At 26.3% G+C, this 115,013-nt stretch overlaps 2 protein-coding genes across 10 annotated transcripts; both read right to left on the bottom strand.

Moving 5' to 3' along the window:
• Positions 1-19,192: 19,192 nt before the first annotated feature.
• Positions 19,193-40,215, bottom strand: LOC145829542 (sodium/hydrogen exchanger 3-like). The gene is made up of 12 exons (XM_082937381.1): positions 40,101-40,215; positions 34,282-34,377; positions 33,080-33,394; positions 32,772-32,941; positions 31,859-32,115; positions 31,512-31,732; positions 30,132-30,334; positions 25,175-25,264; positions 24,968-25,038; positions 22,256-22,398; positions 20,666-20,934; positions 19,193-19,490 (listed from the first exon to the last, which is right to left on the bottom strand). Exons 1-12 carry the CDS (start codon positions 40,213-40,215, stop codon positions 19,380-19,382), a joined length of 2,061 nt encoding a protein of 686 aa, XP_082793507.1. The 3' UTR covers positions 19,193-19,379.
• A 4,731-nt stretch (positions 40,216-44,946) lies between these two features.
• LOC145829540 (sodium/hydrogen exchanger 3-like) lies at positions 44,947-95,612 on the bottom strand. Of its 9 annotated transcripts, none has more exons than XM_082937372.1 (21): positions 95,483-95,612; positions 95,130-95,216; positions 94,351-94,452; positions 87,085-87,399; positions 86,858-87,027; positions 86,537-86,790; positions 83,336-83,556; positions 77,622-77,824; positions 75,155-75,244; positions 74,840-74,910; positions 74,610-74,749; positions 74,132-74,228; positions 72,254-72,386; positions 71,934-72,071; positions 69,277-69,361; positions 67,875-67,928; positions 58,346-58,387; positions 57,193-57,450; positions 51,952-52,014; positions 49,720-49,903; positions 47,429-47,477 (listed from the first exon to the last, which is right to left on the bottom strand). In XM_082937372.1, exons 1-20 carry the CDS (start codon positions 95,520-95,522, stop codon positions 49,761-49,763), a joined length of 2,706 nt encoding a protein of 901 aa, XP_082793498.1. In that variant the 5' UTR covers positions 95,523-95,612; the 3' UTR covers positions 47,429-47,477; positions 49,720-49,760. The 9 variants fall into 9 exon arrangements, with proteins under 9 accessions (XP_082793501.1, XP_082793505.1, XP_082793498.1 ...); XM_082937373.1 differs by lacking the exon at positions 47,429-47,477 and adding an exon at positions 47,669-47,735; XM_082937375.1 differs by lacking the exons at positions 47,429-47,477; positions 49,720-49,903 and adding an exon at positions 44,947-45,294.
• Between the last annotated feature and the right edge of the window lie 19,401 nt (positions 95,613-115,013).

The raw sequence follows: 115,013 nt of genomic DNA, 5'->3' as shown, positions 1-115,013 counted from the left end.
ACTTTACACCAGGGGCGTGTCTAGACTTTTTTCAAAGGGGGTTCACAATTTTTTTTGTTCCCAATTTGCCGCTTATGTACGCATTTTTTAGGTATGCGCTGCCAGTTAAGTACGTAATATATAGCCGAAAAACTGTGTTTAAAACGCTTTTTCTGGTTAGAAATTAAGAAAAAAACATATATGTAGTTATAGAAAATCTTATATTTTATTATTTATTACACTGTATAAAATTTAGATAAAATAAAACTAAAAGAAACAGAATAAATTTATGAACTTACAAATTTTTATTTAAATATTAGTATAGATGGAGTTCTTAAATTTTAAACTCTTTACATTAATATATTTATTTATAATGAAATATAGTTCTAGTCACACTAAAGAAAGTTTTACTTTTATTAAATTTATTTTTTTAACTAACTTTTAGCTACACATAAAACGCCTATTTAAATTATACATATTTACTGGAACAAAATCTAAATTGACTAATATACTTAAGTCTTAACAAACTACGTACTGTCTTAAAAAATTAATAAATAAACTTTAAAAATTTTACTTACAATCTAGTTCTCTATAAAAACCAAACTTAAAAAATATTTTTTGGGCATTTTTATATAATAAACCGCTTTTCATGTTAATAAAAAATATTTACTTTTGAAAATATCTTTTTCGTTTTAAATAGTTTTAACCCTTTAAAAATTAAGTAATTCGTTAACTAAATAAAATTTGCATGGTAAAAACACTAAATAAATTTTTTTAATAAATAATACTCAAATACTTTCATAAAATAACTTATTAATAATAAATTAGTTTTTTACATGGTTGCTACTTAAAAAGCATAAATTACTGATTTATACCAAACCATTCTATGTTTATTAAAATTTGAAAAAGCTAAATATTAAATCTAAAATAAATATTTAAATAAATAAAAATAAATAAAATCTAAATAAATAAAGCTAAAAAAAGCTGTAAATCAAATTCAGACACCTAACTAAAATATCATTATTACAAAAAAGTACACAATATTTAAGAAGGCTAGAAAAAAAAATTATATTTAATAAACTACACTCAGTCATAAAAACTATTATGGTAATTCGAAGATTAATCAAAGTGTTTTAAATAAAAGCTTTACACACAACTGAGTTTTAAAAGATGTCTTAAACAGGTTTAACTAAGTCATAGTTTAAAAAAATTTTTAAACTAGCCTGTTTGTTAGCTGGCAACCCTGTTTAAAATAATGTTCACAAAATAAAAAGATAAAAAAGTTTATCATTTATTAACTAAATACATTTAAAAATATATATTATAAGTCAGCTTGAATGGACAATTAAGTTTCTTAAATATTTTTAACTATAGTATAAAAATTCATTAAGCCATTAAAGAAGTAAAAAAAATATTTTTTTATTGAGCATCATAGCAATTCTTTATCTGCTATAATGATTAAATGTGAAATATAAAGTAGCAATGAGAATTAAAAAACGTTAATTAGGAGTTATTGCGAGAAACGAAATAAAAAATAAACAAATTGCCTAAGTCAGTTTCAACAAATCACATGATTATCTTCTGGTAACTACAGAATGATCAGAAAAATTGTTAAGGCAAATGATAAAGTAGCAATAGTAAGTACTAAAAATGAGACAATGTTAAGAATTGAAAACTTTTTTTAATAAAATGTGTTGGCGGTAGTAAAAGATTTTTGTTTATTTCTTCAATGACAACAAGAATTCGTGTTTAGAAGATATCTGAAGATTATAAAGCCGCAAAAATAAAATTATGACGTTAATTAATATGTTAAGATGAGAGCACTGATACAACAGATACTGCTCATCTGAGAATTTTTATAAGAGATGTCTGTACCTATTTTGAAAATTTTTGAAGAACTTCTAGGTTTAATTCCATTGCAAAGCACACCGATAGATTACAATTTTATTGTGTTATTAAATTTTTATAAACAATGTTGCTAGTGCTAGATACATGATTGTAATATAATTTTGTTTAAAACCAGATCATTGACTTATGTTGTTTATCAACTAATTTCATTCCATAAAAAACCAGGAATCATGATGTGCGAAGACAACAAGCTTACAAAATATTATGAAATTAACAATTTAATTAGTAAACACAATTTTGTAAAACAAACTTTACCACCGACAGTTTCGAAAAGTAGTAGAAAAATGAAAATTCCATACGTTGATCTAGTTTACTTTTACCTTATTCTTTGGTTAAGTTTTGGTTTTATGCTATAACGAGTCTATGAGTTTTTAAACGAAACTTAATCTTATCTAAAAAAATAAATATTACTGCTTATATAGATAGACACTTGATAAAATAATTCTGGTATGCCTTACATCGCAACTGAAAAATCTAACTTGGTATCACAAGAAAACAATTTATTTAATGAGATATGGTACAATATTATCACTTTTGAAACAAAGTTATGACTACGGGGTATTCAGATAAAGAAAATTAAGTTTTTGTGTAGTAATATAAAGTAAATGTACTATTTGTAAATCGTAATTTTATAAATTAATTTATTTAGATTAGATATCATTAAAACCAAAAATGGTTATCACTTTTTTATAATAAGCTAAAATTGTAAAATTATATTGAACATCATTAAAACATTACTTAACAAGAAACTGCTTAACCTCTTTTCAAATAAATATAAAATATAAAATAAATAAACTGATTACAAATAATAATTCGATAGTCTAACTAGACGAATGCATAGTAGTCAATAAAAAGAAGTTGAGAACCGAGTCACGGTGACAAGAACAAGACCCGAGTTCTGATTGCAAAATTAAAACGAGTATTACAATACAGTGTTTTGATGTCTTATAGCTGGAATTGATAAAACTTTTTTACCATATCATTATTATTTTATTTTCTTATGCTAACATAATTAGATAATAAAATTTAAATAAGTATCTTTATCAACACTCTAAACCAGGGTTTCCCAAACTCATTTTCTAAATCGCCCCCTTTTCAGAAATTCGGAAAATAATCGCCCCCCACGATTTTACAAAGTAGTTTTTCTCTTGAGTAGAAACTTTTCAGCCGAAAAAGTTGTGTTCGAAATGTAATTTAGTCTGGTACTTCTTATGCATGCACTTTTGAGCTGTGTTCAAAGTAGTTTACAGGGCTTGAGAAAATAAGTTACATTTGTTTTCTTATAAGCCCAGTTAAGTGTATTAAAATATTTAATTATTAAAAAGCCTTGTGTAACCTGTAATTAATCCTGTTTAGATATGAACTGTTTTGAAACTAATGAAACTTATAGGGTAGTGGTGGACAACTTTTGTAGTCAGCAATTCATATTTACTAAAAAATCTTTTCTAGTTTCAACTCGTTTAAAAAATGTAATTGCGGGCTGCATAACTTAAAAAAATAACATATAAGAAAATTGAAAAACTCGAGCGAAATTGTAATAAAATGATTTAGTATTATTGTGATCTAGGAAATACTATTGTGAACTGAAAACCAAATTGAAAGTGTATTTCAAAATATTTAGTATCAAAAAAATAAATTTTGTTTCTTTTGCACAAGTAGCTTCCAAGTTACTTAGCATGTCGATATTTGACTGGATCTTAACCGTACGTTAACCATCTGAAATCTTAATTTAAACCTGACATTATAATAATCTCTCAAATAACGAATTTCGGACATTTAGAAGTTAATACTAAGTAACTTGTTTAAACCGCACAAAGTACTAAAATTATTTTATAAATAGGCATATTCTAAAATTACTATACCAGAGATTAAGAAACTATAAAAAAATGAACAGTTTATTTTACACATAATAAAATAAATAATAAAACATAATTTCTGATCTAGTTTAAGGAAGTTTGACCGACTGGTTGATTATCTCACATGAAAAGTGGTTTCATCAACAGCTTCAGATAATGTAGTAAAGTTATTAATTTCAATGCTAAGATATATTATAAGGAAGTTGATGTAAAGTTAAAAACTTAAATTTAAACTTTTTAAACTACATGTTCTGTAATAGAATACCATTAAACAGTATTTGACTTGGAATAACCTTTAGGAAACTAAACCTTAGTTTTAACATTTTCTTTTTTTTTTAGTTTAAATTCAAAAAAAATCAAAAGTTTCACAGTTAATTCTGTGAACAGAGAGCAATCGATTAAAAAATTCTTTTAATTAGCTTAAAATTTTGTTTTGTAACTGCAGCAGTCTTTTAATGGCATATTTAATACTGTTTAAATTTATTTTTTCTCTAGTCATTAGCCTATAATAATTTACCAGAAGAAAATAGTGAAAAACTAAAAGCTAGTGTTTAACTAATAAAATAAACAACACAGTCTAATTGCTAATATATTAAAAATTAAGATAAAACAAAAAACATTTGTAATAATAGTTTAAAATTCTTTAATGTATAGGTTTTTTAACAATAACAAATCAAGTAAGAAAATAAAATTGAGTTAAAGAATCTTTTAAATGAAAAATTTGAAGTAATTTCAAATAGAGACCTTAAATCTATGCTCTTTTAAAACCAAAAAAAAAAACTTAAAATAAAAACTTAAATGGTTATCAAGATTTATTTATTTATACAGATTAAACAAGTAATAACAAAAATAATTCAAATAAATTTCTTTCAAACAAACACTTTAATCACTATGCTATAAAAACTTCCAATGTAATGTAAAACGAAATATAAACTACGAAAATAACCAGGTCAAAATAAAATTAATAACAGATTTAAAACATAAATGATTTAATAAATACAGTAGACTTCCGCTTGAGTTGGCACTTTGAACGAAATAAAAAAGTGCAAACTCAAAAATTATTACCTTTTTTTACAAAATGATAAACTTGAATATGTTATATGCAATAACGTTATGCATAAACTTAAAATCAACTAAAACATAAAACAAACATTCATTAAAAAAGTAGATCTATATAAGATACTAAATATTATGATTTTTTTGTTTTATTAATACTTAGTTAGTAATAGGCTTTATTTAAGTTAAATTTTAGAAAACATGAATTTGCAATTTTTTGGGTAAAAAGTGCGAACTCAAGAGGAAGTCTACCGTAATTAATATTTATTAGGCATTATGCAAACCTGTTGTAGAATAAATAACTTAATAAAATTTTATTATAAAAAGACTATTTAAATACAATACAAACCAGGTTAAATAAAAAGTATTTTAAAAGATTAAATAAAGCAAAAAATTTTCATAAAATAATGTCTGCTACTGAAGTCTAATATAATGTGTAGAATGAGGTTCATGACTGCTTGCAAGTTTTTCTAATCTGATTCTTAATCAGTAAAAAAAGCCTTTTTTACAAATATCTAGATTAGATCTTTTGCTCAAGATGTTGATAACTGATCTGAAAGCTTTCTCAACAACATAGCTAGAAGGAAAAGCTATAAACAATAATCTATATAACTCTCAAATGATTGGATACTTTTGCCTTAGTTTTTGTTGAGTCCAAAAGCTTTCATTTCGTTCTTTGGAAAAATTCACTTTTAGTTCAAGGTCAGTCACTTTTCAAAATACAATTGGAAATATCATGAGGTGATATAACTATCACCTCATGATATTTCCAATTGTTTTTTGAAAAGTCACTAAGTTAGACTAAGAAATAAAACTACACAGGGTTGCCAATTTACCTAGAAACTTAATAATATATAACATAGATTTTTATAAACCATTTATGATCCCAAATAACATATATGTCAGGTTATAAAATGGTGAGAGGGATTCCGATCGTCTATGATCTATGTAATTGTTAAATAAGAAAATATATGAATGAAAATATGTAATTTACTTGAAAGTAGGAGTCATAAGTACTTGATTTTTTTCTCTATATTTTACATAAATAAAATAAACTTTTTTTGTTTAAGTTTTACTTCAGGGTCAAATATTTACTACCAAGCTAAAATTAGTAAATTAGCAATTTAAAAATTAATTAATTTAATTGAGACACAGGGTATAGAAATCAGTGCCGAGATTGACATGAACGCAGGGGGGGATCAGTCAGGAGGTAACCAGGAGGAGGAACAACCTCAGGCAGCAATGGGCAGTTATCAACAACCTAGAGACCAGCCTAATCCAAGTGGTCTGCCAAGACAAAGCTACCCACCCCAACAAAATTCTACACCTAGCAACTATGGGCCTCCACCAAGGGTGACAGGACCACCTAGCAACAGCTCCATTCCTCCAGCAAGAACCTCACCTATGCCATTCCAACAACATTTCCAACCTAACAACTTAAACATGGACTATTCCCTCCAAAACAACAGGAGACCCCCTATTCAAGTGCCACCTCAAGAACTGAGTGCCGAGGAGATAGTACAGGGGATCAAAGATTTCAAGGAACAAATTTGACAGGCTAAACTTCAAGAGGAATTTCGAAAATTACAAGAAGAATTACATGAATTGAGAAGTCCAAATCCATCTACAAGGACAAATCACGACATCTCAACTCAGGGTAGACAGAATACAAACATGGATCCTCAAATCCAGGTTCCCCACCAGGTTTTACACATCTCAAAGGCTCAAGACCTACCAAGGAGCCAGGTGACCAGTCGCTCTCCTCCGAACTATAGAGAACCTTCAGTAGAGCAAGAAGGGTCAGGTGTGAAAGAAAACTTTGAACCATGTGTTCGCAGTCCGTCTTACGACTGCCAACCCCAGCCAGAAGATAGTAGGTATGACGTCACAGTAGACATAGGTGGCAGTACGCCCCGCACAACAACAAGCCAGCTGTATAAACTAATGCAGAAAAAGGGCGATCTTGTCAGTCAAATTGGATATTTAAAGCGCGATACAGAGCAATTAAAAATAAAGCTAAAACACTTTGAGAAGATCGCCAACGATTATGACATTCGATCGGATCAAGATCTTTACAGGCTGCTTGAAACATTAGTGACCTGGAAAGAGAGAGAGAGCTACTACCACAGATATAAACCAGAAGATAGGAACTACGACACGTTGAAAGAGTTCCTAATGAGTGGGCAAGCGCGAGTAAGCAACGTTCTATTGGCAAGAACTGACAGGCACTCCATGTCAAGTAGGGAACTAGGTGATGAGATTAATCATTGGTTAGCTGAGTTCAGAAATGAAGGTGTATTAACAAAATTTCTCACAATACACTTAGCACCTCCTCGTTTGAAAAATCGTTTACGGGAGAAGCTTCATCTGAAAGACAAAGACTTTCAAATTGCTTGGAAAGTAATGCTCGACACAAATGAGCAAGAGGCAAAGGGACGAGCCAGAAATATAAACTATAGCAATGCCCCGCGCTCAAATCAAAACAGACCAGCCCAAGCACAACAGCAATGGACAGCCATTAACAACAATGAAATTATATGCAGAAACCATCAGAGATTTGGTGTAAATACCTATACCTGTTTAGACAGGAGATGTAGTATGCGCCATCAAACCATATCTCCGCCTCATGCAAAAAATGAGCTCCCAAACCCTCCGCAGTGAGAGGGAGAGTGATTGGGGCTACACTATCTCACACCAAAGCTGTCCAATTTGTAAATAAAACCGCCCCTCGACAGCAACCCCCATCTCAACCAAGACCAACCAGAAATGCCTCAAACTGCACTATAAGTCATCCAGGAAATGAAGTGTCCACACCTTCAAACAAACCGAAGATGACTTTTCATATAAAGCAAACAGCCTCACGTAGTGCAGCAGAAACACCTGATGAGAACCAAAGTTCTGAGCAACCGCAGCCAGCATCAATAGGGCCAGCGTCAACGGTCAGCGCCACCGAAGCCAGCACCTCCACGACCAGCGCCAACGATCTGAGCCACTTTAGCCAGCACCACAATGGGCAGTCCCAACGGTCTGCGCAAACTCAGCCAGCATCACCAGGGCCAGCGTCAATGGTCAGCGCCACCAAAGCCAGTACCTCCACGATCAGCGCCAACGATCTGAGCCACCTTAGCCAGCACCACAATGGGCAGTCCCAACGGTCTGCGCAAACACAGCCAGCATCACTAGGGCCAGCGCCACCGAAGCCAGCACCTCCACGACCAGCGCCAACGATCTGAGCCACCTTAGCCAGCACCACAATGGGCAGTCCCAGCGGTCTGCGCAAACACAGCCAGCATCACCAGGGCCAGCGTCAACGGTCAGCGCCACCGAAGCCAGCACCTCCACGACCAGCGCCAACGATCCGAGCTACCTTAGCCAGCACCACAACGGGCAGTCCCAACGGTCAGCGCAACCGCAGCCAGAACCACAACAAAAATCTCTCGACACTACCAATCACAACAAAGATAAAAGTGTAGAAAAATGGACATTTCAACTGAATAAATTCCCTGCACCTAAACCGAAGAACCTCCCTCAGGGCCTACTATTTGTAGCGGATTCAAACACAAATGTTATCTTTTTGGTTGACAGCGGATCCGAAATTTCAATCCTGCCGAAGGTATAGACTAACGGTATAGACAAATATTTTCCTAAACAAAGTAGAACCATCCAAGGGTTTGGTAACAAAACAACCCACCCCATTGGTAGCGCGGATGTCGAACTTCAATTGGGGAATTTAGAACCCATCAACCACTCGTTCTGGGTTACTCAAGAATCACGCCACTTTGGCATTATTGGCATGGACCTGTTAAGAAAGAACGAACTAGCGATCCTGCCATCTACCTCTCAACTATGCAAGATGGGGTCAAACGAATCAGCTAGACTGTTCGCACCTGCTGAGTTGCCCACCCCAATAGTCGCTTCAGTCAACCACATCTATCTGGGTGGTAAGAATACGACTCCGTAAGAAGAAAAATGCAAAAGACTATTAATGGACTTCCCTGAAATTACCAGGAAGCCAACCTACCACGCAAAGCCAGGATACCTGGTGGCCGACGAGCAGTTATACAAGACCACTTCAACGACCTCTTATATCGGGGAGTGGTGACTAGAGGAGAGGCAACCGAAGGGGCATCTCCAGTTACTTGCGTACAAAAGAAAGACGGTAGTATGCGCGTGTGTATCGACTATACCACGCTGAACAAAGCAACACGGCCGTTAAGTTACCCATTACCTAGAATTGACGAACTTGCCCAGATCATCCCTGGCGGTACGAGATATTTCACAAACTTGGATTTAAAAGAGGCATACTACAGCCTGCCTCTCGCAGCCAACTCTAAAAAATGTGCTGCAATTATCGTTCATAGTGGTGTTTTCATTCCCAATCGGTGCGTTTTTGGTTTGAAAAACGCACCGATGAAATTCCAGCAGGTATTGGAGGCCTTGCTGAGGGAATGCGAAGACTTCACTTATGTCTATCTTGACGACATATTGATATATTCTTACACGGAAGACGAGCATGTCTGTCATGTGAGAAAAGTATTTGAAACCCTGTCAAAATACGGACTCTTCTTGAATGTAAAAAAGACTACCTTTGCTAAGTCGAAATTAGAATTTCTCGGGCACGTGATCGGCGTAGAGGGGATCAATGTATAAGCCTCAAAAGTAGCGGCCATTAAAGAGTATCCCGTACCCATTACCCGCAAAGATCTCAAGAGGTTTCTTGGGATGGCGAACTACTACCATTCCTTTATTGTTGGTTTAGCAGAGATCTTGGCACCCTTAAGCGCAATATCAGGGGGACCAAAAAAGACCAACCGAACCATCTTGAAGTTAGACGATTCTCATATCAAAACGTTTGAGGACACAAAGACAGCATTAACTAACGCAGCCACCCTGTCGTTTGAAGACCAAGGTAAACCTCTCATTTTGTTCTCTGATGCCTCGGACACCCACACAGGTGCCTCACTAGAACAACTAAACGATAAAAATGTGATGGTACCTCTTGCTTTCTTTTCAAGAAGCATTCCGGAAAACAAACAAGCACGTTGTACATACTACAAAGAACTAACAGGTTTAGTTATGGCCATTAAGCATTTCCACAGTCGAATCTATGGGCGACAACTAATAATAAGATCTGACAATATGGCCCTTTGTAACGCATTAAAGAAGGAGTTGACAGATCAATCCCCCTACGTGCAACGTCATCTCCAAAGAATACAACCCGACCGTCATCCATGTTAAAGGCACAGATAATGTGGTGGCAGACACTCTTAGCAGACCACCGCGAGCGGCAACGATGTACATGGGTAGGTACGAAACGGATCCAGACTATGAGGAAATGTGGTACTACGACTCTGAAGACGAAGTCTCAGAAGACGAGTCCATGGAAATAGAGGAGGAGATAATCACACCAGAAAGGATCGACAAAACTGGTTGACAACTGCTACAATGGAGAACCGTTGGTTCTGATTTGGAAACTCCAAGATTTCTTCCTTTTTTGTACAAGCATAAAAAGATATTTGGTACTTTTTAGATGAATACTACTTAGGGGCTTATTTAAATAAGCAACAATTGATTTTCATTGATTATTTTGTACAACACCTAGAAGCTGCTTGCATTTTTTATATTACTGTTAAATGACTTAACTTTAAGACTTTTTAAATTTTTAAATTAATGGGGTGTTTGATTTTATATTTATTTGTACAACCATTAAAAATTAGTATCTTATAGACATGTTTTTTTTGTAATTATCCTAGCTAAAATAGGTACTGTTAGATATTTTATATAAAAATCTAAAATTTTCTATATTGCATTGAGTTTTGATTGTCTCCTGTTTAATGAAACTAAATTTTTTTTTTTTTCAAACACAAAAAAACTTTTTAAGAAAACCTGATATTTTACAGTTTGATGGTTTCTATTGTTTTAAAAACTTTATAGTTTTAAATTTAAAAAGCATGTTTCTGTTAATTTTAAAATCTAAGCTTTTCTAATATTAACTTTTTTTGTGTGTATGACAACATGTAATGGTGAACTTTGTGGACCATATTAAATGCTCATTATTCATTCGAAAATGCACTGGGAAAGCTTGCCAAGGTTTAATACTGGCAAATTGTAAAAATCATGGCTCAGTAACTTTCACTCATCTAGTTTGGTGCCACACCCCAGAGACCTCAGAATGAACCATTCTAATAAGAACAGGCTGCCACTACGAACAGCAGAATTGTAGTGACGATGTCGATTCGTCGGGAAATGCATACATGTCAGCACACCTTTGGATACCATAGGGGCAATGCCAACCCGTCTGCTGATGATGTCAAGCAGACCCTCGAATCCGTTGGCGTTGATGACGATGGTAAACAACGCCAGGTCGCCAGCGATTAATTCGCGGAGAAGGACGTCAGTGGAGCCAAACTTCCCGCCAGAGTTCCGGGGGAACCACTACAAGAAGAGCGGCCGCAGCTCGAGCAACCAGAGAAGAGGAGGAGAAGGCGAGTAAGAAGAGGCCGAGCCTCAACCTCCAGTGGAAGAGTAAGGAACCATCATCATGAACGGTAAACATTGACTTTTAAAAAAAATTTGACTCATGATTGTAATTAGAAATTTGTAAATTTATATTTAAAAAAAGTCTTTTCTTTACAATTTCTTTAGAATTTCTTTTTTATTTTGTTAAAAAAAGCATTTTTACCACACTTAAAAAGTGTCTTAAGCATTTACTACATTTAAATACTTATAGTTTTGTTTTGACTTTAAAAATAGCTAGTAGAGTGTTTAAATCCAGATTTTGAATTAGCTCATAAATGTTGTTATCTGCAAGTACCTTCTAGCACATAAAGTTGATGATCTTAAGTATCTCTTAAAATATTATTTCTGATTATTACACGTAAATTAAAAAAGTAAGGTATTAACTTATGTTGCATAATTATATATTTCTAAGTTGAGTGCTCTAGTGTATAATGGTTTTCACCTTGACTATATTTAAAGTTTTTTTCAGTTTAACAAACGTTTAACACCTTAAAACTAATGTTTTTCTAAAAAAACCCAAGTTAAAATTCTAAAAATATTTAATAAGAGGGGAAAATGTAACGCCTCTGGCTATAAATTAAATTCAGCAAAAGAGTTTTCTCTAATTAGGGTTTTTTTAATTTGTTTACTTTCTAAATTGCCGCCTTATAAATTAAAATTAGATGTTGTGGCAGCTCAAGCTTGACTTTTCTATGTGCTAAATTGTGAGTATTGTTATTAATTTCTTAATTTTAGTTCTGTTTCTTAAATTGATATATATTTCTAATAAAGTTAAATTGAAGTTAATTTTACTTTGGTTTGCATAAATTTGAATAAATAAACTTTGCTGTTAATAAAATTAAATTGAAGTTAATTTTACTTTTGTTTTGCACAAATTTGAATAAATAAACTTTGCTGTTAATAAAATTAAATTGAAGTTAATTTTACTTTGGTTTTGCATAAATTTGAATAAATAAACTTTGCTGTTAATAAAATTAAATTGAATTTATTTGTACTTTGGTTTTACATAAATTTGAATAAATAAACTTTGGTGTTAATACTTAATTATGTTGAAATTATCTGTAATTTGGTTTTACATAAAATTGAATAAATAAGCTTTGTTGTTGATAATTAATTAAATTAGCAAGCAGCTTCTTGTACTCTTATAAATCTCTGTAAATTACAAACCAACTTTAAGTAATTTAAAATAAACTAGTGGGCCACACCTAACTCTTGGTATAGCACAATGAGTAACAGATCCAAGCCCACCAAAAAGGATAGTATGTTCTCTAAAGAGAACATTCATCATACTTTAAACAAGGTCATCAACCCCGAAACTCGCTGTAGCCAACGTAATATAGACAGCGGGATTAACAAAAGGGGTGTTGACTCACACTCTTCGCGCCGTAGCCAACCTGGTCATTCAGATCAACCACAAGCAACGTGCGAAAGATAGCCCCCCGACTTACTAAAATCGCCCCCAGGGGGGCGATATCGCCCACTTTGGGAAACCCTGCTCTAAACTGAAAATGTTTGTATTCTTTAATGATATACAACTTTATAGTCAAACTTTTTTAAGTAAGCATTATATTTCATATTTATTTATTTCAAAATTTAATGTTTACAAACTTTTGGGAATACGTTTTTAGTACTTTTTTATAGTGGTTATGCTTATGGTGATATCAATTTAATTTAGTTATGTAATTAAAAAGTAATGTTTCGTCATAAAACAGTTATTCAAATCAGTATAAGTCGAACAATTATTGTTTATATTAAAAAAACCAAATTACTTGATAACCTATTACTTTTTTATTAACACAAGTTAAGGGATATTAAATTTTGTCGTTGTAAGTATCTCTGAATAATAGACTAGGTAATTTTAAATTTTAAAAACATTATTATTTTTGAATACTACGAAATATTATTGATTTTAGTGTAATGCTTTATTTCATAAAAAATTTAAGTTTCTAAAATGTCTTACGACACTATATTAATCCATAATATTTTGTTTTTTCTACGCTTCGGCTGTTAAGCCGAAGTGTTTCTTGTCGAACTATTTTGTTAATACAATTTGTTTTAGTTTTTCGCACATTTATACATTGTAAATACAGTCTAAACTTATAGAACTGATTTCATTTTACAAGTAGTTTAAGCTTTCTAACAATCTTATAAACCTACTTCAATAAATTGTAGTCTAAGTAATTTAACTGCCTATTGCAATAAACAGAAGCTTAGGTTTAATCAACACTTATAACCTATTAGATTAATAGTATTAGTCCAATTAATATTTTATATACCTACTTTATTAATTAACGAGATTATTCTAAAAAGTATCGTAGAACTACCTTAGGATATCATTTTATTAGCGCGTTATAGTCAGTAACCGCTAGGACCGCTTATATATAACCAAGCACGTGTCTTAGATTGGTTTAATATACTCAACAATTAATATTGGAAACATATTACCTCTGATTTTGATTTAAACAAAATATTACGACAAAAATGGCGTTTTTATCACTATACATAAAATAAAATTTAATTTTTAAAATATGAATTTAGTGGGCCGGTCATTTTTACTCTGAGGGCCGGATCCGGCCGCTGGTCATACGTTGCCAAACCCTACTCTTTAACAAAAGGAGATTAATAGCCAACATAACATGTTGAAGACTAAAAAACAAAACTTAACAAATTTCAAAACACATCGCTTAAAAACGACAAGTATGGAGATATACAACCAAAAGTTGAAATAAAAATAAATTCTTATTGTTAAAATTTTTATAAAATATAATTTTACTTTGATTATCTTTTGTATTTATTTTAAAATTAAAACTTATCATTTAAAACAATAATAAATTAAACAATCATTGCTGTCAAAGCTTTTATAGCAAAAACTAACACGAGGTTACTTGCTATAAAAACTAATTAATATTGAAACTTTGTTTTATAATATTGGTTTTGTTTATCCGAGCTTTAGTTGTCGGCATTTGAATTGTCAAAATTAAAATTGTCAGGTTTGAAATGTCGGAGTTTAAGTTGCTGGAATTTGAATTGTTCGAATTTTAATTGTCTGAATTTAAATTATCGAAATATAAATTGCCACAATTGAATTTAAAAATTTGAAATGTTAGAGTTTGGATGGTAAGAATTCGAACTGTCGTAATTTAAGTTGTCCGAATTTGAATTGTCGTAGTTTGAATTGTCCGAGTTTGAGTTGTCGTAGTTTGAATTGTCAAAGTTTGAGTTATTGGAATTTGAATTGTCCGAATTTGAGTTGTTGGAATTTGAATTGTCCGAATTTAAAATGTCCGAATTTAAATTGTACGAGTTTGAATTGTCGTAGTTTGAATTGTCGGAATTTGAATTGTCGGAATTTGAGTTGTCGGAATTTGAATTGTCAGATTTTGAATAGTCATGTAACCATCAAGAAGCAAGGCTTTTTGTTTTGTATGTGCGTGGTCAAAGTCTACTTTGATCATAAATAAACTACCAACAACATTTACATTATTCATGGTTGCCACTCTTTAAGTCTTAAAAATTGCCCTGAATGACCTGAAACTGTCCTGAATCACCTCGAAATTTTTCAAATTCTTAGACAAAAAAATTAACATCTTTTTGACATCAATAAAAATCAAGTTCTTAACAAAACTGGTTATAAAACAAAGTATAAAAACATTGAAAATATACTGTAAAGCTACTTTACAAGTGTTTTTATTAAAAATAATTGTGATAATAACAGTCTTTTTTTCTTTATTATAGATTTCAATGTGTCAAATCAAAATTTAACTTCTTAACATGTAAAAATTGTTTAAAAGTCCAGTTTTTTTAGTGATTTTGTTGAAAATTTCTGGTTTTGTTTTTCAAAATTTCTTAAAATCCAGACTTTTCCAGGTTTTTAGTCTAAATGGTCAAATTCCATGGTTCCAGATTTTTTGGCAACCCTGTAAAGAGAATGATATAACTTCAATTTTTAAAAGATTTTGTTTTCATAACAATCTTTCACTCCAAAAAATAGATCATCAAATAAAATAAAAATTTATTAAAATTTTGTGAGCTAAGATGTTGGTGGGCCATTATCCAAAGTCTCAAGTTGGGTCTGGTTGACTGTCTGTGGGTAGATTATTAACCTGACCTTATAGCCCATACTTTTCCTGCAGACGGGGTGATTTTCTAACAAGTTTGTGCTTAGGACCCTCTACGGGCAGCTTGGTATTTGTATTATTAAAATTAGACATAATAAATATAAAATGCTTTTATACTAACTTATTATAATGTATCAGTGAATTTCATCTATCAATACAAAAGACTATTCTAGACTACTTAATATAAGCTAGGAAAAATAGTTTAGGTGATTTATACAAAAGAACCAAAAAACAATTTTACAAAATTTCTTACTCAAAAAGCATAAGCTGCTTTTTCAACTTTTATTAATCACTAGGTAAATTTTTTTTGATGAAATGTTGCATCATTGATTTTAAGCCTTATATCTCATAACTGCAAAAAGCTCAATGTAAATTCAGAGTACAACAATGAATAATGCAAAAAGTTGCAGCAGTTCATTACAAATTATTTAAGATTTTATTGTAAACAGATTTTTTTCTTTAGAACATTGTTTTTAAAATAAAATATTATAATGTTTAAAGTTATAAAATATATGTCATAAATTAAAATTATCAATTAAATAGCTGATAAAATTTTAACAAAAAGTATATAGCTTAAAGCAGTGGTCGGCACGGTTGTTAATAAAACGACCATTTTGTACTCTCCTAGCTCTATTCTGTTACCTTATGTAAAAACTCTTCCACCCTTAACCGCCCAAAGAAAAACCGAAGTGACCAAATCTCATAGATTCTTAAAACAAAATAAAACGATTAATATTCTATTAATGTTTAATTTTATTAGCTCTTATTGTTTAAAAGCGTTTTGCTACATTAAAGACACTGTATTAATCAGCTTAATCAACTGATATTTGACAAAAAATTAGTTAGGCCAAAAAAATTCAAATATGTTTTACTTATATTAAAATTAAAGTATAGGAAGGGTCAATAATATCACGGCTGTCTCATACTTAGCTCTCTAAGAATAATTAAGTCTAGTTTTAAATTATGAAATATTTAGACCAACTGAGGCTAGTTTTAATATATTTACAAAAACTCAGCTTGACTGAGACTAGTTATAAATTTATTAAAAATCTTGGGTTTATTTTGATATCTTTTAAAAATCTTCAACTGTTTCTTTACTTGAAATTTTTAAACTTACAATTAGTTATTAATATTTAAATAATTCAAGATCTGTCTAATTTTCATTGTAATTTAAATTAGTTTTTTGCTTATACATACCACTATTTAAGATAAGCTTGTGTACTAAGTCCAGTCTTTAATCATTCAGGCTTATTTTATGACTCAAAAGGGATTAACATGTAATAGTGTCAAACTTACTTATTAAATTTTAAATACTAAAACTCTGGTTGGTGTAAAAGTTAGATCATCAATATTAAAATGGATAGTGTAAACTGGTAAATTTAAAGGTTAGCGTGTAAAAATTAAATGGGTGTTACCGAATTATTAGTAAAAAAACGATTAAAAGTGTTTACATACTCTTAAACACTAGCGGCGCTAAAGAATGCAAATTGGGGTGCATAGAATTTCAATTTTGTCATTTAGGGTTCACGGATTCGAAATAGCGTGCCGACCACTGCGTTAATACACAGAAACATATGTTGGTACAATAAAGGAAGATCACTGTACAATTTGTTTTTATTTATATTCCAGTGAAGTTACTTCACTAGGATCTTTTGTTAGCAAACGATTAAAACTATATTTTTGAACAGTTAGAAGTAAAATATGTAAATAACAAATCATCCAAAAGTTATAAAAAGTAACCTCCCAGCGATGATTGAGAGGAGAATTAATAAACTTTCCAAAAATGAATAAATATTCAGCAACTCCGTAGCCACATACCAAAAAGCTCTAGACAACACCAACTTCAAGCTCACACTAAAGTATACAGAAAATAAAAATACTCAAACTAAAAAGAAAACTAACCGACCAAGGAAAACCTTATACTTTAAGCCCCCCTTCTTCAAATCCGTAAAAATTAATATAGGCAAAACATTTTTCGAAATTACCAATAAACACTGCAAGCAAAGCGAAATTCTAATTAAACTGTCAAAATTAGCTGTAAACTGTCTCATAGTTGTATGAGCAACATTAAGGTAATCATACAAAAACATAACAAAAAAACTTTAAATAAAACAAACATAATCAATGAACAAAACAACAACACTAAAAATTTACCCTGTAACTGCCACTCAAAAAATTTATACCCCTGGATAATAAATGCTTAATAAAAAATGTAATTTACAAAGCCACGATATCATCTGCAAAGGAAACAAAGAATTATAAAGGCTCAACCGGAATTTTTTTAAAAGTAGATGATGTGTACAATACAACTTCAAAAATTATAAAGACAACGGGACCGAGCTAGCAGAAAAAGTTTGGCATTTGAAAATCAACAACGACATGAAATGGAGCATCCTCCACCATATCAGGGAAATAAAAAACATAAACAACATCTGTAAAACTTGTATTTTAGAAAAAAAATAGAGATAGCCAATGCTAACAAAAAGTAACAGTTTTAATAAAAAGGTACAAACTGTTTGCAATCTGCCCGCATTTCCAGAAACTCTGCTTTAAAACTTGAACTATCACTCGTTAATTAGTAAGTTAAATTATTTGTAATCTTAAGGAGCTATCTTAACCTTTACAATCTATAAACTACGATCCTAAATAATAATTTTTGATTACATTAATCTTCTTAAGTAAGATACTTTAGCAAACATTTTCTAAATTTATAGCAAAATACAAGTTATATCTATTTTGCACATCAATTTAATTGCATCATAGAACTAAATGAAAAATTTTTTTGAACTTTATTCTTCAGCACTCTTAAGTAAAACCTATACCAACTGCAGGTTTATTAATAAACTTAAATTTTTTACATCTAACTTCAACGTGAGTTTAATTTTTTTATTTGTTGTTTAGTAGTTTTTAATCTATAATGTTTATGAAATTCCTAAAAAGATAACTAAAAGTTGTAGTTGAAGAAATATTTTATTTAAAACACAAGTTAATTTTTATTTATTATATATTTTCATCTTTTGTTTATACCTTCCATTTATTTGTTTAAAATTTATTTCCAAATTTATTTGTAACAACTGATGATCTGTTATACAATAGTATAAGAGTGAAACATTGTTTTGTTGATAATTAACTGTAAAATAAAATACTTTTATTATTATCCTTATTATTATCTCCACTAAATGAGGGTCCGGCCGGAGCTAGGTCTATTTTTGAAACTAAGATCCGGTCGGAACCAGATAAATTAAAAAATTAATCTCCTGCAAGAACGATTTTTTAAAATATGATTCGGCTGAAATCGGATCTACTTTAAAAATTAGGTTCATGCCGGATTCGGATAGTAGTGAAAAAAAGCGATATCCGGCCGGATCCGTTAGATCACTAATTAAAATATGCAACAAATTTTACAAATTAAAAAAATATTTGATACATTGTTTAATTTTTTTATTGTCAAACAGAGAAAGAATAAAAAAATATTTTGTATAAAGTATAGTTTAAGATGTAAAACTAATTTATAACTAAATTTAAACAATTTATCCAACTATCATTTTAAAAAGAAACTCAAACAAAAAATTAAAAACAATAAACAATTAACTGATTTGGTTTACTAAGCAACTATGCTTGTATAACTGTTGTAGTTATCATAGTGCTAGTTACCTAGTTGATTTTATCTAATTTAGATTCATCGTTTTTACATATTAAAATTGAATTTATGGTTGAAACAGTAACGCTTAAAGAATTCTTAGAATTTTTTACCTCTAGGACTACTTTTAACCTAGGTTTTGTATCTGAAATTAAGTAAACTTCAGAGTTTTGAATGAAACGAGTATAACTTTAAACAATAACAAATAAAAGTTTAATGTAAACGAATTCAACATAGTAACTTGACGAAACTAAACTTCTTTAACACAGATTTTGTAAAAGTAAAAAAAAATTTTTGCAAAGTTTAATCGCTGTATGAATAATTAGATTCTTTATCTTTGCTACTTTGTTTTTCTTGTAATCTTCTTCGAAGTAAAACTTCTTGGTCTTGCTTAGATATTGGCTCTCTTGTGTGCTAAAATTAAAGTATAAAAAACAATTACAAACATGTAATTACATGTATTATATTTCAAAGAAATCTGTTATAAAAACAACGTTTCAATCAAAGGTCTTTAGTTATAACTTTGTTCTTGAATATAGAAATAGATTGGATTTAATTAAGAATTCAATTACAACTGAAGATTTCTAATGGAGTGAGACATTGTTTAATACTTTTAAGTATAATATTTTTATTTTTCTTCTTAAACCCAAGTTGAGAACTCTAATTGTTACACTTAAAAAAAAGCAGACAAAACAAATTGTTTTATAATGTAGCATTTTTTAGCTGTAAAACTAATTTACTGTATATAACTATAGAAATTGCAATATACAATGTTTTAAGAAGTTGAACGCAAAATAGTTTACCTTAAGAAGTTACTTTTGGTTTACAAAAAAAAAGTTAAACTACTTTATTACTAACATTTAAGTTTAATGTTCTAATTTATGATTTAACAAACCACAATAGTTTTTTTGTAGCATAAATCAAAATAAAAAGTTTAAAATTGTTTTTGTTACTTTTAAAACTAAAAAGTAAAACATATATTTCAAATTTTATGAGCGCGAGAATTATCTGTACTACCATCAAACAACCCACGCGACATTTCTTGGTCGTGCGCTTAGTTTAGTGGCTATTGTTATGGTTAAAAAAACAGCTTTCCTTTGCTTATGATAGCTAAAAATTAATTCTAAAAAAATTTCAGAACTTTAAAGAACATTCCTGATAGTACTTTTCACTATCTATTTAAAACTACTTAATTTAAATTTAGTAAATATTTTTTTTAGAAAACTTTATGTTAGTAGAAGCTAAGCATACAACAATAACAGCAGCTTTTTACAAAATAGATACACTTAATAAGTAAATATCTTGTGTATAATCTTTTAAATGTGTAAAGTTATATTTTAAAACTAAATAAAAACAAATTGTACAGTAATCTTTCTTTATTGTACCAACATATTAACACACAGAAACATATGTTGGTACAATAAAGGAAGGTTACTGTACGATTTGTTTTTATTTATATTCCAGTGAAGTTATTTCACTAGGATCTTTTGTTAGCAAACAACTAAACTCATATTTTTGAACAGTTATTTTAAAACTAATTACTTTTGTATAACTTATATTTGATGTTTAATAATCATAAAATAACTAACGCTTTCTCTTTTTTTGTACATATGATCTCGTAATAGGGATTTTAACTTCTTTTCTTCATCCTCTTTGTCTACTTTCTTTTTGTTCTTATCAAAAAAAATTCTTGGTAGCCTTGATGTAGATTTTTTATTTTCTCTAGATTTTACGCTGCTTGTGCTGTATGAGTAAGTTGCTGAAGGAGCATCAGAAGGCCTACGCTTTTCAGCTATCACATGATTTGATGAGATTATATTTTGTCGCAAATGCGACAACTGACTTTGACGATCTTCACCTAAAACAAACATAAACTTATTAATACTAAAACTAAAAAAATTATATACTGAATTTTATTTTTATGTAAACTTTAACATAAATTTATCGATTTACGAAATTACTTATAAAACAGTGTTTCACTCAATTGATAATATTTATGGGAATCTATAACATTATAACGTTACTATATTTACTTGAGAATAGTGGAACACTTAAATTTTATAGCACATTAAAATAAACAGGGTTGCCACTCGTTTTTTCAAATTTTTTTCTAGGTTTAAAAAATTACACGTTTTTGAGTCTATTTTTAGTTTAAAATTAAGTTTAAGATAAGAAACTATGTTAAATAGTATAAAAACATTGAAAAGATACTGTAAAGCTACTTTAAATATGTTTTGTAATAATAAAAAATTTAATGATGACAAAAGTTATTTATTTATATGATAGATTTTTTGATTCAAATCGAAATTTTATGACTGAACATGTGAAAATTGTAAAAATTCCAGATTTTTTTTGCCTAAATTGTCAATTTCCGGATTTTCCAGGTAAAGTTACAACCCTGAATAAAAAAGCTGTTTCAAAAGATGTTTTTCAATAAAATAAATGTACTATTGCTAATTAAAAAATAATAATTACCAATAGTTACTTAGTCATAGTTAATCAGGTAGCTTCATATTTATTTTTGGAGACCAAATTTAAATAAGGTGAGCTTTACTAAGGGTATAATAATGAATATCATATTTTGTAAAAAAATAGCTTAATTCATCACAAGATGTTAATCTTTTCATAATTGCTGAGTTTTTCAAACACAAACAAAAAACTGTAAATAACTTGTTATAGCTAAACCAGCCAATAGGGCAATAGACTGTCTGATAAAACGTATATAGTAAAAGAGTATTTTAAATAAACCTGACTTAAGCAAGTAAATTAAAACAAGGTAACAGACGGAAAAAAGTTGTTATTATTGTATATTCCAACGAACTTGTTTAGTTAGGATTTATATTAAGAAACTTTTAGCTAGTAACTTTCCAATATTTGTTAAAGTTACTTTCAAATAATCAAATTCGTTTGTATTAAATGTGCATGTTAGTACAACATAAGTTTTATCTTGAATAAAACGCTTTATATAACAACTTTTAAACGATAATTTAGTTCTACAACTTCAATTCATAAATTATTTACTTGATTTATCAAAAATACAATGAAGAAATAGTTTGTAGATTATCAATAATAAAGCAGTGTAATTAGTTTACAAACTTGATATGCTATTAAAGAACTTTATAACAGCATAAAGTGTTTTAAATTTAAGACAAAGAAACTATAAGTGTTTTTATTCATACTTTTTTCTTGCAGCTCTGCCAACAAATTTTCAACTTCAAACAAATTTATCGTGTAAAATGTTTCAAGTAGTTCCTGATCTTGAGAAGAAATGTGTTCACGAATAAAATGTTTTGAAATGTATTTGTCGTGAAAAACTAATCCCCTGAAAAGTTTAGTAAAAAGCGTATAATTATATTTTTTGTTGTAAATCATTAACTTATGTAACGCTATTTATAAAAAACCAATTTAATTGAAAACTTTTTCTAAAAATGCTGAAAAGTAATGTTCATAATTCACAGAGGACTTGAACTAAAAGGAGAAAAAAATGTCATATTTGAAACTTCTTAGAGAACTAGTGATCCGAAAGCCCGGTTATAATCCTCTGCTATTACAGTTTCGTCTGATAACACATTGTGTTGGTCAGGAACAGCATCAAGTTGGGGTTACTTTTACGAGTATGCCTATTAGTACCTGACGTCTTATCGGGCGGTTGGGCACGCGTACCGTGCTTAGAAACTAGCTTTTTGTAAGGCTATTGGCCGAGAGCGTCTTGGGCTTTTTACTGGTAGTACTCATAGCTTAATAAAAGTTAAATATCTTATTAGCAGGGTTCATGCGCGAAATTTTTTCATTTAGCCTGACTGAGACCAATTTAGCCTGACATTTTTCAAAGTAAAGAAAATTCCCTTTAGAAGTCATTTTAGGTATTGGGGGGTCTTCATTAGAACTATTGTAGTCTCCGACTTCAACCAGCTTTATCTTAAAAATATTTTGAGCTTTGAAAATCTGCAAAAAGCAACTTATAGCTTAGTTACAAATCAATAAAATAAGATTAAATTGTGAAAAAGCTGATTACCCCCCATATGCCCTTAACATAGCAAATTCTGTGATAAGTTTTAAAATAAGTTCTATATCTAATATATTTCTAGTGTAAAAAATTAATGTATATTATTAACACAATTGTTTAATTTAATGAGCACTAAGTAAAAACATTATAACCATAAGATTTATATTAAAATGAAGTGCATTGTCGTGTTTTATTAAAATTTAAAATAAAACGCTTACACGAGTATTAAAATTCAAACAAACAGCAAAGTTGTTGAACTAAACTGTAATGTTTAAACTGTATTTTTTAAAATAATTTTCATAATTATGACGTAAATAATCTACTTAAAACAAATAATGAAAACTCTTAAATTTTTTTAGAGATTCTACAAAAGGTTTTAAGCATTTATTTTTACAAATACTGACTGAGTTTGTCTTGAATAACTAAATCTTTATTTAAAATAAATTCACATCTCAATTTGATCTTAAAAAGATTTCTCTTCTTTTTATTAAAAATATTCTAGCATTTGAATTGAGAAAAACTGTGATTCTTAAATTTTAAAATAAAAAAACTGATTTAGCCTGACTTAGCCTGATTTAGCCTGACGCGCACGAACCCTGTATTTGTGACTAAACTATAAATTAGTTATCTAAGTTCAAATAGTGGTATTAAGATATTCTTTAATGAAACGTTTATTACAACTTTTAATATGAGCTATCGTAGTTATTTAACTTAGTCTATGATGATTCTAATATATACTTGATATATAATCTTAAGATAGACCAGAAAATAAATTTTTAATTTAATCTTAGTGTTTTTAACGTATACTTTACTATATAAACTTAATATAGAACAAAATACGATACACTAATTTTATCAATATTAGAACTTACTTAACTACGTTCTACTGTTAACACTAAAATTAAAGGTTCGGCACTCTAAGTTTATTTTACAATGATACGAAAAAACGATAAAAAATAACACTCACACGCATGCAAGTCAGAGCTCGATAGTTTGTTTGCAGGGCAGTTTTTATTAAATGTATTAGCGTTTGTTTACAGTCCTCAGCAATTCTTACTGAAGTCAGAGCCAAGCTAGGACTTGAAGCGTATGAAACGTCTAAAAGTCTGCTTTGGTTGAACTACAATAGTAGATTCTACTTGAGAAACGGTTTTTAAAAAACAACGAAAACTGGAAATAAATACAAACCAATATACACTTGCTTTAGTTTTTCGGCGATTCTTACAGGGATCAATGACTCACTGTCGAGCTTGAAAAAAACGGTTGTAGCGATCAACGAAAGCTGAAAAGTGCATTGAATAACACTTGCTTTCGTTTCCTAGCGGTGTTTACAGAAGTCAGTGGATTACATTATGAATGCAATGCTGAGTAACAGTCAGGTAAATTAAAGAGAACCTTAAGAGTTAAAGGCTTAAAGCGTTTACCTAAAGAATGAGCCAAACTCCCCTAATTAAAGGTAGCACCCCAAGCCAGGCTGAGGGTCTTACAAATTAGCACATTTTAAATAAGTATTACCGTTTTTTCACCGGCGTTCAAGATAAATGTATACTACTGAACATTCTATTTAAAAAAAAAAGTTTTTAGTTTATAATATTTTATAAATAAAGAAAGTAAAAAGCGTGTTTATGTGCAAAAATTTATGAAAGTGAAATAACATTGTTGAAAATTCAACAACTTGTCCTCTACTAAACACATTGAACTTTTACAAAAAAAACATAAAATAATGTTTGTTTAATCATGTTCTCAAAAGTAAACTAAATATTTTTTAGTAAACACAAAATGAAAACATGTTTTCAAAAGTTGTTTTTTTTTTGTTTACTATTTTATTTAAGTATTTAAAAAAGCTTCATAGCCACCGTAATAAATTAGTATGAAATCAAACTACTTGTTAAGCCAATAGTGTTGTCCTTTTAAACCAGTTATATCTTCTATACCAGCAACAAGGTGATCAATTAACTGTTTATTTAAGGTTTATGTTGAAAAAATAAAAACTAAACTCAAATAAAAAGTTATCAAAATTTTATTTTATAAAACTAGAATTAGCTGTACAGTGTACAGTCATTACATTCAAAAATTTAAACAAAAAACATACCCTGTGACTAACTTCTTCGAACATACACTTATCGTGAGAATCTTCTAATCTAACACGTAACCATTCCACTATAGGTCTTATTGTAGATCCCTTTTTAAAATACTTTAAATTTAGTTTTTAAAATGTTTTTTAAGCTAAACAACAAAGTTATGTGTTTTACATGGAATATAAAAGGAATTTAGATAAATATATAACAAAAAGTGATGTGTTTTTACCAGGCGCTACCAAAAAATCTATTTTAATCCTTGAGTAAAATGTATACAGAGATAATTAAGTGTGAAAGAAAATTTATAAATATAACTTTATAGTGTTGTTTAATATCAACTTAATTATGTAAGGAAAATTAAAGTTGTATGTCTTTTTAGTTATGTCACATAACGTTTCTGCTAATATAATCATATAGAATATTTTTCAAATAAAATAAACTTTAGAATCTGACTAACTTTACATTTTATATAAAACATACTTCATTTTTTTATCATTAACTTTTATTAACAAATCTAAATTTTTAGCTTTATTCACACACACTTCAAACAACAGTGAGGGTGGCCACTGTTTTTTATAAATTTCTGCCAAGTTTTTTAAAGTATAAGTTTTCTAGACAACTTTAAGAACAAAATAAAATTTAAGGTAACAAACAGTTTAAAATAGTATAAAAATATCGAAAATAATTTCGAATGTTTTAAAATAACTTTTTTAATGATTAAAAAAAACATAGTATAAGTATTTTATATCTTATCTTGATTTCAAAATTTTACATATGAAGATTGTTCAAAGCTTCAGATTCTAATGACTTTTGTTCGAAATTTTAGGCTTTTTTCAAATATATTCCAAGATTTTAGGTTAAATGGGCACCCTAAACAGTTGACATTAGAGTTACCAAAGCTAATTAGATTTTTTCATAATTAATTTTGAGATTTCAGCTAGTTTAATTGAATTAATCTTGTGGTTAGTATGTAGATAAGTTGTTAACACAAAATCAAAGTGCTACTTTTTGAAGTCCCGTTTTTGTTCCCACTTAATTAAGATTTAAAGACGATTGAAGTATGTAAGGTGCATGTTAGAACTTAGAGCTCAAACTTTGAAAATCTATCTTGTAATTCAGATCGCATCAGATCAACCTTTCAATAAAAAATACGCAACTCAACTAGTTTAAAAGCAGAAAAAGAATGCATTTCCTGGCGTTCTGTGCTTTACAATTATTCAAATAAAAATGTCTAGTATAGTAATAAATTAATCAGCTTCCCACGGCAGAAAAAATCTTGCATGAATTGTTTTAAACCAATGTGTACTTTCAATTATAGAAAACATACTTTTAAATAGACATTGTTACTGTAAAAAATCTAAGTACAGTAACTTGCCGCTTGAATCTTTTTTAGCCAAAAAAAAAACTTTTTTTTTAAATTAAAATAAAAATAATCTGAATTTATTAAAAAAAAAAAAGATATTAGAACATAACTATTTGTCAAAATGAAATAAAACGAAAACTAAAGTAATCAGAAAAAAAGTTATGAAATAATAAACTGAGTATATTTAAAACACAAAAACTCACAGTTTATTTATTTAACGTAACAAAACAACTTATAACGTAACAAAATAATTTATTAAAAAAATAAATAATATTAAAATAGGTCAAGTTAAAATTTAAATAAAGGAAAGCATTTAACAGTGCATTTGGCGTTTACATGCCCCATGGTTGAAACATAAGTGTAAAAAGCATTAAAAAAATTATTTAAAAATTTTGATACTTAACGAAAATAATGAACAATGCAATTGATTTACTTTTAGAACTAGATATTCTTAAAAACATGTCTGTTAGTGTAGCTTGTCGTTTGGGTATAGCAGGCATATTTTATTGTTCGCAAGTTCTTTTCAAAATATTTTGTAAGTCTAAAAAAGCTGATTGTAACAATCCATAATTGTTTTTACCAGCAGCTGCTTGCATTTCTACTAAAGACAATTCTCAAATTTATTCAAAAATAAAACGGTTTGCTTATTCTAATATTTTTTTTTTAATCACTAACTAAAATTCTAAGGCATAAAGAGATACAAGAGAGTTTTAAAAACTACTTGTTTCGAATATAAACCAACAATACAATCACTCAAGACTTCTAATAACTTACTATATGAAAAACTATACTTCAAAAAAATCAACAAAGCATTTACTTTAAGTTCATTTTTATTGCTTTTTGTTTTTCAAAACCGTCGTCAGCCACCAAGTGAAATAATAACTGTACAACAGAAAATTTTGATGCAGTAGTTAGAAAAAGTTATAAAAGATAGTATGACAAAAATAAAGAAATTTTAAAAAATGAAGCTTCTGATTTAAAAGGAACGGGTCAAACATGCACGAAGGGACATTTTTTCATAGAGGATCACTTTTGCACGAAGGGTCATTTTTGCACAAAGGGCAATTTTTGCACGAGAGTAAAAAATTAGATAAAATAAAAATAAATATAAAGATAAATAAATAAGAAAAAGAAATACCGACCGAGGGTAAGGGATTCAAACTTTAACAGTTTAATATTTATACATTAACAAAAAACATTACTTGTGAATTTAAAAATTTGTAGTAAAAATTTTTTTTTTTTGAAATAAAAAGACTATTTTTTTTTGTAATTTTTTTTAATTATCTAAATTCATAAGTAAATTTTTTTGCTGTAATGTAAAGAACATTTTCTAAAATTTGAAGAAGATTGCTTGAAAAATGAAGTAGGAGATAGATTTTTAGTAATTTTTTTAAATTTCCGAAAAAATTGACCCCGAAAAATTTTCGGCCCAAAAGTTTTAATTTAGGGGATTTTTTGAGAAAAATTTGCTAACCCCCTGACTAAAATACCACGCTACGCCACTGATACCTACATCAGTTTCTTTTTAAATATACAGTACATTTCGAGTTGTGGCAATTCAAAAAAAGAAGTCGTTCACCCTATTTATGTAGATTTTTTAACCTGGTATTAAATTTAAATTGAATATTAAATTCAAAAACGTTAGTTTGAAATGATCACAAAAAAAACCGAGTTTTCAATGTATTCGTTCAAGCCTATGAAGTATAAACTACATCGAAGAAAGTATACTTTATCTAGTGAAGAATAAGTTATACTTTGTAAAGCGACCAGAACACCTGGTTTACGTCTAAAAACATCAATTTAAGCGAGTTTCTTAATCGATTATTTGTTTTGTCAATATTGTAAGTAGTTTTGCATACATTGTATTATAATAGATTCATTGTTTATTAACTAATACAGTTTCTTTCTTGAGTTTTAGTAATAATCAAACTACTTAAATTAAACTACTTGACGTTAATTCAAAGTGTGTGATATTCATAACTAAGGAATAAGTTACTTTAAGTAAGACAAATATTTGTAACTTTAGTATTGTAAGCTACTAGTAAGTAAGACACGTAGTTTAGCTAAGTACAGTGCTTATTCACTTACCTGGACATCACTTATCCGGACAGTTTCAGTCCATAAAAAAATACAAAAAACTTTTAATATTAAACACAAACATTTTTGTGTGATGCAAATATTTAAGCTTTCATGATGTAAGAAAATTTTAAAGGATTTTATTAATTCTGCAATTTAGTTCATTATTATGATGTAATACTACAACTTAAGCTTTCATTCAAACTTTGCTCAAAATTAGTTTGGTTATTAAAAACCTGTGTATAGTTTATCCTTTAAAACTTTAATTAGTAAACTAAGTTTCGATCAAAGTAGATCTTGAAGTAGAGATCTATGTATATTGTTTTCAAAAAATCAAAACATATAAAAAAATTTGTATAGTTTGTATACATAAGTTTATATGTAAAGTATGTCAGTTTAAAATAAACTTTTATACAATGTTATTTAAAATATGACTTAAATTTTTTTATCTAAGCTTTTAACGTTTTTTTTATAGTTGAACAAATTATAAGTTTTTTATAAAATGAATATATAACAGTTCTTATGTTTGATTTTTAGTTAAAAATATAATATAAAAGTTTTTAGTTCAAAAACTTTTTGTTTAAGGTGAGGTGCACGACAATTTTTAAAATTTTTATTTATAAGTTATATAAGCTTGACTTGGCACACTCAACATATCAGGTTTTAGATATAGACAAAACATCAGAAAATAAATAAAACGAGTTACACTAACCATTAAAAGTAAACTATAAGTTTGTAAAATGGTTAAAAAATGTTCCAAAGTCTTTTACAATCGAGCAAATTAGCACAGGCAGGTCGACTTTGTACGACGTTTTGAAAAGTTAATAAAAAATTAAAAACAGAAAAAGAGGAGCTGAGCTTTTATTATTTGTTATGCATTGCATAAAATACAGCAGTTATAATATTATATGAAAAAAAGTATTTTTTGTACTTATCCGGAAAATGGATATCCGGACATGCTTACTGAAAAATCTTGCCCAACATGTCCGGATAAGTGAATAAGAACTGTACTTGGAGACCACATATTTAAGACCATAAACATAACCAGTATTATAAATACATCTCTGTGGTTATATAGCATTAAGCTATAAACTAATACAATAACTACATTAGCAATGAAATACTACTCAGTTTACACTAAGAGTAGTAGCAACAGGAAAGGATAAGTCTTGTAAGCATCTATTATTTGCAAGATGGAAACTAAGCACGCCATGCGTGCACAGACATCTTAAAATACTTTCTGTTTAATAACACTACTCAAATAATTAATCCTTACCCAAACATATTAGCATAGGATTGATGTATTTTAAAAATTCAACTACATAAGTTTTAGTGTTGAAAATTAGCAAACTACAAAATTAATATAATTTTTGAACAAGAAGTATACTAACGTAAAAATAAATGTTTTAAATATGCATCACTTAGTAACTTTAAGGTAAAATGCAAAATTTTTGAATAACACTGCAATAAAAATAACGAGAAATACAAATTTTTAAGAATATTAGTGAAAATTAAGTAAAAAAAGCACTTACTTGTACAAAGCATGTAAAATAAATAACAACAATAGTTGTACAAATCATTGTCTTAATAGCTGGAACATCTTCTTTAGAGTTAATTGAAACAAGTGAAAACGCAATCGCTCCGCGTAATCCACCATAGGCCATTACAAATTGATCAACTTTTTCTATTTTTTCAAACCTAAACTTGTTTACGAAAAAGGACAAAACGAAGACACCTACAATTTATAAGTTAATTGATAAATAAGTTTAAAAGTTAATTTTTTTTTAAGTATTTGAAAACAGGTGAAAAAGAATTTTAAGATAGAAAACTAGTATTTTGAATAAAAATCATCAACTTATCATTAAAAATTAAATAAATATAAGCAATGTATAAACTGTATTTAAAAAATTAATTTAACACATTATTTATAACGTTTTTATTACAGTAACAGTTTAATAAGTTTTTGATTTAGTTTTATCTTGGTGAAGAAAGCAAAATTACAAGTTCGGTTTTAATTACTATCAAACAAATTAAGTTTTACCGACATTTTTATAACGTTAAATATATTAATAAGTTATCTAAAAGCTTTGCTGGTGTTTTAATTAAAACATTTGACTGTCTTTGACCAAGTGTATTTGACCAAATTTGTAGAAGTACTACAAAACAAAATTATATGCTTTGAATTGTTACAAACAGTAGTTATATTATAACTTTTTTAAATTTTAGGTTTTTCCAATCTTCCTGGTATGCTAATTCTTCTTTGTATTTTTTCATTATCATTTAATAAATATATGAAAAATTATACGTCAAAAACTTAAAATTTTACAACTTTATTTTTGTTTAGTTCTTTGTTTTTACTTATCGGCTTTAAAACATAGTTAACAATAAGCTTGATATTTTTTATGATTTTCAAAGTTTTTTAGATTTACATTGCAAAATATCTTAACACGTTAAGATACAGTTTTAAAACTTAAATTTTCTTTAGTACTTTTAGGGTTTAAATATATGAAAAACGGTATTTAAACCAAAAGCTTAAACTAAAATTTATATAAAATTTCTATATCTAAATTTATTTGAGTTAATTTTTATGTTAACGTCATAATATCTTTGTAATTTTACTTCAATATTTTTTATTTCTAACAGTGTTTACGACGGTTTTGAAATACTTACAGCATAAAAAACGATTTGTAATAAAAGCTTTGTAGATTATCTGACCTAATCGATTAGATTATCGTAGAAAAAACAAAAATATAGAGTTTCATATTTTTAATTTTTGTTCAACTTTACAGAGTTTCTGAAAGTGAGCATGGAAAATTATTTAGCTACAAACAAATTTACCGCTTAATTTAATAACTTAAATTTGAAAAATTGAACAAAATGATTGAAAATAATCATTAATCAAACAAACTTACTTATAGGCCGATAAACAGATACGAATATCAAAGTCCAGTAAGCAAAGTGAATATTGAAAAAGTTCCAGAAATCGCTGACAGTAGATATACCAAGAAGAATAAATATTAGCGTCTCAGATATGTTAGCAACCATTTTAAATCCAAAATGTATAGTAGTGTGCGACTGTGCTGAAATGTTGTGGTTTGCATACGCACTTAAAGTAAATCCACCAAAGACGCCCCTGGAATTTATAAGCTTCAGTATTTAACTATTGTAATCTAAAAATTTACTTTTAACTAAGAAAAAGCATAATGTTTTAAACAAAATAATATTGAATTTCAATAAGAATTTGAATACAAAAACTAACGCTACTATCCCTGACATATGAAAAACTTCTGCAGTCAAGTAACTTAAGTAGCAAAACAAAATAACCATCGTTGGTTCAACAATATGACTACCTTTCGTAAACTTTGTGGTAAAAGCACCTAAATATCCAAAAAATATACCAATAAACAATCCACCAAAAAATACATAAGCAAACCATACGAGTGAAAGTAAAATTTCCTCTGTCCCAATATTTGATGGTCCAAGCTTTATAAATTCTCCAAACATATTATAAAGTACCTAAAACGATAAAAAAATTAACGAAAAAAGTACTATAGCATATCTACTATTATACTCTTAAACTAAATTAATGAGATAGAAATTTGATAAATGTTTTCAAGCTAAAAACTGTAAAAAGACGGTAGAACAATTAATTTCTTCTGAATTAATTTCTATTTAGTTCGAAGTTAGTATATATTCAAAAATTTTGAGCGAAATGGCGTAATAATATATAAGTCGAGTTTGATAATACAATGTAAATTTCGAAGTTTATATTGTATTTTTGATATAATTTTTAAACCAATAATTTAAAGATAAGCTATTTAGTATAGGCTAATAAAATAAGTAAAAAATTAATAGAAATATGATAAAAACTTAACAACACTTAATAAAAATGTTATGTTATAACGTCGTATCACTCATAAATTTTGTACAGATACTAATTTTGAACGTAATAAATAAAATTGTGTAGAAGACTTTATTCATAAAGTATCAAATGCGAAACATATGTAAGTCAGTGTTTGTCTTGAAACATGTTACTCTACTTTGTCTATAAAGTATCGATTACTCATAATAAGATTTTAACAAAACAGCATATTTTCTTTACATATTTCGGTTAAATAATCATTAGAATTAAGTTTGGTTTATTAGTCAAAACAACTTTACATAAAGCTTACAACAGCAACTCCATCATTTAGTAAAGATTCACCAAAAACAACAATGAACAAAGTTATATTGACATGAATTTCTTCAAACACAGAAATGACAGCAACAGGGTCAACAGCTGATATAATACTACCAAACAAACAAGAATCAAGAATAGTTAAACCACCCAATTCATCCATACCTAAATTATAAGTAAGAAATTTATAGGAACAAGATAAAATTTTAAAAAATAAGTTCATGTACAGGTAAAAAATATACTGTTGTTAAAATTAACTAGAAATATGTAGTTATTCAAGTAGAACTGTGCCTAACAACTCACCACTTAAAAAACCTAATTTATAAACTGAGTACAGTGAAAAGCCTATCGCTAATGTATTCATTAGTGTGCCAAGAATTGCAAACACCATGATAGTTCCAATATTATTAAAAAACGCTAATTTTGGCATGTGATATCCAGCTTCTATTACAATAGGCGGTACAATGAAAACAAAGAACACGTGTGGTGTAAACAGCTGGTCATGTAAGTCATTCCTAGGATCAACAACATAAGCTATTCCACCAATAAGCAACCCAAGGCAAATCAAAACACAGCTTTCGGGTATTCCTTCTACATACTTGTTTATTTCGTGAAACACTAAAGTTGTTAATAAACACGGTTATTAAGTTAGATATAATTTTTATCAAAAAGAGTCTAAACACAAATATTTCAGTCAAATTTAAATCATAATTTTCGGTTAGTTTTTAGGTAGAACTATTTTACTCATGTAAATATACTAATAAATTAATTGACGCACTTAGATTAGCTCTTTTTTTTACAAGTGTTTATTGTGCGCATTTCTTTCTTTAGAGTTCTCGAATTAGTTTTTTGGCTCATTATAGTTTTAATTTAAGCAGGTGGTGTACGACTCGATGACTTCTCGTACACTAGGTTTTTTGACAAAATTATTTTGCAATTTTCGTTTTTTTGTTTGTGTTCAATGAACTTATTATTATGAAGATATTTATTTAACTAAGTGTATGGGACTTGTGATCGAGGCCATTTCTCACTTTCGATTTTCAGGACTAACTTAATTTGAAGAATAAATGTTGATTTCAAAAGTAGTATTATTATTAAAATTAAGCCGAGCGATTCTCAATATATCGAAAAATTACCATATAAAACTTGAAACGGACATATTTATGAAACTTAGAAATAGGTGAGAAAAGACAGTGAATTACAAAAATTTGTTGTTTAGGTTTAAAATGAAGTAAACACTACAAAAATAAACATAAAAAATAAACATTCTGCTTTAGTGATATTCTTTAAGATAATATTTTGTTTATACCACTTCTTAATATTAATAAGTATACCTAATAGCTATAACTAACTTTTGAAAAACTTTATATCCACGCATAATAAATCTAGATTATTTTTGTTTAAAGAAAAAATTTTTTGAAAACAAGTTATTTTATTAGATACACAACTGTTTTATAAATGATACAATAAAAAAATATTTTAAACATTACTTTAAACTTACTTACATAATTTACAAAGTCCCGAAATTATAAGAGCAGCTGCTATATAAAATGGCGTTTTGTATTCTTCAAACCTGACATGGACTATTTCAAGTTTTTCATCTGAGAAAAATATTGTTAAGCACCTATACCTTAGTAAAAAATATTTACTTTACAACGATTTATAATTTTACTAGATATATGTTCAACTCAAGCATCTAAATTCAAAATCTCTCGAATACATTATTATATGTTAAAGAGAACATTTCTAATCTTTAAGACAAAGCACAGTGGGCTGGCAAGCGGTAAATGACTTTTTTAGTGACTAGAAAATAAAACTAAGAGCTTATCATTGTAGACTAGGTTTCTTCTTTTCAAAACTGTATTCTTTTTGTGTTGCTTTAAGTTTTTAAGAGGTTATGTAAGTTTAATTGCTGTCAATTTTGTTGATTTTATGTTCAAAACTTACCCAAATATCCTTAACTTTACGTCAAAATTAAAGTTGTAACAACTGCAAAAAACACCTGAGATAATTATATATACCTAACATTTTTACCTTTTTTGTATAGTTATTATTGAAAACTAACTAGTAATTTGAAAATATTTTAATACTTTCTTTTGTCTTCAAAATTGCTATTTTTTTCAAAAACTCTGTTTTAAGGTTTTTAATGAAGTTCAAAATAACAAGGTATAATAAAGAAGCTAAACAAAAACAAAATTTTTAAAGATTTTTGAAAGCAATATGTAGAAGATTTTTACCTTTTTTTTGAAATAAAAAAACAGTGTTTTTAAACAAAATAAAGTTTTTAACTTTGATTTTTAGAACAAATTATTTTAGTTTTCGATAAACACTATACCATACTTAAGGAAAATGGTAGAAAGATTAGTTTTAAATAAGTACATCAGGTGTTTTTATGTAGTTTCAAGAAAAATTCAAGAATTTATAGCTTGACCCCCTATTGAACCCACTGTGCAAAGATTATAAACTTCAATGGTTATTTTATATAAAACATTTTAGTTAAAGGTATAAAAAAAATTCTTGAATTTTCAATTCATATATACATATTAAGGGCATAAGGGGGTACCTTTTTCACAATTTAGTCATATTTTATTGAGTTTTAACTAAGCTACAAATTGTTTTTTAAATATTTTTAAAACTCTAAATATTTTTTGAGATAAAGCCGATCGAAGTTGAAGACTACAATAGGTTCCTTATGGGGCGCAAACTAAAACGGCAAATAACTAGAAATCACTATAAATCGATCACCTCCTACATTTTTTGAGATAACTACCTCAAACTTTCATGTAGGAAATGTTCCTAAATTCTGTAGGAAAAAAAAAATTTAAAGAAAGACAAAAAATTTATGACATTTTTTTTTGTCATAAATTATTTGTCTTTCTTTTTTTTTAATTTAAAACATTTTTTTTTAAATTTTGTTATGAAAGAATTTTCTAAGTATTGCAAGGAACATTTCCTGAAAGTTTGAGGTAGTTATCTCAACAAAAGTAGGAGAAGATAGATTTTTAGTCAAATAGTCTTTTTTCGCCGTCATAATTTGCGCCTCCCATAAGGGATCTATTGTTGCCTACGACTTTGACCTGCTACATCTCAAAAACTACTTTGAACTTATAAAATCTGTAAAAGCACCTGGTAGCTTACTTTAAAACTCTATAAAATAAGATCAAATTGTGAAAATGTGAACACCCCCTATGACCTTAAGCTAATATAAATTTATAGGCTAATTTTAGAGTAAACTTTCGTAGAAAAATAGCGATATTTCTAGGAAATTATTTTTTTTTTTAATATTCATACTAAATTTCAATTTTATTGCGAGAAAAGCTCAAATAGTTTTTTGATATTTAAATATAATTTTTTTATTCTGTAAAATAAAACATAATTTTTTTACCTATTGCTGTATTTGATAAAGTAACAAAACTATTTTATAGCCTAATAGTAAGTTGACAGTAATGTTTTTTTGATAATTTATGAACTGAGAAGATCAAAAAATGGTTGTCATTAAAATAACGATGTTAAACAAAAGTAAATTAAAAACTAGATTGTTAATTCATTCCTTGCCATTAAATAGTCATAATAATATATGTTGACTAACTTACTAAAATAAATAACGTATTAAAGACTAAGGAGCTTAATTGTATTAAGTTTAAGAAATTTTTCTAAACTTACTGATTAAAACTTTGAAAATATTTATATAAAAATGCTTAAATCAGTCCAGGACACAGTCAATTTTTTGTTTGTTATTTTTCTACGGCATCAATAATTGAAAAAATCAAAGGATAGTTTCGAAAAATCTACAAACTTTTATTGCACATAACAGAAGTTGAAAACGTTTTCAGATTTACAATCCGTGCTCAATAAACTTTCGATAAACTACCACTTTATTTTATTTTAATGATTAAAACTTTATTATTATTTAACACTTTTTAAGGAATTTCCTAAAACACCTTCTCTTAATATATAAAAATTTTAGTTTAAAGTTGACAAATGACCAATAACTAATACCATACTACTAATCAATGATGAGAACAAATACATAAACAAGTTAATATCATAAATAGTTGTAAATAAAAATAAGTTAAAAATGCTTTGTTTTAAAACAGGGTTTCCCAAACTCATTTATTAAATCGCCCCCTTTTTGGAAATTTGGAAAAAATTGCCCCCCATGATTTTATACACTAACTTTCCTCTTGAGTACGCACTTTTGAGTTACATTTTTTCACGAGAGTAAAAAAAAAACAGAAAAAAAAAACTAAAAGATAAATTAATAAAAACTTTAAAAAAAAATAGTTAAAGAATAATAATAATTAAAATACATAAATAATTTTTTTTTAAGAAAAGATTTCAACCCGTGCAAAACTGTCTGCTCGTACAAAAGTGTCTTTTTGCAAAAGTATCTTCGTGCGATTTTATCCCCTCGTGCAAAAGTATCTTCGTGCAATTATGGTCACTCGTGAAATATTGTCCCCTCATGCAAAATTTGACAGTTACCCACACTACCTATACTTAAAATATTTGATTATTATGTGAGTACATGATAATCAAAAGTTACTTTTTTCAATTTAGTAGTGCAAGCTTAAAAACAGAATATTGGTCTCAAAACATAACTTACAAAATATATCTTAATTAACAACAACTTTTTTATTCTACTAAAAAATTGATTTAAATACAATTTTATTTTTAAGTCTAACTAAGTGACTTTTCAAAAAAGCAATTGGAAATATCATGAGTAATAGTTTATAATAGACAACATAGATTTTTAAAAACAATTTATGATTTCAAATAGCATATATGTCAGGTTATGAAATGGTGAGAGGGATTCCATTCATCTATGACCTATGTAGTTGTTAAATGAAAAAAGATATGAATAAAAATATGTAATTTATTTGAAAATAGAAGTCCTAAGCACTTAAATTTAACTTTTTATATATTTTACGAGTCCTTTTGTTGATGTGAAGGAAATCCCTTAGTATTTGCTGAGTCAGCATAAAAAAATTATAAAGATTTTATGTTTTAATTAGTTTTTAATATGTTTGGGTAAGGTGGGTTAGGGTTAAGGGTATAAATAAAAAATAAAATATTTTGGGTAGGGTGGGTTAGAGTTAAGGGTATAAATATTAAAAACAATTAAAAACATAACTGTTTAATTGATGATTCAGCAAATATTAGGGGAAAAACCTTTGCTTTAAAATCGGATCCATTATTTACACAAACAAAATGGACTTTTTTGTTTAAGTTCTATCTCAGGGTCAAGTATTCAATAGCAAGCTACAATTAGTAAAATAGCAAGCTAAAAAGTAAAAACTTTATGACTGCCCAAAATTTCAAAATCGATAAGTGAGCACTATACTATAGAATTTTTGACATTTAAAAGCTTTCTTTTTGTTTAAAATATTAACGCATAATAAAAACAATAAAAACTTATATACGGCATGTAAAAGGACTATTTATCATAGTTTAAACAGTAAATGAGTATATTGCTAACTTTAAATAATAAAAGAGCAACACTTAAACCTTAAGTTTTTTATATTTTAATAATATATAAAAATATGCACGATTGTAAATTTCAAAAACTTTTAGTTTTTTAATGGACAATGAAGCACAAAATATTTTATTTTACTTATTTTAATACAACTAATTATGACTATTTTAAATGGTCCTCGCTTTTTTCTTATCTAAACTGTTTTTAAGTAAGACATGACTCATGTACGTTTAACTAAAAATATCATTATTTGAACATGAAATCACTCATATTTCTTTTTCTAAAATTTTCCAGGTTTTTGAAATCACAAGTTTTTTTGTCAATTTTTAGTATAAAATTCAATTTAAGAAAAAAATGCACTAAAAAGTATAAAAATATTAAAAAAATACTGTTTTGCTGTTCAAAATGTGTTTTATAAAAAAAAAATTCTAAATGGCACAAAAAATGTACTGTGTATGACAGAATATTCCTAAAAAATCTAAATTTCATTATTTTGCATGTTAAAATTTTAATTTCATGTTTTTGTGGGTTTTTAGTAGTTTTTGTTCATAATTCCAAATTTTTCCATTTTTTTTTAAATTTTTATTTATTAAAGATTTTTCCAGGCTTATTTGCCTAAATTCTCAAAGTTCAGATTTTTCTCGGTTTCCAGGTTTTTGGCAACTCTGTTAATAACAACTTAATCTGATTTAATTCACTTATGCTTGATTTAATTCGTTAATCCTGGAGAACAATTTTTATTTGCACGTAAATATTGTCCAATAAAAATCCAAGCAGTCAGCCGTGCAAATCTTAGTAACACTATTTCTTATGCAATATATGGTCGTTCTCTACGTGCTGTGTACAACAAAAACCGCCCGCTTAACGTAATAGTGAAAAATGGCACTCCAACCCACGAAATAAATAACTTAGTATACGTTTTAGTTGTCATTGCGGAAATGACTACGTAGGTCGCGCATCTCAATGTTTCGAGGTCAGACGAGAGCAGTATGTTACGTAAAAGTTAAAAATGTTCATTTTTAAATGGCGATATAAGCCTAAAGGTGAAAAATCATCCTTTCATGAATAATAATATCGTCAACAATCTTAGTTGTACTAAGAACTACGTGAATAGTAAATGTATGTTCAAAAATCTTTCGAAATTCGGTTTTTGTATTGTTTTAATTTAAATTAAATTTTAAGTATCTTTTCTATAAACTTAATCGTTATTATTAATTATTCAACTAATTCTATCTCTAACATAACTTTATATCAGTAATGCATAATTTAATAAGTTAAATTTAAATCTTTACACTAATTACTTATTTTGGATTCTTTATGACGTAAATGTTTTTAGCCAAATATTCAAATAATTTTCCACTTAACTAAAATTTATAAAATTTTACTATAATTTTTTTGCAGACTAATTATGTTGAGCGCTAAACTAAATTTATAATTCAATTTTTCGAACTTGCAAAATGAGTAATATTTGTATACAAGCTTTCTTCTAGAAATCAGTACTAAAAATAACCTTGTAATTTCATTGTATTTAGGTGTAGTTTTACGACAGATAATTTATTTTAGATAAATCTAATTAGTTCAAACTTTTGCTAATTGTTTTTGTCTTGTATTACTCTTTTTATTACTTTGTTACTATAGAAATTAAAAAAAAATCTCTTATTAGCTTTGTATTCTACTGATGAATATTGCTCGAAATATATCTAGTTTGATGAACAGTATGTCCTGTATTTCTTATTGTCTAAAAATAACTTTTAGTTTGATACCATTTAATTTAAATTGGATGCTGTATTTTTAGCAAACTTCCTTCTAATGAATTGTATAAGATTAATATTTATTTAATTAAATAACTTTTAATTTCTTTTGTGTTGTTTCCATTCAAGGTCTCATCAGCTTCTCTTTTTCCTCTACTCAAAAACCTTCGTATCATTTTAAAACCTTTATCATCTTGTAAACGTTTTCTCATGGAAAAACCTTTAAAATTAAAGAATTTTACTATAACACAATGCTGAAATTATACAGCTAGTAGCTTTTATTCAGTAAATATATTTAAACATGGTTTTTACTACTTAATATTTGAGCAGAAATGTTTATTTACAAAGGTTAAACCTCATCGAGTTCAATTCATACAAACACTCAGTAAAAATAAACACATAAAAGGGTATATATATTTGATAAAATTTTTAATTAATCAAACTATTACAATTTTTCACATTTTAACTATTGAGGGCCTAAAAATACTACTACCATAGTTGTGAAAAAAATATTTTAGTTCAAAATTATAACTTATTAATACTTTGTTTTACGTTAAACAAGCGTTTAATAAAATATTCTTATAACTGAGTTTACTTGATGTTGCTAAAAGCAACAATAAAATTAAGTGAGGTAGATTTTTCTTTGAAAATAAGCTATTTGTTACATAAAAGTTAACCTGACATACTATAAGATTTATATAAGGACGGCTTCTGCTGTTACTTCCAGTCAGTAAAAGGCAAACATCAATCAAGTAGGTAAAATTAAAATAACATATACAAAAAAAGTGTTTAAAAAACCTACAGGAAAAAATATATCATAGTATACAATAAACATATTACATCTTATTAAAAATACTATCAACAAAAAATATTATCAAAAAACGAGATGTTTTTATTGTTAAATCAAACTTTTTTCTTTCTAATAACTTTTATTACTTGCAAACTTAACATAACTTTTTTAACAATCTTGTAAAGCACTGGAAAAGCATATAAAGTTTAATTTTCATAAGAAATCTAGAATTAAGTATTTGAACAAAATACAACATAAAAATACTTTATAATAACGGAAGTTATGTGAATATAAAACCCAACAACAATATTGTAATAACAACTTAGAAACGATAATACTACACGGTTTTAAGGCCGGCTGTTTAAAAGCTCGGAAAAGTTAAATAGTAAGTAGTAAAATAGGATAACTGAGGAAATTAGGTTTTTACAAACTGAATACTGATGTGTAAGACTAATGTGACTAAATTAATCTAAGTAGCGTTTTTACCTTATAGGCCATAATCTCAAATAAATCTTATAAAAGTAAATCACTTTCAATAATAGCTAGTCTTATTTTTATGTAAATAACTAAAAATCCAAGTAGCATTTTTTCAATTTTAAAAACTCAAACTAATTTTCGAGATATAAGCAATCAAAAGGTTCTATAGGTTCTTTATAGAAGGCGCAAGCTAAAAAGGTTAAAAAAAATATTTGTGTTCCAAGGCGTGTTAGGACATAGACTTTTTTTTTTTTGATATACCCGGACAATGAAAGTTTTTCCCCCATACATTTGTATCGGAAACCTATTAAAAAACTGATTAAAACCCAAACTTAACTGAAAAATTTTTGTCGAAAAATACATATGCGTTTAGATAACTAGTATTGGCATATGTTAATTTTGTTTTAAAAATGATGGACGCCCTAACAGAAGTATTGTTTTAAATGAGATATAGTTTGTTACACAAGATAAAATTGTGAAAAAACACACCTGAAATGGTTAAATGAAAATTCAAAATTTTATAAAAATTTTAAGGGGCCATTTATCAAAACATACTTTAAATTTTGAATAAATAAAAAATGTTCGTATAGGTCTCATTAATAAAACCCTGACAGAAAAATATATCAGAAAACTATTATATTAAAATAACAAAAAACATTCATTAAAAGAGAAAACTCATAATTACAAAAAAAGCTATAATTTAGTAAGATTTAAAACTTTATTTTGTCATATTTAAAAAAAACAATTTGAAAAAGAAACAATAGATATTTATCAAAGTCTAAATAACCAGAATGTTTATAAAAAGAGATAGCTTAGAACAATTCAGAACTATTATAACTTGAATTGCATGGCACCTACAACAAATTAGTGTGATCACTAAACACGTACTAGATAAAAAATACCTTGTTACTTTATGTTTTAAATAAAAACTTATTTATTTTAAAATACTACAAATAACTTTAGCATTCACTGTTCAATATCTACAAAAAGCCACTTTGTATTGATAAAAATATCTTTTAACATTAAAAAATAACTCCTTTTTTGAAAACGATTTATCTTAAATTCTACAAAATAAAAATGCTCTGGTAGGTAATTAATAAAATAACAATAGTATATTAAAATTTAAAAACTTTCACAAAAAGATGTATTTAACAATAACTAAAATTAATGGAACTTGAATCGTCGGAACTTAACTAAACATCTTAATGTAAAATAAGATACAAACTCAAGTTAGCTATTACAGTAATAATCATCAAAATAACAATTAAATTAAGTAATAATAACAATCCAAAATTAACTTTTTTAAACATTATTCTATATTGGTTTACAACAGCTGAAGTCACTACTGAACAGTTGTACACAGATTCAGTAAATTGTCTAAAAACTTACGATTTGCACCTTATCCTAAACTTTATATCTAAAAATTGATATTTTTTGACAAATAAGTAAATTTCAAATGATCCATTAACCAAGCTACAAGATTAAGCTTTCTATGAATACAATTTAAACCTTTATTATTGTAGATTCGTTACAGTATTTTCCGTTTATATTTTATAAATGTATGTTAAAACTTATTGTTTACATTTTACAAATTCAAATCAATTACCTTTAAACATTATAAAATTATTTATAGGTTTCTATAAATTTTCAAACTACTTACCATTTACATTGCAAACAATACACAGAATGACAAAAACAAAGATCACTGTTTTAAACATCTTCTTTAGGTTTTTATAACTTTCTCTGCTAGCTCATATTAATAACAAATTAAAAATGTCTCACTTATCTAGCAAGAATATAAATTTAAAAAAAAAACGTGTTCAAGTCTAAAAAGTTATACACTTTTATATCACGAACAAAATAAACAGCGTTAAAACATAACATAAACAGGGTTTCCCAAAGTGGGAGATGATGGCCTCGTTCAACTTTTTAAGTTGGTCAATATACAGTATACGGGAAAAAAGGAGGCGATTTGAAATAAGTGGGTTTTTTTTTTCTGGCATAAGTATTAACCAAAGGCTAAGCTTAGTATTAGAACATTTTTTGAGGTAAAGTTTACAAAACTTAAATATGTTTTTTTAGTTTAAAATAATCTCATGCTGTAAAAAAACAAGTCTATTTTGCATAACCAGAGTAATAACTTAAACTTTTTATATACGTTAAAATAGCAAAACATTTACTAACAGCTTATGTTTACATCATTTTGAACTATCGAAATGATTTTAAAATTAAAAATTATTTTACGTCACTTAAGGTATAGTTTTTATGGCTCATACAAATTAGTTGAGTTGCAATAACTCTCCTATATAACAAGAAAACTAAATAAGTCCGGGTCGTAAGTTTGAGTGAAATAATTGAATTATGACACTTAATTAAAACTGTTCTTAAATGATCTATTTATAAAAACTGAATAAATTTTTATAACACTAACAATGAAATTTATAATAAAATCACTCTAAAACATGTACTAAAGTTAGAATACTTCATTTAAAGAACATTTGGTAATGGGGGGGGGGGGGGGGAATTGTTTTAATCTGAAAAGTTACTACCTAGTCTGGAAAACCCTGATATAAGTTATGCAAAATATTCTAAAGTAGTTTGTTCGACAGACTTAAACTTATTAAAAAAATATTATGTAATGACTCATAATATTATAGATAACTTAGATTTTAACACAATAAATAATTTTAAAATAAGAAGGTTAATTATATATTTGAGATTAAACTAACTCTTTTTCTATGAACTTAATAAAAAAAACTTCGTTTGTCAACTTCTATAAAAAACTTTAGATACGAAACTTTGGATTAAAACTTGATAAGATAAATAATCAGTAAAAGCTTCTATTTTTTAGTTTTTGAAAGTTAAATTTTAATTACAAGATTTTTATTTTCTTAACAACTTAAACTCCTCTAAAAGAAAAACTTACTGTTTAAAATTTACACGATGCAAATAAAAACAAAACTTTTAAAGTTGTAAACAAGGGTTTATAACCCTGAAAAAATGTTTAATAGTCAGGTTTTTAAGAAATTTCCAAAAGGTTTATTTATTTTATAGCTAAGTATAAGAAATTTAAAAATGTAATTAAAATAATTTTCTAAGCGAAAAAAATCTATTTTTCAGATAATTAACAACAAAAACAAGGTATAATTTTTAAAAATCTTACAATTTTAAACTTGGCAGATTACTATAAACAGTGTTGCCACTGGTTTTTGAAAAATTTCTTACAGATATTTGAAAATACACGTTTTTGAGTCTGTTTTTAGTTTTAAGTTAAGTTTAAGGTTAAAAACTTTGTTAAGTAGTATAAAAACATTGAAAACATGCTGTAAAACTGCTTTAAATGTGATTTTTCATAAAAAAATATTTGATGATGACAATTTTTTTTTATATATGTGACAGATTTTTCGTGTCAAATCAAAAATTTACTACTTAACATGTAAAAATTGTTTAAAATTAAAGGACTTTTATTGATTTTTGTTCAAAACTCTAGGTTTTTTTTTTAATTCTCAAATTCCAGGTTTCCAGTCTAAACAGTCAAACTCCAGGTTTTTCCAGGATAGCAGGTTTTGTGGCAACTCTGCAAAAAGTAATTAATTTAATTTAAGTAAAACTTAGTCATTGGGTATTTTACATAATCATATTGATGAACAATACGCCAAAAAATTGTTAGAATTAAAATTATACAAAGAAGCCACCAACTTTGATTTTAGAACTTAATTTAAGAAATTTAAAAAAATAATGAAAGAATAAAAGCATTTATAAATTTGCACTAAAAACTTATAACTATAAAAACAAATGATAAAAAAATCTATTTCAAGCGTAGGAGAACACATTTAAAAATTAATTATAGGCTAATATAAAAAATTTTAATTTAAATAGTCAAGAATAATCTATTGTTTCACTATTCCTTTATTCATATTTAAAACATTTCAGCAACTTTTTTCATTAAAAATATTTAACAAATAATTTAGAAAAATTGAATTAGAATTGAGACATTTCTTTTGGAATGACCGGTACAAGTAACCTAAAAAAATAATGACTTATAATAATTAAGATCAAAAAAGTTCTGTAGTAGATGAAAACAACAACTACTTTGCCTAAACATTAGATTAAAAAGCTAATTTTATGGGTATCCTAGTTGAAGTAAAAATGTAAGATAAAAGACTACCGGGAGGTAATAATTTTTTTTTAATGTTCAATTTTATTTTTCGTTACGTATTTAATGTAACTTTTTTGTATAATTTATGTAATTAGTAAATTTACGGGTTACCTTTATAACATTTTTTCTACAGTTTATTATTTTTATTGTTTTGAAATTTTAAGATACAGCTTATTTTAAAGTGCTACTAAACAATTATTTGTAATTTTTAAAGATGTTTCTTTTAAAAGTGCTACAACCAATTTTTGTTTTTATTCTTTGTAAACTTAATAATTATTAAAGGTCCTGGACATGACATTAAACTGTATCTTGGTGTATGACTCGATAACCGAAAAGTTTTTCGTACACCAGGTCCTAGGAACCAATATTTGAGCGTGTTTTTTTTTCGTTCTATAAACAATAACAAAAAATGAACATAGTCTAAATAAAAATTAAAAAAGACCTAAAGTTATTCCGTGCTAAAGTGACAGCGCGCAAAGTGACACTCCGTGCTTAAAATTCACTCCGTGATAAAGTGTCATTATGTGCTAAAGTGACGTTGTGCTTTTCTGAAACCTACCCATTTTAACTTATTTTAGTTAGTTTGACTTTTTGTATATGTATTTAAAACAAAACTAGAAACTTTGAGCAGTAACTTAACTATTTCAACCTGTACTACAAAACTGTTTATAATTATTAAGTTGTTTTTATGCTGTAAAATACAAATCGTGTCCAATTTTAGGACTGGTTGTGTGTTTTTATAAAAAAATTATCATATGGCTTGAAGAAAAAACATTTTGTTGAAGATTCTAAATTTTAAACTTATTACGGTCTTTAAGACTAACCTTTCAGCTTTTACTTTCAATGTGGTACTACTGTTCTTGATTACCTAAAAGTAAATCTGTCCAAGTATACTTTCCTTAAACTATATTAAATTTTTTTTCTACTAAAAAAGTTATTTATACCTGAGAAAACAGAAAAGGGTTTTAGATCGTAAGGATCTAGACAACCAAAGGCCCTCAAAAAACCAAAGCAAGCTGTTTTCTAAACCCAAATACTAGATTTTACTAACAAAGATTCGTAAAAATATGAACAGCTCTACGGAGTACTAAGATCACTCTTAGAGGACTTTGAGACTCTTTAAAGCTACTAATTAGTGATCTACCGTCTCCATAAAATTTGGATCCGGATACTAGTGAAAAAATATCGGATCTAGTCGGATCCAGATCTCACTTTTAAATAATAAAAGATAATTAGTTATAAGTTATGAGTGATAAAATAATCATGACTAAGTTTTTGTTTAAAATAATTATCCTATGAACTAAATTATTTTGTAAGGTTATTTATTGAAAATTATACCTGCTTAAACTCAATGCTTAAAACAGTGTGTTCTAATAAACTCTAAGTGCAGAATTGTATAATGAACGACAAAAGAAAAGCGCTCAAAGCGTTTGGTCTAATAACCGGTTGTACAAAAAACCTTTCGGTTATTCAACTATACACCCATTCAACTATACAAACCTACAACACAATGTCCTGGACAAGACTTTAAAAGGTATCCAAGTGGTGTGTGACTCGATAATCAAAAGTTTTTTTTATGCACTGGGTCTTTGGAATAAATATTTTGAAAGTTTTATTTTGAAATTTAATAAAAAATGTTATACTATACATCAATTAAAATGGCACTGTGAATTTGTTTACGCTCAATAGTTTAACTAAGGTTTTTTAATGAACGTTTTGTTATAAATTTAGTGTGGTTATTCCTTTATAGTACATAGAACTTTATAAACATAATAATGACTATTGTTAGTTAAATAATTCTATCTAGTGATCTACAGTATTCACAAAATTAAGATACGGCCAGATGCCGATAGTAGTAAAAAGGCAATAAGTTTTACTACAACGTTTTTATTGTTTTAAAGCGGTGTGTTTTTAGCTAAAAAGTACAACAAGCTAGAGTTTTATGTTTTAAGGGCCTCAGTTTACCGACCTTTTGTTTATACTCTATTACTAAACTCACTTATTCCTTTTATTCATTTAATCCGTCTAACTTCAGACAAGCTTTATCTCTGCAATATTAACCGTTATAAAATTATGATTTTTAAACTACCACTAAAAAAATTTTTATTTAAAATCATGCTGTTACTACTAATCTAGAATAAAATAACTGATATATATATAAGTTTTTCTTGTTATATTCTTGTATTACTAAATTTGATCTCAAAAAAAGATACTAACATACTTTCTGCAGCCTTTTTCACATTATACCTTTACTTATAGACGCAAGCTTTGACATATGTATACGTTTCGATCATAAGTGTATTCAGCTACAAAGACAGGATAACAAAAATTATGAACTTTTAAATAAACGCATTTAACAAAAGTATTAAATAAACGTTAAACATGAAACTAGAGAATCAAACGAACAAGCAAACAAAAAAGCAATATCTTTTAACAATGATAAACCAAAAGAAAACATCTTTGAACTATTACAATTTTGGGATTATTATATATTTAATCCATGATGTATTTTCTAGTTTTTATTATCCTCTTAAAAGATATGTACAGGGTTGCCACTCGTTTTTTTAGAATTTTTTGCAGGTTTTCCAAATTTCTTCCAGGATTTTAAAAGTACACATTTTTGGTTCTATTTTTAGTTTTAAGTTAAGTTTAAGGTAAGAAAATGTGTTAAATAGTATAAAAAATTAAAAAGATACTGTAAAGCTACTTTAAATTTATTTTTCAATAAAAAAAATTTGACGATGATAAAAACTGTTTATTTATATGATAGATTTTTTGAGTCAAATCGAAATTTTATTACTGAACATGTGAAAATTGTTAAAACTCCGGGTTTTTTAGCAATTTTTGTTCAAAATTCCAGGTTTTTTTTCGAAATTTCTCAACTTCAAGGTTATTTTTTGCTTAAATTGTCAAACTCTAGGTTTTTCCAGGTAAAGTGGCAACCCTGTATGTATGAACAGCATTGATACAACTCGATTTTATAAGTGTTTATCATTTTTTATTAAAGTCGTATGTACATATGACAGATGTTGGCGCCGAAACTAAAATAAGTACATAAAATTGAGTTTTTTCTTAAAAACATGCAACTTTCATTTCAGTTTTGCGTTTAACAAACATTTAAATAAGACTGTTTTACTATTTTTGTGTTTAAAATTATTTATTCAATAGATTTATTAAACTACCATTTTGAATTAAGAGGCAAAATGAGTAAAGTAAATTAATTATATTTTAGAAAATTTGCACTTTTCTTGGTTTGTTGAAATCTTAAAACATATAACAATACTTAAAACCGCGTTATAGCCGATGCCTTCTTTTTTTTTTTAGTAAAACAGTTGTTTATAATTAGGTTATTACGAATTATTTTAAAACAATTACTTACTTTAGCTTCAATAACCTACTTTTAGTTCTCTAATTAAGTCTAGAAAATTCTATATAGAAAACTAAAAGTTTTTGATAAGATATACTACTTATCCTTATATTTTATTACGTATTACGACTAATTTTAAGTAATGTTATTAAAAAGAAACGAATTGTTAAACAAATTTAAAAGAAAAAAAAGTACTGGTACTCTACTTTAAAAAAACAATGCTTTAACCTTAACTAATAATCATTTATCTATTTTACTTTTATATAAAAAATAAAAACGAATCTAAAATTAAGTGTATTATTTTCAATTTATAAAGTCATCAATTATATATTTACATAATTAATGTTCTACATCCTAAGTAATTATTATTATTTAATTTTTATAAACATTGAAAATACTCAGTTGAATAAATTAAAACTATTTAATTTTGCGAGTTTGTATAAGAAATATTTTAAACTATTTCGTACCATGTTTTAGATCATGACAGTATAATTTAAATATACGACTAAATTCAATCAAACTAGCAAATGTACTAGAACTAAATTATATTAAATAAATTGCTCAATAGCTAAAGTAACATAATTGTTAATTCAAAAATCAAGCCAAAACTGTTAATCACAATCAATTAATTAATGAAATCAAATTACATTCATAACTTATAAATTCAAAAACACTTTTTTTAACTTCGTAAGTTTTTAAAGTATGAAACAATCAAGTTACAAATAAAAATTAGTGCAAAGTTAAGTAAAAGTTTTAATAAAATAAGTATAACAAATTATCAATTTTTTTTTTAATTAAGATAGAGCACTTGATCTCTAAAAAGAAAAAAACATATTTTTGTATTGTTTATAGGAATATTTAAGTATAGGTTTTAAATAAAAAATGGTAAAACGTGTGAAAAATATACTAATTATTTAACAAACTGGCAATGAAGCAGACTGAAGAACTTGATAACTAAAACTGGTTATACTTTGGTATCGTTAAATTGATCTGAAAGTTTGTCAGTGCTTTTTTTTTTATGCCTGGACTTTCTAGCATCTCTCACTTGGGGTGTATGTTGTTCAGAAGTTGACATTTTTCGGTCAAGTTCCATTTGCTCGTTAGCCACTGCTCACAAATAATTATTGTTTAAGTTTTGTTCTAAAATAAGTTTACTTTATCTACAATAACAGTATTATAATATTTAAAATTCACAAATCGTCCTTAAGTATGTCAATTATTTTTTGTGATTTTTTGGCCTTTTCTTAATACTATATATAAAACCAATTATATTTCAAAACAATCTACAAAGTTTTAATTCTGTACTCATATTGTTTGGAGTACTTTTAGATTCTTCTGCAGCAAACAAAGAAAAAGTTTATTTAGATTTAATATAAGAAAACTATTATAGTCATTAAAACATATAAAAAGTTACAACGTACTAAAAAATGTTTGAAGTCAAAAACAAGCTATAATGAGGGTTGCCACGCAAAACTTTATAGATTTAGCCTGACTTTTAAAGAGTTTGACCTTCCTCTCAAGGTACGCATTTCAAGTACGCATATTTTGTAGGCACTTCGAGTACGCATATTTTGACAACTACGCGTTTATATTACGCACTTTTATTAAATACGCATTTTTGAACCAAAGTAAAAACTTTATGTCAAGTTTCTTTTTCATTAAGATTAGTAATATTAGCTACAAACTATCTATTGAGTAGCTGATGTGTTCAAAATGTGTACTTCAGCGGAATATAACTGTAAAAAGAACTTGTTGGTGCTTTTTAGTAACAAATCATTAAAAAAAAACCTACTCTTAATAATTCAAGAAAAAATGTATTTAAGAATTAAACTTAATTACATATATTTTATATATAATACTACCTAATACTTTTTAATACAAAATCTCTTAATTAAAAATCTGTTAGAAAACAATCTACTATGATTATTTTTACAATGGCAAGTAACTGTAAAAAATAAATAATTAAGTAAACTACATAACTATTATATAAAATACTTTCTCTTATCATTTAATATAAAATCTTTGAAATCAAATAATCAGTATTTAATACTATACTATTACTAATTCTATATACTTCAGTAGGTCTAAGAAATATTGTAAAAAAATAAACTTTGCCATATTTTGTTATATGAACAACTTCTCATATCATTTGTAATAAAACCTTTAAACTAAAAAAAAACTTTTCTACTCTTACTTACTCTACAACCTTGATAATATTTATAAAAATTAATTAAACATTTGTTTTATGAAATACCTCCTTCTAGTTTTTATTATTAAACTTTTAAAATACACAAAATAATTACATAATCTGCTTTGTTTTTTTTAATTAAAATTATTCTTTTAAATTATAAAGAGGTAATCTAAACACATAAACTTTTTACATAAAATACTAAGCTAATTGCTTAATTTTAAAGAAATTATTAATTTACTTCAACGAAAAACATTTTGATTCTAAAATGCTGCAAAATAAACTTTTGTAAACAAAAAATAGTATCACAGTTTCACTATGGAAGTGTTTTTGCCACAAATCATCAATACTAAAATGCATATAAAAGTTAATCGTTCAAATAGGGTAATTGATCAACATAAATTCAACATGTTTATAGGAAATTTTAACAATTTTAGTCTGACTTTATAAAAGGTTTTTTACTAACTTTTACCATTCAAAGGCTTAATTAAGGAATTTTGTAAATTTGAACTGACAAAATCTGATGTATTGTTACTCTGACTCAAAAAACTGATCTTTTAGCATTTTGATCTAAAAAACTGACTTTTAACCATTTTGACCTTAAAAAACTGACTAAGCCTGACTTTTTCTAAAAAACTGACTTAGCCCGTGGCAACCATATATAATCATTAATAAAGAAATAATTAAGCTATTTAATTAGCGGGAACCTTTCAAGAATAACACATAAAACATGTTCAACTTATTTGTCTAAAAGATTAATAAAAAAAAAGGTTCAGGCTTGATAACAATATATGACAATGTATATAGAAAGATACTTATTTTTGTTTTTAAAATCAACAGCTTAAGAAAAGTGAATCAAAAATTACAAAAATTTTAAAAACAATAATAACAACAAAAAAGACGTAAAAAGTTGACCAAACAACAGCAATACAAAAATAAGCATGCTTCTGTATGTCTACAAACTTACTACTGCTCGTAATGAGCCGTTGTTGTAAATCACGTGAACGACGGTAATTCACGTCTAATAAGTCTGTTAATCATATTTCAATAAAAGTTGAGATACTATTGAGTAGATATGAAACTAGATACTAATTATACTTTATAAAATTCATACCATTAGAATAAAGAATTAAACTACTTATTCATAAAATAATATTCTATTTTAATCATGGTTTGACTTCAAAAACTAACAAATTAACTAATCTATAGAAATTAAAGTTACTAAAAAATATACTCAAAGAAAAACCTTACTACTTGCTGAAGTATACATAAGATAAAAAACTAAACTACGAAAACTTAAAAGAAATACATCTTAAAATCTTTTTTTTTATCTAAATTCTAATATGTTCTTTAAAAAGTATTTCAACGAAGTATTAGTTTAAAAAGTAAAAAAGTTAGACAATCAGCATCTAAAGTAAAACAAGTCATACTTTTATTTAAATGAACTGTTTAAGTGAAATTAACAACTACAATTTATAGTTTTATAAAATACTTTTTAACCTATAATATATTGAAACCACAGTCTTCAATGACTGTAAAAAATATACCAAAATAAATAAAAGTTAGAGGTTAAACAAATATACATACTTTTAATAGATCTAGTTCATAAGTTAACAAAATATTAGGGCAAAATATAAACTCAACATTGAACCGATAGCATCCAATTCATCTTATTTAAAATGACAATAGTAATAATTTTATTTAAATAAATACTTATGATACAAAAAATTTCTAACATATTTATTAGTTAAATAGAGTAAATGTAATCATTTTCATTAAACTGAATTAAATATTCATTAATTACGTTTAATACTTAGATAAAGTTTAAACTAATATTTTAAAACCCGATATATTAATTAACAAAACGACATGTGACATGGTTGCCACATGTACTTGTGGAAATTCATTTAAGTAATATAAAAGTGCAATTTTACCGCTCTAATAAAAATAAAATTAGATTTTATACTGCACTTTAAATAAATTATTTTTTATTTAAATATTAACTAATACGTAGTAAAATATTATTAAGTACAAAACACAACTAAATTTCATTTTAAATATGTAATTTAAGTATTAAGTATATTTTAAGTATGTAATTTTTATACATACGTTGAATCCCCTCATTATGGCCTTAAACCTTGAAAAGCTTTTTTTTTATATACAGTGCACAATTATTTTTAATCAGTGGTTTAAACTTCACCACACGACCATCAACAACATAATCCGAGACAAACTACAACCGGTTTCGTCCTGATTAGGTCTCAGCAAGCAGTCATATTCGCGAGAACTTGTGGTTTAACAAAAACAAAACTTAATAATACTAAACTTAAGTAAAAAACTTAGTAGCATTAAATTTTGTTTTTGTTAAACCAGATATTTAGTACTTTGGTTTTAATTTTGGTTTACTTAATATTTTTACATAACTTCCATTTATTTTATCTAAAAACTTTTTTCAGCTTTGTTTATAACAACTGATGATCTCCTATATCGCAATATAAAAGTGAAACATAGTTTTGTTGATAATTAACTGTAAAAATAAAAAATCTCCTTAAAGCTAATTAAGTCGAGAACTTTTAATTGTTTGATTTAAAACAAATTACAATATAATATTTAGTAATAAACTAAATTTAAGGTGAAAAACTTTACTAAATAGTATTTAAATATTAAAAAGATACAATAATGCTACTTTAATTGTAATCTATAACAAATATAAAAGCTGAAGTACAAAAAAAATGTTTATGATTGATTTTTCGTATTTAATTCAAGTTTCATTACTTTACTTACATGCAATAAAAGATTGAAATTCTAGGTTTTTTAGTCATTTTATTCAAAATTCAAGATTTTCTAAAAAAATTTCATATTTTAAGTTTTCCAGTTTTTTTTTTGTTTATATTGTCAAATTCCAGGTTTTTTCATAATTCCATGATTTATAGCAACACTGTAGTAGCAAACTAAGAAGAGCTTTCAGGGTTGCCACTTGTTTTTTCAAAAATTTTTCCAGGTTTTCCAAATTTCTTCCAGGTTTTTAAAATTACACATTTTTGAATCTTTTTTTAGTTTAAAGTTAAGTCTAAGGTAAGAAACTAAGTTAAATAGAATAAAAACTTTGTAAAGATAATGTAATGCTACTTTAAATATGTTTTTTGATAAAAAAATTATTGATGATAACAAATTTTTTTTATTATATGATAGATTTTTTTAATCAAACCAAAATTTTACTACTGAACATGTGAAAATTGTTAAAATTCCAGATTTTTCCAGGTTATTTTTGCCTAAATTGTCAAATTCCAGGTTTTTCCAGGTTAAGTGGCAACCCTGGCTTTTCACAAAAAAAAAATAAACTAACTGGAGTTTGTCTGAAATTTTCAAAAAAATTAAACTAGTCTGAGCTAGCATTGGTGTGTGCCAACCATGTTAAACTTGGTGATACAGTGAGGCTTTTATAATTAACTAAAAAACACCTTAACATTTTATTTTTTGTCTGTTATTAATAACTTAAATCTTTATTTTAATACTATAAGGATTTTATAAGCATAAATATTGTTATCACTTAATCTAACATAAAATAAATTGAACTTTTTAACATAAAATTTTGTTTATAATTTAAGAAAATCATAGATTATCAAAAAACTGTTTTACGTTTTCAGGAATTTCACATTTCCAGAATAGTTGTTCTCAACAGTCTTTCTATAAACATAGACAACACTTTTTACAACTTAGTTACATGCTAGAAGCAAAATTACAAATATAAGAAACTAAACTAGTGTTGTGGGTAAATGTCAGAAAAGCACATCGTTAGTTAGGACGGAGTGACACTTTAGCATGGTGTGACATTTTAGCACGGCGTCACATTAGCACGGAGTGACACTTTAGCACGTAGTTTCTATTTCGCACAGCGTCAATTTAGCACAGGGTGATACTTCAGCACGGGGGTGACACTTTAGAACGGGGTGACACTTTATCACGGAGTGACACTTTAGAACGGGGTGACACTTTATCACGGAGTGATACTTTAGGACGATCGATACTTTTAAGTAATTAAATTAAATACTAATAAAGAATAAATTTAATAAAATGTAATTTTATATAATCTAATTTTATATAGTCAGTATCCTATTGATTACGCATTTTAAGCACTTCAAAGTGTGAATTCAAAGGGGAATTATATCTTTCATTTTTTTTTTCTTTTAATTATAGTTAAGTAAGAAGTAAAATGTAAGAAAAAGCTTGTCAGCCTTTTTAAGTAAATAACGAATTATACTTAGAGAAATCACTCGTAAGTAGAAACAAGTTAAAAAATCTATTTTTTGCGAAGAACTATACTTAATAATAAAAATAAGTACTAGAAAACAAGAATTTGATAAATGAAATGGTAATTTAACTTTTAAATACTTAATTAAATGTTCTTAAATTTTATACTATTTTAATTCACATGATAAAATACTAATATTTTACCTAAAATTTATTTTAAAATTTTGCTTGGCTAATAAGGTTGGAATAAATACTTTATTTATGTAAAACCCTAGTTTAAACTTTGTTAGAAGAACAAACAGAAACGAATTTTACAAAACTATATTAATTTATACTAAAATTTTACTGTATCCCGCGTAGGAATTTCAGTAGGTTATCGTTTTCATTAAATCGAAACAAGATAAAACAGCCGCTCGTCCGCTTGCTGTAATCTTATTATTTTAGGATTTTGTTGTATCTCTGCCAAAAGGTGTTCAACACCAAAATCTCGAGAATTTTGGGTAGTTTTAAGTATATCAACAAAACTCCAAAGATCAGGGTGGTTTCCTATTCAGTACAGAGTATAATGATGTAACTTCAGCAAGAAAATAATTTGTACAAAAGAAATAAAACAAAACCATTTGACAAAATAGTTTAAGTGATTTCTTATTCTTTTTTTTTTCAATTTACGGTCAGACTTGTCTTAAGTTTCTTTATTATAGTTTTGTTTTTAAATAATTCTTAATTTAGTAAGTAGACTGATCAAATTAAGGTTTGCTTATTTATATTTTTGTGTTTAGAAAACTTCTTTAGTAGTATTTTTTTCTAAAAAATCGGTAACTTTATGTTATTAGATTTTTTAGACTGTACATCTAAATGATGTTCAACTTATTTATATTTATAAGCTTAAAAACTAAAATATGCAAACATGAGTACTAAAACTTTTAAAACTATCGTCTTAAAATAAACAAAAAAAAGTTTTACTAGTATAACTTTAAAGTATGCTGTTTCTTAAAATTTTTAAAAAGCTAAATAGATAGAAAATATTGTTAAATAAGTTTATTTACTTTTGTAGTAGTCTATATATAAATCTTAAAAAACATGCATACGTATCAAAAAGTAGCGACACATGTAGATTAGAAATAAGAGGAACTTAAAGTCTTTTTGGATTGCGATATTCAAACCTATATGTGTTTGAAAAATGAATTAAGTAAATTTCACATTATCTATTAAGTTATTGGAGCTTTAAAAAATAAAGGCAATTTATTTTTCAGTATTTAATAATATTTATTTTTTACTAACTAAAAGTAATTTAAGCTTATTAAAAATGTTTTATAAAATCTGGAGCTCGTTTATGTTGCTAGGTTTATACAAATAGTTTTATGTTGAAAATATAAAAGTACAAGTTTTAAAATACCTTCGTTAAAATGTTTCTGTAAAATGAGTTAATAGAATTTGTAAAATTATTTTTATATTACTATCAAAACTTAAGGTTTGATTTAAAATAATTAAAAATGTTTTATATTAAACACGAAATTTTAGTTAAAGCTTTAGCTTGTAACATATTTAAAGCTTTTTAAGTTTTAGTCTACATGGTGCATAGTTTGTTTTTAGATTTTAAAACATAACAGTAAAAATGTTATGTAAGCATAAAAAAAAGTTTCAGTCTATGCTAAAATGACGCCGTGCTAAAGTGACGCTGTACTAATATTATACCCCGTGATAAAGTGTCACTCTGTGCTAAAAAGTGTCAATATGTGCTAAACTGTCACTCCGTGCTTTTCTGACCCGTTCACAAAAAGAATTATTCTCAGCTTTCTATATAAAATAGATAATTTTTCGATACCAGGAGTAACAGTGAAAGGTTTTTTATCGTGTTATTTATGTTACTAGGTACGTCTTTAAGTAATAAAACGTAGTTGGTTTTAGTTGTTTTAAAGAAGTTTCTGGAAATATTAAAGTAAAAGTCAATTCTAACAGTTAGAAGATGCATTAAGTGATGGATCGTTGACAGCCACATCTTTGTTGTCACCTCGTTTCCATGGTAGCTCGCGATCTAATGCAACATCAGAAGACACGGGTATCCACGAAGCAGCAACTGGATTCTCTCTAGAAATTGGCTGGACATCTAATGAACCAGCAAACTTCCACGGTAGATTAAGTTCCACTGCTACCTCGTTATTTATACTACCTCTTTCATCTTCAGTTGACTTCATTGTTTGAGTCGATTCAACATCTATCACAAGGGAATTTAAAAGTCATAAATAAATATTTATATTGACAGGAATGAACTAACAAAATAATTAAGTTCTATTCTAACTACTTAACTTAATATTATTTTTTTAAATATCTTAAACGAAACCGAAGTATGTATTTTTAAAGATAATTTCTATTAATAAAGACATTTACAGGGTGGCGACTAGTTTTTGATAAATTTTTTTCAGATGTTCTGAATTTCTTCCAGGATTTTAAAAGTACACGTTTTTGGGTCTACTTTGGAATTTAAAGTTAAGTCTAAGGTTAAAAACTTTGTTAAGTAGTATAACAACATTAAAAAGATACTGTAAAGCTACTTTAGATGTTTTTTTTATTAAAAAAAAAAAAATTGATGATAACAATTTATTTATCTACATGATAGATTTTTCGTGTCAAGTCAAAATTTTATTACTTAACATGTAAAAATTGTTTAAAATTCCAGTTTTTCAGTGATTTTTGTTCAAAATTTCAGGTTTTTCAATGATTCCAGGCTTAGTGGCCATTCTCCAATTTAGTAAAACTAAACTTTTTGTTGGGAGTTGTAATGACTAAACCTAATTAATAGTAAAATAATTTAGTAACATAACTGGTGACACTAAGAAATATTTACAAAAAAACAAATTGATTCTTCTTTTTATGGTCTTACAAATTTTCAAGCATCTGAGAAAAAGTGATAGTTGCCAATATTACAAAAATCTGATTAAGCTTGAAGTGTATAAAATTTGAAACGTCTAGACTTACCGAATAAATAAACATTTAAAGAATAAATGTACCATGTTTTAAAAAATCTAAAATATTATGCAATATATAGAAACAACATTCTTAAAACTATATCTAAGTTTTTAAACTATGAAAATTAGAAAAAATTAACTTACTTTTTTTGTTTACTTGAAAAGTTATTCCTTGATCAGTTTCATCTGTACATATAAAAATTTAAGTAAATTATAATTTTTATTTAATTTTATTTTCTTATTTACCGTTATATATATATATAATTTATTAACACAATAAGTTCTTAAAATACAACTTTATCATGAAGCATGCATTGATATAACAATTAACTCTCTTACAAACTGTTTACTTCAGAGTATCAAACAGCGTTGCCAAAGGTTATGAGAATTTTCCTCAAGATTTTAAAAGTACATGTTTTTTAGTCTATTTTTAGTATGAAATTATGTTTAAGGTAAAAAACTGTTTTAAATGTTATAACAACATTGAAAAGATACTGTAAAGCTATTTTAAATGTGGTTTTTCTTAATAAAGTTGTAATGATAACAAAAAAAATTATCAATAGGATATATATTTCGTGTCAAATCGAAACTTCGTTTTTTTGTATGTAAAAATTGTTTAAAACTTTTAGTTTTTTTAGTGATTTTTGTTCAAAACTCCAGGTTTATGCAAAATTTCTCAAATTCCAGGTTTTTCCATGTTATTTTGACCTTAATTGTCCAATTTCAAGTCTTTCCAGGATTCCAAATTTTTTGGCAACCCTATTTAGTGGTTAAAAAAATTTTGGAATAAAAACAAATTTACTTAACAAAAACCAAATAACTCTTATATAAAGATTCTGATACAACTCATCGAACTCCCTTCAGAAAAATATAATTAAAACGGCACCTAATTAAAACAATATATATTTACTTAAAAAACTTTACTATAAATAAGTATTTAAATTATAAATGAGAAAAACAGTATAGGCAAAAATAAAATATATTGTTGTTTAACAAAAAAGGCTTGAAATATATAATGCAATTGTAAAATCAAACTTTTTTACTTTACATAACTTACAGGGTTGCCAAATGTTTTTGGCAAATTTTCTCCAGGTTTTCAAAATTCCTTACACGATTTAAAATTACACACTTTGGGATCTATTTTTAGTTTAAAATTAAATTAAAGGTAAAAACTGAGTTAAATAGTACAACAACATTGATAAGATATATAAAAGCTTTTTTAAATATGTTTTTTAATTAAAAAAAATTTTTGATTACGACAAAAAAAATTATCTTTAAGATATATTTTTTGTATCAAATCGAAATTTTACTTTTTAACATGTAAAAATTGTTGAAAATTCCAGGTTTATAGTGATTTTGTTCATGACTTCAGGTTTTTTCAAATTTTCTCAAATTCCAGGTTTTTTCAACATTTCAAGCAAATCTGAATTTAGGTTTGTTTAAAATAAATGGATTAAAATTTCTTCGAGTCTAAATAAATATTTAAGAAATTCATACTTTGAGTTATTTTTATCTTTATTAAGTATCAAGTAAAATGAGGATAACTTGAAATTATTAAAAAACTGTTAACTAAAGACAAATAAGGTTGTATTTTGAGTACGTCTTATAACTAACTAATACAAAATTTACTTATCAAAAAATTCAGTAATAAGCTCATTATTTCAAATTTAGAAACGAGTTATAAATATGAGTCAACTTTTTAAGTTAGCAAATAATGAATTTCTAAACGTGTGTTAACGACTACAATAATATATGAAGCACCTAACAAAAATTTATCAGACAATAACAATTATAAAGAACCAAATTTTCTTTAGCATTGCAAGGTAAAAATTACCAAATAAAAAACTTTTTAAATTAACAAGTTTTTAAGATTGTTCTAGATTGGAAAGTCGTTTAAACGGTTTAAATTATAATTTTCTCATTAAAATTTTATTTAGCAAACTAAGTTTTGCTTTAAGAGCTCGTTAGTATTCTTAATAAAACAAATTTTTAAGTATTTAAAAGTGAATTGTTATTAAAGCATTTATTAAAATATATAGCAAAGCAAGACTTAACAATACAAATTAAAGCAAAATATTGCCTTAAAATAAAAACTAAACAACTAATTTAATGACTAACTAATATAATCTTAATTAAAAAAACTTTAAGTTAGGAGTTAAAAAACTCTAAAACTAATTATTTATTGTTAAACATGCATATTTGTGGTTTAAACAATTCAATTTAGTTGTTTCGCTTGAAGGGCATCAACTATGTAAATGAAAATAAAGTAAATCTAAAAAAGAATGCTTAAAAACTTAGTCTTTTTGTGTTGCTTTGTAAATTGAGTTTCAAATTAAGTTATAGTTTAGTTTTAAAAAGCTAAAACAAGTAAAAACAATTAATCAAATAAATTTATTGAATACACAAGTTTACATCCAAAATCTTTTGAAGCTCAAAATTAGAAAGAATTTGTGGATAAAGAATAAAAAAACACGTTTTCTGAGGCAGTTTTTTACCTTAAATTTGTGCTTAACATTTTAACAACTATTTTGTGCATAAATGGCAGTATTTGCTTGAAAATTCTATGCTTTAGAAATGCTTAAAAAAGATTACTTCAATTAACATATCTAAGAATAAAAATTAATTGCATTTGAAGTTTGTAATAACCCTTGTAGTAAATTAATCTTTTTATTAGTCTCTTTTTTAGGTTATTTTATACTTATTTATTAATCAGGTATCTTTTTTTAAATATATCTAATTAACTATTTAAATATCTAAGAGCTTAACATTTCGTATTAACTAATGTTTGAAAACAAACTGTAATAGTTGTATTTGCATGGTTGCCACTAATCAAGCTGAGAAAAATTTCATGACTTTTCCTGACTTTTTACCAAAAATTTCCTGACTTTTCTAAATCAAACTCTTAAATTAAACTTATTCTAAAATACATAATCTAACACTTAAAACTATATAAAGCTTTCAATCTAATTTTAATACAGATTAAAAACAACAGTTTTTTGCTGAATTCTATTATCAAACTTCAAGTACATCACTTAAACCATCTGTGTATGATTGATGTTTGTAATAAACAGCTCTATCAGCAAAATACTTGTATTATTACCTTATAAACACAGCTTGTCTGAAAAAAGACACAATTTTTTAGCATTTCCTAGCATAAATCTACTGTGCAAAACAAACAATGATTGCAACAGTTTTCCGAGAGAAGATTTGGTACAAACTCCCAATGTTTCAAAATAAAACTGGTCCAAACGATCTTGACTTCGCTTGAAGCTTTTAAACTTTAATACATTAATTGGGCAATTTATCAAAGTTCTAAATTTATCGATGCTCTCATCACCTTCAGTGTTGGAGCACATTTTTTGTTTCGTTAAGGATTGCAAAATATTGACAAAACGCTTAACCAGAACTGTGACTCCTAATTTGTCTAGGTTATGAAGATTTAGGCATGACATATTTTTAACAAATGTAGTTCCAATAGCCATTCTGCTCCGGAGACTTTCAACGGCTTTTAAAACAAATACTCTACATTCTTTATTAAAATTTAAGATGTTTTAATTTACATAAATTTATTTATATTATTTATATAAATTTATTTATATAAATTTAGGTTTTTTTTTCCTCAAAATTGAAAGCAAATTGGTTGCTGCACAACCAAGATCAAGGGCAGGTTTCAGGGAAGCTTGATCATTCAATTCAATCTTGAAAAACCTGGGAAGGCTGAGGTTCGAAACTACCCCATCTTTCATAAAGATACACAGCAATTTAATTACCAAGCACGAAATGTCCTCCTGCATAAAGGCAACAATATGCTGGGTACTCTGGTAGAGTGTTAATTTATACCAGATGAAGGCATTGGAAATAAAATTAAATACTTTTATAAATTTATAGGGAAATTTTGGAACTTTTTTCTGACTTAAAAAGACTTTTAATTAATCTTTACCATTTGAAGGCTTTGGAAAACAAGAAATTTTGTAAATTTAAACTGATTTAAATTTAAACACTTTTTTTTTAATTTTATCAAATTTCCTGACTTTTCTGACCGAGTGACAACCCTGTATTGGTAACAATGACTTTTTTTGCGATTTTCAAACTGAATTAAACTAGATAAATTACAAACATATACAAAGATAGCAAACTTGGAAATATATTTAAAGAGTTAAACTGAGGAGTTAAAATAAACCAATTCAAGTAAGACACAAAGCGGATAACTTTATTCTATATTTGAATTTAGATAGTATTAAATTAACAAAAACTAAACGGTAAATTAACGAAATTTATTGATTGTAAAAACAGTATCTTTAAATTCAAGCTGGACTTATTATCAGTTTAAAAAAAGTAAACTGGTCTTGGTTTTACAAAACTATTGAATGATAAAATTTAATTTATCAGAATTAAGCAATAACTTTATAAGATAAAATTATCTGAAGTAGACAAAAATTATAACGTTGATTACATTATTATGAAAACAAATAAGAAGTTTTATTGATTTAAATAAAATAAACTTATTGTAAATAAAACTGACTAAATATTAAACCATTAAAATGGGATGAAGGTAGTCTTCCTTTTTTAGTTTTAAAGACCGGACAGGATTGAATTTTAGATAAACAAAAATAAAAAATGGTTAGAACCATCAAAAAAATCAGTCTAAGTCTTATACAAACGCTTTAAAGAGATCTTTCGTTTATTAAAAAACAAAATTTTCAATTCTATAGAAAACAAAAAATATACTACCTACTAGAGAAAATTAAATATATTTTGTAGAATTAAAAAAATAATAAATAAATGATAATTATCATTTTACTGAAATACTGAATTTTATACTTTTACTACAAAATTAATAGAACACTTATATTTGAGATTAGTCAGTAAAGTTTGATATAGCTTTTTTAATTTGAGAAACTGAGAAAACGACACTTTAGAAAACTATTTTTGTTTACTGTAACTAAGAAAAACTATTTCTATAAACAACAAACAATTAAAAAAAAAATCCCCTAATATTGTACTAGATAAAGAAAAAACTTGATGAAATTTTGAATTTTATATTAAAACTATTTTTTTAAAACACTGTTTAAATTAATTTTTGCCTTAGTTTGGTTAATCCACCATTGTTCTGTATAGTCTAAATTAGTTCTTATAGGGCTTTCTAAAAACTGGACTGTGTATGCATTTTCAATCTGTTCTGGTATATTTTTTTGTGAAATTAGAGCAAATTGGTCTTTTATTTCATTGTTTAGTTTAGTTTTATTGTTTTTCCATATGTTTCTGTGACATTCCATCTCTAAGTTGAGCTTTTCATAGTTTGTCCAATGTATAAATTTTTGCATATGTTGCATGTAGCATGTAACTTTTGCAATTTAAATGTTGTTTATTTTAATATTTTGTATTGTTTTATTATTACTTATCATACTTTTTTTAAGGTTTCCAAAATTTCCACATATAGCACACTTTCCACATTCAGCTGTTTTGTTGGTTTCTTTTTTTGTAAAATTTTTTTGTTTATTAATATATTTCTTAGTGTTTTTGGTCTCTTCTAAGTTAATCTTAATAATTCTGTACTAATACATTGTTCATTTTTGCTAAAGTTTATAAATTGTTTAAAGCTGGTTGCCCAAGTTAATTTTTCCCTTTGTTCTGATTGTTTTATGTTATTTGTATTAGGATCTTTGTTACATACTTCATCTAATTCATTAAAGGTATTATTTATTAATTTTTTACTAAAACTTGATCTAGTGCATTTAATTTTTAAGTTAATTAGTGCCTTTTCATAATCTTCTGTTTTTTAATTTAATTTTTTAAGTTTATTAGCTTCTGATAAAATTATCCCTCTAAAAACATGTGTTGGATGGTGAGATTGCATTATTGCACATTAAGAAGTGGAGGGCAATATTAGTTAGTGAGACGCTGAAATTTTCTCCTGTTGGTATTCCTTGGTTATTTTTGTATAAGGTGTTTTTAAAACTAACATAATTATTTTCTAAGCAGAACATTATTGTTTCTACTATTTGTTTATTTTGGTTATTTTTATAATTAGTACATACTTTTGGGCAATCTTCAGGGGAGTTTTTTATCAGAATTCTTTTGAGGGATGGGTATAGGTTTTTAACATCTGCTGTGATTATATTAATTTCTTTTTTAATTTCATTTGTTTTCCAACTAAATAATTCTTCTAGGTATTGGTCACTATCTTTGCAGTATTCATTAATTTCAGTTTTACAGTAGTTTATTGCAAAATTTTTTATAAGGTTTTGGAGCATGATAGTAATTCTAGATAAGAAAGTGTTGCCTATAGCCCAAATCATTCTTGTAGGTATTTCTCTTATATTTTTTTGTTTTAACTTGTTCTGAATTTAATCTATGAGTTTTGAATGTTGGATAGATATGTCCTGGGTTATCATTTTTAAAATATTTAGCTTTTGGACTTAATTTTTGACAGTATTCAACTTTTGTTAATTTTTTTTCCTATTGTGTGAAATAATATGTTTTCATCTATTACATTAATTTTGTTTAAATTTTTTACTTTAAATTCTGCTCTTAATTTGGTTTGATTTATAAAATTGGTAAAAGATGTATTTGTCCTGATTTCTTCAAATTTTTTAAGTTCTTCAGAAACTATGTGTGTATAGTCTTCAAAATTTAGTATTAAAATTTTTCCATCTTTGTCTGAGTTAGTTATGACTATTTTATTTTAGTTTACAAGTTTTTTTTACTTCTCTTAATGCTATTTTCATTTCATTATTCAAGTTATTATTTTTAACTGTTTGTTGTTTATAGAAATAGTTTTTCTTAGTTACAGTTAACAAAAATAATTTTCTAAAGTGTCGTTTTCTCATTTTCTCAAACTGGAAAAGCTATAATAAACTTTACTGACTAATCTCAAATATAGGTGTTCTATTAATTTTGTAGTAAAAGTATAAAATTCAGTATTTCAATAAAATGATACATTTTCTTTATTTATTTTTTTTTAATTTTACAAAATATATTTAATTTTCTCTAGTTGCTAGTATATTTTTTGTTTTCTACAGAATTGAAAATTTTTGTTTTTTAATAAACGAAAGATCTCTTCAAAGCGTTTGTATAAGACTGAGACTGATTTTTTGATGGTTCTAACCATTTTTTATTTTTGTAAATATTAAACCTATATAGATATTATACGTGAAACGATATATAGAACAGGGTACCCCAAACTCACAACCAAATCGTTAAATTTTCGGTTAGAAAAACCGCCTCTTGATCGAATGTATTTTTAGTTGTATATTAAAAGCGTAATAATACATTTTTCATATATTTTATCACAATTTCTATTAAAAGATCTAAACACAAACTTTAATAAACTAGTTTTTTTTCAATATAGTTTTAAAATTATACTAAATAGTTTAAAAATTAGACATAAAAAGCAAGTTTAAGTGGTAATCTTAAAAACAAAAAAATAAACTATGAAAATACTTAAAAACAACCATAAAGCTTATTATAGCTTTAAATCTAGTAGATGTTTAAGAGATTACACTAGCTAAAAACTTTTCATAAGTATTTCAAATTTGAATAAGCTGACATATACTTAAAAAGTATATTTAAGTATCATGAAATATTTGTACTGGTTAAGTTTAAAAATATTATGCGGATAAATATGGTTTATTGATAAAAACAGTCTTTTAGGAAGCACTTTAGCATAAATGACTGTTTTTTTTTAATGTTGCCACGCAAAAATTTTTAAAACTAGCCTGACTTTTTAAGATTAAGCCTGACATTGACCTTCCTCCCGTGTACCCATTTGAGTACGCACTTTTATCTAAATACGCATGTTAGTACGCACTTATTACTTAGTATGCATTTCTAACCAAAATATAAACATAGTGTGAAAACTATTTGTAACTCTTACTAGTTATTCTTAGCTACAAACATTCTATTGAGTAGCAGCTGTGTTCAGAACGTGTCTTTTAGCGGAAGATAACTAAAATAAGTACTTATTTGAATTCAAAAATAAATAGGTAATGTGTAATTACTTTTTTTTTGCACTGAATTAGGTATACTTTTTCTCACTGCTAGATAAACATACCTCTCTGCAAATAATCTTCAAGTGTCACAAATGAAGTAAATTACAGGCAAGGAAATTTTTATCAAAATACTTAATTTTTTAATTTATTTTAAAAAAATTTTGATTCTAAAATTCTGCAAAATATTACATTTTACTATACCTCAGTTTTACTATGGAAGTGTTCTTGCCACAGATCATCAATTAATACTAAAAAGCATACAAAAACTGCTTGTTATAATAGTTTAATTTTCTAACTTGTTTCTAGGAAATTTTTCAAAATTAGTCTGACTTTATTAAAAAAAAATTTATAAATTTTTACCATTTTAAGGCTTTAGAAATTAAAGAGTGTTGTTAATTTCTAAGAAAATTTTGCAATCTTTGTCTGATTTTAAATTATTTTCAATTTTGTTTTACCGTTTGAAGGCTTAGCAAAATAAGGAATTTTGTAAATTTTAATTGACAAAATCTGAAATTTCGTTATTAAGACCAAAAAAACTGACTTAACCTGACTTTTTCCTTTTTTTCTTCAAAAACAACTGTCATAGTCTAACCCGTGGCAACCCTGTTCTAAACTTTACCTCACAAAATTGAAAACAAATAGTAATATTCTTCTAAAATAAATAATCGCCCATCGTTTAAAATTTTTACTGTTAGATTAGCCACTAAAATGTAAAAATTTCCCAAAACAGGTGATGACACACTCTTATAAAAAATTCAGTTTACACAATAAAAAGCAAAGTAACTTTTGAAAACAATACAAATCTACTAATCTTCTTCGAAAAAAACAGATTTTCAGAAACTTTTAGTTCATTGATATTAAATAATTAAATATGAAAATTTACAAAGCTTTAATAAAACAGGGTTGCCACTCGTTTTTTCAAAAATTTTTCCAGGTTTTCCAAATTTCTTCCAGGTTTTTAAAAGTAAACATTTTTGGGTCTAAGCTAATTTCTATATAAAATACTGTGTTTAATAGTATAAAAACATTGAAAAGATATTGTAAAGTTATTTTAAATGTGTTTTTAATCAAAAGATTTTTAATGATGACAAAAAAAAATTATTTATGATAGATTTTTTGTGTCAAATCGAAATTTTACTACTGAAAATGTTGAATTATTTAAAATTCCAGGCTTTTCCAGGTTTTTTCATCAAAATTCCAGGTTTTTCCAGGTAAAGTGGCAACCCTGATATAAGTAATCATGCTTTGTTGCGGCTATAAGATACGGCTAGAAAAATATATTATAAACATTATCTTTCATCAAATTTATTTTATACAAAAATAGCTTTAATAGTGGTCGAATTATAAAATACAGATATTACTTCAGACAATTACAACTAACTAGAACTTACCGTTTATAAGACAAGTTTCCACCAGAATGATAAAAAATATTTTTGTCAGTTTTTTAAACAAAACAAAAGCTTATAAAACTAAATATTATTTACAACTGAAAACATTTTTTTTAATTATTGATACTAATTTACTACTGTTTGCGATAATACAAGAACTTAACTAACACTAGTTAAAGTTAGAAAAAATTAATCGCAATGCTAATCATTGAAGCAACAGCTTAAAACATTTTTCATTCTCGAGCAATAAAAGTTAATCATTCAAGCAAAAACTGTGCAGATCTACAAGCTTACCAGATAACAAATACGATTTTTCGTTGAACTCGTTTTGATTTGAGTGAGGAGATCCTTTGGAACCATTGAATAATAATAACAATTATAAAACTAATACAATAAAATATTACTAAAATTTGTTTAACAGAACTTAAATTATTGATACTAATATAGTAGATCAGTCTAATTATAGTAAAATCTTATTACAATTGTTTGATAACAAACTAAACAACTTGTAAATACCGAAGGAAGATATAAAATGAAACAAAGTCATAATGCAATATTAAAATATTTTTAGTTTTAGCTCCACAGTCTACATAAATAATCATACTATTAAGTTTTGATAATAATAAAGTTTAATTTCTATAGCTGAAAACATAGATTAATTCAGTAGTCTTTACGGTAATTGAAATTTGTGCTCATTTAAGGAGAAAAAATATGTGCACCCTAAGCTTAAAGTTTTAAAAAAATGTAGTTTCAAAAAATAAAATAAAATAAAAGTTTCAAAATGTTCCCGTAATATCTATTGTGAGCTTTAAAACTCCCTTTAAGTATACTTATGAACTTTTGTTTTGCTTTTGGTGTTTAACTCCTATCTAGTGTAAGTTTCAAAATTAATTTCGTACAACCCCACAAGAGTATTGTGCACCCTAAAATAAATTTGGTGCACACTAGTTTGCAATATGCATGGGTGCACCCCGTGAAGACTACTAGATTGATTAATATCAAAATAAATTATTTTTAAATTCATTGAAATAGTTAATAAAATGCTAAAGTTTCAAATATATTTTACTTTTATACTACAGTGTTTTCTCGCTCTTCCGGTCATGTTGGGTAAGCTTTTTTGTAAATAAGGCCGGAATAGCTTTTGGCTAGATAATAACAAAATATTGTTTTTTTTAATAACGTACTTTATTATTATTGTACAATGCATGTGATGAAACATACACTTAATTATTTGTTAATTAAGTAATTTAATCTTTCTTCAACGAACCACAGAATTAAAACAGACAAAAAAAAAAAAAGAATTGTGAAACACTTTCTGGTGTGGTTTCTGATTTTTTTTCTATCCGGCTGGTTGTATACAATACCAAGGTATGTCTTAAAAACATTCTTAAATACAACCCGGTTTCATCACAATTAAAAATTTGATGTTTAGAGTAGACCTCGGTTTAATATTCTTATACGTTTATAACGCGAAAATTATGAATTTAAATATCAAGTTTAATTTTTTCAAGAATTATTACTATACTACAAACTTAGTTAATTAAACAAAACTATACATGCATTTATAGTAAACTATTGATTTTAGCTGAATTAGATAAATTTAATTATCTTTAAAATTGAACGGATAAGCGAGGACCGGATAAGTGAGGAAGTACTGTATATTGAAATAAATAAAATAGTTAAGTAAAGAACAAACCGAACGTATCAAGGTGTTTTGAATTGTTGCGATGAGAATTACGGTTCGAATGATGATGGTCTGAGTGTATGTGTGATTTTGAAGACTATAATAAAAATATAAAACTATAAATATTAACAACTGCAAATGATTTAAGCTAGCTTTGTCTACTACAATATACAATTATAGGGTTTATAAAGATAATCAAAAGGAAAATTTCTAAGTAAGACCTAGTACTAAATAGCTTTTAAATAAACTAAACTTTTCTAAAATTAAATCTGATTTGTATAAATATTAACTTCAATACGTAATTTTTAAAAGCTGAAGAATGTAAATTTAAAAATTAGTTCTGGTTAACTTCTAATAAAAATTATTATATAAAATCAAATTTAGTTCTTAACATATATTTCCCATTTAAAAAAAATCTTTAAGATTTTACACTAACTTATTATAAACAAATTATTAATAGGTATAAATTAATAAACTTAAATTACTGTAATGAAAGACTTTTACACTCTAGCGTTCTTCGGAAATTACTCAGTTCCAACGCGCACACAATTCAACGACCGTATACTAGGCTTGAATTGCTTTTTTGTATTTTTTTTAACCAAACTTTAAAACCAGTTATTTTCAATTTCTTTAATGCTTACTTTGAATTGAACTTACTTTTTATTCTAAAAAACTTTCTTTCTCTTTACTTTTCGCAATAACTTCCATCGAATTGGGGTTTTACTTTTGTAGTGGGGCCCCTTTAAAAGTTTAAGGTTTTTTTGTATTTTTTTACTTAACACCAATTTTTCAAAAAAATTTTTTTTTTTTTGTTTTATTAACTTACTTACTAAACTGAGTTAAATAACTTAATAAGTTTTTTTTTAACTATTTTTTTATAACATATGCCTAAATCAATTTTTCAGCAAAATTACAAATTTGCACGATTTTCGTTTTTTTGGTACATGGTTTTATCGCAAAAATATAATATTTTTATAATAATTTTTATTTTTAATGGACTTATATATTTAAGTTTTATGACGTTATTATATTCTTTTTCTTAATCTATTATTATTTTGTTAATATATAATCCATACAAGTATTACCTAAATTCTTAGCACTTGAGTACTTTGTTTACGTAATTTGAGGGATAAAAATTTGTATGGATCATGTATTGAAAAAACAATAATTAATTAAGAATAAAATATATTAATGTCATAAAACTTAAATATATAAGTCCATTAAAAATAAAAACCTTTATAGAAATATTTTTGCGATAAAACCATGAACCAAAAAACGAAAATCGTGCAATTTTGGAATTTTGCTGAAAATTTGATTTAGGCATTCGTCATAAAAAAATTGAAAAATTATATATAAAAAAAATAATAATACTATTAAACTCAGTTTGTTAAGTATATAAAAAAAAAACTTGAAAAATAGGTGTTAAGTAAAAATATGCAAAAAAATGTTAAATTTTTAATACAAAAGTAAAACCCCGATTTGATGTAAGTTATTGTGAAAAGCAAAGCAAAAGAACCTTCTTTAAAATTGAATAAAAAGTTCCAACTTAGCTTTAAAGAAAATAGTTGGTTTTAAAGTTTGGTTTTTTAAAAAAATACAAAAAAGCCATTCAAGCCAAGTTAACGCTCGTTCCAACCCGCACACAATTCCCACCAGATCAAATCCGAAAACCGACCAAAGGTAAGTGTTAGGGGTAATAATGATAGTAAAAAATAAATACACAAAAAATAAATAAAACAAAATGGGTAAGAATATTGTGCGCGGGTGGGAATTACCAGTATACCACCTTTCTTTATTAAAAACTTTAACGTAAAATAGTGTTTTCAAGTTTTAAATACTTTATATAATATTAACTCAGTGAAATAAAATATCAATTTAAATTTCATAACACGTCATCTAAAACAAATTAATTATTTTTTTGTTATACAAAGAGATCATTACAAGCATAAAAATATAAATTTAATTAACATAATAATATCTACAACTAAATTTTTCTTTTACATTCAGTAGTAGTGTAAAACAGTTCAACAGAATGTTCTGAATTGCAACGACCTGTTGCAACAAAAACTCGTGATTACAAACGTATAAAGAATGATTTTGGTATAATAACGTTGGTTGTTTTTAAAAAAACAGAAAAACTATAAAAATATAAAAAAACTTAAAGATAAATTAATAAAAAATCAAAAAGAAAAAAAAGTTACTAACCGATGGTAAGGGTTAGGGGTAACAGTGATAGTAATAACAAAAATAAAAAAATAACTAATAAAAATTGTTTAAAAAAAATTATAATAATAAAAATATCAATTTAAAAAAAAATAATATTAAAAAAAGTTAAATTAAATTAAAAAATAATAATAAGTTACCGACCGAGGGTAAAGGTTAAGGGTAACAGTGATAGTACAAAAAAAAATATGTACATGTTAAAAAACAACCAAAAAATAAGCAAAACTTTAAATTTAATTTATACTAACAAAGTAATACATAACAAAAAACTTTCATTATTCTAGGCTACTTTGGAAAACCCTGTTCTAGACCGACACAGCTTAATTTGTTAAGTTTAGGTATTTCACTTTATTCACTGGTATATTATCAAAAAGTTATTTTTATTTAGAGTTTTAATTCTTGTTTATTCTGAATAGAAACTTTTACACTATTTTAAATAAAATTACTTTTTTGTGAGTTCTATGATGCTTTCTAAACTTGCGTTTACTTTCGTTGTGAATTTTTCGTCTGAGTAAAATTTCTTGCTCTTGTCTTCTTGAAGCAGTGTCATCAGACTGAATACTTTTGTGAAATTTTGAAAGAGCCTTTTTTTTATTTAAATATTTTCTTAATTTATATGCTATTCATATGTTCTATTTTTCTAAGATTATCATCTCTTATAAAACTTATAAAATACTTGAAACATATGTTAATTGATAAAGCTTAAGATAATATTATTTGAAGGCCGTTTATAAGTAAATTTTAAATTATAAATATTTAAACTAACACCACGCCGTGGCATGTACAAATTTTCAGTAAGTAAATGATGAAAATGTGTGTCTTCCAAAACAATTTGGCCTCCTTTGTTAACTATTGCATTCATGTCCACGTATGTTTCGTTTTTACTTTGCTGTTCTCGTCTGTACAAAATTGCTTAATAAATCCTTTTTTAAACTAGTAGTACATTGAGTAGAAGTAGATTAAATCTAATCTTGTAATATTAAAAAAAAATAATTCCATACAATGTTTAAATATAGCTCAAAATAAAAATTTACTGACTGTTAATAACTATACTGACAATAGTTTAAAAAAACATACTCACATCAAAATAACTTGAACAAACTATCAAAAATCTATTAAACTTAGTTGCCTTTTTACTTCGATCCTTCATTCATAAATTTGTTGAACTCTAAGACGTTTAACCCTTTTATTTCAAAAAATTATTTGAATTTAGAACGTTAAAAAGCAACTACTAGATAAGTTGAAAAAAACTTTATAATAAAACTAAATTGTAAAAGATTACCATACTACATTTGCCTTAGAATTAAACTACATTTATAATTAACACAACATTTTTTTCATGCAGCAATGGTTAACAGGATAACTTCTTAAATTCTTTTTTACAAAACTTTTAATTTCATCCTTTGTAGCTTTAAAATTTTAAACAATTCAACTTGATACTTTTTATTAATTAAGTTTTTATTCTCTTTTTTAGTCCTTTACATTATATACTTATTTTATTAAATGAACTCAAACAACCCTTACCAAAAATGTAAACCAGAATTTATCTTATTACAATAGGAATTATCTACTTACATTTAATTTTTTGTAACTAGTATAGTATAAGTTACATTAACTATAATATATCAAAGATTGTGTGATAACTGTGAACAATATCTATAAGTGGCAAATTCAAAAAAAATTAGAAGAATAAAATATTTATCAATAATAAAACACAATGCTCTAACATTAAACAAACTGGATAAGTGCAAGAAGTAATTTAGCAAATTGTTATACCAAGGTTAGTTCTTAAAATTTTGCAATTTTAGACTGATATTTTCCCTAAAATTTGTTAGTAGGCACCCGATCGGGTTCATATTCAAACTTAATGAACTAGCCTTTTAGTTTGGTTGTAGTAGCCTATTACTAGTACTTATTTTCAAAATCTTTTCACATTTCTTTAATTTCAAATAACTTTATAAGATATGGCCCCTGGAAAATTTAATAAGATTTTGAGTTATCTGAATTCGAATTGTTATGTAACTGACTTAGACATAATTAACCACACTTTTGTAGTGCTTTCTCACAGAGTCCTTGGCTTCAACACAAAATGCTTATTTAGAAAGAAATTCACAATTTATTAATCTATTCAAAACAAAACTAACTAATTCTCAAACTTATTTTTATTTTTGAATTTCTTGCTTTTATAATGACAATTTGCCAATACTGCCTTAATTATATCAAATTAAAGCTACAAAGATCAACGCTTAATTTAAAATATCAAAGTTTAATAATTATTTTCTCAGTTTTGTAAATCTGATTCTCCAATTTATTTTAGAATCTCAGAAATTTTCAAGCATTTGTAATGTTAAATTCTGACACTTTTCCAATATTTTCTGAACTTTATTATAATTAAGGTTACTTACAGTATCAATTTTTTATTGAGAAAGCAAATCACAACTTATGTTTTACTCAAAAAATATAGTTCTCAAAATTTCAGACATTTGAATTGACAAAAACTGATATTTGCCAATATTAACAAAAAAAATCACTTAGCCAGGCGTGTATGAACCATGTTGTATAAAGAAAAATGTTAAGTTTTACTTTTCATCTACTAGAACTAGACTAACAAAAAAAATAAAAACATTATAAAAACACAATTTACATTTTATACGACGAGTTAACTTCTGTAACTTTAGGCATGATAAGGCTAGCAAATGTTTGACCTGCAAGATGACCCGAGCTATTTCCAGTTCCAGTTCCTATAAACAATTTGTACCTTGAATTTATTTTAAATTTCAAAACATGTACTTAATTAGGTATGGCACCCAGTAAGTATCATAAAGGTTGAATTTTTCAGAACTTCGAACTGTTACTCTATGCTACAGCATATTAAAGATTTAATTTTCAGAGTGCTAGCTCACCCGTTCTTTAATTTATTAAATAAATTTAACTACAGCAGCACTAATATATTAACTTTATGATATTGTCGTCATAAAATTAATGCATTTAAGAATTTCTTTCACAAAGTAAACGTTTCTGGTAAGGAAGTCTATAATGTCTACTAACAACTTGGCATCACAAAAACTTTAAAAACTTCATAAAATAGATAAACTAAGTACTACATAAACAAAATGTTATACCTTTTTGTAATTCCTCAACTAAATTTTCAGCTTCTAGCTTATTTATATTTTGAAACGTTTCTAAAAGTTCTTGATCTTGAGTTGAAAATGGCTCACGAATAAAATGTCTTGAAATATATTGCGTATGAAAAGTTATCAACCTGTTTTGATAGTAATAAAATTATAAGTTGTTAACTAAGTTAAATAATCATTAAAAAAAACTGAAAATATATTGCAGAATGTTAACTAACTTGTGATGCCAGTAATGATGCCCATGGTGCCCAATTATATCTTCAACACCAGCCATTAAGTGGTCAATCAACTAAAAATGATTTTTTTTGGCCGTAGAATTTCAAAACAAAAATTGTTCAAAGTTATGTATAACAAACTTTTCGACAAAAACTTACTTTTTCAATTAAAAGATTAAAATAACGAAACCGATAATCAAATAACCAAGGAAACTTTTTTTAATTTCACTAAAACAGTACTCAGATTGTTTTCTTGAAAAATAACCTTAAATTAAAATTAAAATTATCATTAATTAAACATTTTAAAAACAAACTAACTCTATAATTTATTTCTTCAAACATTGATTTTCTGTGAACTTCTTGTGTTTTAACTTTTAGGCATTCGACTATCGGACGAATTGTGGAGCCCTAAAAAAATGCTTATATTCGTAGAACGTTTTTAATAAATTAAGCAGTCATTTAATATGAGAAACAAAATTTGAAATTTTATTTTAGTCGTACACAATCAACCTCGCCTTAGCAAACATTTAGCTGTACAAATATTATTACAATTTCATTTTTTCGGAAAATAGATATTAATTCGTTAGCTTATATTAGGTTTTAAACAGGTGCACGACCATTTAAATGCCGACAATTCAAATTCTTCAGAAAATGTTTAAATGGCCACAACTCAAAAATTAATGTATAGTTGAAAAAATCTCAAGTACATATGTAGGTATTTTATAAAAGTGAGTGTAGTAAATAAGTTTTATAAATATAAAATATTTATGTAAAGATATGTTTTTAAGTGCAGTTTTTTTAAGTATTATAAAACGTGCAATAAGTTTGCTTTCAAATCAAAATATTTAATCTTAGTGAATAAAAACTAGCCGTAACAATTTTTAGCTTACTGATCAAGCTTAGAATATGTTAAAAATAGTTTATTAGTGTAAGCCGAAAATTAAAAAGTTAATTTATAATTAAGCAGGAATACTTTAGGTTGAATAATACTTTAATAGCCAAAACACTTACAGTGTTACTTAATGTTTTTGGCTAGTTTTCTCCAGATTTTGAAAACTTCTTCCTGGTTTTTAAAAGTACACGTTTTAGGGTCTCTTTCTAGTTTAAAATTAAGTAAAAGATTAAATAGTATAACGACATTGAATAGATATAACTATTAAAGTTCTTTAGATGTGTTTTTTTTTATGACAAAAAAATTATCTGTACAATATATTTTTTGTGTCAAATCAAATTTTACTTTTTAACATGTCAAATTTGTTGAAAATTCCAAGACTTTTGGTGAATTTTGTTTATTTCAAGGTTTTTTTTTAATTTTTGAAATTCCAGGGTTTTTTAAGCTTAATTGTCAAATTCCAGGTTTTTCCAGGATTCGAGGTTTTGGCAACCCTGTATTTATCATAACTTGATTTAAAATTTTAAAAAGAATAAACAAAAAACTATGTTAAATTTGAAAGAAAAAAGTTAAAGCTAGCTAAAGTTTTGAAATAAATAAAAGACTAGCTCGAGTTTTCTAATTAGCTTTAAAAATCAAAATATCTAAAGTTGGACTAAGTTAGCCGGAGTTTAGCAAATGTTAAATCATCTTCAGTTACTTAAAGTAAATAGCAACTATAAATTAAAATTTATAGTTGCTACTAATATAGTTGCTAAAATAAAAGAACTCAGGCTTGAATTAAACTTAGCAGATTCATGATATGTTTATACTGAAAAATATATATATATATTTAATTACATAGTAAGGACTATTTTTATAAGTCCCATAAAAATATTTATTTTACTTTTTTTACATTTTAAAAACTTAAATTTTTACATAAAACTTATATATTAACAAAAATAAGGTTTAAAAAATGTATTAATTGTTTATTTTGTTCAAAAATTACAGAAAAACTGTAATAAAGAACTCAACTACATTTTTTTCACATCTTGTGAATGATAAGCTAACTGTGGAATAAAAAGTCTATAGGTCAGCAGGTATTGCAGTATTAGTAAGTAATTTGATAAGTTATTTGAAAGTTCTAAACTTGCTTATTAATTTTATATGATATAAACTCTTTAGTATATATATGATAAACAATGAACTTCACCGCACAACCAACAACAACAGCATCCGAGACAACCTACGGCCGGTTTCGTCCTTTTTAGGACTCATCAGGTAGGCTTAGTTACTCGTAGGTTGTCTCGGATGCTGTTGTTGTTGGTCGTGCGGTGGAGTTTATTGTTTATTATCTATGGCATAAAACATCTCAAATTTGTTGATGATGGCCGAAATAAATACTGGCTATAAATTCTTTAGGAAATTATATAACTTAGAAACTACGAGAAACTGTAGGTTTGAATAAATAGCATATACTTACTATATCAGACAAAAACAAAGAAAGCTTATTTTCACACAGCTTGAATTTTTTTTCATAAAATAAGTATCTAATGACTTATAAACGATTAAAGTTGCAATATATTTTTGAATATTGATTGTTAACACTTTAATTTATTTTATTTAAAATAAACTTCTAATAAACTAAAAAAACGTCAACTGAAAAATTACTTGTATTTTATGGACAGTTTATGGACAGCTATTTCAATATAAAATTTCTTAAGTTTAATTAACTTTAAAAAAATTATATTTTTTCAAATAAAGTATGGTTTTCATTTGATACTGAAAAACGATATGCATTTAAAGCTTTTATACTAAAAGAATACTTTTAGACACAATATACATTTTTTGCAATACTACTTTATGGTAAACTGAACATAACTAAACTTAAAACCAATTCTAAAAAACTCAAACCTGAAGAAAGCAAGTGAAGTAAACCACAACAATGGTAGCGCAAACCATAGTCTTTATAGCTGGAACAGTTTCAACACTTGTTAAAGATACAAGTGAAAATGCGATTGCTCCTCGCAAACCACCATATGCCATAACAAATTGATCAACCATGTCAATTTTGTCTAGTCTAAACTTGTTTGCAAGAAAGGTTAAAGCCAACACACCTGTAAAGATTGTGACACCTTTTTACAACATTAAATAATAAAATGTTTGTCTATTTGTTAGAAAAAAAGTCGGTAAAATCTGAACTTTAAAGTGCCATGAGTCAATGCTTGCGAAACTCTAGAAAAAATTAGATTATACCACCTGGATCATCAGACCACGAGCTCTTATAAATCACAAGTTACTTATTAACTTTAAAAATTAATATAAATCAAACACTGAATTTAATACTTTATATTATTTTTCTTATATATAATATAATGCGCAAATCAACTTTTCTATTTATAACTCGGTTTCAGTGATAAAAAATTCCGACCTTGTTAAATTTAATGAAACAGTAAAATGCACAAAGTATTTTTTGTTTGTGTAAGAGATTTAAAACCTATCCATGCATGAAAATAATAAAAAACTATGATGTTGCATATTCAAAAATTTCAAAATTATAATTGATAAATGGGTTAACATGTGCTAGTTTAAAAAAATACTTCAAATTAATAAAACATGTCATATCTTAAAATAAAATTTATCCATAAAAAAAATGTTAATAAAGTGTAAACAAAACATCAACAATTCTATTAAATTAATAAAAAAAATTACCTAAACGTTTATCTAAATAAAAATTCTTATAAAAAACTATCTAAAAAACTTTATTTAACCAAGTATCAACAAAACTCTAAAATCGATAAAAAAGTCTAAAACCAATAAAAACTTGTATTTTATATTTGTTTAAGTCTTATCTTCTTTCCTTTCATCTTATGATGAATCAAATATATACTATCTATTTCAATTGAAACTGATAACGAATCAAAAGAAACATTGGACTAAGAGCAAATTAGCTAAAAAACGAATAGCTACACACAAAACCACAATTAACAAAAAACCCGATGACAGAAACTACCACCAGTGCAAACAAGCCACTTAACTTTCAAAACTTATACACAAATTGAAAAGTGAAAACAAGAACTGCAAACCAATTTGCAAAATACTAAAAAAAATCTAAACCAGGAACAGTAACATGCAGGTTGTGCTTAGAAGCCTTATTAATACTTGAACTCTATACGAATTGCACTAAAAAAAGAACAGAATTAATGAACTAATGCAGACACATGTGAAAATTTTTATTAATAAGCTGGAAGGAAGATAAAATTTAAACAAATATCAAGTACTAGTTTTAAATGGTTTTTGACTTTTTTATTGATTTTGGAGTATTGTTGATACTTGGTTAAATAAATTTTTTTTAATTATTTTTTTCAAGAATTTTTTTCAGATAAACTTGTAGATAACTTTTTCGTTAATTTTACAGATGTTTTGATGTTTTGTTAATATTTCATTTAATAATGTAACTTGTTTTAAATCAAACAATTTAAAGTTCTCGACTTAAATGTCTTTAAGGAGATTTATATCCAATATTTATTACAACAGTTTATTACAATTAAAATTTAGTATATTTAAGATTTATTTTTGCTCTTAAACCATTAGTTTTTAGTTTTTATTTTTGATTCACTTCCATTTATTTTGTTCAAAAAAATTTTTTCAGACCTATTTACAACAACTGAGGATCTCCTATATGCAAGTATAGGAGTGAAACATTGTTTTGATTGTAATAAACTGTTGAAATAAATATTGGATATTTCATTTAAATAAGTTTTCTTAAATCTAACTTCTATTTTAAAATATGACATGTTTTATTAATTTGAAGTATTTTTTAAACTAGCATATGTTTACCCATTTATAAAACAAAGTTTAAAAATTTTGAATATGCAACATCATAGTTTTTCTTTTTTTTTCATGCGTGAATAGATTTTAACTTTCTTACATAAATAAAAATTTACCGAGCACTTTATCATTTTTTAAATATTGACAAGGTTGGAATTTTTCCAATTGAAACCAGGTATTAAGTAAAATATTTAATTTGCACATTTTCTTTTATATTTAAATAATTTCTTTACTTTACAGTAAGTTGAGAAATATTTTTTATTTAAGACAATTTACTTCTAAGAAATAGTATTAATTTGGTTCGCTTTTAGTGTAAGTATAACAGTGGTTTTCATGTTATACACCTGTGGCCGGTGGTGTTCATAGTAATTGTTTTACTCTGTACAAAAAAAACTAACTTGGGTTAACAATTATTTTATAAATGAGGTCTCCTTTGTTTTTATTTAAGCTAATTAACAACATAAATAAACAGTTCTTAAAACGTTATCTATATACTTAGACACTCAAACATTAAAAAAAGTTTTATAAATTTAACAAATTTTTAAATATAGTGCGCAAAGATTTAATTTTCCAGTTATTTGTGTATAGCTATTGGGATAGGTTGAAGATCACTGTTGTTCAAGATAAAAGTCTGTTTTGGTGTACGAAATTTATTTAATTTTACCTCAGTATACACGTCAGGGTTTCTCAAAATCCTGTTCATAAACGCCCCTTTTCAAAAAAATAACAAATAATCGCTTCTCTTAATTACAAATCTAAGAATATCTAATTTAACTTTCATATCTCCCATCAATTATTTATCTAAGAAAAAATTACGGACGTTTTTATATTTTATTGTGTATTATTTTTCGTTAATTTAAGTTTTTTTAAGCTTCGCGGTCAAACAATCAAAATCGCCAAGAAACGAAGAAATTACAGCAAAAGCGCTAGACAAATTTTATTCTAAATGGGGTTTCAAAATAACACTAGACGCAGGCCTAATCCAAACTGATTTATATTTATTATTTATATTGTTTATAACAATTAACGAGAGATTAAAAAAATTTATCAAGCAACGAAAAATCGCTTAATTGCATAATTCAAGAACAACCAATCAAAAATCAATTTTAGTGTGTCAAAAACCAAACAAAACACCAAAAAAGAAAAGTTTAAAAAAAAAAAAAACTATGGTTTAAAAAATCTACAAGACGTAACATTTTTTCCCAAAGATGGTGCTCTCACAGACATAACTGGAAGAACATGACAACCAGCGAGACAAATGATCGAGCTGCACTCAAACTTCACTGTGCCAACAAACTAACCAACATCAAGCAAAACCTTTGAAGAAGCATATTCAATCATTTTTACAGGCTCAACAAGCAACCATACGAACTCAGATTATTAAGAGAGTATTTGGGTCAATTTATTACAAGCAAGTATAAACATAAATAAATCAAGACTGCCTTTTTATAGAAAATGGCAAACTTATGAAACCAATAATTTTTACAACAACCTATTTTTTATTAGGATAGTTTTACTAAGAATATTTTTGGTTTCAGAGAAGTTTTTAACCGTTTGTATAATTGATAAAATATATACTTTAATAACAATATTTTAGGAAAAATAACTTGCCGTTAAAACAATTTAATTCAATTCATTAATTAAGTTTTCTTTTTTTACTTAGGTTTTGTTTCAAAAAATTTATTCTTGTTCATCGATAATACTATTTCTAGAAGATAAGAAGTTTGTAAGCTACAGTTTCTTATTAATATAGGTTTTTGTAATTACTTTAAGTATTGTTTGGGAAAAGTTTTTTATCTTTATTTAACCGTTAACAGTAATAACTAATTAACAATAACTTACATCAAACGGTTCCTTACTAAGAAAGTTTTTTATTTAAAACAAATATCGTACAAGTGTTTGTTTTTATATTCATTTCAATTGGATTTACTTTTACATACAAAAATATCATTATAATGTAAAAAGTCTTCTAGCTTTTACTAATTTGGTTTTACTTACAGTATTGAATTACTACGTCATAATATATTTTTTCACTTTTATTTACTTAGTTCATGAATGCAGGGTTGCCACAAGGTCAGGAAAAGTCATGAAATCAGGAAAAGTCAGGAAATTTGACAAAGTTTTTAAAAAAATCAGATTTTGTTAGTTTAAATTTACGAAATCCCTTATTTTCCAAAGCTTTCAAATAATGAAAAATTAATTAAATCTTTTAAAGTTATGCTAAAGTTGCAAAACTTTCCTAGAAATTTACAAAATTATTTAATTTAATTTCCATTGCCTTCATCTGGTATAGATTAATAAATATCCTTTATAAAAGTGTAAAATTTTTCTATTAACATATTTAACAACTACCCTACTTGAACAAGTAGTTTTTGTAAGCTTTTTAGTATTAATGATCTCTAGCAAAGACACTTCCATAGTGAAACTGTGATAAATACACAAAAGTAATTCTAGCATAATTTTAGAATCAAAGTGTTTTTTGTTTAAGTAAATAATTGAGGCAGCAAAATTTGAGGTAAAAATAAATGAGTGCAATATGAAAAGAAATGAAGCCCACAAATTGTGACTAGATTTAGAGAAAAGATTCTCTTCGACAAGCGTAGGGGCAGTAGATGAGAACAATTTAAATTAAACGAGGTAAATGGTTTTAACTGCCGAGAAAATGAAGCAGGATGCAGATCAGATGAAGGAAACCATAATTTTATTAGATGAAGACGTTGAAGTGCTAATAAATAAACGGAGAAAAAAAATTTTAGTACATATAATAAAAAAAGTGTTTGATTAAGTTCTTTATTCTTTTAAGCTTTTAGTAGTGAAAGTTCGTTATTAATTTAAAGTTATAATTGTAAAAGTTCCTTATACGTCGTTTCGTTTATTTAGATACATTTATGTTAGGAAATGCTAAAAAACTGTGACTTTTATCAGACAAGCTGTGTTTACAAAGTAATAATACAAGTATCTTGCTGAAAGAGCTGTTTATTGCTAGTAATTATAATTTAAAAATATTTTAAATTGTTAAAAATTGTCTTCACATTTCGGACTTAATTAAACTGGAAGCTACTTGTATTTTGTTAAGAAAACCAAAGTTGTGTAAACATAAAGATTTTGATTATACTGTTTCGTTGTTTTCTTAAATTGTTTTATAAGTTGTTGCTCTGTTTTATTATTTTTTTAGTTGCATTGTAATTAGAAGTACTTATGTATTGTTAATTACTCTTTGCTTTATTATTAATTACGTTGATTGCATTTTCACTATATAAGCTAGATTTGAATTTTTATTTTTATTGCTTAGTATACAACTGACGAAAGAAGAATGAAATATATTTTGTTCTGAAAATTTGAGTTTTATTTATATTGTTTGAAAGAATTTATTTTTATGTCCAACTATGTTTAACATATGCTGTCTCGTATATGCTTTTAAAAATAAATTTTTGAGTATCCTGAATTTTATAAACTGACGCATTTTTATGTTCGTTTAGATTATCGGTTTTATTATAAAAAAAAATAATGCATCAGTTTATTAACGTTAAGCATACTGAAATAAACATTATATTTCTAAGTAGAAACCTGTGGTCCTAATCTTCATATTAGTAATATTTCATAACGTGTAAACCAGTATGCTAACTGTGTTGTGTTTTCAATTAGTTTTAATGATTTTAACGCTTTAAATAATTTATCTTTGCTTACTTTACTTATTTAAAATAAAGATAAACTAAAATAAAATACTTACTTATTAATTTAATAATTAATACAAATCATGAAATTTCTGTAACGATTGAATATAATGTATATTTTACCTATAGGACGATAAATTGTGATGAATAGCAATGTCCAGCACGTAAATGCTAAATTCCAATATTTCCAAAAATCACTAACTGCTGATATACCAAGAAGTATAAAAATAAGTGTTTCAGCAATGTTAGCCAACATTTTTAAACCGTATTCTATGGTAGTTACGGATTTAGATGAGATATTATGTTGAGCATAGGCACTCATTGTGAATCCAGCAAACACGATTCTAAAAAATTACTTTATAAACTATGTTGTATTTTTTTAACATTTGCATAAAAACTATAAAGTATTTATTATATCAATTAAATACTTAAGTTTTCTAAAACGATATTAAATTAAGTACATTGTGTTAAGTATAAATATATTTTTTTAAGTTAAACCTAGTACACCTTTAATTTTTTATTTAATTTATTTACCAACAAATTATCAATAATGCTGAAGTGGTAAAGAAAAGAAACTATATACAAAATAAGTTTAAAAAATAAAAAATGAAAATTATATGCAAAAATGATGAAAAAAATTCAGTTTTTTTTTTAAACTTTGTTTATACAGAATTTTTTAAATATGACAAGGAACATTTCCTAACCAAGGTTATTATCTCAAAAAACGTTGGAGAAAATAAGTTTTTAGTGAAATAGTCTTTTTTCCCCTTTTTAAACAAACCAATGTAAAGCAAAAATTTTAAAAGTAATTTGCTCAAACAGGCTTTTAGCTAGAAAGCTAATTTAATTTGTACTTTCTATTCATGTGATTTCCCAACGTAAAAAAAATTTACTCAGCGAGATTCCAAGGTCGGGGCAACAGATGCACCCTAGAGTCACTTTAATAATTGTAGTCAGTATTACAAGAGTAACCAGTTTTGCACAGGTGACAGTTTTCTAAAGAGTTACTTTTGCACAAAGAGTTTCTTTTTTTCACAGCACCAAATTTGTACAGCTGAACTTTATGAAACTAACATAAAATTAAACTTTTAAAACTATTAGTTGTACTATTACTGTCATTATCACTTCAAATTTGTTAATCTTATTACGAAAACAATGTTTCACTCGTTTAAATAATTTAAAAGTTAATGATAGAATCTTTTTCAAATAGTATAGTACTATTTATATACCATTTGCAACTTATTATATACAGATTACTCATTTTATTTTATATCTTACTTCACAAAGCTTTTCAAAACTATACTAGTTTCATTGTCAAATGGTAAATGAAAAATGAATTTGAAAAAATTTTGGTTAGTAAAACAGTTTAAAAAATAAATTTAAGGGCATAGGGGGGGTCAACCTTGATTTTTACAAGTTGATCTTATTTTATAGAGTTTTACCTAAGCTATCAGAAATTTTTAACCGCTTGAAAAAATTTAAAGTATTTTTTGAGAAATGAGCAGTCAAAGTCGGTGACCTCAATAGGTTTTTAATGAAATTCGCAAACTAAAAACGCGAAAAAAGACCATTTCACTAAAAATCTATCTCCTTCTTCATTTTTTAAGTAATCTTCTTCAAATTTTCACAGAAAGTGTATTGTTAAATTTTAAAAAGATTCAATGCAGGAATTTTTTTAATTTTGAAAAACAAAATTTTTATTAAAACCACCTTTTTTTTTAGTTTTTTTTTATCTAAAATTTTTTTTTTTAATATTTTTAAATTCCGACATTCAAAGTCTTTTAAACTATAAAAGGAACGTTTCCTGAAAATTTGAGGTCTCAATCTCAAAAAATGAAGGAGAAGATAGGTTTTTAGTGATTTTTTAAATTTTCGAGAAAATTGACCCCAAAAAATGTTCCTACAATATAGGCAATTCTCTGATCTGCAGAGCAGGTGTACTTATAAATAACATTTGCGTCAAATACTTTCGACTCCGAGCATTTACTTTTGTTGCTTAAGTATTCAGAAACTTTTTTGAATCAGAAACATTGTTATCAAACCAGCCTTCACCAATGTTGTGTTCAAAAAAAAACCTCTATTCTACACAAGATATGTGACGCTGCCAAAATGAGGTGTTAAATTTTCAAGCGATTTTGAAACTTAGTCGAGAAATGAATACACGTATCAAGATAATCTACAAACTATCCAGTAGGATATGAATCAAGTACCAAACCTCAGAATTATTAACAGTTCAAGAAACAAAAAATTTTGATTTGTTTTACTTTCGATTTTAATTAAAAAACTCAACTCTAAACGAATATTTGTGGCTAATGTATTGTTTTGAAAGCAATAAAGACCTGAATAAATGTTTATAATTCTTTGTTAAAGTAAGTTTTAATATATTCTTATAATTATTTTAATTAAAAAATTAAATCTAAAAATAACTCGATTTTCTCCAAAAATACCGATATAAAGCAAAAATTTTAAAAGTGTTCTGATCTAACAGGCTTACAGCTAAGAAGCTATTTTTGTTCTGTCTTTTTATGTAATTTGCCACATACAAAAAAGTAAGCTTTGCAAAGTTCCAAAATTTTCATTTTGAGGGGCAACAGATGCACCCTAATGTTTAAGATATAGGTTCAAAAAGTACTAAGTTACTAATAAAACTAGCATCTTTTAATAAATGCCTTATAATATATAATATCATTTAAGCTATTACTTATAGGTCCAGGACAAGTTTACGTGACTTCATTACTACTTTAGTCAAAATATATGGATAATATAAGATTTTTGAGGGTCAAACCAGTTTTTTGAGGTGCATAATGTGAAACTTAAACTTTTCTTTTTAAGATTTTTCTTATAAAGTCAAAACACGTCTAAATTTAACCTGTTTATGAAAATTCGACAACATGACCGAAAAATTTGGTGTACTATCTACCCCTAACTTTTAAAAATATAAAACACAAACAATTTTAATAGCTCAATATTTTAATAGGTTACATTGCAACCTTCAACATTCAAACAAACGTTTAGGTGGATCTAATATTAGCATAGATACATTTCAGTTTTACAGGTATAATTATAATGTTATTAAGCCAAACAAACTATAAAAAATTAAATTATTAATAGATTTTTTGGTTCTTCTGCTTTGTATACAGGTATTTTTTAATTAGTCAAGTCAGCATGAAACTTCCACAACGTTTTATAATACCTAAAAATGTAATAAATGCAAGAATTTATTTTAGAATTATAGATGGCATGAGCTTAGAGGTTCTTAAAGTTACATATTTAGCTAAATTAACTTATAATACACTATTTGAACAATACCATAACAAAACTTACGCTATTATACCAGATAAATGAAAAAGCTCAGCAATCAAATAAGAAATGTAACAATGAAGAAAAACCAATGTTGCTTCAATTCTATGATAGTTTTTGGTATATTTTGTTGTGAATGCACCGAGATAACCAAACAATATACCAATAAACAAACCCCCTAGTGCAACAACAAAAAAGGACAAAAATGCAAGTCCAAACTCTGTAGCACCTATACCATCTCCAAGTTGTAAAAAGCTTTCAAACATTTTATACAGAACCTGAAAAATAGTTCTATTCTAACAATAGCACAAAAACATAAATCAAACAACGTGAAAAAAAACTTACCACAGCAACTCCATCGTTTAAGAGTGATTCACCAAACACACAGATGTACAAAACAATGTTCACATGTATTTCTTCAAATACTGAAATTACTGCAACTGGATCTACTGCTGAAATAATACTTCCAAACAAGCAAGAATCAAGCACCTTCAAACCTCCCAGTGAATCCATACCTAATTTTATTTGTTCAAACAAATTTGATTTAACTAATTGAATTGATCACTTCTTACCTGGCATAAGATTTGCTTGGTAGACGCCATATAGAGATAGTCCTATAGTTACCGTATTAAATATTGTACCAAAAATAGCAAAGGTCAAAATAGTACCTAGGTTAGCAAAGAAAGGTTCCTTAGGCATAAAATATCCTGCTTCCATTACTATGGGGGGTAGTATATATAAAAAAAAAACATCCGGATTAAACAGTAAATCTGTCAGTTCGTTGTTGTCATCAATAGCATAAGCAACACCTCCGATTACTAATCCTAAACAAATCAGTATACAGCTTTCAGGTATTTTCGATATATATTTATGCACCATGTGAAAAACTGTAAAAAAACTTATTTAGATTATGGTATAATCTCATATATAAATTATATAGATGTAGACATAAAACGTAGCAAGTATAAAATTCAATTTGTCTGGGGCATAACTTAAAAAAAACATTAAATACAACACTTTGCATATAAGAAAATTCATAATAAAGAACTTTCAACCAAGGCTTGTCAGTATATCTAGGTAAGCTAATATAAAACTAAGCATATTCTGAACAAAACGTTATAAAATTAAGCTTACAAATTAAAGCAAACATAAATGCATATTGTTGGTACTTGACATTTTTTATTTAAATTTAACTTAGCTAATTTACGAACAACATAACATTACTTTTAATTGTTAAACAGTATTAATTCATAAGCTTAAAATTATACTACACTGATAAGATACTATAAGCAAATACAAAAAGACAACATAAGTCATTAAAATTACATAGCATAACAGTTTTTATAAAAGCAACTTAACATAAAGTAATGATTTAAAAAAAAATATTTTTACTTTATATTGATTTATCTTTATACATAATGTTTTTTTAATGTAAAATAACTTATTAAGCAAATGTCATGGTTGCCACTGATCAAGCTGAGAAAAATTTCCTGACTTTTCCTGACTTTTTCTTGACTTTTTACCAAAATTTTCCTGACTTTTCTAAATAAAACTCTTACACTAAACTTATTCAAAAATACATAATCTAACACTTGAAACTATATAAAGCTTTTAATCTAATTTTAATACAGGTTAAAAACAACAGTTTTTTGCTGAATTCTATCATCAAACTTCCAGTACGTACATCACTTAAACCATTTGTGTATGATTGATGTTTGTAATAAACAGCTCTATCAGCAAAATACTTGTATTATTACCTTATAAACACAGCTTGTCTGAAAAAAGACACAATTTTTTAGCATTTCCTAGCATAAATGTATCTAGATAAACAAACGACATATAAAGATCTTTTACAATTAAAACCTTGAATTAATAACGAACTTTCACAGCTAAAATATTAAAACAATAACAAATTTTTACAGATGAAACCTTAAAACAATAAATAACACATTTTTTAGAATTTCCTCATATAAATGTATCTAAATAAATGAAACTACATATAAGGAACTTTCACAACCCAAACCTTAAAACAGTAACAAACTTTTACAGTTAAAACATTATAACAATAAAGAACTTAATCAAATACTGTTTTTTAAATGTATGTAATAAAATTTATTTTCTCCTTTTTTTATTAGCACTTCAACTTCTTCATCTAATGAAGATATGGTTTGATAACTTTGATTCTAAAATTATGCTAGATAAAGTTTTGTGTATATATCACAGTTTCACTATGGAAGTGTCCTTGCTACAGATCATCAATACTAAAAAGCTTACAAAATATGCTTGTTCAAGTAGGGTACTTGTTCAATATGTAAATAGAAAATTTTTGCAGTTTTATAAAGGACATTTTACTCATTTATACCAGATGAAGGCATTGGAAATAATTTTAATATTTTTGTAAATTTATAGGAAAATTTTGGAATTTTTTTTTGACTTTAAGGACTTTTAACTAATTTTTGCCGTTTGAAGGCTTTGTAAAACAAGGAATTTTGTAAATTTAAAATGACAAAAACTGACTTTTTTTTAATTTTATCAAATTTCCTGACTTTTTCTGACTTTTGTATTTTTTTTTATTTTTTCCTGACTTTTCCTGATTTCCTGACTTTTCCTGACCGAGTGGCAACCCTGAAATGTGTATATTCTGGAGCTTTTATAACTTATATAACTTAAGATTATATATTTTTTAATTTTTAAGTTTATTATAAACAAAACAATGCTTCACTCTTATACTATTGTATTAGAGATCATCAGTTGTTACAAAAAAATCTGGAAAAAAAATTTATATAAATAAATGGAAGGTATAAAAATCTCCTAAAAACTACTCAAATTGAGAAACTACAGTATAACTTAAGATTATATAAAAATAAGTATAGTGTTTTTTAAATTAAAATTCTATTTTAAAACTAATTATTACTTTTTATTTTAACTTGTTTTACTGTTTTTTTAAATCTTCTGTACTCCCTTATATCTTTATTTGAGTTTACTTTATGCTACGAAATGGACTAGCAACTGCAAAGCCAAAAAATAATATACTTTTTTTTTATTGGTGACCAGAAAACCAAGAATTTATTTAGCACATTTAGAGCTTGAAACCAAATTTAAAATTTCCGTTTGCAAAAGAAATTATGCCAGTTGGCACCAGGCGTTTTATAAGGTTTTAAAATTGATCAAACTTTGATATATATATAATAGAAAATAAACTATTAATCCTTTTAAAAAGTAATTATAGTTTCCTTTTTCATAAGAATTTTAAAATTTTGTTCAACAAGTTTAATTTGTAATTTGTATTACTTATTTGAGTTTTTTTTTGTTGTTGTTAAGCTTGTAAAACTTAGTATTTAAAGACTAAGGAACATTGCAGGTAATTGCACAGTAAATTTATAGTATAATAGATTTAGTAAATTTTATATAATACAGCTTGTTTCCGGTGAATAACTTATTTAAAATAAATAACAGAATACATTTCATTTTCTTTAAATTTATTTTAGTACTTTCGTAGTAAGGCTCATCAGAAATAGTTTCTTACTGAATTGGAATGAATACAAATTGACACAAAATCATACTGAAGTTTAAAGTTTTAAGATATAAAATGACGTAATAATCAAATGTTAGAAATTAAATAAGTGCTTATGCTAAATAAATTTGGTATACTAATAAAACTCGTTAGAATTAAAACAATCTAAATAAACAAGCGATAAAAATCAAAATTAAAACTATACTTGAAAATAAAATTTAACAAGAAACTAATTACTTTAAAATTACTAATATAAGGAATTAAAAAGTCTAGTTTGGTAAACGAACTTTTTCTGCTTACATAAACTGGGCCTTAAAGATTGAATACATAAGGCTTCCCGAATATGCAATTGAAAAGAGCTCTCCGCTCTCACTAAGACTGGAAAATTGTCCTTTTTATAATTTTTACTTATAACAAGAGTAACTAAGTAACTTAGTTTCGAAAGTTATAGCAAGAGCTAGAAGTTCAACAGCTTTAAAAATGATTGGCCCTCAGAAGTGTCCAGTATACTAACTTCCTTACCTTGGAAATATTTCTGAGAGGTTTTCAAAGAAAATTTCAGAGGAAATAAACCAAGTTTTCATCTCTGTTCATTTAAGAACAGTTCTGTATACTGATCGACCTCTAAGTGGAATTTACAAAGATGTTTCTCCTACCCATGAAAAAAGTAACATCATCTATAAATTTAGTTGTCACTGTGGTAGTGACTACGTGGGAAAAACATCTCAAAGGTTTCATGTAAGAATCGATCAACATGTTCCAAAAGTCTTGAAAAAGTGGCTTGATGGCCATTCTGAGAAATTAACGAAAAAATAATTCTTGGCGATTGGGCAACATTTGTTGGACAATACTGAGTGTGTTAAAAATTATAAAAAGGACAATTTTCCAGTCTTAGTGAGTGCGGAGAACTCTTTTCATTTGCATATTCGGGAAGCCTTATGTATTCAATCTTTAAGGCCCAGTTTATGTAAGCAGAAAAAGTTCGTTTACCAAACTAGACTTTTTAATTCCTTATATTAGTAATTTTAAAGTAATTAGTTTCTTGTTAAATTTTATTTTTAAGTATAGTTTTAATTTTAATTTTTATCGCTTGTTTATTTAGATTGTTTAAGTTTTAACGAGTTTTATTAGTATACCAAATTTATTTAGCATAAACACTTATTTAATTTTTAACATTTTCAACATTATTACGTCATTTTATATCTTAAAACTAACTTCAGTATGATTTTATTTCAATTTGTGATCATTCCAGTTCAGTAAAAAACTATTTTTGATGAGCCTTACTACGAAATTTCTAAAATAAATTTAAAGAAAATGAAATGTATTCTGTTATATATTTTATATAAGTAATAAAAACATTCTGAAAAAATCCTCCAATATAATTTTTTTTAAACTCTTTCAAACATTTTTAGCCAACGTTTTCTTCAAAAGTACTCTTAAGACTAAAGACTAAGGGTGATCCCAGCTGGACCCAACCTACCAAGCAATATTTCTGGGCTACAACATATTTTTTAGCCTAAAATATTTCAAAAAACAACTCAAGTTAAGAATTTTTATTTTTAGCTATTTTTAAGTGTACTCTTAACCTAATTTTTATATCAAATTAATATTTATTAAATGGTCAACCATTTCTCTACAGTTTTACTTTTATAGAATGTTTATTAGTTTTTAGATTACAATTTTTCACAACTACACAATCCAAAAGAAGCTTTTTTTAGCGACTAGCCAGCATAAGAAGTTTTTAATAAATCTGACATTACCCACCCCACTATGGAGCTTATTTTTAAAAGACTCATTCAATAACTTTAGTATCACAAAATAAAACTATTTTCATTATCAAAAACTTATATTTAAGATCTTCTAAACATTGACAAGGTGTTATAATACAAAAACAGTTACATATATGAGTTTAAATCGCACCTTTAGAAAAAGATAAGTTTGTTTTTTAAAATAAAAAAGCATTAAGCAAAAGCAGTTTAATTAGCTAGTACTTCAATTCTAACTTTTGTTTTAATAACAATTTTCACTACTTGGTTTGAAAAAATCAACTAATTTAATTCGACTACATAAAAATATAAAATCTATTAAGGTTAACAAACAATAATTTATACAAAACTCTCTATATGAAAAACTCAGTGAGATTGTGGTTGACTGTGTATGATTGTTTATTGGTGTACGAAAAAGCCTTTAGTGCATAGCATTGATACTTGGTTTCGAATAAGTTATAATTAATTTCGCTTATCATTTTATTTTCCCTACTGGAAATTAGTTTTTCTAGAAGAACAACGAATCATTTTCAAAAGTCTACAGAGCCTAAGCCTGGAATTTCGTATGCCATGGGACAAGCTTGACTTAACAAGGTTTGATTATCAAACCACAAGCCCTCGGTAGACTGAGACCGGTGTTGTCCTTATTAGGACTCATCTATCAGTCACAACCAAAAGACTTGTAGTCATCAATCTACAAACGGCTTATGATGATAAATCATGAAACGACTATTTGCTGGTATTGATCAGTGACGTCAGCATTGTCTTTTGCCGTGAAACGTTTAATTTATTGTCCACTAAGCAAGACAGCTGGTACGCTTGTATAAACATCTGTTATGACATTATTAACAAACCTAAAATGTCCTTAGTTTTTCATAGATAAAAAAAACTATACTGAGTCACCCTGAGGCTCAAAAATAAAACTCTAAATATCCTAGAGTTATCCAGAATACTTTGAGTGTGTGGTTATAATGTACAATTTAAACCTTTTAACTTCGCTAAAAAACTAAGATAAGCATTTATAAAATCTTTAAAACCAGTTTTAATTAAAACATAAAGTTCTAAAATACAATAAAAAAACTATAATTTGTTTATATCTGATTTAATAGATTCTAATTTTCTTGATAAAACTTCAGGAAATGAGATTATTATCACTGTTTCAAAAGTTTTTCATTTTTGTATATTTGTCAACCACAGGGATTTAATCTTAAAACATTCAACTCAGAGAGTAAATTTGATTTATAACAAAAGTTAATTCTTCATGTTTCTTTACTTTGAGGTTCATCTATTCTAAAATTTATCTTTTCATATATCTTCTATCTGTATTTGCTTCTTTATAAGACAAAACAATTATTATAAATTTCAACAAATGTAAAGTTCTTTTTGACTCACCACAAAGATTTCAATAGTACAAGATCCTCACTCACACTTACTTTTTTTATTCTCTCACATCATTTAAACCAAATCTACAGCCTCGAAATGGATTTTTTTACAATAGTATGCTATTTGATAATAGATTTTTACACCAAGCTATTTGTATACAATTTAGATGTATTCAATTTGTTCAATATTTACTACACTAAAAGTGCTAAAAAGTCCGTAAAAATAAAGTTATTTCTCAGGACTGCAAAACTAAGTATAAACGAATACTTGAAGCTAAAGAAACAAGGTCTTAAAAGCTAAATAATCGAAAGAAAAGCGAGTTTTTTCGCACAAATTTTTACGTTTCTGTAGATTTGCAAAAACGTACCAAGCTACATGTCTGGTATGATCAAACCTCTACAAATAACAAACACGTTTCTTAAATAAAAGACTTTTTAAATTGAGTGTAGTAAATAAACTTTTTTTAATTACATAAACTGGGTTTTAACAACTGTATCAAAAAAATTTGGAATAAGTAGCTGACGGGAGTTTTAATCTTGCACTAAAATTTAAACATTCTTATTCTAAAAGTTTTTGGCACACACTTGGTGATAAAAAGTTGTCCTAAAAGTTATGCAATTCACAGATAAGTAATCTATTTAAGTTTACAGAGTTATTACTCTTAATTAAAGTTTCAAAGATGTGTGGCACAAGGTGAGTAATCCATAAGGAGAACCTTAAAGACGCCATTTCTACTTAAAACAATAAAGTGACAGGTGAACTGATAGAAGATACTACTTTTGGGGGAAAAAAATCCTTGTAGAATCAATTTAATGTCAATAAGTATTAAAAATTGCTTAAACATACAAAACAAAACCTAGATTACTTCCTTACAGAGTTCCTTTGTAGACCTCTCATAAACACTGTAAATGCAAGCAATGTTATTTGGATTCTTAGTTAAGTTCAAAACTAAAACGTTAAACTATAAAAACAAGTTCCTACAATTGTTATGTCATTTAGTAAATTAAAATTATATTTTGCTTAAAATATTATCTATTTTTTATTATGTTTATTATCATACTAAGATATTATACTTACAAGCCTTGGATAAAAATTCATTTAATAATAGAAAACTATAAGCAATTTAGTTTGGTAATTTATAACATTTAATTCAAAAATAAATTATATTTACTTACATATTTTACAGTAACTTGCTACTAGTAAAGCTGCACAAATAATTATTGGACTGGAAACACGTTGCCATTCTATATGAAATACTTGAAAACCTTCATGTTCTGCTAAGATGTTATTGCAAGGGAATTAAATCAGATTTACTTAAGTAAAACTACATTTTATAATTTAGTTTATTTTTAAAGCTATTTTACCTCAGATATTAACTCTTTAAAATATTCATTTAGTTATTATATGAAAACTAATTCTTAATTATTTTTAAACTTCTCAGGTAGATTTTTACAAAACTTGTTTTTGATTAATTATATAGAATATTTTTGTACGCTAAGACCAATTGTTTATGATCTAGCTAGAACATAAACTAAATAAAACAAACAATTTAAAATAATATTTTAAACAAAATATTTAAACAAGTTATTAGAACAATAATAAAACTTAAATTTATCTAAATCAGAAATAGGTATATCAATACTTTTAATAAGATTTTTATTATTAATTGCAAGTATTTCTATTTTAGAATAAACCTAGATAAGTTTTAAAAGTTAACCTTAATTTCTTAAGCACAAAACAAAGCAAACAAATCTCCATAAGACACTCAAAAACTTGAAAAACAATCTTATCTTTCAAATTCCTGGCAGGTTAAAACTCACGTTTTTTAACAAAAAATATTAATATTGTAGGTAGAGCTTAATATTTTTATTAGCATTAAGTTTATTAAAAAATAAAAATACTTAAAGTGTTTTTATAAGTGTGCTTTTGATTATCATATTTTACAAGAAGTTACCTTCACTGCCATGGCCAGAAGATTTCAAGTGGGTTTCATTTGTATAGTGAAATACATGTGATGAACTGTGACTGTTTCCAATTGCAACTGCAAAAACGTTTTCTATTTTAATTTCAATATGTTTTAAAAGGTTCACTATAAAATCAACTAAGAACTAAAATAATTAACAATTAACATTTAAGGGCAAGAATTTGTAATATACTACCTATCTTTATTTAAAGTGACCTGTAGTTATATTAAAAAATGAAATTCTAGATTATGCTCAAACTAAAAAAAAATATATTAGCTGGTTAACAGTAAACATATATTATAAATATTCAAAGATTACATAGCAAAAATGAGACTTTACTAACCTGTTAGGAACAGTGAAGTAAAATAAATTTTCAACAACATCACTAAGTCACAGTCTTCTTACGAAAATCAAAGATATTATACAAGAAAAATTTACTATTTTTTACATTAATCAAATCTTGTTCAGCAACTAAAAAAATATATATAATGAGAATTTCACTTTTTACAAAATATTTTTTTTCAGTTAAGAAACTATCTATAAAGTTAATAAGTTCATATTAAATTGATCTAAAACCAATTGAATAAATTTAGTTACAAATACTTGCATATTTCATAAACCACACCTTAATACAAATAATTTATCATAATCTTTAGAATTTAAGGTATAGGTGTCAAGTTTTACAAAGTTGATCTTATTCAGTTAAGTTTTATTTAGGCTATCAGACATTTTTATTCAATTTAAAAATTCAAAACAAGTTTTGAGATATAAGCGCTAAAAGTTCTTGTGCCCAATAGCTTCCAACTGGAAGACGCAAACCAAAATTGCAAAAATAATAGACTAATTCACTAAAAATATATCTTTTCCTTCATTTTTAAACCTATATTCTTCAAATTTTCATAGTAAGTGCATCATTTGAATTTTTTTCAAATTAGGATTTTTTTTTGAAAGGTTCAAAACTTATTAAAAAAGGAAATTTATTATATAAGGAATGTATCCTGAAAATTTGAGGTCTCTAGTTCAAAAAATGAATTAGCTGAACATTTTAATTTTCAAGAAAAATGATGATGAAAATTTTGTAATCTTCTTACTAACTTGTATATAAGACTTTTTCCAAAAACTAAAATATCTGAAAAAATTAAAAAAAAAAAAAATTTCTATTAAAACTAGCTTGTAGTGTATATTTAAAGCTTTCATATAAGAGTTAATATTAATATTTGTAAAAAAATATTTTGTCACTCCCCTATCCCCTTATCTTCATAAGCTAAAACTTAAATTACAACTGCAGAGTTTTAGCGAAATTTTTCAATTTTAGACTGACATACTCCAATCAGGGTTTCATTTGTAAAATTTTTCTAGGTTTCTGAATTTTTTCCATGTTTTTGAAAGTACAAGTTTTGGTTATCTTCTAGTTTAGGAATGGGTATTTTACTTTTTAAAATTATTATTTTTAGTGTTACTTTATGACATAATATTCAATTTTTATATTAGCAGGGCCCTGCTAATATCTACAATTGTTATCAAAGTTAGTTCTAATTTTTTATTTTGTTTTTTTTATTAATTTATATTTTTATTAATTTCTTTATTATCACTGTTACCCCTTAACCTTACACACGCTCAGTAACTTTTTTTTTCTTAGTTTTTATTTGTATTTTATTTACTTTTTTTGTATTATTAAAAAAATATTTTATTTTCATTATTACTTTTTGATTTTTAAAATGAATATTAACCCTATCCCTTACCCTTGGTCGGTAGCTTAGTATAATTATTAATTGTTATTATATATTTTTCTTGTTTTTTTATAATAATAATTTGTTTTTTTATTAGTAGCCCTGCTAATATAAAAAAATTAATAAGATGTAACGTTAAAAGGCGTTAAATCCTGGAGATCCTGATAAGCTAAGCTTATCGGAATAAATACCACAGATGTTCTTGTGCTAAAACTTTATTTCAACTAAAGGCGTTTCACTGCTCTAAAATAAATTTAAACACAGATCTACGGAGTCTCAAAAAAATTCTTAGAGCTTTTTGAGACTCCGTAGATCTGTTCTTAAATTTATTTGAGAGCAGTGAAACGCCGTTAGTTGAAATAAAGTTTTAGCACAAGAACATCTGTGGTAAAAAAATTAATATAATGTCAAAAAGTACCTCAGAAAATAATAAATTTATTAAGTAAAATACAGTTTCTAAACTATACAAAAACCCAAGTTTTAATAGTTTTTAGTAAAATAATTAAATTTAAAGTAATACCTGCCTTAATTTAAAAAAAATATTGAAGTAGTACAATACTATATTAGTACATTTTATAACAAGCCAGGTTTTACAAAAAAAAATAGTCTTATATGATAGATTTTTTGTATCTATTCAAAATTTTTGGTAATTACCTAGGATGTTGTTGCACCAATATCAAGCTGAAATTATATTTTATTCAATGAGAGTTCATGCGCGATTTTTTTTCATTTAGCCTGACTGGGACCAATTTAGCCTGACATTTTTTCATAGTAAGGAAAATCCCCTTTAGAAGTCATTTTAGATATTGGGGGGTCTTGATTAGTACTATTGTAGTCTCCGACTTAACTAGCTTTATCTCAAAAGTATTTTGAGCTTTAAAAATATGCATAAAGCAACTCATAGCTTAGTTACAACTCAATAAAATAAAACTAAATTGTGAATAAGGTGATTTACCCCCCTATGAGCTTAACATAAGAAATTCAGTGATAAGTTTTAAAATTAGTGTTATATCTAATCTATTACAAGTATAAAAATTTAATATATACTAATAAACGCAATTGTTCAATTTAATTAAGCACTAAGTAAAAACATTATAACCAGAATATTTATAATAAAACAATGTGCATTGTCGTGTTTTATTAAAATTTAAAATGAAACCAATACACAAGTATTAAAATTCAAACAAAAAGCCAAGTTGTTTAACTAAACTGTAATGTTTAAACTGTATTTTTCTATGAATTTTCATAATTATGACGTATATAATCTACTCAAAACAAAATAATGAAGATTCTTGAAATTATTTACAGATTCAAAAAAAGATTTTAAGTATTTAATTTTACAAATACTGACTGATTGTCTTAAATGACTAAATCATTATTTAGAAATAAATTCACATCTCAATTTGATCTTAAAAGGATTTCTTTATTTTTTTTAAACCAAAAATTTTGAAGCATTTGAACTGAGAAAAATTGAGACTCTCAAATTTTTAAATATAAAAAGATTGATTTAGTCTGACATTTTTCAACTATTTTTCAACTATTTTCAATGTTTTTTTGACCATAAATTTAGGCTAAAAATTTATATTTTACAATTACTTAAATAAAATTCAACTTAGTTATCATAAACTAATAAAACTTAAATATTTTGTTGCTTTTATTTTACAATATAAATCAATTATATTCAATACAATAGTTTATATTGATTAAGATATTGTAAAATAAAATCAATTAAATGTTTTAGTTTATGACAAATAAATTTAATTCAAACAATGTATTTATTAAAACAAAGTATCTTTTTAGATTATTATACTTTTAAGTTTATGATTAAAAACTGGGTTAAACATTAAAACAACATTGAAAAGATACTGTAATACTACTTTAAATTTGTTTTTTAATAAAATAAATTTTTGATGACAAATTTATATTATGATGATATTTGATGACAAAAATTTTTGTCTTAATGATATATTTTTCATTTCAAATCAAAATTTTACTGCTTATTATTATCAAGTAAAATTTGTTTTTAACTCAAGATTTGTCCAGGTTTTTAGTGATTTTTGTACAAAAATCCATGTTTTTTTAGTCAAATTCCAGCTTTTTCCAGGATTCCAAGTTTTAAGGCAACCCTGCTATTCACAACAAAAATTTTGCACTCAAGTTGAAATGTTTTTGCATTAAATATATAAGTACAACAAAAGTAATCAAAAATTAAAAGTTTAGTAAAACATTAAGGGCATGGGGGGTGAACACCCTTTTTGGGTTTTTGATCTTATTTTATATAGTTTTTACTAAGCTAAAAAAATACTTTTTACAGATTTAAATAATTCAAAATAATTTTTGAGATATAGCTGGTCAAAGTTGGAGCCAACAATAGGTTCCTTATGGGAGGCGCAAACTAAAACAGCAAAAATAGACTATTTCACTAAAAACCTATCTTCTCCTGCGTTTTTTGAGATAACTACCTCAAACTTTCAGGAAATGTTCCTTGATATATTTAAAAAAATCTGTTAGAAGGAATTAAAAAAAAAAAAAAAAAAAATTTATATAAAAAGTAAACAAAAAACAGTTTTTTTATTGTTTTTTTTGTTATAATTATTTTTTTCAATTTTAAAAATTCTATTCCGACAGAATTTTCTAAAGACTGCAAGGAACATTTCCTAAAAATTTGAGGTAGTTATCTCAAAAAACGTAGGAGGAGATAGATTTTTAGTGATTTCTAGTTATTTGCTGTTTTAGTTTGCACCTCCCACAAGAATCCTATTGTTGCCTCCGACTTTGACCGGCTAAATCTCAAAAATTATTATGATTTTTTTAAATCTGTAAAAAGCATCTTGTAGCTTAGTAAAAACTATATAAAATAAGATCAAAAACCAAAAAAGGGTGTTTACCCCCCCCCCCCCCCTATGCCCTTAACAGTTGAAATGATACCACCAGTTTATAATGATAACATAAGAATGTGAACTTAAAACTGTCAAGTTAAACAGCTATTGAAATAATAATTGAAGCTTAAAATAAAATAAAAATAAGTGGAAATTGGCTTTAAACTATTTTGAGTTTTAGTAAAAACTTGTATGTTTTTGAAATAATACTAAAGTTTAAATGCAATAATTTTTCAAATGTTTGTTCAAAATATCTTATACAAGTTTAGTAACCCTTCACACAAGTTATCAATGAAATGGAGAACTTATATTGAATGCAAGTTGAAAGTGTTTTGCATTCACTAAAGACATTTAAATATTGACATAAATGGTAAGTATTTATATGAGCTCAGTTGGTAGTGCCAAACTTTGAAGTATTTAATGTAGTATTCGCCAAGTATTCGAAAGTTTATTTCAAAAGATAGTTTATGTTATAAATTTACACAATTACAAAAAAAGAAACCTTTTTGTTTTAAAAGGTCTGAAATTAAAAAAAACTTATTTTATTTCCTAGTATATTATTTTTAAGTTTTCTTGAAAAACTTCATAAAAATAGTTGGTTTTTTTATTTTTTATGTAATATTACTTAAGGTTATGTTATTTGAAACACGCAAGTTTCTTTTAAATCAAGTTTTTTAGGATTTTTATTAACAACATGTTTGCTTTTTTAATGTTATCGCAATTTTTGTCCCTGCTTTCGTAATAACTTATGAATTTTCTTAATTGTTTATTCTTTTTAGTACCACAAATTTTAAACTAATCAGTGACGCATTGGTGGAATATTCAGCAGTTGAAAAACAGTGATATACACTTTAAAAAGTTAAACTTTTAGGGGTGGTATTTAACAAACTACATCAAATTAAGAAATGATAAATAAACTTCTAATTGAACCTTAGTTAGTATAAATAAAATAAAATAAATCTTTGATATTAGAGTCATAATTTGGCAAACAATTAGTGTTGTCTTAAGTGCTGCCAAGAAAAAAAAACATATTTTTGCCTAGACATTTGAAAAAACAAAAAATAAAGAACCTGGATATAAAATACATTAATTTTATTTAAAATATCAAATTTTATTTTTTTGGTATTTTTTGACAAAGACAAAAATATTGCTAAATTGACCATTTTTTAAAAGTGCCTTTGCGTCCATAATAAGCCCAAATACATTTTGACTTTTACTTTGTTTAAAAGTCAAAGAAACGTTCTATTTAACATTAAAATTTTTCTGTTTTAAAATTAATAATAAGAAAGATATGCCATGAAGAAGTGAAGCTAAATTGGAAAAAGAGGAAATTTAAAATTTTCTGAAAATCTATGGTCGAGATTTTTCTAGATTTGCAATGAGATTTAGTTATCCAGTTTTAATGTTTTCTCATTTTAATAGGGTGGCTAAAAAACGGGTGCCTTGCCAAATAGGTACACTACTTCTGACTTTGGCACCAGTTTTTAATGGCTCACTGCAGGGGCGTGTCTAGACATTTTTCAAAGGGGGTTCACATTTTTTTTTGTTCTTAATTTGCCGCTTAAGTACGCATTTCTTAGGTATGCACTGCCAGTTAAGTACGCAATATCTAGCCGAAAAACTTTGTGTTTAAAATACTTTTTTCTGCTTAGAAAAAAAAAATATAAGTAGTAACAGAAAAATATTATATTTTTATTTATTATACTTATTAAATTTAGATAAATTAAAACTAAAAGAACCAGAAAAAAGTTATGAACTTACAAATTGTATATCAAAATTCAAGTTCCTTTATTTAAAACAAATATATGACATACAGTTTATATAATTAACGAAAATAACGAACATGGTATTATGACTAATATAGGTAATTATAGACAAAAACTTGCAGGTAGTTTTGGTATATTATAATCATTGGTTCAAACTTTGAAAAAAAAACTTAATAAGTCTGTTATATAATACAAAACTCAATAAAAAACCTTTAGAAGTTGTCGAAAAAAAATTCCAAGTCAGTTAAATAAAACAATTGAGAACATAATTTTTACGAGCATTGTCATTAATTTTCATATTTTGTTTGTAACAGAATTAATAAAAAGCACAGCTAGAATAAAATTTTTTAAGGTAAATAAGAACTTTTGAACTTTAAACAATCTAAAAATACCAGTAAAACAGCACGTAAAATCTTGATAATAAATCATTCAAAAAGTGTATCAAATAACTACAACAAAGTCAATAAACAAAATTTTTAGTCATATTCTAAGAACCTTTTTTTCTTTTCTTTTTTTTCAGGGGGTTCACAGGAAGCCAGTCAAAACACTTCTCTGGCTCACTGTGCATAAAAAAAGCGTTTGGAAACTTTCATAGTTCAACGCAAACTAGTTTAAGACGATATGTAAGCTAAGAAGTAAATTGAGCAACAAAAAAAAAAGAAAGTCAATAATAATAGATCGTTAAGTTTCAAACTAACTACGGTATATTATATAAGCAAATAAATTAAATAAGCAACTAAATAAAAAAGTATCATATATAATTGATCGTCAATTTAACTTTATTTAGGCTTTGTTCAAAGTATTAAAGTGAAAAAAAAGTATAAATATTTCTTATTATACTTAATCTACTAAAAAACGAATTACTTTCTTTGACATTTTTTGATTTATGGAAGAAGATACTTTAAATCATGAAAAAGATATTTATTTTCCACCTTTTCACTTAATATTTATTAATATTTAACACTTTTATTTTTCTCGTTAAAAACCAAAATACTTTATGACGAATATACTAGTAATTTATTTATAATATTATTATTTGGTAGATAAAGATTACATTAAAAAAAAACTTTTATAAATAAGTAAAAATAATGCTAATTAGTTTATCACAAAATATATTTTTTTTAATTGTATAACGAACTTTTGTAAATAAAATTTAATGTTTAAATAATTGTGCACAATAATAGTTATAATAAAACAAAATAAACTTTTAATTTAATTACAACTACTTGACTAAAAATACTCATAAGATTATACATTTTACTAAAATAATGAAAATTTATACACAAATATTTCATATTAAAAATAGTTTAAATATCTAAAAAGCTAGATACAAATCATCTGAGTAGACTTTACTAGTTTTTGTTAAAATTGTATGTTATTAGTAGTGATGTACCGGACCCACAATTTCGGGTCCGGCCGGACCCGGATCCGGACTTTTTTTTCAAATTAGAATCCGGCCGGAACCGGATCCGGACTTTTTTTTCAAACTAGAATCCGGCCGGAACCGGATCCGGACTTTTTTTTCAAATTAGAATCCGGCCGGATCCGGATATCAGACAAAAATGGCAATATCCGGCCGGACCCGGATAGTGAGTCCGGTACATTACTTGACTATAAACTAGCCTGAGTCAGAATGAGGTTTTAAAAAACTGAAAAAATAGAACTTTAATCTAATAATAAGTAGAACAGCTAGCCACAAGGTTTACAAATTTAGGTGTTATTTACAATTAAAAATCTGAAATAAAGTTCTTGAACAAAATACTCTAGAAAATTACAAAATATTTAAAACTGGATCAGCTCAAGCTCAGTCAAAATCTAAAAGAAAACTAGCCTGAGTTTTATAAAAGACTAAAATAGCCTTAGGCAGTCCAAGGTTTTCTAAAATTCCAAAAATTTTCAAACTAGCAGTGTTGCCACTGTTTAAGTCAACAAAACTAGCTTAAGTGAGTACAAACAAGCCTGAGTCAGAATGAGGTTTTTAAAAACTGAAGAAACTACTTTAACCTAATAATCAGTAGAACAGCTAGCAAAGGTTGACAACTTGGTAGTAAAGTTGTGGACTGATTTTGGTACACTTAACTTATTAGTACTACCCATTATAACTAAATCCTACCTTATTTAATTAACATCTAAAAAATTCTAAATTCTAACTGAGACTATTTTCTATAATCAGACACGACAGTTTTGAGTGATGAATATTTTATATAAAACACAACAAGAAATACTAGCATATACAAAACTATTAATTACTTTGGTAACACTTTAAAAACTGGAAGCTATTTAAATCTATATCAAAAGACTTAAAACAATAAACTAAAAAATAAATAAAACTTTTAGTAAACAAGAGACTGTAAAATTTTTAATTAACTATTAAACTATAAACCTGAATTAAATTTTTTAACAATTAAACACTAGTTGAAATATTCACGTTTAAAACAAAATACTACTTACAATAAGCATTCACAAAAAGTTCAAGATATTTTGTTGCTTCAAGCTGCACACCAAACTAACTAACTGCTTACATATAAACTGCCTGACATGTTCTGATGTTTTGTTGCATCAGTATTTAGTTTGAAGCATTTCGTCATATGATTCTCATTAGCTTGTACATTCAACCGTATTTACTTTAAATATTCTTTGAGCTCAAATTTAAACAATAAATAATGCAAGTATTCATTCCAAAGTTTTCAATTTTACAACATACATAAAGAGTTGCATTTCTGAAATGTTTTTTTCATAGTTTAAATGTAAACAAATGTAAATTAGTCACGTGTACAAAATGAGCCAATCATGGTAGGTGTTTAATTTTAACTGACAAAAATGACTCTTATTAATTTACACAGGGTTTGTTTTTGTAAAAATACTTTTCAGTATGCTCTTTTATACTAACAAGATCCGGGTCCGGCCGGATCTCTGTTAGAATCCGGCCGGACCCGGATCCGGACTTTTTTTTTAAATTAGAATCCGGCCGGAACCGGATCCGGACTTTTTTTTCAAATTAGAGTCCGGCCGGAACCGGATCCGGACTTTTTTTTCAAATTAGAATCCGGCCGGATCCGGATATCAGACAAAAATGGCAATATCCGGCCGGACCCGGACCCGGATAGTGAGTCCGGTACATCACTAGTTATTAGACAGATTATTGATATTATTAGAATCCGTTTTTAAACTATGATTTTGAAAATTTAATCAGTTAATGCTAATAAAACTAGAAACAAATTATCATTCAAAAATACAAATTTATATCCTTAATTAATTTCCATCAATTCATACCTTTTATGAATTGTTTTTTTAGATATAAGACTATCAAACCATTTTTACTACTCATTAAAGTTTTTGAGAACAGTAATATAATTCAACACACACTACTGTATAACACTATTAATAAGTAAATTTTGATAAATGCAGTATCACGATAAACTTTAACATTGTATTTTAATTCATTAAATTAACAAAGTTGCATTTAACAATACTTAATTATAACTGTATTTTAAAACCTTATATTTTAAATATTTATAATAAAATTAGATTGTTAACCCAAAAGAGTAATAATATTTACGGCTTTCTTAGAAGAATAAATTATATATTTAAGCTAAGTGGAAAGAAAAACTCTTTAAGTTTCTGATTAATAAGTAAATGTAAAAATAAATAATTGAAAGTAAAAATGGAATAATTTATATGTACTCAAAACATATAAAAAAGACATAGAGTTTTTAAGGGTTCTTTTAACTTTTGGTAAGTTTAAGTCATAATTATTTTTTTATATATTTATTCAAAACACCTTAAGTCAAAGAAATTAATACTTACATACGGTTCGTAAAAATTACTGCTAGTTGTATTGTTTGTTTCTTGTATTATTTTTTTGGTGTATTACAATTTTTTTTGGATAACGAAACAGTTTCAATAATATACATATACAGTGGTATTGCAAAAAAATTGTAAGTAATATATTTTTGAACCAATACTGTGTATGGAAGAAAACAGCAATAGCTAATTTTGTTGATAAAAATAAAATATAGGAATCCAAAATCGGCAACTTCATTGACAATTCGATAGTGTAAGTCAGGGGTCGGCAGGCAGTTGGTGCTCGCGGGCCAAATTTCAAGTTTCACAAGTCTTCGCGGGCCGCAGTTTTATTTTTAGTGACATTTGAATAATGTTATGCTTTTAGTTTTACTAGAGAAAGTTTTACTTTTATTCACTTAAATATTTCAAGTTACTTTTAGATATACATATAATGTCTATTTAAATCATAAATACTTATCAGAATAAAATTTACATTGACTAATTTACTAAAGTCTTAATAAATTATGTAATTTCTTAAAGACTAATAAGTTAAACTCTAATATTTTTGTTATTTTACTTATAACCTAATTCTCTATAAAAACCGAGCTTAAAAATATTTTAGAGGTCACTTTTATACATTTTTTGTACTATTAACCCTTTTTAATGTTTCCAAAGATATTTTCTCTTAAAAGTATTTTTTGCGTCTAAAATAGTTTACACTCTTTAAAAAATTAATTAATTAATTAATTAAATAAATCTAAAACCTATTTGTATTGTAGAACGCTAAAAAAACTTTTTAACAAGATTTACTCTCGAATACTTTAATAAAATACCTTATTAGTAATTAATTAGTTTTTACATGGTTGCCACTTTAAAAGCAAAATATCTAAGTTATATCAAAACAGCCGAGTTTATTAAAAATTGAAAAAGCTTAAAACTTAGTGTTAATCAAGCTTAAATACCTAATTGAAATATCATCATAATAAAAGCGTTTTAGCTTTTATAAATATGTAAGAAGACAGGAAAGAAAAATACAATTATTAAACTACATTACAGTGTAAAAAGTATTCTAAGAATTCGAAGATTTATTCAAAAAGTTTGAAATAGAAGTTTTACACATACCTGAGTCTTAAAAAATTGTCTTAAATAGATTTAACCTAGTCTGGATTCTTCTAACTTTTAAAATAGCCTATTTGTTTGGCAACCCTGTTTGATAGAAAGTTCACAAAATAAAGAAATATCGAAGTTTATTAACAGCGAACTAAATGTATAGCAAAAAAAAGTATTATAAGTCAGTTTCAATGGACAGTTAGGGTTTATTAAACACTTTTAACAGAAGTATAAAAGCTTATTAAACCTTTAATGAAAAAGAAAAACTAATTCTTTATTAAGCACTATAGCAATTTTTTATCTGCAATAAAAGTCTTGGATTTAAAAGAGTAAATGTGAGTATAAAACGAGCTATAAGCATTAAAAAACGTTATTTAGGAGTTATTGCGAGAAATAAAAAAAAATTGCTTAAGTCAGTTCCAACAAAGCACATGATTATCTTCAGTACCTACGAACTGATCAAAGAAAAAGTTTAGACAAGTTATAAAGTAGCAAAATAATTTACTAAAAAAAAGATACCGTTTAAAATTTTAATTTTTTTAAAGCATTTATGTTGGCGGTAGTATAAGATTTTTGTATATTTCTTAACTGACAACAAAAACAAGTCGTGTTTAAGAAAATCCTGAAGATTATAAAGCCGCATAAATCAAATTAGGACTTTAATCAATCTGTTAAGATGAGAGCATTGATACAACAAATATTGTTACCTGAGAATTTTTTTTGAGGTATTTTTAATAATTTTGACATTTTAGAAGAATTTCTAGGTTTAGTTGCAATGCAAAGCACAGCAATAAGTAAACAGATTTTAAAAGCAAAGGTGCAATGCACCAATATAAAGTTTGTGACAGTACAAATTTTTTCTTCTACTTTCAGTATAAATTTAATCTAAAGGTAAAAAAAACTCTTTTAAACACAATATCAGTTTTAAAAAGATGCTCTTAAGATGTTTTAAATGTGTTTTTTTATAAAAATATTAGTATGGTAGATTTTTTGTTTCAAATAAAAATTTGATCACTTTACATCTAAAAATCGTAGAAATTCCAGATTTTTGCGAAAATTTTCAAATTCAACTTTTTCCAGATTATTTCAGTGTAACTTGTCAGGTTTCAAGACTTACCGGGACTCAAGTTTTTTGGCAACACTGATTCTTCACCCTTGTTTACATAGTATACGCTTGTATAAATAGTATTTTCAAATTATATCAGCTGCAAGATTTAAAATTTAACATATATTATAATTCAATTATAATGCAAACCAACAGTGTGTATTGACGAAAACATACATTATAAATCTAAATTGCCACTATTTAAAGAAAAAAGCCAGCCTTAGTGACAAAAAAATAGCCTGATAATTATGTATACAAAAAGCAATTCAAGTTAATAACTGAAAAAAAGACTAAATTGGCCTGAGATCTAAAGTCTTCGAATGGTCATAGTCTGAGTTTGTAGCAATGTTTTCTTATTTATTTAATGTAATTTGAATTAATTTGATTCGCAATGTATAAAATTAATAAATTTACCATCCTTAATTCTAGTTTGTATTAAATTGGTAGTTTCAAAAAACAGCAATTGTTTATATTAGTATGCAACGCATAAAAATTAACTTAATTTGCCAAAAAAACATTGTTTCAAAAATAAAAATGTGTACATAACAAAAACTATTTTAATTTATGTCATTTTTATTATTTTAAATTTTTCTAAACACACTTAAAAATTACATGTAGATACCAGGGGCGTAGCATGGGGAGGGACACTGGCGCATGCGTGCCACCCAAAAAAAAAATGTAAAAAAAAAGAATGTAATATCTTTATCCTTTATAGTTTATTTTTTCTGCTTAATTTGCCTTTTTTCAACTATGTTTATCTAGTATTCAAAAAGTTAAACAAAATTTTGAATACCAATTAGTGACAAGTTAGGAAAGTATATGTTATTACTCAATATACTGATTCGGTGCGTGATTGCAAATGCGCACCGATGTTGATGAAAAACTCCATAAGGAAAAATTTTATAAGTTCATTAACTTCATAAAGATTTAGACTCAAAAAGCACGCAATTAATATAGCGCACCGCTGTAGTATAACCTTATGGCAGATTATTTTTCTACAAAAAGTTTGCAAAAATACGTCAAGCTTAAAGAAAAATTAAACAATTTTACAAATTTTATTTTTATGCTACATTTTAAGACTACTGCTAGTTTTCTGAACTTAATTTTTGTAAACATACAAGAAAAAGCGTGTCGGCCTATGAGAAATAAACTTTGTTTGTGATTTTTATTTTAAACAAATACAATCAGATGAGTTAAATTTAAAAAGTATACTTTAAACTATATTACCAAGTTGTAATAAACTGTAATAACAGTTATAAAGTTGGTCTATTTTAACTTCTGTGTAACTTTATTAAAATTATGTGCAATGAGGTGTTGTTATCACTGTTGTATTGTATATTAAAGAGATAGATATTTTTTTCGTAAATAAAACAGATACTTTCGTTTTATTGAATATAAAATTTTTAAAGATAAAAAGTTTACTATAAGTAATAAAAAAAAATTCATTTAGTAAGTTTACATTTTTGCAAGTATAAGTAATTCTAATGAAATTTATACGTTTATTTAATTGTTTAATTTTGTAATATAAAAATACTTTTTAAAACAGTTAACGAACTTATTTTACTAAATAAATTTATTTCAATTATATTACTTATAAAAAAAGTTTTTTTATAGCTAATTACAAAAGTTTTAATTTAGAGGATTTTTTGAGAAAAAAATTTGCGCACCCCCTGACCAAAATACCACGCTACGTCACTGGTAGATACAATAATGTTAGAAAATTATGCATAAACTAAACTTAATCTAACGTAAGCAGTAAGTAAAAATAGGTTTAAAATATGAGCATCTTTGTACACTTGTGTGCATTGGAATTAATTTTAAGTGCGAAAAACTACTTAAAAATAGAAACGTGTTAAAACCAATATCAAATAAACCTTATTTCTTATTATTATAATGTTATATTAAATATTTTAGTATACACTCAAATATAATATTTAGTTATAATACATCTAAAAAAAAACTTAGGTATAAAATACATTTAAAACTAATACTGACAACAAAAAAACCTAAAACAACCTAAACTGTAAAAAAATGCTATTTTAGTTAATTACTGTACATTACTTTTGTGCAAAATGAAAAATGCTTTTAGTTTATTTACTAAGTAGGTATTATACAACTTACTTACTAAATCTAAGCACTATTTACATTCTTTTTTTAAATAATTACTTGCTGTTGTAAGAAGAAAGTTATTACAAAAATGAGAAAATACCCTGTTAGAAAGCTAATATTTCTTTTTCACATTTTTAGGCTAATACAGTATTTTTTTTTATTATTCAAAAATATTATATATGAACTTAAAACTATATCAATTAAAACCAAATTACCAGAAAAAAAATAACTTAAAACATATTGTTGCTCAGCGGGCCGCATTAACATGCTTGCGGGCCACAAAAATTTCTTTCGCGGGCCGCATTCCATTCAAAGAAATAACGTGCTCGCGGGCCGCAGATTTACCCTTCGAGGGCCGCAATTGGCCCGCAGGCCGCAATTTGCCGACCCCTTGTGTAAGTCGTCAAACTTCATTTTTTTAAATCAAGAAACTCAAGTTCGAAACCATCCATGAGCACATTTTTTTTGAAAGTAATAATTTTAACTGATTAAATTTTTTTTTATCAAATAAGGTATTTATATACATAAAACTAGAATTTAAATACCATTGATTATTAGTTAATTTTATTTTTCCTATTAGATTAAAAGTTAACTTGTTTTGTAATTATTCAAATTAATGTTTTATCTTTATATTATAAGGTCATACTTATTTTACATGCTTGTTAAAAATAATTTAAATATATTTATAGGTCATCTTAAATAAATTTAAAAAAACTTTTGATGTATATAATATTTGTATTTCTTTAATAATAGTCTGGGCAATAATTATAGAATTTGTACTTTGAAGAGAACATTATACATGTCATACAAAACTGGCTTCAATTCTAACTTAGTTTAAAGTTTATTATATGTTTTGGTTTTAAGAAAACAAATAGAGAGATCTCAACTGCTAGAGAAGAAGTAATATATTTATTCTTTCAAAAATTTGTTTTACAAACTAAGTTTCGGTCAAAGACCTCGTCAGTGCTTAAATAAATCTTATTCAAATAGAATTCTATTTGAAAAAGATTTATTTAAGCACAGACGAGGTCTTTGACCGAAACTTAGTTTGTAAAATAAATTTTTAAAAGAATAAATATATTAGTTTAAAGTTTTTTAAATAAGCTATTATAGTATAGAAAAATTAGTTATAAATTGTACTATATCAATTAAATGAATTTTATTATTATGAAATCATTACAGTAAAATATACTTCACACTACATTTAAACTAATATCCAAAAACATGTCAATTCTACTTTTAATGGCATAGGGGGAAAGGGTTGGGTGTGCCTTGTTTTTGAACAAATTGATCTTTGACTTACCTAGCAGTTGCTTTTCACAGTTTTTTAATTCTCAATTTATTTATTTTTGACATTAGAGTACATAGAAAAACAGTTCAATAGGTTCTATATAGGGAAGGACCATACAAAAAAAAGCAAAAACTAACTTTTCAAAAAGTCTTTTTTGTCCTCCAGATTTAAAAGTTTTTCAGTAGTATTTAAAAGTTTCAATGTGAACTTAGTAGTAAACTTTTCTCTGCTAAAACTTACTTTTAATTTTGAGTCAATAAAACTTTTTCTCAAAAAAAAAAAACATCTTTCTACTTTTGGTTACAAAATATTGTTGATTGTGTGTTTTTAACTATATGACTGTTGAAAAAAGTTTTTTTTGAATTAGCTAATACTTTTTACTCAATGATAAATTTTAAAAATTTTATTACAATACAATGTTTCACTCGTTTAAAAAAACGAGATCTTCAGTTGTTTAAAATCTGTAAAAATTTATGTGATAACAAGTAGGAAGACATTAGGCTAAACTTGAAATAAAAGAAGTTAAAAAGAAAAAATGTATAAAAAAAACTGAGTAAAATCTAATTAAAACCTATAGTTTAAAGTTACTAGCGTATGATGATTTTAATATTGCTAGGCTAAATTTAGGAAAATACACGTTACTTAATAATTATACAATCTTAAAACTTAAACAAATAAATAAAAAATAAACAATAAGAAATAATTCTGCTAACATTTAGTGGCCTTGTGAAATCTGTAGATAACTAACAAAGAAAAACATCTCTTTAACTAAACCTTTAAGTTAAGTTTACTCGTTAAAAAAAAAAGTTTGGCTATTGTATTATGACGTAATTATATATTGGTTTAAATACTTGTACAAATTAAAATAGATTTTTCTTTATCAAAACGCTCTTAAGTTTTGAAATAAAGCTTCTTAAAGTGTATACAAGAGCATATTAACTCGTTCCTTTTATTTAAAGATGTTTCCCCGTCAGCGTTCGCTATTTCTATTTTTTCATAGGAGCAGGTCCTGCAGATTCTCTGCGGTTTCCTTATGTGTCCGATGTGGTGTAAAATTTCCCATTTGATGTTGTAGTTAGTGTTGTTGCGTTTTAGCTTCCAAATATATTTGGATAGTTCGGTTCCGTTCTCCTTGTAAATTTTTATATCTCTTATGTGGCTATACCACCTTTTCTTGAAAGTTCCTCCTGTGCTTCCTACGTATTGCTTTAATTCTTTTTTCGTCGTGACCGTAGCTTTATAGATGATATTCTTAGTTAGGCATTTGTTTTTTAGCAAGCATAAGTTTTTGTTTCTACAATTACATAGTGACTCTTCTTTGTCGGTATTTTCAGTTTTTTCTGCATTAATTAAAATTTTTTGTTGTGTCCTTAGATTAGCATTTTTATGTTACTCATGCAACTATACGCTAACTTACAGTTGCTTTTATTTATTAACTTGTTTAGACTGTTGTTCTGATTAAAATGCTTGTTGATTAATTCGAAAAACATTTTTCCTATGTTTGTTTTTACTGATTCGCAAAATGGTGGGTTGAAATAAATTATTTTTCTTGTTCTGTTTCTTTTCTTTTCCTGTTTGTTAAAATCTTCCTTATAAGTCAGTTTATGTTTAAAATTTGATTTGTCTAAAGCGTTTTGGTACGTGTATGCATTTTGATCAAAAATATTTTTGTTTTTAGATAATTTAATCAGTCTATTTTCTATCATTGCCTGTAAGTTCTTTTTAATAATTTTAGGATGGTTAGAGTTTCTATTATTGTATCTTATTTCTGTGTTTTCTTTTTTGTACGGTTTAGATAAGTTATTTGAAAGGTCTAATGTTATATCTAAAAAGTTGCATATAGTTGCACCGGTGTCTATCGTTATTTTAAAACCAATATCTCTGAATATTTTTATTGTTTTTTTCTTTTTATTTTCTAAATCTTGGTTGTTTTTTGGTTGGATAATTGCAAGGCCGTCGTCTCTATACAAACCGATCTCTTTAGTATCATAAAGAGATTTAAGCTTGCTCAATGCATATAGCCCGATTAAATCGCATAACTCGGCGCCGAAGAAGGAGCCCATGGGAACGTCGAATAGGTTGTTGTTATCTTTTTTGATCCAGGTTTTTTTGTTAAAAGTCAAAATTGTTTTGCAGGTGTGCTTAATTAATTTTATGTCCCTGTCTTCTATTATGGTGTATTTTTTTGCAAAGTTTATAGCGTTAGTTAAATGATTTTCAGTGATACTGGGGTAGAAATTCACAATATCGAAGTTTATAAAGCATTTTTTTGATTTATTTTGTACATTATTGAACCATTCGATTACTTCAAATGAGTTTTTCCACTGGACCAATCTTGACGCGTATCTTATTTTCGTCACAGCTCTTTCTAAGATGTTTTTGCTTATCCTCCCAAGCTCGTTTTTGTCTGGGTTTAATAGTCTGCACTCAACATTGAGGGGGAATTGTTTCTTGTGATTCTTTATTGTTATAAAGGCGTCCGAGGTTGAGAACTTAGGTATTTTTTTGTTTTTGTATTTTCTGTCGGTGATTAATTCTTGTGACTCGGTATTTATTTGTTCGATTAGGTTTTCGTTTGAAGTTTTGTAAGTTTTAGTTATGTTGTTAGTTAAGAGTTTCTTGTAGTTGCTTGGGTTTGTTTGGTATAGGTTTCTTGTTTTGTCTGCGAAAAGAATAGTTTTATTTTTAGTTAGTATCTGTTCTCAACATTGAGGAGGAATTGTTTCTTGTGATCGTGAGTGCAGACTATTAAACCCAGACAAAAACGAGCTTGGGAGGATAAGCAAAAACATCTTAGAAAGAGCTGTGACGAAAATAAGATACGCGTCAAGATTGGTCCAGTGGAAAAACTCATTTGAAGTAATCGAATGGTTCAATAATGTACAAAATAAATCAAAAAAATGCTTTATAAACTTCGATATTGTGAATTTCTACCCCAGTATCACTGAAAATCATTTAACTAACGCTTAAAACTTTGCAAAAAAATACACAATAATAGAAGACAGGGACATAAAATTAATTAAGCACACCTGCAAAACAATTTTGACTTTTAACAAAAAAACCTTGATCAAAAAAGATAACAACAACCTATTCGACGTTCCCATGGGCTCCTTCTTCGGCGCCGAGTTATGCGATTTAATCGGGCTATATGCATTGAGCAAGCTTGAATCTCTTTATGATACTAAAGAGATCGGTTTGTATAGAGACGACGGTCTTGCAATTATCCAACCAAAAAACAACCAAGATTTAGAAAATAAAAAGAAAAAAACAATAAAAACATTCAGAGATATTGGTTTTAAAATAACGATAGACACCGGTGCAACTATATGCAACTTTTTAGTTATAACATTAGACCTTTCAAATAACTTATCTAAACCGTACAAAAAATAAAACACAGAAATAAGATACAATAATAGAAACTCTAACCATCCTAAAATTATTAAAAAGAACTTACAGGCAATGATAGAAAATAGACTGATTAAATTATCTAAAAACAAAAATATTTTTGATCAAAATGCATACACGTACCAAAACGCTTTAGACAAATCAAATTTTAAACATAAACTGACTTATAAGGAAGATTTTAACAAACAGGAAAAGAAAAGAAACAGAACAAGAAAAATAATTTATTTCAACCCACCATTTTGCGAATCAGTAAAAACAAACATAGGAAAAATGTTTTTTGAATTAATCAACAAGCATTTTAATCAGAACAACAGTCTAAACAAGTTAATAAATAAAAGCAACTGTAAGTTAGCGTATAGTTGCATGAGTAACATAAAAATGCTAATCTAAGGACACAACAAAAAAACTTTAATTAATGCAGAAAAAACTGAAAATACCGACAAAGAAGAGTCACTATGTAATTGTAGAAACAAAAACTTATGCTTGCTAAAAAACAAATGCCTAACTAAGAATGTTATCTATAAAGCTACGGTCACGACGAAAAAAGAATTAAAGCAATACGTAGGAAGCACAGGAAGAACTTTCAAGAAAAGGTGGTATAGCCACATAAGAGATATAAAAATTTACAAGGAGAACGGAACCGAACTATCCAAATATATTTGGAAGCTAAAACGCAACAACACTAACTACAAC

This window comes from Thalia democratica, chromosome 2, assembly GCF_965202585.1.
Source record: "Thalia democratica chromosome 2, ktThaDemo2.hap1.1, whole genome shotgun sequence".
Taxonomy (NCBI): Eukaryota; Metazoa; Chordata; class Thaliacea; order Salpida; family Salpidae; genus Thalia; species Thalia democratica.
Note: the sequence above shows the minus strand (reverse complement) of the source record. Positions and strands in the feature narration are given on the sequence as shown.

Bases quoted from the DNA above. Each gene is read 5' to 3' on its own strand.
- LOC145829542 (XM_082937381.1), bottom strand. From the start codon at position 40,215: ATGAGAAAACGTTTACAAGATGATAAAGGTTTTAAAATGATACGAAGG. The intron at 31,733-31,858 runs GTTAGTTTTTGT...TATAAATTCCAG, and splicing joins CATATGTCAGGGATAGTAGC to GGGCGTCTTTGGTGGATTTA. The intron at 25,265-30,131 runs GTAAGTGCTTTT...TATTTTAAAAAG, and splicing joins ATTTTACATGCTTTGTACAA to GGATCTACAATAAGACCTAT.
- LOC145829540 (XM_082937372.1), bottom strand. From the start codon at position 95,522: ATGTTGTTGAAAATTTATTTTACTTCACTGTTCCTAACAG. The intron at 77,825-83,335 runs GTAAAATATACA...CAATCTTTACAG, and splicing joins CACAATTTATCGTCCTATAG to GTGTGTTGGCTTTAACCTTT. The intron at 67,929-69,276 runs GTTTGTTCTTTA...ATGGTTCCAAAG, and splicing joins AAAACACCTTGATACGTTCG to GATCTCCTCACTCAAATCAA.